The 133,089-nt window shown below is 37.1% G+C and overlaps 5 protein-coding genes and 2 non-coding genes across 8 annotated transcripts; 1 reads left to right on the top strand and 6 right to left on the bottom strand.

Annotated features, from left to right (window-relative positions):
- Window positions 1-12,720: 12,720 nt before the first annotated feature.
- Window positions 12,721-21,639, bottom strand: LOC115922353 (caseinolytic peptidase B protein homolog). Its single transcript, XM_030981253.1, has 9 exons — window positions 21,292-21,639; window positions 20,240-20,345; window positions 19,656-19,733; window positions 17,018-17,277; window positions 16,682-16,847; window positions 16,161-16,336; window positions 15,493-15,597; window positions 13,348-13,557; window positions 12,721-12,744 (listed from the first exon to the last, which is right to left on the bottom strand). Exons 1-9 carry the CDS (start codon window positions 21,637-21,639, stop codon window positions 12,721-12,723), a joined length of 1,473 nt encoding a protein of 490 aa, XP_030837113.1.
- Window positions 21,640-27,823: 6,184 nt separating this feature from the next.
- On the bottom strand, window positions 27,824-39,186 carry LOC115922352 (caseinolytic peptidase B protein homolog). The gene is made up of 8 exons (XM_030981252.1): window positions 38,866-39,186; window positions 37,426-37,531; window positions 36,751-36,828; window positions 34,443-34,702; window positions 34,153-34,273; window positions 32,421-32,596; window positions 28,491-28,595; window positions 27,824-27,991 (listed from the first exon to the last, which is right to left on the bottom strand). Exons 1-8 carry the CDS (start codon window positions 39,184-39,186, stop codon window positions 27,824-27,826), a joined length of 1,335 nt encoding a protein of 444 aa, XP_030837112.1.
- Window positions 39,187-42,695: 3,509 nt separating this feature from the next.
- TRNAQ-CUG lies at window positions 42,696-42,771 on the bottom strand. Its single transcript has one exon. It is a non-coding gene; the product is annotated as a tRNA-Gln (tRNA).
- Window positions 42,772-44,248: 1,477 nt separating this feature from the next.
- On the bottom strand, window positions 44,249-44,320 carry TRNAQ-CUG. The gene has a single exon. It is a non-coding gene; the product is annotated as a tRNA-Gln (tRNA).
- Window positions 44,321-47,937: 3,617 nt separating this feature from the next.
- Window positions 47,938-56,636, bottom strand: LOC115922351 (caseinolytic peptidase B protein homolog; the record flags this gene model as incomplete). Its single annotated transcript, XM_030981251.1, has 12 exons — window positions 47,938-48,314; window positions 48,893-48,997; window positions 49,704-49,897; window positions 51,371-51,533; window positions 52,295-52,557; window positions 53,366-53,443; window positions 54,068-54,182; window positions 54,556-54,653; window positions 54,910-55,038; window positions 55,339-55,442; window positions 55,899-55,985; window positions 56,575-56,636. Coding segments are annotated over 12 exons (1,638 nt in total), but the record flags the coding sequence as incomplete, so codon positions are not given.
- A 1,473-nt stretch (window positions 56,637-58,109) lies between these two features.
- On the top strand, window positions 58,110-72,967 carry LOC115922167 (integrin-linked protein kinase-like). Its single transcript, XM_030980461.1, has 11 exons — window positions 58,110-58,986; window positions 63,552-63,717; window positions 64,378-64,473; window positions 65,082-65,178; window positions 66,255-66,332; window positions 68,535-68,620; window positions 69,094-69,325; window positions 70,855-70,976; window positions 71,562-71,661; window positions 72,119-72,249; window positions 72,712-72,967. Exons 1-11 carry the CDS (start codon window positions 58,898-58,900, stop codon window positions 72,859-72,861), a joined length of 1,347 nt encoding a protein of 448 aa, XP_030836321.1. The 5' UTR covers window positions 58,110-58,897; the 3' UTR covers window positions 72,862-72,967.
- Window positions 72,968-85,826: 12,859 nt separating this feature from the next.
- Window positions 85,827-98,765, bottom strand: LOC115918490 (vesicle-associated membrane protein 7-like). 2 transcript variants are annotated; one of them, XM_030980460.1, is made up of 8 exons: window positions 98,683-98,765; window positions 92,894-93,153; window positions 91,726-91,775; window positions 90,991-91,078; window positions 89,289-89,382; window positions 88,522-88,589; window positions 87,697-87,789; window positions 85,827-86,743 (listed from the first exon to the last, which is right to left on the bottom strand). In XM_030980460.1, exons 2-8 carry the CDS (start codon window positions 93,095-93,097, stop codon window positions 86,678-86,680), a joined length of 663 nt encoding a protein of 220 aa, XP_030836320.1. In that variant the 5' UTR covers window positions 93,098-93,153; window positions 98,683-98,765; the 3' UTR covers window positions 85,827-86,677. The 2 variants fall into 2 exon arrangements, with proteins under 2 accessions (XP_030836320.1, XP_030836319.1); XM_030980459.1 differs by lacking the exon at window positions 98,683-98,765 and having other exon boundaries at window positions 92,894-93,503.
- Window positions 98,766-133,089: the final 34,324 nt, after the last annotated feature.

Below are 133,089 nucleotides of genomic sequence, written 5' to 3'. Positions count from 1 at the left end.
TCGTGCATTAAAAGTGCTACGGTGTGTCTGCGTGCTGCCAAATCCGTACGGAGGCGGTACTCACCACGTACGGATACCCAAATTTTGCCCACGTTTTTGAACGTAGACAGCACGCACTTGCAGGTACGGCGGGTTGTGACCACCGTATAACTCTTGTTTGCTCTAACGTTAAATCTAGACTTTCGTTTGTTTTGATTTTCATGTGTCGCTATTTTTTTAAAACAAATAAGGCACTTGACCCTTTTGTGCGTAATGTAATTGCAGAGTACGCTCGATATATTCAGATGGTGCGCACTGTGAACTCGCTGCAAGCGGCTCGTGCACAGAAGTGGGACCAATCTGAAGAAACCTCGCGTGCGCTGCATTTACCACTAACGCATGCTGGGCCGTGCATTATTTGTATAATGTTGAATTTTCGCCCAATATTGTATTTCTCCCTCTCTGTTTCTCTCTATCTCTCTCTCTCACACACACACACACACACTCACACACACACACGCACACACGCGCGCACGTTATCAATATATATATATTTTTAGTAATTTTGTTTATTCCTCCAGACCGAATGTGTAATACAAACAAGAACATACACAAATTAATTGCTAATACAGTGCGTCACAGAAAGACGAGGATCTTAGCTTTACAAATATGTGTGATTTATTAATTATAATTGTGATTAATAAATTTATGATAAAACATCGATCATTCTCGGTTTCGTTTTTTCTGGGACGCACTGTACATTAACATAATTACACAAAACTCATTTGCAGTATATATAACTGAGCAACAAAGTAGACTTAAAGTACAAAAGCATAATTTATAAGTCAATTGTACATGTTATTCACTTATTCACTCAGTGGATGTCTGCTAGCATTCTCAACTCAAGAGAAATATACCAAATAAGTAAGTTATTTAACCAGGCCGCAAAATACAGTTACACTTCAAAATAGAGTTACACACACATGCCCACATCTGATCATTCTGTTCACTTCATCTTCAATTTCCTCATCCTCGCATATGAAGAGTTATTTTGTGTGTTGGCTCAGTCAGTAGAGCGTCCGCCTCACAACCGAAAGGTCGTGGGTTCGAACCCCGGCCGCGTCCTACCAAAAATATGTTTAAAGTTATATATACTGCAAAAGAGTTTTTGTATGTATTATATGTATTATAATATTGTTTTAATCTTATGCTTGAGAAAAATTAATGAACTGAACTGAACTGAAAAGACGGGAGTTGCTGCTACCATGTTTGGCGTTCAACAATAAGGGATAGAGCAACGTCGCTCTGGCGCTCCTCTGTGGCTGCGGGGCTCACGATCAATTGGGCAAAAAGAATTTCCATTTTCGGTTTAACTTAATAAAATTTGGAGTGGACTTTAAAAGATTAATATTATTATTACCTCATGTATGATCGAACGAGCCCCATAATCTACATTGTAGCTAGCGGCCAATGCTTTCAAGACAGAATTGTCCCACGACACTTTTATGCCATGTCTGCTGTTTGCCTGCAAATGGAGAAAACGAACACAAAATCTGCTGATAATGAACTTTAAAAATGCTGCTGCTGCTACTCCTCCTCCTCCTGCTGCTACTACGTCTACAACTACTGCTATTTCTATTAATACTTATAATACTATACTACTACTACTACTACTACTACTACTACCTCTACTACTACCATTGATGCTGCTACTACTACTGCTACTACCAGTACTACTACTACTACTACCAGTACTACTACTACTACTACAACAACAACAACTACTACTACTACTACTACTACTATTGCTACAATAACTATTACTACAACTACTACCCCTACTACTACTACTAATACAAATAATAATGCTACTATATTAAAGCTACTACTACTACTACTAATAATAATAAAAAATAATAATAATACTTATAAACTAATAATACTTATACTAGGTGCGTGTCGTGGTCGAGTAGATACGTCAGCGGACTGTCGATCACAAGGTCCGTGGTTCTAAGCACTAATGTCCTTTGTCAAGACATTGATCTACATTTGCCACACTCAACCCAGGTGATGCAAATGGGTACCTGGCAGGAATTATTTTCTTGAAACGCTAGAGCGCCGTATGGCAGCCGTGCTAAAGCCAGGTTAATAATCGGGAGCACCTTGAGTGTCAAATCTGACAGACATGAGTGCTATACAAGCACCCATTAATGTTATTACTACTATATACTACTACTACTACCATTGCTATAACTGTTACTTCGACAATGACGAGTACAACGATTGCATATACTATAATATATGTCATTTTCATTTATTTCATACTTGTACATCATCTTCGGTACTCTTTTTTCACACCCCCCCCCTTCCATAAAAAGGAGATTTTGTTGACATTAACAAACATGAATTGCATGAATTAAGGGAAAACTATGGAAGAAATTCCTTATAAAATTATATGGCTTAGAGTAAAAAACAAAACACAAACATGTTATGAACTAAGTGTGATCTAGTGATTTAGTTGTTAACTCACTAATTTTGACCATTTATCCATCTCTCTGGTAACGAGTTGAAGAAGATCAACGTCGGTGAATGGTAGGAAGAAGACAGTCTCGTTGATTCTGCCCAGGAACTCATCTCTCTTGAAGTGCCTCTTTAGGATAGGCTGGATGACTTCTTGCTTGAAGTCGTCGGGAATTTGAACTTGTCCTATGATCAGAATTTATTTGAAAAAAATCATAAGTCATCGAAAGATAATGTTTCTTTCAGATTCAAGATTCAGATTTAAAACACGATTCCTCCTTTTTCAAATTGAGCAAATATGTATTTGTGTATTGAATAAACTATCAATACACAAATACATATTTGCTCAATTTGAAAAAGGAGGAATCGTGTTTTAAATCTGAATCTTGAATCTGAAAGAAACATTATCTTTCGATGCATGTGAAGAAGATCTTCGCTATATTAATGAAGGAATGAAGGAAGGGGCGATATTCCCTTATATCGTAATGTTTTTGATGGGATCGCTATAATGATACAAACATACAGATAAAGGTCTCTAAAAGGTCAACTGTCTATAGTGAACATGTAATTTGTCTCTCTTGAGAAAGGCTACTTGTCTACAGTGGCCACTTTCCCTGTCTGCCATGGGTGGCCCCAGTAGACAGGAGTGACCGAATACGGAAATGAAATTAAAATTCGTTTCTTTTACTAACATGACTGAAAGCATATGGTCCAACATCGATACAAACCTGATTGCTTCTTTTCTCTCTTCCAGAAGTCAGTGATAGCATCACTTCCCAGGTTTGATGTCATGAAGAATAACGCCTCGTTGCACATGACTGTCTCCCCCTTTCCGTCTGTCAGTCTTCCCTTATGAAGAAAAAGGCGGAAAAACTCTCATTCAATATCCACATTAATAGATCACAAAAACTCTCTTTCTAAATATGAGATGTTGCCCGAATACGATGTGACGATTGCCCAAATAGAATGATAGTGAAAACTTGAATAAAATGTACAACAATGTAAGGAACAGATTTGCAAGGGAAGGCCACATGATTATATCTCAACTGGTTGGAAAGAAAAGCAAAAAGATACCTCATCAAAAAGCTGCAACATAATGGTTAGCACATCAGGGTGGGCTTTTTCAACTTCATCAAAGAGAACAACAGCCTTCGGAGTCTTCTTTAGTTTCTCTGTGAGTTGACCACCGGCATCATGATTACAGTAACCAGGAGGAGCCCCGATAAACTTGCTAACTTCATGCCTATTTTGATATTCGGACATGTCGATTCTGATGAAAGCTGTCTCTTTTAGTTTCAAGTGAGTCGAAACCGCTTTGGCCATCTCAGTTTTCCCTGGGAACACGTGAAAGTTATAAGAAATTGAAACAGTGATATAGAGAGTGGAACTAAAATTTGAACTTAAAAATGGAATTATAATATGAGAAATTCAATTAATAATTTCTTACTACCGAAATTAAAAACATGTTTTAAGAAGAGAGTTTCCGCTATTTCGGTGCGAAGCGCTGGAAATCTATTTCACAAGAACTTAAACGTGAGTTATATATTATGAATTTTAAACGCAATCTCAATAAGTATATGGAATCAAGAGCCACTGATGAGAAGTCCCCATCCCCCTTTAAATATTTCATATGTATTTTTATTGTATGCTGTATTTGTTTTGTAAATATTTATTTTATCATTATTATGTTGTATTATAAATTGTATATATGTTATTTTGATATTGTATGTTTCATGTATATACACGGCCCTATGGAAGGAAGACCAGTCCGCGGGCTGAGGTAGGTAGATAAATAGATAAATAAATGAAGTGAATGAAATAAAACAGCCTTACCAATTTAGTAGTTGATATATAAATATATCAAAGACAACTGTTGATTACGATCAAATCCTGAAATATATTGCTACTATTGTAATATTTAATCAAGTCATTTTTCCCTTCCACTCATTTTTTTGTAATGATGTTAGTTTTAAACAGTATGGTTAGGTTTTTAGTCCATTTCTTTGTTGTTGTTGTTGTTGTTTGTTATATTGTTTTTCCTTTGGTTTTGAATTTCGTTTTACTTTTCTTTCTTCGAAGAAAGGCTTTGAATTCACCTTCATTATTGATAGATTATTCGTAGTTAGTCCGCCTTAAAATTATCGGTACATGTATAGAGATCTTTAAAAATAATAGAATTTCAATATTTATATTTAGTTAATTTAGACATTGTGGAAAGCGGTTTTTAATCTAAAAATTAAGCAAGATTAAAGCTCATTCCACACACACACACACATATATATATATATATATATATACACACACACGCACACGTACACACACGTACACGCATACAACATCTATTCTTAAACACTGGAGGATATTAAAATTAATTTTTGATCACCCTTTTTTTAACATCAACCAACCATCGTTTGTTCTTAAACTGAAAGTCGAGTGGTGTTTGCACTTTGCCCTATAGTCTGCTCATCAACTCTATTTGAGAAATATAATCACTTAAGTGCAATATTAGAAATGGGTTGAATAAAGTTTGCAATCTAATGTTGATCCGTTATTGATGGTTATAGTATATATATATATATATATATATATATAAGGTCACAGCGTGATAGATCAATTGACATACCAATGCCCGATGAACCCAAAAATAGGAATACCAACGGTTTTTCTGAGCTTTGCCAACCTAATTCCTTTCGTCTGATGGCTGGGATTGAGAAAATAGAAAGAAAATGGAAAGAGTAGACAGAGAGAGAGAGAGAGACAGAGAGAGAGAGAGAGAGAGAGGGGGAGACAGATTTAAAAAAAGACATATACATGATAAAAGAATTGGGGGAAATACCGAAGTTAGACCGAAATTTACATATAGAATTTAATTTAATTCCCACTCCTGGCTGAACTAGCAAAACTATTCTATGACCATTTTATCGATGCAATATTCAACGATCCATAGAAGAGTACTAGGTAATACACACACAAAAAAAATCATCTTTTATGAAATCTGCTTGATATTATCCCGTTACTTTTATTAATATTGAAATTGGTCTTCGCATAAATACCGAGGAAATGGTGAAATATAACAGGATTTATTATCATGATTATTATTAAAAGTCAAATTCAGATTAAAGCTTTGGATTAAGCTTACGACGATCCAGGCATGTATATTTCGTTTATTCAGATCTTATATAAATAAACAAAATCTAATCAGAACGGAATCAAACTCACTTTGAGCTACCAATGAGACTGCATGTTCTTGACCAACAATGTTCTCCTGTAGATGTTTTTCAAGATAATTTGGTTCCCTGTGTATGGCGAGTTCCATTGTTTCAAACTGTACAAAAAACAAAAAAACAAAAAAACAAAACATGGACGAGTATTTCGTCTGTTGAGAGCAGAATGGCCCCAAATAGACGATGACATTTTCACGGTTGGCTTTTTTTCTGCGATCTCAGCGTCCAAAATATGTCACTCAGGGATACTCACATAATATATAAAACGCAATCCTTAAAATCCCTTTCCAGTATGTTCTATACGTCATTTGTTACAGTTGAACATGTTACATGTACTTTAATCTCGTTTCCCAATGATAATCATGAAAATCATTTATGTTTTCATATTTAAAAAAAATGTTTTTCGGAGTGTCAAAAAAGGAGAAAAAAAAGTCATAGCGATACCTCATTCAAGCCAACGAGACCGACACCAGACCGACACCAGACCGGACAAAGAATTGCAATAATTTTTGGAGCCGGTGTGGGTTCGGTTTCGCGGTTTGACTGAGGTAGGTATTCATACAGGTATGATCTATACAAATACATGACAAACCAATGTTTAAAATAACTAATCATTGGTCTGAGCATATTTAATGATTTCCCGCATGTATACTGTGAATGCTATGTTTCTCAACCCTCGTTCGTTCGTTCGTGTCTCCTTAGATCAAGATTAGTATCTTGATCTTCTGAGTAGTTGATACAACCGGCCGTGTCAGACACAACCCTGCGTCAAGGACATGTGTCAATAGGGACTTTTAGATTTGCGTGGACTGATACGTGTGACGTCCATTCAAAGCAGTGCATTAAAAGGACGTCGATCGTAGCAATCCCCATTGTTTTCGTGCGAATCTCAAAGTCCCTAGTGTCCGAGAGACTGCGCCTGTCATCTGTATAATTATCTATGCATTTACATGAATATCATTGAATGGAGCAGAGGAAATAACGCCTCGTGTGCAACAAGCATTACGTCATCAACAAAGTCGATACTTACACTTGCAAGAAGTTGCGTATGTGGGTCATCAAGATCACCACCAGTTGACATCAACTGTTGTTCGTGTCCATACGCCCCACAGGCCACATCATCCACGTGATCGCTAAATGCACGAGAAGGAGGAGACCGTACATCAACATATCGATGCTCATCACAATGAAGACAGTTCAACGACGTCCCAGGATTCGAGTTGAAACAAGAGCGACAAACCCAGTCATCAGCGACTGCGTCCGATTCAGTAGCGCCGATCGGCTCATCTTCATCAGCATCTTCATCAGCATCTTCATCAGCATCTTCACCATCATCTTCATCATCATCTTCATCGGAATCTATACTTGGTGCTTGTGGGTTATTTGACGTGAGGCAGACTGGACAGCGTGACATATAGATGCTGCTGTTGTAAGTACATCTTGAGCACGACCACTGACATTAATGCAAATGACAGAAAAATATACCATACTTATGAATGCGGGTGTAGAACTGTAGATTAAACTCGTTGGGTCGTTGCTGAAGATGTCAACAACAAAACTGAAATGGTGGTTCGTAAATCATGGCATATAAGTAAGATATCGAAAACGGATTTTTACTTGTTCTTGTTATGAAGCATGGGCGTTTCTCTTTTGTTGTTGTCATGATTACAATGTTAAGAAACTCCAAGTTTGGAAGCGCTTAGTGATTGAGCGCTATATTTAAACTGAGTATTGTTATAATCATTATTAATTGTCGATGTTTAGGGGATGATCCTTGCGGAAATTACCAAGAGATGTGTCTCCCACCCCGGCCCCTCTCGGAATGTTGCCCTGAAATACCCACCTCATCTTCTTGTAGAGTTGATACAAGTCTAAACTCTATCCGATCCGAATTGCAGGCTATGCATTTGGACCATTCGGTTAAATTGACGTAAGTGCAATGTTGGCAGGTCCACTCTGCTTCGGCCATTCCCAGTCTATGCGGACCTTTCACTTTTCATGGAAAAGATGGTCAAATAGATTTATACAAATAATATGCCTATACAAGGTGATAGAATATAGATAAATTATACCAATGGTACATGTCGATATTCATGATTAGATGTACCAAGACCAACACACAAGATGGTGGGATGTACTGGGGGTAAGGAAGAGCAAATAGAACTCCCCCAACCCGCCTCCAAAAGAAAACCCTTGGTTATATCAACGACATTCAGTCTTCCCTTAGACAAGCATTACAGCAGAAATTATTAACATCATTGTTTCAAGGTTCATTTATTTTCTCTTATACATTCAAACATTAACAATGTATTTAATATATTTTACAGAGTTAGAGTAGACAAGGGGGCCCATTAAGCACAGCTAATAAATTGGGTCACCTTTAAACTATGATTTGTTTTATTGCGTACAACACCTATACCAGTTCCGTAGCGTGGGCTCACTCTTGTTAGGGGGCAACAGTCTTTAGTTTACTAGATCAGTCTCTGTCAACTATTTTTCAGTCACGGCACCCTTTTGTTTAAGGAATTATAAACTTCGCGTCACCAAATCCCGAATTCATCACACAAGATACACTTTGCATCACTCTGGTGCTCGTCTTTGCCCAGGTACACACGTACGGGTATATTTGTTCTAAATTTTGCGAGTGAGTGAAGCGAGTGAGCCAACAAAACTGACATTATTATGGTAAACAATTTGTTGTTATCAACGCATTAACATAAGGCATACAATAATGTATCCGGGCACCTCGCAGAGGAATATCCATGAATATATAACCTCATATTCGGTTACCTCTATACACGAATATGAGGCTATTCGGCCATCTGATAGCCCAAAAATCGCAAGTGAGTAAACTCAGTAAAGCGAATGAGCGTCGTAAAAATGTTATTCCAACAAAAAAGATGCGAGATATTCGGGTACCTCCCTGACAGTAAAAGGATTTTCGGGCACCTCGTTGCCCACTTACGGAGATATGCACGTACTTGGCTACCAGTAAAATCATCCTGTTTCTAAATGTTGCGAACGAACGAGGAAGAAATACTCTTTGTTATCTTCAAAATGCTCTTTCCCCGTGAAAATACTTACTCTCGCAGTTTCTAACCTTCAGTTTCATGAAATCGACGATATTCTATCAATATTATTGGATATAACCTAATATCTCTTGTGGCAATCTTAGAGATGTCTTGCGACACCCCGGTTGAAAAACTCTGTACTAAATGTATCCAAATTTGAGTGGGCAGATTGACCAGGCCGAGAGGGAATAACGTCATTGCCTCTATAGATTGGGAGATGTTGCATTTTAATGTAAAACGGACATACATACATACTCTCTGTGTGCCTCTTTTCCAGTATAACTTTTATATTTCATCTCCCTTTCTTTTTCTTCTCTGATATATGATACATCGATGACGCAAATCTGATCACCCCAAACCATTTTCGATAATTTAACGAAAAAATAGGGTATTAACAGGATGATGTGAGCTTTTACAGCTACATGTAACATCTACCTGTTGTTATTACCGTACTGATCAATACATTGGATTTATATATATTTATGCAAGTAGATCGCGTAGGCTCTAATGTGCTTTGATTAAACTTTAACAACTATTACATAAAACACATTCTCATTGAAAATACTGTATTTGAACTTTATGTCGACCCTAGATACTCACGTTATTGTTTGAAACTATCACCAGAAATACTTATCCAGGAGTTTGCAGTATATTCCTATATTTATGCACTGGACGAACATAGTATGGCATCCCGCCAAGTAGAACTAGAGCGTATACAGAGCTTTACACATATTCGTACATATTGATTTAGAATATTTCATACGCTGTGAGAAAAATGTATTATTATATTCAGTGTCTGTGATGTCAACCTTGTTTTCTTTTCTGTAACACAATACCCAACGCTATTTTCACACCTCTTCCCTTTTTTTCTCTTTCTCATTTTCACCTCTTCCATTTGTTGGAATTGCTCTTGTGTGATTATATGCGTTTTGGGGTGTGTGTGTATATACGTGGTTGATACCTGTTGTAGTTGATGGTCGTTTTTTTTTTATTCCTAAATTTACATATTATATACCTTGTATGTTTTATTTCTTTTGTGATTTAATTTAATATTATGTTAACCTTGATAGGCGCCTCATTAACAAGCACAAGTTGCTTCTGAGAGGTCCTGGGCATATTATGTATTCTGTATTTAAGATTTTCGAATTTTTGTATAATGCCAAATAAATGGAAATTATTTATTTATGAGAATATTAATCAATAACATTATAAATAGAGAATTAAGGAAACCTATACGCAAGTAAGCAGTTTTGGCAGGTATTTTTGGGCCATGAGATTGGGGGAGTTCACCTATCCCCGAACCCCGTAGCTACGTCATTTATACTTACACATACACAAATACACATACACAAATACACCCTCTCTCCACACACACACACAAACAAACACATGGTAGCTACCCGATATAAGATGAATTAGATAGAAGAATAAAATTGGAAAAAAAGAATTCGGTTAACATTGAAAATTTCTAACAATGAAATATACTATTCAATGCAGGTGCCAAGAGACCACTTTGCAGATTTGTTCAGATTTTGCAAATATACGTGATCCAATTGCTTTCCTTTCCGAGAAAAAAAAAAGGCTTCATTTAAAAAAATTGTTTTACATGTTCTTGAGAATACGACATAAATGTACATGTACGACACCAATAACAAGACCATCGATGCTCCGTACACAGGCGGTGATTTTAAGAAAGAAATGGCGTATATTTTCTTGTTCGGGTCTTGTACACACTTGTGGCAGGGTTTCTTGGAAATAAACCTTTCATCCTATTTTATCTTATATTTTCTTTACAGAAAATATATCGATGTTACTTTGTTATTGACAGAAACGCTAAAGATGATATGTATCACACAGAGTTCATGATTATGGGGAAAAGTATAGTAGGCATAGCACACCAAAAATAAGTACAACAAACACATGTTATTTGATGATTGCAAATGATCAAGCTTTATGAAAGCTTCAAAAATAAAAAAAACAGAATTGAAATTGGTCAATGCGTTGGATTTTATACCATTTTTTTTTTTAAATCGCAAAATTACCGAAAAACCTGCCAGAAATGGCCAAATTGGCAAAAATGGCAAAATTCGACAAAGTTGACAACTTAATTCATCACTTTCTCGGACACAAATAATAAATTAAATTATCAGACCCTAAAATATTATCTTTGTGGTAAAAAATACAAAAAAGGAAATTCATATATCTATTACCGTTTTAAAAACAGAAGCCAACAAAGTAAGTAATTTTTGTCATTTTTGCGAATCTGCAGATATGAAAAAGTTGTGAAAATAACTAAGTCCGCCTAATTAATATGCGCATATGTAATCAAATCAAAACCGAACATGATACATCAGTGAAACCTATGTATATCAGACAAGTATGGAAATATATTTCATTTAAAATTTTCAAAAAATCATGAATATTCATCAAATATGCAAATTAGGTCATTTCAGCTAATTATATATTCGCGCACTCATTATGCAAATTAGGAATGTCAAACTGTTCATTTTTTTGCATTTTTTAAAATTATATATCCATAGATTATAGTTACACCAAATATTAACCTTGAATTCCAAATATTTTTGCAATGCCAATAGAATATGGCGATGGAAATTACTTGGATCACCGTCACAGCTATTTTCTCATGTGTTTCACAAATTATTCAGAAAAACCGATCATATGATAAGAATCTGTAGACTTTCAGCTACATCACAGTATATTTGGCTATTTAAAAGATGTCGGATTTGAGGATTTATGACGATTTTCCGAGAAACCATTTAACAGGCCATAACATTCCACAGGGACTGAATTTCAGAGTACAAAAATATGTGGTGACCCCAGTACAGTTGTGGCTACCTTGAGTGTAATTGATTTAATGAGTGAAACACATGAGGATATTGCATTTTTGTAGGGGAGTTTTATACATTGAGGTGCATTTTCACCATGCAGAATAGCAGTGTGAGTCAATGGGCGATCAGCGGGCCATGTCACACATGGCTGAAAAGACAATATTCTAATTGAATAATTTAACATATATCCCACATGCCTATAACAACGAAACAACACAAAATCGTAGTTAAAGGTATGCTTGAAATATATGTGAAATATAAATTTAAAAATATTGTTTAGTTTTTAAAAAATAAATTTACAAAAATGGCTATTTCTACCAACTGACTGCTGCTGTGTGTGTGTGTGTGTGTGTTCGTGGGGCAGATTGTGTACACAGGCAGTATGATCACCCTACTAATACTAGTATAACGATTTAATGATAGTAATAATATTTATAATTTAGGAGCGCTAACAGCAAAAAGTGCCATATTGCTTAGTTGCCATAGTGCCAATTTGAAGAGAAAACAAAAAGACTAATAAATGAAATATGCCTATACACTTTATAATTTTATAAAGAATGAGAAAGGAAATAATGAACTGACTGGAAAAAAGTAAATGTATACATGATTATGAATGGAAAGCACATAGTAAAACTAAATACAGCCTTCGAGCCTACAATGCTCTGTAAACAGTGACAAGGAATAGATAATAAAACAATTAAAAATGAATCATTAGGTCTTATTCATTCAGGGTAGCCACATCAGTATTAATACTGCACTCCCTGCCTCCCCTGTAATTATCATTACCCCAGCAATTGCCGGGTACCATTTACACCAGGGGGTGTTTCACAAAGATCCTAAGTTGGACTTAACAATTATGAAAAGCCATTAGCATCCTTGAAAATGTTTTGTAAAAGTTATTTTAAAAGGCATTAAATGTTGATTCATATCATTTATATTTTCTATTATCATGGGAGATTTCATGTTCTTGATGTGGAATAGTCTAAAATACTTGAAATTTTCTTTTGAATATATCTCATTGTAAGGCTACAAATGGCTCTCCACACTATTTAAGTCCAACTTAGAGTTAAGTTTGACTTAGAATCTATGTGAAACACCCACCTGGATGAAGAATCACAAATGTGGATTGATGTCTTGCAAATGGACGTTAGTGGCGGGCTGGGATTCGAAACCCTATACCTTTGAATTTAGAGTCAATGAAATAAAACGATGTCAATTCATAATTATTGCATAGATAAACGTACATTTTCCTCTCCCTTTGATTGAAGAAAACCTAATCATAACATGAGTTTTTTTTATTCATCATTTTCTCTCAGGGCTTCCTCTCTTTATAAGCTATATGGAAAGTTTCCAATGGCATTTTTTTATTCATCGAAAGTGACAGTACATGGCTCAATTATTAATTTGAATCAATACTGATAATTAAATGATGAAGAATGAAGAAAGAACGTTTGTATAATATGCTAAATCTGACACGTACATATCGATACAATTGATAAATTTATATATATATGTATCTGCAACTATTATGGAGATATATACTTTTAGAATTGACCCTCGATTTAGGCCTACGGATGAAATCTTCTACAAAAATAGTGTCTAATAGTACAATAAACTCTCCGATATTTTCCTTTCGAATGTTTCTTTTACAAATTTTTTTCATATGTACATTTCCGTCCTAACACAATCACGGCGATCTAGTACCTCCATCTTCATATCCGTTCGCGAGGTGGCGCTCTCCCCCTCATGATCTGGGCTCGCGCTCGTCGCCGTCCTCGTGCTCAATCTCGATGACGTTCTCTGCGATGGACGGCCGGCATTCCTGGCCTGAACCACAGATATATGAATGCCTTTCACGATATCTACATATTCTTCATGCAATTCTGCCAAGTTGGTGGCGATTCTCCGATCAACCTGTAAAAACAACATAGTACAGAATGTTGAATTCTCATCCAATACTTTAACTTCTCTCTCTCTGTCTCTCTCTTTCTCTCTCTCTCTCTCTCACACACTTTTTTTTTTACTAAGCAATTTTGTTTTATTTCTCCAAATGTATAATACAAATTATATACCTCACTTAAGAAATCCAGCTATCTGATTGGTCGAAATTGCATTCATAAACTTTAACTATTTCTGTAAAATTCCCAGTAACCATGGTTAAAACAGTTCTAAAATCCCAGTAACCATGGTTACCGGGAAAATAGTTCAGTCTCCATGGTTACCCCATAGGTTTACATGTTAAAAAATGGTTTGAGCGATTGAGGATACCGTACGTGTGCGAAGAATTGGTCGGTATTTTCATACAAGACAAGACAATTCCAAACAAGACAAAAATGGCTCAAGAAACTCTCCAAAGATTTCAACTTATCAAATGCAAGACTCGCTGACAGCAAGAACAACAAAAAGGGTACGTGAAATTATCCATAAACATGTTTGTTTAGTTGCTGAAAAAGCATAGACTTAGACTCTAGACGAAAATAGATCTAGTTGTCAGGGTGTCTGATCGTGCACCCGATGTTGTGTGTTAAAATTCTTCTCATAGAGTTTGCACGCAATGCAGTCGCTATGCAGTGTACGTGCATTGCGCGATCATGCAAAAAAAGTCTTTTTTTTTTTCAATTCGAGATTAAATCCTTTATCTGTTGTGATCGATCCTGAAGGTGATACTCAATAAGTGAGGTGTCATATGAAAGCGCAGGTTCTTCTCCATATTACCCACAGGGCCGGCCCACCCCCGAAATTGTAAAAATATCTTGCTTAGACTAGAATCTAGCTCTAGTCTACTCTCAAAGATACACTCATAAAAAACAACTGTGCAGATAAACTAGAGAAAGGCCAAGGTGGTGTCATTAGTTGACTCTTTTGTTTTCGGCATATAAAAGTATTAATGACTGCTTTAATATTCGAGAAATAGTTGTTTTTATACGCTCTCGGTTACAATTGGGCTATTGCCCTCGGCACGCCTCGGGCAATAGCACCATTCTAACCTTCCCTTGAGCGTATAAAAACAACTATTTCTCTCAAAGCAGTCATTAATACTATACTGTAACATACAATTAAATGAAATAAACGTGTTCAATATTGATTGCTTTTACATAAAAATAATTAAACAAAAACTTATTTGCAGTATATATATAACTTAGCAACAAAGAAAACGTATAAAAACCTAAACATAATATATATATGTCAATTGTAAATGTTATTCACTTATATAAAACAAAAAATTAAACAAATATGGAGGTAATTTTTACTGGAACAATGCCTGCTCCTACCTGCCCCTTCCCTGCCCCCTCCCTCACACAAACAACCCCACCCAACCACCCACACACATGTGTGTAGGTGGGTGGGTGGGGTGTTTATGTGAGGGAGAGGGCAGGGAGGAGCAGGCATTGTTCCAGTAAAAATTACCTCCAGATCTTTTTATTTTTTTAATATAAGTGAATAACATTTACAATTGACATATATGTTTAGGTACTTATACGTTTACCTTTTTGCTAAGTTATATATACTGCAAATAAGTTTTTGTTTAATTATGTTCATGTAAAAGCAATCAATATTGAACACGTTTATTTTATTCAATTGTATGTTATGGTTTGTATTATAGATTTGGAGAAATAAATCAAAATTGCTACCTTTACTACTCTGTTCAGTTCATCATCACACACACACACACACGCACGCACCCCCACACACACACACACACACACGCACACACACGCACACACGCACACTCACGCACGCGCGCACACACACACACACACGCGCGCGCACACACACACATGCCCACATCTGATCATTCTGTTCACTTCATCTTTAATTTCCTCATCCTCGCATATGAAGGGTTATTACCTCATGTATGATCGAACGAGCCCCATAATCTACGTTGTAGCCAGCGGCCAGTACTTTCAAGACAGAATCGTCCCATGACAATTTTATTTTATGTCTGCTTCTTGCCTGCAAATGGAGAAAACAAACATAAGATCTGCTGATAATGAACTTTATAACTGCTGGTGCTACTCCTACTCTTCCTACTCCTACTACTACTACTACTACTATTTATATTACTACTTCTGATGATAGTACAACTGCTACTACTACTATTATTATTACTACTTGTACTACTGCCACTATACTTCTATTACTACTACTACTACTACTACTACTACTACTACTACCTATACTACTACTGCTGCTTGTAATGATGCCACTATACTTCTATTATTATTATTACTAGTACTACTGTTGCTGCTGCTACTGCTGCTACTTCTGCTACTACCACCACATTTACTATTACTACTACTACTACTACTACTACCACTACTACTACTACTAATATTACTACTGCTACTACTAATATTACCTCCGCTGATGGTACTACTACTACTACTAACTGACAATGTTATTGTATTTATTCAGGGACAACTATGGAATTAAAATTCCTTATGCAATTATATGGCTTAGAGTGAAAAATTAATGTAGTAGCTAAGTGTGATCTAGTGATTTAGTTGTTAACTCACGATTTTTGACCATTTATCCATCTCTCTAGTAACGAGTTGAACAAGGTCATCCTCGGTGAATGGTAGGAAGAAGACAGTCTCGTTGATTCTGCCTAGGAACTCATCTCTCTTAAAGTGCCTTTTGAGGATAGGCTGGATGACGTTTTGCTTGAAGTTGTCGGGAATTTTCACTTGTCCTATTTATTAAAATAATCATAAGTCATCGGGAGATATTGTTTCGTTCAGATTCAAGATTCAGATAATTATTCATATTCAAAACACGATTCCTCCTTTTGGTATTGAATAAATATTATGACGACTATCAATGTAAGAAGAATTAAAAAATGGTGATGCTTTTGATCGGATCGCTATAATGATACATACATACAAACATACGGATGGCCACCTCTCTTTAAAGGCCAACTGTCTATAGTGACCGTGTAATTTGTCTCCCACGAGAAAGGCTACTTGTCTACAGTGGCCACTTTCTCTGTTTGCAATGGTTGGCCCCAGTAGACAGGAGTGACCGAATACGAAAATACTTTTACTAACATAACTGAAAGTATGTGTCCGACATCGATACAAACCTGATCGCTTCTTTTCTTTCTTCCAGAAGTCTGTGATAGCATCACTTCCCAGGTTTGATGTCATGAAGAATAACGCCTCGTTGCACATAACAGTCTCCCCCTTTCCGTCTGTCAGTCTTCCCTTTGGAGAAAAATGGGGAAAACATCACGTCTCTATTTCTAAGTATGAGGTGTTGCCCAACAGAATATAAATGAAAATTGAATATAATGTACAATAAAATATGGAAAAGACTGACAAGGTAATGCCACGTAATATATCTCAACCGATCGGAAAGAAAAGCAACTAGATACCTCATCAAAAAGCTGCAACATGATGGTCAGAACATCACTGTGGGCTTTTTCAACTTCATCAAACAGAACAACAGCCTTCGGAGTCTTCTTTAGTTTCTCTGTGAGTTGACCACCGGCATCATGATTACAGTAACCAGGAGGAGCCCCGATAAACTTGCTAACTTCATGCCTATTTTGATATTCGGACATGTCGATTCTGATGAAAGCTGTCTCTTTTAGTTTCAAGTGAGTCGAAACCGCTTTGGCCATCTCAGTTTTCCCTGGGAACAAGGGAAAATTATTAGAAATTGAAACAGTAATATAGAGAGTGGAACTAAAATTTGAACTAAAAAATGGAATTATAATATGAGAAATTCAATTAATAATTTCTTACTACCGAAATTAAAAACATGTTTTAAGAAGAGAGTTTCCGCTATTTCGGTGCGAAGCGCTGGAACTCTATTTCACAAGAACTTAAACGTGAGTTATATATTATGAATTTTAAACGCAATCTCAATATTGAATTCTGAAATAGTTAAAATACACAAGTGGTTCCTTGTCAATAAATTGTTGATTAATTTTGAAAAAACAAACTATGTAATTTTTAAAACAAGAAATAAATATGTAAACGAAGCTGCTATCAAGATTTGTATAAATAGTAAAGAAATTAAGCAAGTACACCAAGTTACTTTATTAGGCGTCATTATTGATGAAAACTTAACGTGGAAGGACCACATTTATTATATTTCTAACAAGCTGTCAAAGGTTATTGGTGTTTTAAATAGACTCAAAGATATTTTACCATTACGAATACTTGTACAATTGTATAACTCTATGATTTTGCCTTATTTTAATTATTGTATTATTGTATGGGGCAGCTGCGCTTCGTATCTGCTTCAAAAGCTATTTTTATTACAAAAAAGAGCCGTCAGGGTTATAACAAACTCATATTATAGAGCACATACAGGTACATTGTTTTTTAAGTTGAAGTTTTTAAAACTTTATGATCTATATTATATAAGTATTGGAGCTTTTATGTTCTCTTACATGTACAATATAACTACTTTACCTGATTGTTTTAATAATTATTTTATTTTTAATAGAGATATAAATCAATATAGTACTAGAAATATACACAAACTTTATGTTCCTTCATTTCGCTATAATTTGTCAAGAACAGTAATAAAATATAAAGGATCCATTATTTGGAATAACTTACCAGATTCTCTCAAAGCATGCCCAGCATTGTCTAGTTTTAAGCGTAATTTTAAACAAAAACAAATATCAAGTTACAATATACTTTTTTAGCTTTTATTAATTCTGCCTGTCCTTGTATGTGTGTTTATATGTCTTAGTTAATGTAATGTCTATATTGTCAATATTTTGCTTTTAATTACTGAAGATTTTACTTTTGGGGTTGTAGAAAAAGGGGACCAGCCTAGATAGGTCAATGGCCTTTTCTGGTCCCTCACATCCCTACTCCACCCATTAATCATTTTTAGTGTTACTGTTGTTGTTTTATTTGTTCTTATTATATTTTATATATATTGCATTTTGTATAATTGTATTTTGAATGTTATAATGATGTTTTTATTGGATGTGAAATAAATTGAACTTGAACTTGAGGTATATGGAATCAAGAGCCACTGATGAGAAGTCCCCATCCCCCTTTAAATATTTCATATGTATTTTTATTGTATGCTGTATTTGTTTTGTAAATATTTACTTTATCATTATTATGTTGTATTATAAATTGTATATATGTTATTTTGATATTGTATGTTTCATGTATATACACGGCCCTATGGAAGGAAGACCAGTCCGCGGGCTGAGGTAGGTAGATAAATAGATAAATAAATGAAGTGAATGAAATAAAACAGCCTTACTAATTTAGTAGTTGATATATATATATATATCAAAGACAACTGTTGATTACGATCAAATCCTGAAATATATTGCTACTATTGTAATATTTAATCAAGTCATTTTTCCCTTCCACATCACTCATTTTTTTGTAATGATGTTAGTTCTAAACAGTATGGTTAGGTTTTTAGTCCATTTCTTTGTTGTTGTTGTTTTTTATATTGTTTTTCCTTTGGTTTTGGATTTCGTTTTACTTTTCTTTCTTCGAAGAAAAACTTTGAATTCACCTTCATTATTGATATATTATTCGTAGTTAGTCCGCCTTAAAATTATTGGTACATGTATAGAGATCTTTAAAAATAATAGAATTTCAATATTTATATTTAGTTAATTTAGACATTGTGGAAAGCAGTTTTTAATCTAAAAATACAAATACAAATAGAATAAATAAATAAGCAAGATTAAAGCTCATTCCACACACACACACACACACACGCATACACACGTACACACATACAACATCTATTCTTAAACACTGGAGGATATTGAAATTAATTTTTGATCACCCTTGTTTTAACATCAACCAACCATCGTTTGTTCTTAAACTGAAAGTCGAGTGGTGTTTGCACTTTGCCCTAAAGTCTGCTCATCAACTCTATTTGAGAAATATAATCACCTAAGTGCAATATTAGAAATGGGTTGAATAAAGTTTGCAATCTAATGTTGATCCGTTATTGATGGTTATAGTATATATATATATATATAAGGTCACAGCGTGATAGATCAATTGACATACCAATGCCCGATGAACCCAAAAATAGGAATACCAACGGTTTTTCTGAGCTTTGCCAACCTAATTCCTTTCGTCTGATGGCTGGGATTGAGAAAATAGAAAGAAAATGGAAAGAGAAGAGAGAGAGAGAGACAGAGAGAGAGAGAGAGAGGGGGGGAGACAGAATAAAAAAGACATATACATGATAAAAGAATTGGGGGAAATACCGAAGTTAGACCGAAATTTACATATAGAATTTAATTTAATTCCCACTCCTGGCTGAACTAGTAAAACTATTCTATGACCTTTTTATCGATGCAATATTCAACGATCCATAGAAGAGTACTAGGTAATACACACACAAAAAATCATCTTTTATGAAATCTGCTTGATATTATCCCGTTACTTTTATTAATATTGAAATTGGTCTTCGCATAACTACCGAGGAAATGGTGAAATATTATAGGATTTATTATCATGATTATTATTAAAAGTCAAATTCAGATTAAAGTTTTGGATTAAGCTTACTACGATCCAGGCATGTATATTTCGTTTATTCAGACCTTATATAAATAAACAAAATCTAATCAGAACGGAATCAAACTCACTTTGAGCTACCAATGAGACTGCATGTTCTTGACCAACAATGTTCTCCTGTAGATGTTTTTCAAGATAATTTGGTTCCCTGTGTATGGCGAGTTCCATTGTTTCAAACTGTACAAAAGACAAAAAAACAAAAAAAAACAAAACATGGACGAGCATTTCGTCTGTTGAGAGCAGAATGGCCCCAAATAGACGATGACATTTTCACGGTTGGATTTTTTCTGCGATCTTAGCGTCCAAAATATGTCACTCAGGGATACTCACATAATATATAAAACGCAATCCTTAAAATCCCTTTCCAGTATGTTCTATACGTTATTATCCAGTTTACCGTACGTCATAATTTTGTTACAATGGAACATGCTACATGTACTTTAATCTCGTTTCCCCAATGATAATCATGAAAATCATTTATGTTTTCATATTTTAAAAAAATGTTTCTCGGAGTGTCAAAAAAGGAGAAAAAATGTCATAGCGATACCTCAGTCAAGCCAACGAGACCGACACGAGACCGACACCAGACCGGACAAAGAATTGCAATAATTTTTGGAGCCGGTGTGCGTTCGGTTTCGCGGTTTGACTGAGGTAGGTATTCATACAGGTATGATCTATACAAATACAATGTTTAAAATAACTAATCATTGGTCTGAGCATATTTAATGATTTCCCGCATGTATACTGTGAATGCTATGTTTCTCAACCCCCGTTCGTTCGTTCGTGTCTCCTTAGATCAAGATTAGTATCTTGATCTTCTGAGTAGTTGATACAACCGGCCGTGTCAGACACAACCCTGCGTCAAGGACATGTGTCAATAGGGACTTTTAGATTTGCGTGGACTGATACGTGTGACGTCCATTCAAGGCAGTGCATTAAAAGGACGTCGATCGTAGCAATCCCCATTGTTTTCGTGCGAATCTAAAAGTCCCAAGTGTCCGAGAGACTGCGCCTGTCATCTGTATAATCATCTATGCATTTACATGAATATCATTGAATGGTGCAGAGAAAATAACGCCTCGTGTGCAACAGGCATTACGTCATCAACAAAGTCGATACTTACACTTGCAAGAAGTTGCGTATGTGGGTCATCAAGATCACCACCAGTTGACATCAACTGTTGTTCGTGTCCATACGCCCCACAGGCCACATCATCCACGTGATCGCTAAATGCACGAGAAGGAGGAGACCGTACATCAACATATCGATGCTCATCACAATGAAGACAGTTCAACGACGTCCCAGGATTCGAGTTGAAACAAGAGCGACAAACCCAGTCATCAACGACTGCGTCCGATTCAGTAGCGCCGATCGGCTCATCTTCATCAGCATCTTCATCATCATCTTCAGTGTAATCAATACTTGGTGCTTGTGGGTTATTTGGCGTGAGGCAGACTGGACAGTGTGACATATAGATGCTGCTGTTGTAAGTACATCTTGAGCACGACCACTGACATTAATGAAAATGACAGAAAAATATACCATACTTATGAATGCGGGTGTAGAACTGTAGATTAAACTCGTTGGGTCGTTGCTGAAGATGTCAACAACAAAACTGAAATGGTGGTTCGCAAATCATGGCATATAAGTGAGATATCGAAAACGGATTTTTACTTGTTCTTGTTATGAAGCATGGGCGTTTCTCTTTTGTTGTTGTCATGATTACAATGTTAAGAAACTCCAAGTTTGGAAGCGCTTAGTGATTGAGCGCTATATTTAAAATGAGTATTGTTATTATCATTATTAATTGTCGATGTTTAGGGGATGATCCTTGCGGAAATTACCAAGAGATGTGTCTCCCACCCCGGCCCCTCTCGGAATGTTGCCCTGAAATACCCACCTCATCTTCTTGTAGAGCTGATACAAGTCTAAACTCTATCCGATCCGAATTGCAGGCTATGCATTTGGACCATTCGGTTAAATTGACGTAAGTGCAATGTTGGCAGGTCCACTCTGCTTCGGCCATTCCCAGTCTATGCGGACCTTTCACTTTTCATGGAAAAGATGGTCAAATAGATTTATACAAATAATATGCCTATACAAGGTGATAGAATATAGATAAATTATACCAATGGTACATGTCGATATTCATGATTAGATGTACCAAGACCAACACACAAGATGGTGGGATGTACTGGGGGTAAGGAAGAGCAAATAGAACTCCCCCAACCCGCCTCCAAAAGAAAACCCTTGGTTATATCAACGACATTCAGTCTTCCCTTAGACAAGCATTACAGCAGAAATTATTAACATCATTGTTTCAAGGTTCATTTATTTTCTCTTATACATTCAAACATTAACAATGTATTTAATATATTTTACAGAGTTAGAGTAGACAAGGGGGCCCATTAAGCACAGCTAATAAATTGGTTCACCTTTAAACTATGATTTGTTTTATTGCGTACAACACCTATACCAGTTCCGTAGCGTGGGCTCACTCATGTTAGGGGGCAACAGTCTTTAGTTTACTAGATCAGTCTCTGTCAACTATTTTTCAGTCACGGCACCCTTTTGTTTAAGGAATTATAAACTTCGCGTCACCAAATCCCGAATTCATCACACAAGATTCACTTTGCATCACTCTGGTGCTCGTCTTTGCCCAGGTACACACGTACGGGTATATTTGTTCTAAATTTTGCGAGTGAGTGAAGCGAGTGAGCCAACAAAACTGACATTATTATGGTAAACAATTTGTTGTTATCAACGCATTAACATAAGGCATACAATAATGTATCCGGGCACCTCGCAGAGGAATATCCATGAATATATAACCTCATATATATTCGGTTACCTCTATACACGAATATGAGGCTATTCGGCCATCTGATAGCCCCAAAATCGCAAGTGAGTAAACTCAGTAAAGCGAATGAGCGTCGTAAAAAGATGCGAGATATTCGGGTACCTCCCTGACAGTAAAAGGATTTTCGGGCACCTCGTTGCCCACTTACGGAGATATGCATGTACTTGGCTACCAGTAAAATCATCCTGTTTCTAAATGTTGCGAACGAACGAGGAAGAAATACTCTTTGTTATCTTCAAAATGCTCTTTCCCCGTGAAAATACTTACTCTCGCAGTTTCTAACCTTCAGTTTCATGAAATCGACGATATTCTATCTATATTATTGGATATAACCTAATATCTTTTGTGGCAATCTTAGAGATGTCTTGCGACACCCCGGTTGAAAAACTCTGTACTAAATGTATCCAAATTTGAGTGAGCAGATTGACCAGGCCGAGAGTGAATAGCGTCATTGCCTCTATAGATTGGGAGATGTTGCATTTTAATGTAAAACGGACATACATACATACTCTCTGTGTGCCTCTTTTCCAGTATAACTTTTATATTTTATCTTCCTTTCTTTTTCTTCTCTGATATATGATACATCGATGACGCAAATCTGATCACCCCAAACCATTTTCGATAATTTAACGAAAAAATAGGGTATTAGCAGGATGATGTGAGCTTTTCAGGCTACATGTAACATCTACCTGTTGTTATTACCGTACTGATCAATACATTGGATTTATATATATTTATGCAAGTAGATCGCGTAGGCTCTAATGTGCTTTGATTAAACTTTAACAACTATTACATAAAACACATCCTCATTGAAAATACTGTATTTGAACTTTATGTCGACCCTAGATACTCACGTTATTGTTTGAAACTATCACCAGAAATACTTATCCAGGAGTTTGCAGTATATTCCTATATTTATGCACTGGACGAACATAGTATGGCATCCCGCCAAGTAGAACTAGAGCGTAAACAGAGCTTTACACATATTCGTACATATTGATTTAGAATATTTCATACGCTGTGAGAAAAATGTATTATTATATTCAGTGTCTGTGATGTCAACCTTGTTTTCTTTTCTGTAACACAATACCCAACGCTATTTTCACACCTCTTCCCATTTTTTCTCTTTCTCATTTTCACCTCTTCCATTTGTTGGTATTGCTCTTGTGTGATTATATGTGTTTTGGGGTGTGTGTGTGTGTGTATATACGTGATTGATACCTGTTGTAGTTAATGGTCGTTTTTTCTTCCTAAATTTACATATTATATACCTTGTATGTTTTATTTCTTTTGTGATTTAATTTAATATTATGTTAACCTTGATAGGCGCCTCATTAACAAGCACAAGTTGCTTCTGAGAGGTCCTGGGCATATTATGTATTCTGTATTTAAGATTTTTGAATTCTTGTATAATGCCAAATAAATGGAAATTATTTATTTATGAGAATATTAATCAATAATATTATAAATAGAGAATTAAGGAAACCTATACGCAAGTAAGCAGTTTTGGCAGGTATTTTGGGGCCATGAGATTGGGGAAGTTCACCTATCCCCGAACCCCGTAGCTACGTCATTTATACTTACACATACACAAATACACCCTCTCCACCCACACACACACAAACAAACACATGGTAGCTACCCGATATAAGATGAATTAGATAGAAGAATAAAATTGGAAAAAAAGAATTCGTTTAACATTGAAAATTTCTAACAATGAAATATACTATTCAATGCAGGTGCCAAGAGACCACTTTGCAGATTTGTTCAGATTTTGCAAATATACGTGATCCAATTGCTTTCCTTTCCGAGAGAAAAAAGGCTTCATTTAAAAAAATTGTTTTACATGTTCTTGAGAATACGACATAAAATGTGCATGTACGACACCAATAACAAGACCATCGATGCTCCGTACACAGGCCGTGATTTTAAGAAAGAAATGGCGTATATTTTCTTGTTCGGGTCTTGTACGCACTTGTGGCAGGGTTTCTTGGAAATAAACCTTTCATCCTATGTTATCTTATATTTTCTTTACAGAAATTATATCGATGTTACTTTGTTATTGACAGAAACGCTAAAGATGATATGTATCACACAGAGTTCATGATTATGGGGAAAAGTATAGTAGGTATAGCACACCAAAAATAATTACAACAAACACATGTTATTTGATGATTGCAAATGATCAAGCTTTATGAAAGCTTCAAAAAACAAAAAACAGAATTGAAATCGATCAATGCGTTGGATTTTATACCATTTTTTTTTAAATCGCAAAATTGCCGAAAAACCTGCCAGAAATGGCCAAATTGGCAAAAATGGCAAAATTCGACAAAGTTGACAACTTAATTCATCACTTTCTTCGACACAAATAATGAATTAAATTATCAGACCCTAAAATATTATCTTTGTGGTAAAAAATACAAAAAAGGAAATTCATATATCTATTACCGTTTTGAAAACAGAAGCCAACAAAGTAAGTAATTTTTGCCATTTTTGCGAATCTGCAGATATGAAAAAGTTGTGAAAATAACTAAGTCCGCCTAATTAATATGCGCATATGTAATCAAATAAAAACCGAATATGATACATCAGTGAAACCCATGTATATCAGACAAGTATGGAAATATATTTCTTTAAAATTTAAAAAAAATCATGAATATTCATCAAATATGCAAATTAGGTCATTTCAGCTAATTATATATTCGCGCACTCATTATACAAATTAGGAAAGTCAAACTGTTCATTTTTTTTGTTGCATTTTTTAAATTATATATCCATAGATCATATTTACACCAAATATTAACCTTGAATTCCAAATATTTTTGCAATGCCAATAAAATATGGCGATAGAAATTACTTGGATCACCGTCACAGCTATTTTCTCATGTGTTTCACAAATTATTCAGAAAAACCGATCATATGATAAGAATCTGTAGACTTTCAGCTACATCACAGTATATTTGGCTATTTAAAAGATGTCAGATTTGAGGATTTATGATGATTTTCCAAGAAACCATTTAACAGGCCATAACATTCCACAGGGACTGAATTTCAGAGTACAAACAAATTTGGTGACCCCAATACAGTTGTGGCTACCTTGAGTGTAAATAACAAATTGATTTAATACGTGAAACACATGAGGATATTGCATTTTTGTAGGGGAGTTTTATACATTGAGGTGCATTTTCACCACGCAGAATAGCAGTGCGAGTCAATGGGCGATCAGCGGGCCATGTCACACATGGCTGAAAAGACAATGTTCTAATTAAATAATTTAACATATATCCTACATGCCTATAACAACGAAACAACACAAAATCGTAGTTAAAGGTATGCTTGAAATATATGTGAAATATAAATTTAAAAATATTGTTTAGTTTTTTTAAAAATAAATTTACAAAAATGGCTATTGCTACCAACTGACTGCTGCTGTGTGTGTGTGTGTGTGTGTGTGTGTTCGTGAGGCAGACTGTGTGCACAGGCAGTATGATCACCCTACTAATACTAGTATAAAGATTTAATGATAGTATTGATATTTATAATTTAGGAGCGCTAACAGCAAAAAGTGCCATATTGCTTAATTGCCATAGTGCCAATTTGAAGAGAAAACAAAAAGACTAATAAATGAAATATGCCTATACACTTTATAATTTTATAAAGAATGAGAAAGGAAACAATGAACTGACTGGAAAAAAGTGAATGCATTCATGATTATGAATGGAAAGCACATAGTAAAACTAAATACAGCCTTCGAGCCTACAATGCTCTGTAAACAATGACAAGGAATAGATAATAAAACAATTAAAAATGAATCATTAGGTCTTATTCATTCAGGGTAGCCACATCAGTATTAACACTGCACTCCCTGCCTCCCCTGTAATTATCATTACCCCAGCAATTGCCGGGTATCATTTACATCAGGGGGTGTTTCACAAAGATCCTAAGTTGGACTTAACAATTATGGAAAGCCATTAGCATCCTTGAAAATGTTTTGTAAAAGTTATTTTAAAAGGCATTAAATGTTGATTCATATCATTTCATTTTTTATTATCATGGGAGATTTCATGTTCTTGATATGGAATTTATGAAAAGTCTAAAATACTTGAAATTTTCTTTTGAATATATCTCATTGTAAGGCTACAAATGGCTCTCTATACTATTTAAGTCCAACTTAGAGTTAAGTTTGACTTATAATCTTTGTGAAACACCCCCCTGGATGAAGAATGACAAATGTGGACTGATGTCTTGCAAACGGACGTTAGTGGCGGCCTGGGATTCGAAACCCTATACCTTTGAATTGAGAGTCAATGAAATAAAATTATGTTTTACATATTCAATTCATAATTATTGCACAGATATACGTACATTTTCCTCTCCCTTTGATAGAAGAAAACCTAATTATAACATGAGTTTTGTATTTATTATTTGTCTTGTGGCATCTTCTTCTTCTTCTAATAAGCTCTAAGAGAAGTTTGGAGTGGCAAGTTTTTATTCGTTCAAAGTAACAGTACATGGAATACTAATGAAATGTAATGAATAATGATAGCTCAATGATAAAGAAAAAGATTTAAAAAAAGAGTGAGAACAAGACCCCAATAAAAATTATGCTTAACCCGACACATACATGGATACCATTAAAAAGTAACATATCTGCAGATATTATGTATAAAAATATATACTTTTAAAATTGACAATCGATGCAGGCCTACGGATGAGATTTCCTAGAAAATAGTGTATAATTGTAAAATATTCTTATCACTATTTTCCTTTCAAATATTTCTTTTACAAAATATTTTCAAATTGAAATTTCTTTCCTAACACGATCATGGTGATCGAGTACCTCCATCTTCATTACCGCTCGCAAGGTAGCGCTTTCCCTTTCCACAGATATACGAATGCCTTTCACGATATCTTCATATTCACCTTGCAGTTCTGCCAGGTTGTTAACGATTCTCCGTTCAACCTGTTAACACAAAATAATACAGAATGTTGATTTCTCGTCCAATATTGTAACTCTCTCTCTCTCTCTTTCTCTCTGTCTCCCTCTCTCTCTCTCTCTCTCTCACACACACACGCGCACACACACACGACCACAAACACACTCTTTTATTTTTATTTTTTATTTTTATAGTAATTTTGTTTTATTCCTCCAAATGTGTAATACAAACAACAATAGTCAATTGAATAAAATGAATAACAGTTTTCAATATTAATTACTTATACATAAAGATAATTAAGCAAAAACTCATTTGCAGTATATAACTGAGCAAAAAAAATTAACTTAAAGTACAGAAACATAATTTATGAGTCAATGGTACATGTTATTCACTAATGTACATTAAAAAAAAAAAAAATCTGGAGGTTATTTAAGTACAAAGGTACACACGCACACACATCCGCATCTGATCATCCTGTTCACATCATCATCAATTTCCTCATCCTCTTGTATGAAAGGTTATTACCTCATGTATGATCGAACGAGCCCCGTAATCTACTTTGTAGCCAGTGGCCAGTACTTTCAAGACAGAATCGTCCCATGACACTTTTATTCTATGTCTGCTGTTTGCCTGCAAAATATGGAGAAAACAAACATATAATCTGCTGACGAACTTTAAAACTGCTGCCACTTCTCCTCCTCCTACTACCACTAATAATAGTTCTACTGCTTCTTCTACTACTACTACTACTACTACTACTACTACTACTATTATTATTACTACAAGTACTTCTGCCACTATACTACTACAGTAGTATTCAGAATTTGTGCTATCTATCGACCACCCCCGTCTGCAAAAAACAAATATACCTTTGAAGGGTTTGTCCCTGACTTTCGTTCGTTGCTTGAATCAGTGACAGTCGACTGCCATCATCTTTTATTGATCGGAGATTTTAACATCCAAGTTGACAATGCTGAGAATAAAGATGCAAAGGTCTTTTCTGATGTATTATACTCGGTAGGACTTGCTCAGCATGTCACTGCACCCACTCATCAGACAGGGCATACGCTAGACCTTGTCATTACACGTAAGGATAAACATCCACTTCTTGACACATCCTGCATTACCGGACTACCGTCAGATCACAATGCAATAGTCTGCACCCTGAACTTTACTCGCCCCCCTTCAACCAAGAAATTGATAAAGTGTCGCAAGCTGAAGGACATAGATGTAGAACACCTCATCGCTGATGTAAGAAGTTCCCTTAGTGATCTTCCTGGTGTTACCTGCCCATCTGATCTTGCTGAGCAGTACAATCACGTTATGGAAGATCTTTTGGACAACCACGCCCCGGAAAAGACTGTACTCATTTCTGTTCGACCAAACGCCCCATGGTACAACGAAGATGTCCGGGAGGCGAAACGCGAAAAACGTCGAGCTGAGCGTCACTTAACAAGAAACGAGAACTCAATCAACAGGGAAATCTATCGTGAAAAGTGTCGGTTATATAATGATATTCTTTCCGACTCCAAGTCCAGTTACCTGCGGGAGGAGATTGAGAAACTTGACAACAAGGGACTCTTTCAGTGGATGCAAAAGTTAACATCTCCTCCATCATATGAACGAAGTCTGCCGAGCCACGAATCAGATAAACAGTTGGCCAACGACTTCGGATCTTTCTTCCAGAACAAGATCCTAACAATAGCTGATGAGTTAGACGGCCGTCAAACTGTATATGAGGCTATGCAACAAGAGACTATTCATCCTACTTTCTCTGAATTTCACCCGATATCCGAGGCTGATGTTCTCAATGTTATCATGGAAAGCCCATCTAAATCATGTCGACTAGATCCTGCCCCCACTTGGCTCATCAAGAAATGTATCGATGTTCTTATCTCTTTCTTCACTAAACTTGTGAACCTTTCACTTTCTTCTGGGATTGTTCCTTCCTCATTCAAGACTTCACATGTCATCCCAGTCTTGAAAAATCCTAAGTTAGATGTAGAAAATATGGCAAACTATCGGCCAATTGCCAACCTGATGTTCCTCTCAAAAGTCTTGGAACGAATTGTTGCCAATCAACTAAGGGCTTACCTCCAGGAGTTTCAGCTCTTTCCTCCTATGCAGTCGGCATATCGCGAGGGTCATTCCACAGAAACTGCTCTCCTTAGGGTTTACAATGACATCTTACTAGCGTTAGATAAAGGACAGGAGGCCATTCTGGTGCTGCTTGATTATTCAGCAGCCTTTGATACCATCAACCATGACTTGCTGATTCAACGCTTCAGTCACACATACGGCATAGAAGGTTCTGCTCTAAAGTGGCTCAAGTCATACCTCGAGAACCGGAAACAAATCGTAATCGTAAACGGAACCAAATCAGATGAATTCCCTCTAACTTGGGGGGTACCGCAGGGCTCAGTAATGGGACCTTTGGAATTTGTTCTATATACTGGTCCTGTGAGTGACGTCATCACAGCCCACAAAGGTATAAGCCACATGTTATATGCTGATGATACCCAGTTGTACATCGTTATGCAACGCAACGACCTGGCTGATGGCATCTCGTCTTTGGAAGACTGCGTGACAGATGTGAAGTCTTGGGCTAGTAACAATAACATGATGCTCAATGCAAACAAGACTGAGCTCATCCACATTACATCACAATTTAGGAAACGGAACGAGTCGGTTAGCCTTCACATAGACGGAGCTGTTATTACTGCGACCAATTCTGCTAGAGATCTGGGTGTTATCGTTGATAACTCGTTAGACTTAAGAGAGCACATCCGAAAGGTGTGTCGGGCAGCTAGCTTCGGAGTTTATAGGATTGGGAAAATCCGGAAATACCTTGATCGCAGCTCTACTGAACGACTAGTTAATGCATTGGTAACGTCCCATTTAGACTACTGTAATTCATTATTAATCAACTTACCTGCTTCTCATCTGGCCCCACTCCAGCACATCCAGAACACCGCTGCACGTCTAATCACCCGCACCAGAAAGCACGATCACATCACTCCAGTCATCCGCACCCTACATTGGCTCTTAATTCCCCAACGTATCCAATTCAAGATTCTTCTCCTCACGTTCCACATCATCCATCAACACGCACCATCATACCTGATTGAACTGATCTCACCCAAACAGACTACCGGCATGAACCTTAGATCATCATCCAGACCCCAGCTCGCACTCGGTCCTCGCACCCACAACCGGTATGGTGACAGGGCCTTCTCAGTCTGTGCCCCCACTCTTTGGAACATTCTCCCCGCCCATATCCAGGACTCACCCACCATTGACATTTTCAAAAAGAATCTAAAAACTCATCTATTCCAAAAGCAACCCAAATAACTCTATAATGTCTTTTCAAATTATTACTATTACTGATATAATGTGTTAATTTCCAAGGAATTTACATGTTTTGTTAATTTCTTTAGTAATGTTAGTAATGTTTGATCTTCTTGGTAATTTGAGTAATGTCAATTTGTTAAGTTATGATAGAAATATTTGATTTTCTTGTTAATATAAGTAATAATAATTAGTTAAGTTATGTAGGTAATATTTTGTTTTCTTGGTAATTTGAGTAATGTTAATTCCATTAGTAATATCGATTTTGTTTGAAATAATTTTGATTTGTGTACATGTACAGCGCTTTGAAACTTTTGTCACAAGCGCTATATAAATTTGTCATATTATTATTATTATAATTACTATACTACTACTCCGCTGCTCATTAACGTGAGCGTGATCAATACATTTCTGAGATGATATCAATTTTATCCATACAAAATAAACTGTATTATCATAACAACCTCATGAAAAGAGATAAGAATTGTTTTCTCAACCTAAATTTTATTACGACGATGACGATGACAATGACGACGACGATGACTGCTACTACTACTACTACTACTACTACTACCTTTACTACTACTACTACTACCTTTACTACTACTACTACTACCTTTACTACTACTACTACTAATAATAATATGACTACTACTATACTATTAGCACTACTACCTTTCCTGCAAGTACTACTACTAACGTTACTAATACTATTATTATCATTATTCTCACTAATATTTTTACTACTATAATTACTATTACTATTACTAATAATATTACTATGACTACGAATACTACTATTACTATTAATACTCCTGCTATTTCTATTACTACGATGACGAATAGAAGACTGCAAGAACTTAAAACGTAATTTTCCAGTATCCAACAGCTATAGACATTTATTTAATATTTGAATGTCATCTTCAGTAGTTTATTTCAACTCCCCAATAAAAACATACTTTTTACATCAACATACAAAAGAAAATTACAATGTTATTGCACGAACATTAGTGAGAACCTGGGGGATCCTAATATTAGAGGGCTTAGAGTAAAAAGGTAATGTAATCAACTATGTAGTGTGATCGAATGATTAACTTGTTAACTCACAAGTTTCGACCATTTATCCATCTCTCTGGTAACGAGTTGAACAAGATCCTCCTCGGTAAATGGTAGGAAGAAGACAGTTTCGTTGATTCTGCCCAGGAACTCATCTCTCTTGAAGTGCCTCTTGAGAATAGGCTGGATGACTTCTTGCTGGAAGTTGTCGGGAATTTTCACTTGTCCTATGTTAAGATAAGATTTTTGAATATTCATAAGTCATCGAAAGATAATGTTTGTTTCAGATTCAAGATACAGATTCAAAAATGATTCCTCCTTTTTGTATTGAACAAACATGATAACTATAAGAAGAATGTTAAGAAGATCATTGTTATATTAATTAATTAATTTATTTATTTATTTATTTCTGATATTTATACAGGGTGGCACATATCACCAATTTGGTGGTCTTCCATGAGGCCCTGTTTGGTAATAATAGAAACAAATAACAGCATCAAAATAGATAAATACACAAGTATATAAACAGGTAAAATACAAAATAATTGGTATCCCCTTGAAATAACTGATCATTCAAGAATCATCCTTGATCATTTACAAGAAATAGGTAAATGGAATTTTCATATTAAATATAATTTTTAAAAACGTTCATTTAATAGTCTGATAAAGCTTAACGCACGGGATACCAAAATTGTTATATACATATTTACATTCAATTGCTCTTTAACTAATACACTTAGGTTGTTTACAAGATAGCTAAAAATGGATACATTACATGTATGAATACATGATATAACGATAACCATGTCAACCAAATTTCATAATTTTGCAAATAGGAAAAAAAATAGTTACCTTTGCACGAAACCACCAAAAGTTCACTTACACGTTATCTACAGATAACAGGGCTTTTAGAGCGTGTTTAAAACTGTTCAAAGTAGGTGACATTTTGACAGGACTTTTAAGTTGGTTCCATACTTTAATTCCAGAAGTTAGAGGACTATTTTTATAAGTGTCCGTCCTAAATTTGGGTACACACAATGCATCCCTTACAGCATGTCTTGTGTTGTGATCATGTAGTGAACTAACATGATGTAAATCTTGTTTTAAGTATGTTGGTGCAATGTTATGCATTGATTTATATATCATCACTGCACGTCCAAACTGGAAACGTGTCTGAATAGGCATCCATCCTAAGCGACTAAACATATCATTTGAAGATACTTCAAATCCTTCTCCCAGCACTACACGTGCAGCTCGTTTTTGAACCTTTTGTAATTTAATCGTTTGTCTTTGAAATCTCTCAGACCACACCGAGGAACAATAATCAAAATGAGGAAGTACGATGGCATTATACAGAAGTTTTAGAGATCTTGTTGGAACATAACTTTTGGCTCGCTTAATTAGACTGATATTTCTTTGAGCAGTTTTAATAACTTTTTCCACATGCTCCGTCCAACGTAACTCCTCGTCAATCATGACACCCAGGCATTTAATGAAGGAATGAAGGACGGGGCGATATTTCCTTACATCGTAATGTGTTTGATGGGATCGCTATAATGATACAAACATACAAACATACAGATAAAGGTCTCTAAAAGGTCAACTGTCTAAAATGATCAAGTAAGTTGTTTCTCTTGAGAAAGGCTACTTGTCTACAGTGGCCACTTTCTCTGTTTGCCATGGGTGGCCGCAGTAGAAAGGAGTGACCGAATACGGAAATGAAATGAAAATCTGTTTCTTTTACTAACATGACTGAAAGTATGTGTACGACATCGATACAAACCTGATTGCTTATTTTCTTTCTTCCAGAAGTCAGTAATAGCATCACTTCCCAGGTTTGATGTCATGAAGAATATAGCCTTGTTACCCATGACAGTCTCCCCCTTTCCGTCTGTCAGTCTTCCCTTTGGAGAAAAATGGGGAAAACATCACGTCTCTATTTCTAAGTATGAGGTGTTGCCCAACAGAATATAAATGAAAATTGAATATAATGTACAATAAAATATGGAAAAGACTGACAAGGTAATGCCACGTAATATATCTCAACTGGTCGGAAAAAAAGCAACTAGATACCTCATCAAAAAGCTGCAACATAATGGTCAGAACATCACGGTGTGCTTTTTCAACTTCATCAAACAGAACAACAGCCTTCGGAGTCTTTTTTAGTTTCTCTGTGAGTTGACCACCGGCATCATGATTACAGTAACCAGGAGGAGCCCCGATAAACTTGCTAACTTCATGCTTATCTTGATATTCGGACATGTCGATTCTGATGAAAGCTGTCTCTTTTAGTTTCAAGTGGGTCGAAACCGCTTTGGCCATCTCAGTTTTCCCTGCGAACGAGGTGACAGTATAAGAAATTTTAGAGAGTGGAACATCCTTACAAATTTAATAGTTTATGTACATTTCAACGACAACTGTTGATTGTCAAATTCCGAAATATGTTTCTATTATAGGATTTCCCGGCCAAATTCGCGTGTTTGTCATTCAAATTCATTTACTTTGCATTTAAGTTAGCGCAGATCGGCTTTGCCATGCCAATCATCATTCAATTTTCCAGCTTTTGTATTTAATTTAGGATTTTGGTCGAAGGGTTTCATAGATCTGTCATTCAATTTAGAAACTGCTCAACTAGCATTCAAATTAATATTCACTTGTCGAAGCGTAATTTTTATCATTCAAATTAACACCTGTCATTCGTATTCGTAATATTTTTATTCAAGTTAGGAATGTTAGGGGGAAGAATTGCAACAAACTTTTACAGTATTTAAATAATGCAGTTAAAATGCATGATTTGCCATTAGGGTCTAAGCTGTTATTCCATTTATTTATTTTCAGGACAATGCAGATAGGTGTAGTCAGACATAAAGTAGAGAAGGGGCGAAATCAAGGTATATGGCATTTCTGCACGGACATGTTCATATACCCGGGAAAGGTGGGGGTACCCTCAATCGCCCTTTTTTACTACAGACTCGGAATTTTACAAAAGTAATTCACATCGTCTCTTATACCCAGCACACCCCTCTGTTTTTCTTAAAGAGTTTCATAGTTTACCTGCCCGCCAGCAGATCGATGGCTAAGACATGGCTAAATAATTAATCATGTTCAAATTGTTGACTCTAGTCCCTCCCTACTCCAGTCACAATATTATGCCCTTCTTCCATAATGAAATTATGATGAAATTATGATCAATTTATGATAAAACATAAGACAAACAACTTCCTTACATGAACATTTACAAATATACTGAGACCATCAGGTCCGTAGATGCAAGTCGTTTTTTTCTTCTTAACAATCAAACTTAAATGCTGATGAATATCAGATATATCAGAATAATAATAAGTGTATAAATGCAAGAAAATGAAATATGATGAAATACACATGAAAAAACAATCTTGAAAGAAAAAGAATGAGCTATAAAAAGTGTGCAATAAACGAGAAATGTATAATGACCATCAATTTAAGTGCACAAAGTGCTAATTTGAATGCTACAAATGAATTAGAATGCTAAAAGTACACCGTCGCGTTGTCAGAAAATCGTGTTGCGCCAAATCGAATGACCAAATAGCGAAAGAAGCATAATGTTCGTTAATTTGAATGAAACATACGTAGATTCAAACGAAAAGTCCATAGATTTGAAAACTAGAAAAGGGAATATAAACCCGAGATATACCTGACTGCACTAAAACCGTCGAATTTGAACGCAAGACAAATTAATTTGAATGACAAACTCGCGAATTTGGCCGGGAAATCCTATATTGTAATGTTTTAATCAAGTCATTTTTCCCTTCCACATAACTCATTGTCTTGTAATGATGTTTCTTTCAGATTTGGGTTTTGTTTCTTTTATTTTTCTTCTTTAAGAAGGTCTTTAAATTCGCCTTCATTATTGATAGAATATTCTTACTTTGCTTTAAAATCAGTATTTGGTGCATGTATGTAGAACTTAGCCATTTTTTTTCAAATTTCAATCTTAATCACATTGTATATATACTTTATCTAGGCCAACAGTGTCATTGTGGAAAGCAGTTTTGAAACTAAACTGACAATGCTACTTTGTAAAAAAAATTATAAAAACAGAATAAATAAATGAGCAATACTAAAAGTAAAACTTCACATACACATACACACACACACGCGCGCGCGCGCACACAAGCAAGCACACACACAATGTGCATTCTTGAAAACTGATCCGTGAACAAAAATAATGATTAGTGGAGGATATTGAAACCAATGTCTGATCATAAATTTCATCATTCTCTTATCAACTCTATTTGAAATGTTAGAAATGGGTTAAATAAATTTTGCAAATGTTGATCCGTTATTGATGTTTATAGTACATGTATATATAGGTCACAGCCTGGTAGATCAAATGACATACCAGTACCCGATGATCCCAAAAATAGGAATACCAACGGCTTCTCCGTGCTTTGCCAACCTGCTTCCTTTCGTCTGATAGCTGGGATTGAGAAAAGAAAGAAAAACAAAGGACAGAGAGAGAGAGACAGACAGACAGACAGATCAAGAGACATATGCATAATGAAACGAAAAAAATAGATTTAGAATAGGTTCATGATACAAAAAAAACAAAACAAGAAACAAGAACAAAAACAAAAAACAACACAAATAAACGTTTTTTTAAAACGTTTTTTATTGGAAATGAAAAAGATGGAAGGGATAACAGCAATTTCATGTTAATTTGTTTAATAAAAATGCACAGAGGGTTGGGCCTTTAGTTCCCACTCCTGGGACAACAAGTAGGAGTATCCTTCGACCTTTTTATTGATGCAATATACAACGATCAATAGAAGAGTACTAGGTAATTAAAAAAAAATATCTTCTATGAAATCTGCTTGATTTTATCCGACTACTTTTTATTGAAGTTTGAATTGGTCTCCGCATAATTACCAAGGTATTAAACATGATTTCTTATTATGATTATGATTAAAAATCAAATTCAGATCAAAGCTTTGGGTGAGGGTTGCGACGATCTATACATGTATTTTTCGGGAAATTTAGATTTTATACAAGTAGGCCTAGAGCAAATCAAACTCACTTCGAGCTACCAAACATACTGCATGTTTTTGACCAACAATGTTCTTCTGCAGATGTTTTTCAAGATTAGTTGGTTCCCTATTTGTGGAGACTTCCTTTGTCTCGAGCTGTAAAAAAAAAGGAGGAGGAAAAAATGTAGGAGTAATTCGTCTGTTGAGAGCAAGAAGGTCGTTAGCTCTATATCAAAATATATGGGTTAATGTTAAGGTTAATGCCCATGTGGCCCCTTACAAACGATTCCATTTTCTGGCTTTTTGTTCTGCGATCCTAGTGTCCAAAATAAGTCAGTCAATAATATACTAGCATAATATATGAAACGTAATCTTTAAAAACCCTTTCCACTAGGTTCTATACGTTGTTATCCATTGTTTCGTTCGTCATTTGTTTCAATAGAAAGTTCTACCTTTAAACTCATTTTCCAATGATAATCATGAAAATAGTAATGTTTTCATATTCAAAATGCTTATCTTATGTTTATATTAGGGTACATGAGCATGTGTCTACATCAATAACCCAATTCTTGTAACGGCCAAAATTAAACTGGTTGAATCTTTGCGCAGCACAAAACGTTCGACCATTCGGTACAAGGGTCTGAAAAATAGACTATTTACTAAAAGGATTGCAATCTCTAAATTCGATTCGACAACTTAGCGGTCGTTATTTTGCCACAAAGGGACTGTTAGATTCACACGACGGGAGCGTGGACTGCCGCGTGTGACATTGTGGTAAGGCACTGGGCCGTGTCTGGCAGTGCCTTAAAAGGACGTCACATTACCTTAAAAGGATGTCACACGTGGTGGTCCACGTTCTCGTCGTGTAAATCTAAAAGTCCCTAATAAGACATTTCAAGCCCTTTCGTTTTGAGGAAAGTTCTAACTTAGTATTATATTTCAAATTCCGATGGAATTCAACATTTTCATTTGTTTAGCCTGCAAATAGGACATGATACTTTAAATAATAATTGGTCTGAGCAGATGTGTTGATTTCCCACATGTCACTATGAATATGACGGACAAAGAAAGAGGACAAAATATACAGTTCCTCATTCTACCCTCAACAATTGCTTGGTAGACTATGCTATTATGTAAAAATGTGTAGAACAGGAGAATATGCATGTGACACCTGTTCTACACATTTTTACATAATAGCAGTGAAGGGATGTTACTTCGTCTACCACAGCAATTGTTGAGGGTAGAATGAGGAACTGTATATTTTGTCCTCTTTCTTTGTCCGTCATGTTCATAGTGTGTATACTGTCGATGCTATGCATCGCCACCCCGTGGCGAGGACATACGTCAGTGCCTGTAGAGACTTCGCCTGTCACCTGTTTTTCAATACAAAGCCATGTTCATAAATAATTGTCCTTGAATAGCGCAGTGGAAACAATAACGCCTCGTGTGTATAGGGCATTACGTCATCCACAAAGCCGATCGATACTTACCCTTGCTGCATGATGTTGCGTCTGTTGGACACCAACATTACCACCAGTTGTCAGCAACTGTGGTCGGTGTCCACTCCCGAAAGGGCCCACCCTCCATGGGCTGTCAAAGGTTCCAGAAGGACGAGATCGTACATCAACACCTCGACCCTCATCGCAATGGAGACAGTTCAACGACGTCACAGGATTCGAGGTGAAACAAGAGTGACAAACCCAGTCATCACCCATCTCTTCCCATGTAGTAGCGCCGATCGGCTCATCTTCAGCAACATCATGGACTTGATCTTCTGTGACATCTATAACTGCTGGTTGTGGGTTTGGCATGAAGCAGGCCGGACATTGTAACGCGTAGATGCTGTTGTTCTGAGTACATGTTGGGCACGACCACTGACATAATGACAATGACAGAAAAATTATCATACTTATGAATACGGATGTAAATTAATTACATTTTGCTGTCTAGCACGAACGAGAAACACCATTTTAGTCTGTGGAGATCTCAGTCGACGTTGCTGAAGATATCAACGACAAAACTGACATGGCGGTTCATAAATCAAAGCATATAAACTGGTAAGTTAGGTATCAAAAACAGCTATTACCTGCTTTTGTTATGAAGCATGGATAGTTTTTTTTGTTCTTGTGATTAGAATGTTAAATGTCGATTTTTAGGGGACAATCCTTGTGGAAATTTCCAACAGATGTGTCTCCCCACCCTCTTTCGGAACGTCGCCTCTGATATACCCACCTCATCTTTTCTCGCTTGAGGATAAGAGAGAATAAAAATACCCACCTCATCTTCTTGTAAAGTTGATACATCTCCAAATTCTATCCGAATCGAATCGCAGGCTATGCATTTGGACCATTCGGTTAAATTGACGTAAGTGCAATTTTGGCAGATCCACTCTGCTTCGGCCATTCCCTGTCTATATGCGGACCTTTCACTTTTCATGGAAAAGATGGAAAATAGATTTATAAAAATAATATTCCTATACAAGGTGGATAGAATATAGATAAAAGATACCAATAATCAAGTTGATACAATAATTTATACCAATGGTGACATGCCGATATTCATGATAAGATGTACCAATACCAATACACAAGATGGTGAAATGTACTGGGAGTTAAGAAGAACAAATAAAACTCCCCCGCCTCCCAAAAAAGCCTTGTTTATCAACGACATTCAGTCCTCCCTTAAAAAAGCATTAAAGCAGATATTATTAACATCATTGTCACAAGGTTTCAAGGTTTGTTCATTTTTCTCTTATAGATTTAGACGTTAACAATGTATTTAAATATTTTACAGAGTTAGAGTAGACAAAGTGACCCATTAAGAACAGCTAGTAAATTGGGTCACCTTTAAACTACGATTTGTTTTTAAATTGCGTACAATACCTGCGTGGGCTCAGTCATGTAATGAGGGCCCCAGGCTTTTTAAAACTATTTTCCAGTCTTGGCAACTTTTAAAAAACTTCTCGTCATCCAAATGCCGAATTCATCACAAAAGATTCACTTTGCATCACTCTGGTGCTCGTCTTTGCCCAGGTACACACGTACGGGTATATTTGTTCTAAATTTTGCGAGTGAGCGAAGCGAGCGAGCCTACAAAACTGACATTGTTTAATGTGGTAAACAATTATTCTGCTATCAACACACTAACATAAGGAATACAATATACGGGCACCTCGCAGAGGAATATTCATAAATATAAAACCTCATATAATTTATTAGGTCACCTCAGCTATACACGAATATGAGGCTATTTGGCCATCTGATTGCCCAAATATCGCAAGCGAGTTAACTCAGTAAAGCGAATGAGCGTCGTAAAAATGTAATTCCAACAAAAAAGATGTGAGATATTTTTGGATACCTCGCTGACAATAGAATATAGAAGGACAATAGAAGGATTTTCGGGCACCTCGTTGCCCACTTACAGAGATATGCACGTATTTGGCTACCAGTAAAATCATCCTGTTTCTAAATGTTGCGAACGAACGAGGAAGAAATACTCTTTGTTATCTTCAAAATGCTCTTTCTCCTTGAAATTACTTACTCTCGCAGTTTCTAACCTTCAGTTTCATGAAATCGACGATATTCTATCAATTATTATTGGATATAACCTAATATCTCTTGTGGTAATCTTTAGAGATGTCTTGCGACACCCTGGTTGAAAAACTCTGTACTAAATGTATCCAAATTTGAGTGGGCAGATAGACCAGGCCGAGAGGGAATAACGTCATTGCCTCTATAGATTGGGAGATGTTGCATTTTAATGTAAAACGGACATACATACATGCTCTCTACGTGCCTCTTTTCCAGTATAACTTTTATATTTTATCTCCCTTTCTTTTTCTTCTCTGATGTATAATACATCAATGACGCAGATCTGATCACCCCAAAGCATTTTATTATTTAATTTAACGAAAAAATAGGGTATTAACAGGACGATGTGAGCTTTTACAGCTACATGTAACATCTGTTGTTATTACCGTACTGATCAATACATTGTACTTATATAAGTATTTATGCTTATGCAAGTAGATCGTGTAGGCTCTAATGTTATTTGATTAAACTTTAACAACTATTACATAAAACAAATCCTCATTGAAAAAACAGTATTTGAACTTTATGTCGACCCTACATACTCACGTTTATTGTTTGAAACTATCACCAGAAGTACTTATCCAGGAGTTTGCAGTATATTACTATATTTATGCACTGGTCGAACATAGTATGGCATCCCGCCAATAGAACTAGAGCATATACAGAGCTTGACACATTTCCGTACATATTGATTTAGAATATGCCATACGCTGTGATAGAAAAATGTATATTTTCAGTGTCTGTGATTTCAACCTTGTTTTTTTTTTCTGTAACACAATACCCAACGCTATTTTCCCACCTTTTCCCTTTCTTCTCATTCTCATTCTCACCTCTTCCATAATTGCTCTTGTGTGATTATGTGTGTTTTGGGATGTGTGTATATACGTGGTTGATACCTGCTGTAGTTAATGGCCGTTTTTTCTTCCTAAATTTACATATCATATACCCTGTAAGTTTATTTATTTAGCTATTAAATCTAATATTGTGTTTACCTTGATAGGCGCCTCATTTACAAGCACGAGTTGCTTCTCAGAGGCCCAGGGCATATTATGTATTCTGTATTTAAGATTTTCTCATGTTTGTATAATGCCAAATAAATGAAAGTGAATTGATTAAACAAAAAATTGAATTTACTCAACCAATTATCCAAAATTTGTGATGGAGTGGTCTTTTATGACTTAAATGAAAATATGAATCAATACAATTATAGATTAAGGAAACCTTAACGCAAGTAAGCAGGTCTTGTAAGTATTTTGTTTTTGGCCATACGATAGGGGGAGGGCATGTACCCCCGTACCCCCGTAGCTACGCTATTGATACTTACACATACACACATCCACTCACACACACACAAACAAACACACATACACCCTCCTCACCCACACACAAACACTTATTCAAAGCTCTGTTTACACACGTTTGTCAGAAATGGCGATCGACACGCATGGGTAGTGAAAGATAGAAGTCCTATAGAAAGTAGTTTATATTTGGTTTAATATCCCATATACTATTTGCCGAACAATCATCCACATAACATTATTATACCGTTATCGCGCTTTTTTTTTTTAGATAGTAAAGATGTATCCACAGCGGTTTAATGTTCCTCTTATTATCTTTTATTTGTCTTGCAGTTTGAAAATCATGTTTGCACACCGATAATTGAAAAAATGTAAACGTAATGTGCCCTATTAACTTTTGATGTATATACATAGAGAACGGGAAGAAAAAGGAGGTCCCACCGAGATTTGAACTCGGATCGCGAGATTCAGAGTCTCGAGTACGTGCTAACCATTACACCATGGAACCGATTTGTAAACGAACAATGCTTTAAATATTATAATGCCTTCTATTCTTTAAATGTTTGTAATTATCATCAACTCATCATCATCATCATCATCATCATCATCATCATCATTATCATCATCATTATCGTCATCATTATCGACACCACCACCACCGTCATCATCATCATCATCCTAATCATCTTCGTAATACACTGCACATCATATTGAAGTTTACTAAAAAGAAAAAGGAAGATAAGAAGAAGGAAAAAAGAAAGAAAGAAGATGTGGAAGAAGAAAGAAAGCAAGCAAGAAAGAACAAAAGAAGAAAATGAGAAGACACTGAGAAATGTATTTAAATACCCGGAGCAATTGTATTTTAAGTGACATATAGGTTAGGCAAAGTGATTGTCGGACAAAGTGAGAAAGGTAGCAAGTGTAAAGATAGTTCTTTGTTTGATAGATCATTTTTTAACAGACAAAACTATTTGCCAATCACCTTTAATATATATATATATAAAACAAAAACATAAAGATACAAAGTACGTTGTAGAAATGTCAAAAAAAGGCGCGATGTAACGAAAATATTGCTACATGTTAGCATTGATATTGATCATCATTGAATGATATTCTAAGGTCTTTTATTAAGTTTCCTTGAAAACAATTACAAAAAGGCAGCACTACTCACAGCATGATAAAGATTTAGAGGTACTTAGTTAATTCTCACATTACAAAATGGTCATAATTATTCACGTCCTACTCATCCTCTTTATTATCAAAATATGAAAGTTTAGACTATTTCTGAAGAAATTTACCAGTATGAAAGCAGTGGATATTTAGTTTGATTAAACACTGATTTTTTTAAGCAAGATTCATATATATATATATATAAAATGTGTGATAGTTAATCACGGACTGTGAAAATGTACGTTGTTATGATGAAAGTGAGCAAAAAAAAATGCATTTTTATTTCTGTGTGAATGTGCAACATTCCACTATAATATGTTTTACTATATGTCAAAGATTTCTCATTGCAAGCAATACATTTTTAAAAATATTTGTCATTCTTGAAAAGCAACATCTTCAACAGAATTATTCAATTATGTACAAATGTTGTAATAAATCTGTTTCCATAAAAATAGTCTACAGCTACAACTACAAATACAACATAAAAACAAACGAAAAAACACTAACTTGAACTGCCAGTTACCGACCTATCATTACGGGTATTTTTTCCCCTCATTTATAATAATAATGATAATAGCTCACATTTATAATGCGCCTAATACTTTGTTTCTAGGCGCGGAACATATTATTACCCCGGTCATCGGATTCAGGCTTACCCACACCACAATGTATGCACATTTATGGCTTTATAAAGAAATAGACATCTTCCAAACAGTATCTTATTAGAATTAAAATGTGTACACGGGAGAAAAGGTGTTCATCGATAATTATTTGCATAAACGAAAAAAACAACTTTACAAAAAATAAAAGTATTTAGGTCCCACCGAGATTTGAACTCGGATCGCGAGATTCAGAGTCTCGAGTGCTAACCATTACACCATGGCACCTTGGATGAGGCACACGGATCAAATATAGACTTGAAATATTAGGGCCCTCTATCGGTGAAGCAAGAAGAGAGATATCAGATGGAGATGATAATGCTGGTTATGAGGAACAGGATGAGCAGCCACCATTATGATACATGTACTTATTTCCATTTCAAATTCTCCTGATAGCTTTAATCCGTTAAAGATAAAGACCAGTTATATGGTCGTGCGATTGCATTGTGAAAGAAACGTTGAGAAATCGATCAGAAAAGGTTAGCATAGATGTATACTGCAAGGTTCTGGAATCATCAAAATGATAAGAAATTTGGCCCAGTCTATAAAGTTACAAGCACTGTACACAGAAAGAAGTATATGGGACTACGCACACGTGTGCAACACGTGCGTTTTTATCTCTCACACACCAATAGATAAACTAATTTACCAAATATATCAATTAGTAGGCGGTTTCCCGGCAAAATTTTTATCATCAAATTATTCAAAACATATTCTTTCACACAGATTGGTAATAAAAGCTTCCATTTCATTCTTTGAAATTGGGGCGTTTCCAATACTGGTCTTTACCAATTTTGTTAGTATTAAAGGAAAGTTGTATATCATGGAATATAACAAATATTGAGAAACATATTCCCAAATGGAAGAGGAAATCAGTATGCGCTAGTGTGTGTAGGGCCCGGGGGAGGGGGGGGGGGGGGGGGGGACTCAGATTTGGTTTGCATGGGGGTGTACAGCTCAGGTCTCGAAACCCCAACCCATTAAGTGTCATTTTGGTAATTTTTTTTTCTCGAAGTAAGGCCATTTTTTACAAATCACAAATTTTGAAAATTTGAAAAAACGGATCGACCCATGTTTAGTGATTTTTTTTTAATGGGACCCATGCAAGTTTAGGGATTTGTTTATACCCCAAATATTCTTAATATGTGAGTACCCCCCCCCCCGGATATAGGGACACTGGTACAGGCCAAAGGTCCCTTTTTAACATACAACTAACACATCCTAAAATGATACGTGATTAACACCAATAAAAAACAAATATCTTAAATTAGATACATCGTTTGCACTTCAGTGTTTATATTTTGGGATCTTTAATTTATGTTTGAGTAGGCCTACTGTTATTTGTTTTACAGTCAGTTCAACATTAACGATTTGATGAAAGGAATTGACTTGGATTATGTTCATTTAGCTTGAATTTAGTTTCAATTTCATATGATTAAGCATTTTCATTTTCCTACAATTTCCGGAATTATATCAATGTATTTTATTTCCTATTGCTTCCTATCAAGCTCACTCCCCTGCCCCATCTCTTTGTCTTTGTTCCTTTCTACTCTCCCTCCCTTCCTCTACTTCTCTCTCTTTCCAAGCCCTTATCTCCCCCCCCCCCCCCCCCCTCCCAACAAAAAAATATATACATCTCCCTCTGTATCCTCCATCTCTAATTGCTCTCTCTCTCTCTCTCAGCCCCCCCCCCTTCCTAAATTCTCTTCCCCCCTTTCCAATTCTCTTTCTCTCTCCTCTCCCTGCATCTTCATGTCCTCTTTCAGCCCGTATCAAGACAAGAACCCCCCCCCCAGACAAGAACCCCCCTAGGACAATTACCCCACCCCCCCCCCCCCCCCCCCGCAAACATTCGAGGACAATAAGCTCTCCCCCTACTACTATTAGTCTACCCTGATAATAACTTGGTTTTAATAAAAACTGATTTTTAAAAATTTATTTGTAATTGTCTTAAAGTGACTTGGTAACATTGTTGAAGGTTGATGAAAAAAATTGCTTAATTTTTGTATAAAATTTTACTTACTATATTCCTTGTACTGTACTAACCCTCCGACATGTATCAAATCCTGAAAAAATTCTCAAACCACAAAGAAATCTATGGTTTTCTTTGAAAGGGTCGATGTACGACACTAAACAGCGATTAACAATAAATTCTCCCAACCATTTTTGACTTTTCCCAACCGTTTTTCCATGAAAAAAAGACATAAAACAGGCTATAAAAATCTGTCAACACATGTCTGGAATGGAATGTAGAGCCATTTTATTACTTTGTGAGATTTCCCTTCGCCTAAAATGTAATTAAATTGTAATAATATAGTTGGGAGAATTAAGGAATCGATCAGATCAGTTTTTTCCAAATTTTTCAGAAATTTTCAGATTATCTTTAATTGTACATCTAGCATTGAAGTCACTACCTTAGAACCACTATCTCTCATCTTAACAATGTTACCAAGTCCCTTTAAGGGGTAAACTTCAGGGGGGGGGGCAATTGTCCAGGGGGTAACTGTCCTAGAACCCTATATGGCTAACCCCTTCTAACAACATTTTAAAAACAAACAGCATAACAAGAAATAAAATGAATGTGTTTTTTAATGCCTGCATGGGTAGAGGGTGAGATAAACAAATTTGTCTCATATCAGTATCAAATAACCACAATAAATCACATTTACTAAATGTTATATTTTATTACAATTATATACATGTAACTCATATTTTATTTAAAGGTAATACAAAGTTTTGGTATTGGGTAATGAATTTGGTTCAAATGAACATATTGGAAGCATATGCAATCCTACAATATTCAGTGATCGTTGTCGCGGTTGAAATCGAGTTTAAAGTGATGAAACTGTAAAAAATAAACTCTTTATGTTTTATAGCGCCCTCTCAAGGTCAAGATATTAATTTAGCGATACTGCAATGTTATTTGACTAAAATCGACCGATTTGCTATTACCGTTTGGAATATATATATATATATATATCAGATCTTCATATTCTGAGATTTTTATGGTCGCAGCTACCATCGTCTGGCCGTAGGCGCTAATTCAAATTTATCAAAATTTACCGGGAGCACCGGTAAATTTTTATATTCAATTTTTCTCGAAGGCAGAAGAGTCTTAGGGGCTAAAATTTTTAGTGCTTATAATACATCCATAGGGGCATCCAAATATATCAAAATTGTAAAGAATCACCATCCAGCCAAATTTAAAAATTTACCAAAACTTTGTAATACCTTTAAGTTTTTAGATCATAGCAATGCCAGAAATTAAATTGTTTAACCCATTGCCTGTCAGTAACCATTAGGAGCCAGAGAATTAAGGAGTCTATCGGTTAATATATGTCCAGTTCATGACAAACCCTGAAAATACTTAAAAGCCTCTCCTATATACATCCCTGTTCCTTGCCCTATAAATAATCTAAATATTTGTCTGCTCTGTTCAACCTGTCTTTTCTATTTCTCTTTGTCTTACAGACTAAATTAAAACACATGCTGCTAGTTTCAATGATTTTAATATAGTGTTCTCCCAGGTCTTTGTAATTATCCATTAACTTCATTACCATGCAAGAATTATAGAGAACATTTCATACAAAAACATACAATGACATGATAATCTATTTGCAAAAGTAATTTGTTTAAGTAAGTTTCAGTTAATGTTCCCTATAAATATATTTCTGGGTGAAACTCAGAGATAGCAGTGATGTTTCATTTACATACAAGATAAAAACTATCTATTGTACATTTATGGCTCAGAACATGCATTGAATGTATCACACCAAATTTAGGGCAAAACAGCCACTGTGAAAGTTATATTTGGTAGAGCACAGAGCTGCATGACTCTTTTTTTTAAATTGCACATGAATATTTTTCTGGAAGAAAGTACGATTTGTCCTGGCTTTATCCACACAAGTTGAAATGTCAAGAAAAATCTCAAGTATTTCTTTTCAAGTTCATTTGCTCCACATCAACAGGAGTAATATATTGCCTAAAAATTGGAATGATGATTGATGTCAGCGGGACCTGGTACCGATGCCAGTATATTCACTGTTTCTTTCTTTCCTTTCTTGATGACTTGGAGCTTGAGTTTAGTCTGCTGCAGATCTTGACTTCCACTCATCTTGTTATCATGGGAACCTGCATCCACAGCGATGTGGAGCTTGCATCCTTGAGAGATGAGTAGTTTCTCTTGGGCAGCAGCAAGCTGGTTGACGATCCTTCTCTCAACCTGAAACATACGTGACAAAGTTATGATGTGTTCAGAGCTAGATGGTTACTAACCCTATCTTTAAGGATGTTAACATCTTTCTGGCTTTGAGCACAAAATATGGCATTGAAAAGTTATAAACCTAAAATATTACAATAAATTAATAAATATTTTTTCATTTTTTATCTATTTGTTTTCTATTGTATTTGTACAATTTATTTATCATTATTATTATTATTATTATTTTTTTTTTTTTTTATTATTTTTTTTATTTTTTTATTATTATTATTTTTTTTTTGGGGGGGGGGGGGCACCAGTCAATGATTTCCTTTTCAAATTTGTCAAATTCCTCAGGATCTGTGTCTAGGTTTGTAATAGCTTGTAATTCAGTGGTGAAATAAAGATGCCAATATTTAACAATAAGAATATGGCAGCACGTTCATGTCAAATTTACAGAAAGGGCTTTAGGAACGTAACTATTTAGTTAAATGAGCAATTCTTTGTGTGATAACGTTTACAGATGAATTTGCACATATTTTTTGCTAGTGTGTTTTTAGCAATCTTCTTGAATATTTTTTACTCTCTTCTGTAAAACTGACCTCATGTTTGATAGACCTTGCTCCATAGTGGACATCATATCCATCAGCAAGAACTTCAAGAACCTCAACATCCCATGTCAACTCCATCTCATGTCTGTCTTTGGCCTAGGCAAGATAACAATTCTCATTAATCTTACAAACCATTAATTAACCTCATTCAACATCATAAAATCTTAATACTGGGTAACTTCAAATTTTTTTTACAAGAAACAAATTTCTCCTCATTCATTTTCATAATTGAGAGGAATATTTTCTTAATCACACATTTCAATGAGTGATCAACAACTATGAATACACAAGAATATTAGAAGCCAGCTGAATCATAGACAGCATTTAAAAAATCAAAGTGTAGTCAAGTGGTTTACGCACCTGCCTGGGGATGCCAAGGTCTTGGGTTCAAACCCTTACAAGGCACCAATGGCTACTAGCAAGACATTAATCTACACTTACCAGTCTCGAGCTAGATGAAATAAGTGGGTACCTGGTAGGATTATTTCTTGAAATGCACTGTGCAGTAATACAGGTTTACAGAGCCAAAGCAAGGGAACAAAGAGAATTCATATCATAATATGATATGTTGATGACGATGATGATGATTCACAGCATTTACATGCTGCCATGTTTCTGTTTAAAAAAAACATTCACATGCACAGGCACCTCCAATGAAGTCAGTATTTTCACTTATGCCAAAATCAAGTAAGTTTTAAGGCATGATTTGAAGTGATATGTACTCTACAAGAACAAAATATCTATATTTTATTATGAATTCATAACTTCAACAAATAAAAGAAATATCTCAGAGCAAACCTACCCTCGTTGCCCAGAAGTTGAGCTCTTTGGAAACCAGTCTGATAAGCTCGGCTCGGGAGAATGGTAGGAAATAGACCATCTCGTTGATCCTGCCTAGGAACTCGTCTCTTCTGAAGTGCCTCTTGAGGATTGGCTGGACGACATCCTCCTTGAACCTCTTGGAGATCGTCACCTGCTCTGTCATTTCAGCTGCTTCTGTTGAATGAAACCACTGTATATTAGCAAATGTATCGGTGTGGTGTTTCATTGTATGAGTTTCTTATGAGATGACAAGCAAGTAACATATCATCAGATAATCACTAAAGACGTACTTTGTGCATTGTCTGATACTCTGATTCCAATTCTAAAAAGCAGGCCACTTGAAATCTAAATGTACCTGAAGTTAATATCTAGCTCTTTCATTCAGAGAAATATTTTCTTACATTCTGTCAGAGGGTTGGAAATAATAAAAAAAACAGTCAAGCATGTAGTTTTTCCATTCATAGTCATGTGTTTATGTCTTAAAGAGATAGTTGAGTTATGTTTACAGACCTCAAATGCCTTCAAAGTGCATGGTTATTGCTCTTATTCTTATCTATGACATTTCTAGTACCCTTTTAGAACCTAAAATTGCTATGAAGGTAATTTTAGACCCCAAAATGTGTGAAATTTAGCCATTACGAGCTCCAATTCAGCTCCACTTTAAAAAAAACACGGTGACCGTTAATTAATTATTTAATTAAAAATAACAATACATGGGCCGGCTGGTTGTGCGTAATATAAGCAACACGAAAATGTCAACAAAAAAGCCAACATCGGCATTGGCTGAAATACGACGTAAAAAGCATTATTTCATTTTTTTCAACGTTTTTTTCAAATTTTTCAAAATATCTAATATTTCTGGTGGTACACAAGTATTAGAAATCATTATATTTCAGTCGTCTCTGAACCGATTTTGATCAAACAAAGATGATTTTGTCATTTAAATATTATGTTCTTTCAAATTTGACACTCAGTTTTTCATTATCTCGCAAAAAATTATTTTGTGTGGCGCCCTCTGCAACAGAACTCAACAATCCCTTTAAAGATGAACCACACAAACAGTAGGATATTGGAAGAAAGGCAGGAAAAGAAACAGAGAGAAAGAGCCACACAAAAAAGCAAATAGAGAGAGAGAGAATAAGAGATAATTCAAAAAATGTTTATGAGTCCAAACACACAGCGATTATATGTTAGCATTTCACAAGGCAATTAATGTTTCTGTATCAATAATATAAATACAATGTAATTGCTCGTGCCTTTCTAATAATCAGAGGTGATAGTGAGCACTAAATTTTTTTCCCCCTCAACCAACCCCTCCTTGAGTTAAAAAAAAAGAAGAGGATTTGGGGAAAAAAATGGCATCTAACAACATTCCCCACCTTTTGAGTAAGAAAATTGGGGGAAAAAAGGGAAAATTAAGGAAAAATCAGGAAAATAAGGGGAAAATCAGGGAAATCGTGGTAAAATCGGAAAGAAAAAAAAATCTGGAAGAAAAAAAAATCAAACAAAAAATCAGAAAACCTGATTTAAATCGGGTAAGTATCAGGCCTGAATAATGTGAGCATAACAAATTTCCATAAATTTTTAATGTACATTGGACCAATAAATGAATAAATGCATGAACAAATGAATAACATGATGGTTTACCACTCTCTACTTGTGCAGTCTGTCTCTGTTTCATCATAGCCTTGGCTTCCCTTCTTAGCTGCAATGCATGACTGGCAATCTCATCACTAGCAATGTTGGATGTCATCACAAAGATGGCATCTTTGCATTCTATTGTCTTGCCTTTCCCGTCTGTCAATCTCCCCTGTTCAGAAGAATGAACGATATAACCAAATTCTATCGTAATTAATAAGAACTAGATTTACACTAGAGATATCCTCCTACAGGTCCTATAAAGGTCATACACTTTGAGGTCAATTGGCGATTACAAATGCAAATCACAAAAGATATCAGGTTGGAAATGGCTTGATAATTTGAAATGTAAGAATGTACGCTTAGAGGTTTACTGAGTGATAAAATCAGCATCTAGTCCACAACTTCCTACAAATCTTACTGTGCTATTAAGTGAACTTTCAAATGTCACATTTAGGGTGAACTTTTTTTCTTCACATGTTTTAATAGGGCATAAAATATCTTTACTTGGAACATCCTACACAGTGCATGTTTTATGTCTGTATCCCATTCATAACATAAACAAGTAGTTTGCAAAGAGAATTCCTGGGCATGATTTACCATCCAACTGGCAGGGAAGAAAAATCACTTGACCTTTAACACCCGATTGAGCCCTAATGTCCTTTGGCAGGGCATTAATCTTCATTTGCCACTCCATACCCAGGAGAGAAATGGGGACTTGGTAGGATGACAAAATCCTTTTTGTCAGTAATTGCCATATGCCCTCATGGTGACCATATGGAATAAATATCCCCTAGGGAGTGGAGATGGTGCACATTGTGTGAATGAATCTAATGACCGGGGTAAAAATATCTGTAAAGGGCTTTTCATATTCATATATAGTCATTTCATATTAAGTGCTACATAAATCCTGATTATTATCATTATGATTACCTCATCAAAGAGCTGAAGCATGATGGTGAGTACATCAGGGTGTGCTTTGTCCACTTCATCAAACAGCACCACAGCATTGGGATTCTGCTTGAGCTTCTTAGTGAGCTGACCCCCCTGGTCATGACCCATGTACCCCGGTGGTGCCCCAATAAACTTGGCCACTTCGTGTTTCTCCTGGTACTCGGACATGTCCATCCTGATGAAGCCATTCTTCACATCCTTGTGCATGTACCGTGCTATCTGCTTGGCAAGTTCTGTCTTGCCTGTCATGCAAAGGTGAGCAGCAAGCAACAATTGGTTAAGGGTTCATACAATTTAAATCATCTCTATATATAATACTTTTCATTGTCATTTTTATTTACCTTGATTTACCTTGATGTTGGGCTTCAAGTATAATTACTTATATGCCCCTCTGCAGCAGGATTAATGTCTGTATGTACTGGGGGTTGCGCCTACGTTGGAGCTTCGGACAAAGCAATAGCAAGGAAACATTTCTTTAGGGTTGTACATGTCATATTTAGCTCTCCATGCTTTATGTTGTTTTTAAATAGAGCCCTGTTCTGGACCAGCCTATTTTAATGTTTTTAACAATGTTTCGTAATGATTATGTAGCTGAACATGATACTCTGTATAAAGATGCGAAATAAATAAAATAAATAAATAAGTATAACATTGTCATCTTTCAATGCATTTACAGTAATATACTTTCCTTTTCAGGAACAGTTTCTTTTTGTGATAATACATGTAAGTGCCAGTCTTTTCCCGACTTAGAATGACTCTTTACAGTTTGAGAGAAAGTAGAGTCCATAAGACGCTATCTCTCCTAATTGCATGACTATTTCTAAAATGTTGTCTTGTATAAATATTGTAACTGAAAACAGTGTAAATTATGTACTTTATTACCTTTTCATTTGGAACAATTTGTGGGAAGAAACAGATAGAGCATCAAATATTGATGTTTAAATCATTAAAATATGCATCACAAGAATATTTTTTTTAAGAAATGTGGTTCAAATCAAACTAACTGCCACACCCCCTTCCTGCTCTCTATCCATTCTCATTCATTCTCACCTATTCCTGATGAGCCTAAGAAGAGAAAGACTAGAGGGTGATCTTCATCCATCCAACCATTTTCTTTCCTCCTAACAGCTATGAAAGAGAAAATTGGGCCATCAATCTTACATACATGCACCTGTAGTTGCATGACATTCTTGTAGTACCTCAACTATTTACTTAATTGTAATGCCAAACATTCTAATAATCATTATTTTAAAGAACATTGTTTGAACCATCATCAAAATTTACAGAAATTATTTCCCCCTAAAAGTCTCTTTTTTCATCAAAATACAAATTCTTCAATTTTTTTTATAATACCGCTCCTTTTTTGATGGACTATACTAAAGATGCATGATATTAAAAAATTCTTATTTTGCCACCTGATACCTCTATGAAATAGATCTTTCCTCAAAATCTACTTTTATTCAATAGTAAATGCTCTAAATAAATTATATGGCATTGTAAACAATAAAAGATATTTAATTAGTTTAATTTCAGCTTTGATCGATATTTCATGAGCAGCTTCTCAATTTGTTTGGAGAAACATTATAGTTTTATTTATCTTTTGATTACAGTTGTATTATCCTTTCTTTTTTCTGAGAAAAGATTCTTTAGAAGACAAATTTGAATCATTCATGAATGGTCCTGGCAATACGAAATTTGAAATGTCATACAATGCTCTTCAGACGATATTTGCATGTCAGAGAAGCTTGTTACCTGCAGCAACGGTTGCTATGGCACCATCCTGTCCAATGATAAACTCTGTAAGTCTCTGCTCTAATGGAAAGCGACGTCTCTCCTCTGCTGCTCTCTCTGCTTGCATTGCTGAAAACTGACAATATGAATTATAAAATATAAGATACATTCAAGTCAGAAGACGGCAGAGGATAAAAACAGACATATTGCAGAGATACCAGCATTCATTTGAAATAATGAGTTAATATCTCACATAATCAGATTAGATAGAGAGGGTGTGGATTATCAACGCATGAGGTATAATTAAAAAAAAAAAAAAACTATTCTTTTCATTGCAGATCTAAAATTGATACAGGGATGTGCATTCATCTACATAAAAAGGCACCACTCTACTCAAAGAAAAAAATATTGTTCTATGTTAGGAAATATCTCATCTCATGTGGGCTAAAGGTCTTCATACCTCAGTGATCACTTCTTCAATCATCTGACCTTTGACCTACTGTACTGACCTTTATGCTGTTTTCTTCAAGTAGCTGCTTTACGGCTTGACCTTTGGCATACTGCATAGGAGTATGACCATTCTCATTGGCTATCGTTGGATCAGCACCTAAAATATCCATAATAAGAAATGGTGTAAAAAGTGGGATCCAACATTATGAAAGGTACATGCATTCTATAATGGAAACTCTGTGAAGGACTGTATTTGTCTTAAATGTAGACAGCTACGGGTACATGTATCTGTGAAATAATGACATCTTTATCTTTTTATCTCTTCCTCCTCCATCTCTTTTCTATCCCCTCTCTTCCTCTCATGCTCTCTATTCTCACCTTCTAATATCAACATAAAATAAACAATACCATACCTGCTTCAAGTAGAATCCTGACAATATTGACGTCATTCGAGAGGACGGCATAATGGAGAGCTGTACAGCCACGGAATGAGGCTCTGTTGTTCAGTCTGTCACTGAAGTCATCCTCCCTATCATATAAAACTAGAACAAGAGAAATAAAATAAGGCTTTGTTATCAGGTCAGAGTAGAGTTTTGAATATTCCAATGATAAGACATGAAGTGGACAAAAGCAGGCATATTCAAAACCTTATCTGCTGAATAAGTGAAATGATCTTTAATTATATAGAAAATGCAGGAAGGGATTGCATAAAGTATCATCTCATATACTATACACTGCAGATGAAATTTCATTACTTCGTAATCACATTTCATATGCATCGACTACATTTATTAGTCAAATCATAGCTAATCCTAAATAAGCTCCTTGAATTGCATTTTAACCTTGTAATGAGTTGAGGCTTTTCTCCTGCGCTGTCTGCCACACACTGCTAAACTCATCTCCAATGTTTGGGTCTGCTCCTGCCTTGAGTAATGCTCTCAGAGCCCTGCAATTAGACAGGATGGAAAGAAAATGTTGAAGAGAATATCTGGAATGGATTCTGAGAAATCCATCTAAGCATACAAATGTGAATTAGACTGTCCAAAGTACAATCTTGTATCATTCAGAGTTGACTCAGTTAAACTGAAACAAAATTAATTCCCCTGATCTAATATCAAAGTGGTAATTTTAGGGGCTCAAGATTTCTTTAAAATAAACAAATTGAAGATAAACTGATTGTAAAAGATTAACTTCTTCATCTCACAGCTTACATCAAATTGTTATGTGGTTTATGTAGGCCTGTTAATTTTGCTTCACTCCTCAGATAAAGGATGACAAGAAGGCCCTGCTAAAATAAAAATAAAACATCACTGCCCTCATTTTCAATCTCTATTATGATTTCTATGTATACACCTTAGGGCTGGGGTGGTGTGAAAAACTTCTCTGACTTTGTTAATCTTACTTTTCATGTCTGTTGATAGTTGCTACATGCAAGGCTGTCCATCCCAGCTGATGTCTGGCATTCACATTGAACCCTGACCTCAGTAACCTACTCATGAAAGAAAGGAGGGGGAGAGAGAGAGGGGGAGGGGGAGGGAGATTGAGAGAGAAAGAGAGAGAGGGGAAGTGTGATTGAGAGAAAAAGAAAAAGAGAGGGAGAGAGGGAAACAGAAAGAGAGACAGAAAGAGAGAGAGGGGGGGGGGGAGAGAGAGAGAGAGAGAGAGAGAGAGAGAGAGAGAGTGAGAGGGTGGGAAAGAGAAGGCAGGAACAGGGAGATATTGGGCATGTAAAAGTTTCAACTTTAACAAACAATATGAAAATATCAGCATTACTCAAAGTCACAACTGGAGCACAGTTCCAACATAGAACTAGAACAACATACTTAAGACATTGTTGACATATACAATTTTGGAAATATTAACATTAATCATATTGAGTACAAGGAATCATCTCTCTTACAATCACATTATCCTTTCATTACGTTTTAGATTAACAAAACATAGGGTCATACATGTTGAGAGAACAATGAAGCACTGTAATTTTACTGAACAAACTACCTTGATAACCTCAAGGCTCAAACACACATTCATTGTAACATTGTAGAGAGTCAGATATGCATACTGTTATTTCTGCTTACCTGGATATTTCATCTACATCATCCTTTCTAGATGCAAGGAACCATTTTGCCTTCAGTGTATTAAGAAGAAATTACATTTCTTGAAATGAGATGTGCACTCCTTATGTACTAGTCTATGTGCTTTCAGATATCTATTGTACCGGTACATTTCAACCCTGCAGAGTGGTACTTATACTACTTGAATAAAAGTGTGATTTAATGTTCTTTCCTAACTTAACATGTGTTTGCAGACATCTGGTATTCAGTTTTTCCTTGTCAATATTGTGATTAACATTGTTCTTGATCTTGTTAAATAAATAAGTATTAATTTGCTATAATTTAAGCTACAACTTAGCCGAGATAATCACAAAAATTTGAATTATTTATGACCTTCCCTCCATTATTTCTATTAGTGATTTTATTAATTGATTATTGAGTTCAGTCTTTTATTTAAAAAAAAAAAAATGAAGATTAAGAAATCTAGTACACTGAAAGCTATGGATATATATTCTATTTTCTAGTCTAACTAAGAGTTGAAACTTTGAAATACTGTGCAACTTTCTCATTTTCTACCATCACATTGAATACTTCTTTAATTTACCCTACCACCAGCCTGGGGCTGGGAGTCAAGTCTGGGATGGTGGGACCATGGCCTGGGCCTGCACTTGGGGACTAGGTTACATATGTAATAATATGTAGACTATAACTTAACTGTTCATAATTTCCTGCATGTTTCATTGAAACACAATGACCTGATATTAGATGTGAGAAAGGACTTCCCCTTAAATTTAAATGTATGTTAAGGCCGATTCCAAGGCCAAGCATGAAGCATTACAGAATTACATTATTTTCCATTTCCTGGATTTCCAGAAAGACCTACAACTAAGTACAACAATATCAAATTCATGACCTTTCTTTCACAAGGTAATGTATTGGTGTTGGATTTCCTGTGATCAACCATTCATTGAATGTATAGTTTGTTACGGAGTGACATAGAAAGTAATTTTGGGTCATCAATGAAAAAGCTTAAACTAAAAAGAAAAGTGTAGAATCTAGTCTATACAAAATGAGCACCCGTAAGCTCACCAGCTTCGACAGACTCAGCACACGCCGCTACCGCCCCGAGGGCAATTGCTGCAGTGGCCCCTATTCCCGCAGTTCTGATACGCCATGTGGAATACAAACGATATAACTTCCTACTTTCATTGTAATACCTCACATTAATACAATTCTTAAGTGAAGATATTCTCCTAGAATTAATTATTTGTGAAAATTCACTCTTTTCGCAACTGATTCTCCGTAAACATGAAAGAAACAGACGCAATTTCATCACATTCGTGGAGACCATGGAGGCTGCCATCTTGAAATGTCGAGTTGTTACACCACTGATTAGATTATAAGAAATATTTATTCCAGATAAAACAAACAGCTTTACAATTAAAAAAATAACAAATTAATAAACAAACTTTAATTATAGATACTTAAAGAATAACTTAATAATTTATCATAAAATTTGAACTCGAAAAATAATTCCCTTTATCGTATGTAAACATTCCGCAACCTAATTTGGAATGCGAAGAATCCTGACCCGTAGGCGTGAGGTCATCCATTATCGGGAATCTCGTCTGAAAAGAGTGGAGGAGTGGCCCGTGTATCTCGCGCTCGTAATCGTATCCTAGCTCTACCGCGAGTAACCTTACTGCAACTGAGTGAACTTGATAATGTTTCAACTTTAGCTGGGATCTTTTGGAACTTATTGAACCAGTACGTGCCAGTGGCAATGACATGACCCGCACTTCATGAAGCTTCATGTTATAAAGTTGTTTAGATCTTAGAGCATCTAATTCTAAACAAGACGAGGCCGTGCTCGAGAGGAGCATTGATTTGATTTGAACAGATGCGGAAGGATCAACCGCTCAACTTCATTTCATGATTGAAATCTTTTCTGTAGTGTAGACTGTTAATGTTATCACTCAGTGACAGTGGTTTATAATAACACTTGGCAGTCAGTGAACTTCATTATTGTTTTGAAGACAGCCATCATTATGATCATCAACATGACTTTGTTGAAAAGATAACACAATATTCTTCTCTTCTTGTTTCATATGGACATCCAGTATTTTGGTCTGGAGAACTTTGGATTTGCTCCACAGTTAGTCGTGTTTGATTGACACCAGCACAGTGCAGTGAAGGAGAAGTTTATCAACAGGATTATGAATCACTTGAATGAATAAATACATAGATATTTAAGTGACTAATTGTCCAGGCATTTGACTTACTACAGTTGATAGACTTGCTTCCTAAAGAGGAGTTTTAGCTGAATTTGAAACAATTTTATACAACAATGGATGACATTTTTTCACAAATCCGTGATGGGAATGCAGTGTACGTCAGAGTTTGGTTGGACAAAGTTGAGAATGATCCAAACCAAGGGTAAGAATGGAATGCATGAAAGAACCGAAAGTTATTTCACAGACATGTGTCTATGAGAGGCTGATCAAATATAGAATTGTCAATATTTATGCTATGCCTTCAAATTAGTCATTAAAAATGACTCACCTGACTATTATTATTAAACAATTCAAAAAAATATCTTACTTGGGATGGTTTTGACTTTGAGACTTTAAAGTATTCATCTCAAATAAGATAGTATTTTTATGTTGAGAATTGATTTGTAGTCAATTAGATGCTTATGTTTTTTTAATAATAATTATTATACATCATATTTGTCTTCTTTTTATTGTATATGATGATAGGAAATTGGGAATGATTTGAGAAATGTTTGAATTCACTTAAAAACAAATGATTGCATGTATTGTAAAAATATGATAAAGTTTACAGCAAAGATATATTAAAATATCAAAGTCATGATACAATTTATAGGAATGCATGCATGCGTAATATTTACAAGCTCTTCATTTATTTCCTTAATAAAAAGTAAATTTATTTTCTCATAATTCAGTAGAAGAAAGGATCAAGGGATGGAACATTTTATTATGTACATGTACAGCATATGCATGTTTATATACCCGCTATATATTCTATCCCTGCCTTCTGAAAATAAAATGGGATATTGCTTTCTTTTCTTGTCCAGTACTACTGACAGGTTTGAAGCAAGTTAGGTACAGTGCATACATGTACATGTAACAGGGCCTTGAATACCTTCATATCTCCTTGGTTGCATTTAACAGAGTTAGATTGTTGTTTTAAAAAAAAAGGACAATCCCACCTGTGTACAATTAGTATGAAAGCAGAATAAGAGAAACAGATCATTTGCATTTTTAAACAAAATTGTCAATAATACATAGAGAGTTATGAACTTTTTTCAAAATGAGATCACTAAATCTACCGTATGCAAAATTCAAATTGGTGAGTGGATTGTGATGTAATCGCGGACAACTCTCCTGTTCTCATATAAATTTACCATTAACTTATGTTTTTCTCTTAAATACCTTCTCCCTCAAAATGTAGTATGGATACTGGATAGCATAGTATACAAAAGTACTCGTGTTCATTCTGAAATATTGACATTTTTGTCAATTTTGCATTTCAACGAGGAGGAAATTAAGTTGTCCGGCACTTTGTCACAGTGACATTGTCGATTCAGCCCATTTGAAGTGCCGATACATAAAAACATGTATAGTGATTACAACTTTAAAATAATTAATAACCTTCTGCTATTTTCTGGTTTCTTTTAGAGCAGTTGTTTATTATTAAGGCTCTGATAATTGAATGTACATACAGGGTCCTGTTAAGAGCTAAATTTTTTAGAAATCTATTTTCCCTCAAGTTTTAGAGACTTTTGTGTTTTGTATCTACTTACGTGCATATCGTTTCATGGCAAAGGTGTGGCTTAAAACACAGGATGTTTACCGGTATGCAAAACATGGCTCTATAGGAGACTTCATATTTCCTTTCACAAACCCATATCACATCTACATTTAGGCACAATATTTCCTGAACATTACCATACACATTACAGGAAACTGAATGTACATGAAATCAGTGCAGGTACTTGTAATGGCATACTGTACAATATACTTGTAGGCCCTTGAATGCTATGTATATTGTACATTGAATAGTACATACAGTAGTACAGTTTTGTACATACAGTACATATGAATAATCACCAACAATATAATGTTTTGAATGTGCATGTATGTAGCTTGTTAAAGATTTGAATTGGTATAGCATAATGATACATGTTCAGATATTACATGTATATGTGTGCATGTAATCATGATACCAAAGGAGATTGTAAAACAAAATTACAAAGACCAGCCATGAAAGCACTAAACATGGAATTCTATGAAATATCTCGTCTATTACAGTATTCAGTATTGTTTGGTTTACTACAGTAATATCATATCAATTTCCCTGTGATAGCTTACTGTATATGCCTACAGTGTATGTTCAATGATCACAGTAGGCATGAGCATACAGGCCTCCTGTGTCAGTGTGATGAAATTTCATCTCCCCTCCCTGGTAGTTTGCTGCTGGGAGGATGATAGAAGCCCGGCTTGTTAACTATCTTGACATGTGGGAGATACATCAATTCATTTTAAGGCTGATGATGTAGCAGCGATGGTATGCCAAGTATACAGCAGCCCTATCAGAAGCCCGCTTAAAGGGGGAACTGCCACGTAACCTACATGTATGTGTACATTGACATAGAGCGTTCAGGTCATGCAGCTATATTGTAAGGGAAAGAATAATGTTTTATGTACCGGTACATGTACTGTACACCCAGACCCATGTACTTTGTTTAGATTTCTTTGACAATGCTAAATGCATGTGAAACTTAGTTCTAAGTAAATAATGAAATGTGCTGATTTTGAAGATTTCTTTTTAATACATACATGTTCCAGAACTTCCAGCGTACAGTAATGAATTTAATCGTGTTAAGAATGCAGGTCATAATATGATCTCTTGATTGCCAGTGTGAGATAACATTCAGAACTTTTTTAGAACTTTTCAGTTTGTTTCAATTTTGACAAAAATGTGTTAAAATTTATGTTACAACTTACAATGTAATATTGTCATTACATACACATTTGTACATGTAGTTCATTGCACAGATTCAGACCTTAGTCACCTTACCCCACTCTTATTTCTGTTTCTCAAAATTATGATATTTGTTGTTTCCACTCGCTGTACATGTATATCTAATTATACTAATGTTTTATGATTCAGGCAGAGAAAAAGACAGAAAAACAGTCAGACTCTAAAAACGATACATTAATATGCAATCAATCAAAACAAATTTGACTATTAAAGTAGTTTCACCTCAAAATTAAGTCTACCGGTACATGTACTGTAAGTCAAGTAGGGAGAAGAAAATTAGAAAAAGTGCACAAGAAATTTTCATCATCAAACAAACTACACTGTACAGTACATGTGTATGAAAATGATTTAAGTAATTCATTGCATTTTAAAGGCTTGACTATTTCATATACCTTTATGTAAAAACAGTCTCTTTTTTCTGTGGAACTACATGTACATGAACATGTATGGACCATGCTATGTTCCTTTCGTGGACTGCAGAAGATGATATGTAATTACTAGGGTGTTCCGTTAAAGCTAAAGACCAGTTATGGTCATGCGATTGCATTGTGAAAGAAACGTTGTGAAATCGATCAGAAAAGGTTGATCATCTAGCATTGATGTACTGCAAGGTTCTGGAATCATCAAAATGATAAGAAATTTGGCCAAGTCTTCATAAAGTTAGAAGCACTGTACACAGAAAGATGTATATGGGACTACACACACATGCGTGACCAGTGCATTTCATATCTCTCACAGGCAAGAGATACACTAATTTACCAAATATATCAATTAGTAGGCGGTTTCCCGTCAAAATTTGTATCATCATGTACATGTAATATTCAAAACATACCTGTATTCTTTCACATGATTGGTAATAAGAGCTTCCATTTCATTTTTTGAAATTGGGGCGTTTCCAATACTGGTCTTTACCTTTAAGGGGGAGCTTGTCATACAGAGGGAATGTTAAGGTGACCAATAGCTCATCTTGCATTAAAATATGACAGGCTTCTTGTAGAGCAGTTCTTATAAAATTGAGTACATGTATGGAGGCGCATTTTGGGCTTCTGAAGAAAAATTACCTAGATTATGTTCTCACTCAGTTGATTGTAAATAATGCTTAGATGTAGAGTATGAATGATGGCTGTAATGAAATTTCAATCTGCTATCAAAAGACTAGAGAGACTGAGCTTACAGCACCAGTCGCGCTCCAGCACCTTGTGTGGTACAAGCAGGATATTTTTTTTTAAGGAAAGAGTTATAATATGAGTAAAATTCCTATTCTTACATGTACAGTATGTCGAGTATGATAGCCTTTTTGTACGTCATTTGGAATATTGAAACTGTGAATAGAAATTTTAATTCTAAATCATGAAAATAAAAACAAAACACAAAAATGAAAAGGAAAAAATGATGCGCAAGCCTCATGGCTGGATGTTTGATGATGTCTAATTTTACAGTGAAGTGTGAAATTGTGATTAAGTGGTAAACCTTTTTGTTATAAATATGTACATGAAATTGTATATTTAGGACATGTAGTCAAATTAAAGAAAAGGAGTACAGTGTATGTCTGTAACAAATATTATATTTTCAATTGAAAAAGAGAAGATGTAACTAGTGTTTTGTCGCATGTGACTATTACTATTTGTATTTATATCTGTTTGGTTTTGTAGCATTCTACACTCTACAGTGAAATGTTTTCAACAGAAATATGCCACCATTTTGAATCATCAAGTTGCTTTGAAGTCTTACAGACAGTATATTATCATAAATTGCCTATACATGTACATGTATGTATACATTGTTTAAAATGATTTTTTTTATAAAACCATTTTATTTTTTGTTTCTAATTATGATTTTTTAAAGTTTTTGAATACATGTATGATGTAGACCTATCGAAATAAGTATATATATAAATTTATTTTCCACTTCTTCTTTTTCTCTCTGTTATCCAGAGATGACCATGGCTTCAGTGCCATGCACTGGGCATGCAAGGAGGGTCGTACCAACATCGTTGATATGTTAATCAGTCGAGGAGCAAAGATTAATGCTACTAACATGGGTGATGATACAGCTCTTCACTTAGCCGCTGCACATGGTCATAGAGATATTGTCCTCAAGGTAAAATTAGCAGCCCTTTTAATGATACTGCTCTCATAGAATCATAATGAATTGTTTTATTCCGATCCACTCAATTTATGTTATTTTATGATGTAATGGCAGACATACAGTATTTGATGAATAGTTTCATTAAAACAAATATTTAAAAAAAATACTAAAATACATACAACTTTGGGAAATGTTAGTGAAATCATTGAAAATGACCCCAAAGTCTTGAAAGTTTAAGGCAATCTGTTACTTCATAATGGTGAAAAAGAGAAAAGTACCTCCCAATCCCATATAGAATCCAGATAAAGGATTTTAAGATTGTTTTATGAAAGTCTGCCATGCTCCTTTTGAAATTAGAAAAACTAAACAGCAAATTTGGATTTTGAAATTTAATGAGTACCGTTACTGATCTTTTTATTTGCTCGTGATTTTTAAGATGCTTTCAGGTGTTTTTATCTCCTGCAGATTATGAAGAGCCAGGAGTGTCAAGTATGACAGACATGTGTGCTCACTGTGCTTTATAAGATCACACTTTTATTATTATCATCATTAGATTAAATAAGTTTTACAAATCTTCACATTAACAGTATATATAGGGACTGTTGAAGCTGATAATGCACTGATATAATTTAACATATTATAATGAATGAACTTCTTTATTTGGCATTCTAGCTTATTCAGCACAGAGCAGACATCAATGCAATGAATGAACATGGAAACACACCTCTTCACTATGCATGCTTTTGGAATTATGAACAAATATGTCAGGTAAGCAAATGCATAACTCACATTCTCTGGATTTTGTGAAAAAGTTCGACTTCATGGGCATTTCATCCCAATCGTGATTGTACATGGAATTTTGATTACCATACAGAAAATAGCATTTCAAAATACTTGTACAGTGACTACAGTATATGGCCTACATGCAATTGTTTTGATTTTACGTTAATTTATTACAGAATTGAATTTAAATTTTCTAATAAATTAAGTCACAAGTACAGATTGATTCATTATTTTTATGTTTTATACATGTAGCTGAAGTTGAAGTTAGCTCATGGTCTTGAACGATATTCCTAGGGGATTATATTGTTTGTTTGCTCCTCTAATAAAAAATATAATAAACAAACAGAAATATATCATGTGCAGGGCTAAACACTAACTGTTTTGGAAGGGGCTTAGGATTGAACTTTTTACAATCTTTATATGCATGTAAATGTAAAAGTATTTTGTCTTCTTCAATTCTTGGGTGTCCGGACTTAGATTTGGGCGCTCATGTGTCCCGGCCTCATGTTAGTGTCTAGCCCTGTATCATGCACATGTGTATGCATATAGATCCTCATCAAATTTCACTATATCTGCGTTATCTTGTTTGGTAGGATCTGATCAATAATGGTGCCCTCGTCGCCCTGTCAAATAAAGATGATGACACACCACTGGATAAGACTAAGGAAGACATGGGAAATATGTTAAAAGGTAAGATACGATAAAGAGATGAACTTTCAACAGTGTATAATGAACATTGTTTTTGTCTTTTGTGGATATTTATATTGCAGAAAGCCATCATGCATAGTAAAATGAAGCAGCTAGTGTACTACCAGTATGTAAGATACAGAGTAAACTAATTCATCTCATACATGACCAAGAATTCTTTTTGTTCTCTCTATTTTAAGCAGCGATGTTAAAGATAAATTTGCCTTTCTTTACTTATTTTTTTCATGAATATTTACATAAATTTCTCAATATAATAATTTTTTCAAATCTAAACAGATCATCATTGATAATAATCAGAGTATATTGTTATTGATTTGAAATTGCTCATTGAAATTTATCATTCTTACTACGGCTTTGTTTCATTATTCACTCTTATTCTTTACTCTTTTTCTATTATATGTTACTACATGTATGTATTGATGTTTCCGTGATGTTTATATTGTTCAAGTAGTTTGTTTCTTCATACATGTATATGTTGCATTTGTGTACAGGGCCCCCTGGAAAACAGTACTGCGATTACTGACGGGGCCACCCTGTTTAAATAAAACGAAATAAATAAATAAATAAATAAATAAATGTGGATGTAGCATGTGTATATTTCTACATCATGGATGTATGCCTGTGTAGAAAAATTCTTAAACAGCTCAAAGCTCCCAAAACATAATATTTTATTTTGAATCAATTTAGTAATAACAATATTAATAATAATATTAATAATGCTGATGTGTATTGTTTACTAATGGTTGTCTCATCAGTAGCATTTCCTCCTGAGGGCCCTGCAATCATACTATAAACCCAGCTTTCGCCGATTTACCATGAAAATAAAAAATGTGTCAAAAGCTGGATTAATTGTATTTAAATATGTATATCTTAAAATAGAGGTACATGATTAATGTGAAGTTTGAATGTTCAATTCTGATGAATTTCATGAATCTCATTACACATTATCAACTGTTTGATCTAAATACTGTATATACAGTTGTATATGATTAATTTCTTAAATATGTGACATTGCAGTATTAATGATATTGATGTTAATTTCAATTTTGTATAAACAGAGAAAGCAGCAGGCATGGGCCAAGACATGACAAAAATACAATACAGGAATAACTGGAGTGGTACAAAGACGAGAAGTCGTAAGTATCCCATCTCTTTTTTCATCTCATGTAGACAAAAATGTATGAATGACTGAATGGTGGAAATGTAAACAAAATATAAACATTATTCATACAAATGCTAAATATCTATGACAAATTTGCTCTCAGCCAATCAAACACCACGATTTCAGTAGCTTATAACAGTCATTGTAACTTGTTATGTCAGTAGCTTGTAACAGTTATTGTAACTTGTTATGTCAGTAGCTTATAACAGTTATTGTAACTTGTTATGTCAGTAGCTTGTAACAGTTATTGTAACTTGTTATGTCAGTAGCTTATAACAGTTATTGTAACTTGTTATGTCAGTAGCTTATAACAGTCATTGTAACTTGTTATGTCAGTAGCTTGTAACAGTCATTGTAACTTGTTATGTCAGTAGCTTATAACAGTTATTGTAACTTGTTATGTCAGTAGCTTATAACAGTCATTGTAACTTGTTATGTCAGTAGCTTATAACAGTTATTGTAACTTGTTATGTCAGTAGCTTATAACAGTCATTGTAACTTGTTATGTCAGTAGCTTATAACAGTCATTGTAACTTGTTATGTCAGTAGCTTATAACAGTTATTGTAACTTGTTATGTCAGTAGCTTATAACAGTCATTGTAACTTGTTATGTCAGTAGCTTATAACAGTTATTGTAACTTGTTATGTCAGTAGCTTATAACAGTCATTGTAACTTGTTATGTCAGTAGCTTGTAACAGTTATTGTAACTTGTTATGTCAGTAGCTTGTAACAGTTATTGTAACTTGTTATGTCAGTAGCTTGTAACAGTCATTGTAACTTGTTATGTCAGTAGCTTATAACAGTTATTGTAACTTGTTATGTCAGTAGCTTGTAACAGTTATTGTAACTTGTTATGTCAGTAGCTTATAACAGTCATTGTAACTTGTTATGTCAGTAGCTTATAACAGTCATTGTAACTTGTTATGTCAGTAGCTTATAACAGTCATTGTAACTTGTTATGTCAGTAGCTTATAACAGTCATTGTAACTTGTTATGTCAGTAGCTTATAACAGTCATTGTAACTTGTTATGTCAGTAGCTTATAACAGTCATTGTAACTTGTTATGTCAGTAGCTTGTAACAGTTATTGTAACTTGTTATTGATAACAAGTTTGGTGAAACCGGGCCCTGGTTGATAGAGAAACAACTCCTGTGGCATATACATGTATCCTACTTATACAATGTCGATCCAATCCCCCTGAAAAACAAGCCTCTCACTCATGATGGAATCTAATTATGTAAGGAATTATGAGTCATTATCAGGGCACATGTGTTCTGTAGGAAAAGCCTGCACGTGAGGTAACACCTTTTTCTATTAAACACAGATGTGTTTCCTAATATGTAGTGCTCATGAACATGTACTGTCCAAAGTTGCAATCAGCTTCGATGCATGTTTTCAGATATTACCAAATTTACTTCAGGTTAATGATATCCACATTGTTCAAGATGCTGTTATTTTTCCTTTTGTTTCTCTTCTAAATATCTTTCTCTTTGTTCTTCCCTTCTTTACTCTGTCCAATTAATATTCATTTTATTCTTATCTTATCCCTTCTGTCTCTTCACACAAACATACTCCTCTTTTCTTTTCCATTCTCTTTAAAAAAAAAATCTCATTGTCTGTCCTCCCATCTGTTCCTTTAACTTTCCTCCCCTCCTCCCATGTTGTCATATTTGTTTACAGTAAACTAATGACTACTGGTATATACCTTTAAAAACCTGCTCTCAACAGAGCTGTGTCATACAATGCACCTGCCCACACAAGCTTCATACATAAAGGTCAACTAAAGAATTCCAGTTGTATATGTAGTGTGCAGAGGACTGTATACTGAGTCAAGGAGGGTATTGGAAAAGAACAAATTGAAAAGGAAGATAATGTAGATGGCACTGACAGAATATGAAGTGAGAGATTAGTGGAAGAAATAAAACATGAATAAATTTGATAAAGAACAAAGCAAGGAGAATCTTATTTATAGGAAGATTGTGAAAGATGCCATTGTGTCATTTGGAAATGAGATACATTGATGAATCTAACTGCTGTTATTGCTACAATGTTTCACTCTCACAACATGTCGTCAATGTTAAAAAGTATGTAATATAGATCATAATAAGTTGGAGGAATGATGCTTTAGTTTGTCTTGAAGTATATTCTAGTTCTCTTACATTTCTTTGTTTTCAGGTGATGGAACCCTATCAAGGTTTGCTGGTATCGATCTGAAACATGTCAAGCTACAAAGCAAGATCAACAGTAGCCCTACAGGGGATGTAAGTATATTATCCACAATCCTCAGACAAGTTATTCTCTGATGAAATGAACAAACGTAGTTCAAAATCTCTTTGAGATCAATACACCTCTTAATATTGAAGAATACATGTGACCTTATTTAGAAAGTATGGTCCATATTCTTTAAAAGAAAAAGAAAATGATAATGATAGCGTGTTCTATATTACGTCTCCTCATTTCTGTTTCTCTCATTTTTCATCTTTTCCAAGCTCTCAGTCTAAAAGCCCATAAGTAGTTTGCACTTTCAGTGTATTTATAAATAATAATGGTTTCATAAAATGTATTAAAAAAATGCAGATAACCAATTGGATATGGTTTCATATGCAAAGTTAAAGATAACCTATTACAGCATAAGATTGCTATTTGGAGGGTACTCGTGGAACCTTGAATCCCCATGATTATAAAAACAAATACAGATGAGTAACCCTTTATTTATGCCTATATTGATGTCTAGATGTGGAAGGGTATCTGGCAGGGGACTGCTGTCATGGCTAAGGTACTCAAGGTCACCAACGTGACCTCTCGTATCTCTCGAGAGTTTGGTGAAGAGTTCCCACGGCTACGCATCTTCTCTCATCCCAACATCCATCCTGTGCTTGGATGTGTGAACCAACCACCCAATCTTGTCGTGCTGAGTGAGACGCTCCAGCATGGGTCTCTCTTTCATGTTCTGCATGAAGCCTCCGGTGAGTGCTCCTTTTTGTTTTTATTTTATTTTAATCAAGAAAAGCCATTGTACATTTACAGTATTTTGTTGCAGTCAAAACTCCTTCCTCCCAGATGAGAAAAAAAAAAAAAACTGAAGATGGATGAGACTGTCCATTGTTATAAGTATCAGGTCATTCAAATCTGCATACTCTGAGCACTATCAATTAACAGGAGAAAACACATTTGGTACATGTATAATCTAACCCTGTTTGCTGATGTTATGTTAGAAGAGTGCATGATTTTTCGGGAGATGGTGTAATTGAAAAAAGGAAGGAATTTAGAAGCAAGTTTCATTGATATAATGTGTTACATTTTTATTCCCTCGTTGAAGATGAATGGAAATAGCTATGTCCACTTTAACAACATGTAGCTGTATATATGAATAGTTCATTTGTTTGGCTTTTCCTTCACCTGTAATTGGTTTTGGTGGTAGAGTCTCGTTACAAGGATTCTTTTTCTTTTGGCACATATTCTCCACCGCCATTTGAACCCACAGTAGGGAACTACAAATTGAATAACATGTAAGTCAATCTAAAGAAGTCACAAAATCTCCTCCTTCTGTCCATGCAGCTATTTTACTCATTCTTCTTCTCTTGTGCTTTTTTTTTATGTGTGTACTCCTGCATCCTAATAAAGGAGCGAAAGAAAAGATAAAATAGAATTGTTAGGATACAATCAAATAACTGTAAATTGAAATGCCCTTGGGTCTTTTACTCACTGAATGTTTTTTGTCTATTTTATGGTATGATTTAGTCTGAGATCCAGACCTTTGTCCATTTCCCCCTCAATATTGAATGTATTAAAGTGTTGTATTTGTTTAATATGGAATTATAAATGTCCTTAAGTAGACTAGACTTGTAGCAGCTACATGTATTTGCATTTTGCAGTGTATATGTTATCACTGGCTGATTCCACAAATGTGTTAGGAAGTATTGAGATATTGATGCCTAAGTTGTCTACCCGATATGTAGTCAGTTTTCATATCCAGAGATGCTCTAAATTGCCTCAGCATTATTTTAATTCATCAAAACTGTTGTTTTAACTGAAATGATTGTACCAGGTATTTGGTATATTAGCTTGAGTTCAAATTGATGAATGACGTACATTTAGAGCTTGGGATATTCAGATTCTCAATTTTTAGTCTGAATCAAAGGCTAGACAGGCCCATGTGGATGTTACAAGGTCATTTGTGTCATTAGGATCATCTATAGAGTCTTGTTATGTAGATTGATTGGGATGGACAGTAATAGAAGAACTGTCCTTGAAAACGCACATAATGGAATCCCCAAGGTGACCATATGAAAGAATGTTCTATCAAGGTTTTAAAAAGCTCCTCAAATTTAATTCAATCTATGTTACATTACCTTTAATACTGTATGTACTTTTGCCTTATACACCTACAATAAAAACCTTAGAAACTGGTGACTCAGTTAAACCCAGTTGAAGTACATGTTGAATAAAATCGAAATAAAGATTAACACTAGATTATATATGTGTGTATTTGCAGGTATTGTTGTTGATCATGGTCAGATGGTGAGCTTTGCATTGGACATTGCGAGAGGTATGTCCTTCCTACATGCAATGGATCCTCTCATCCCAAGATACTATCTCAACAGTAAGAATATCATGGTAAGACATCATTGTCATTTCATTGAATCGATCAAACATTTACATAGTCAGCATCAATTGTCTGATTAGAAGCAGAGAGGCATTTTCTCTGCTAAAATAAGTCAATTTGGGCTGCAGTAGACGACTTTGTGAGATATTTAGAGAGATACTGTTCTGCTGAATTCCTGTTTTGTGTGTTGTAAAAATAAGATCAGGTTTAATGTAAGAAATCATAATGAATTGATTAAAAAAAGCCTTATAATAAGAGTGCCATGTAGAAGGTAGCACAAATGCTAGAAATGTATGTACTGTAGAGCAATTATAACCTTTTAACCAAATGACTCCATTCCTTTTCATTTCCATTAAGCACCAAATGCATGTAAAAGTTTAATCTCTTTAAAACAACTGTACATAACATATGCCACCCTTCCCCTCCCCCAGCAAAAAGCAATCCACTTGGAGTAATGATGCCCCCCATTTTGTTAACAAGTGCTATAGACGTGCATGCTGCTGCCTCATTAAACTTGAGCCTTGTTGTTCTATATCAGAGCTAAGCTCTTTATACTAAATATCATTAGAAAGTAATCTTAAATCTTCTTTTTGTAGATTGATGAGGAGCTGACAGCTAAGATCAACATGGGTGATACCAGATTCTCCTTTCAGAACAGAGCTAAATTCTTCAATCCTGCTTGGATGGCACCAGAAGGTAAGGTTCAAAGTAGACCCTCACTTCTACTACGTGTTGAAAGAAACATTCTACAAGATAATTTGTAACATCTTGAAAAAGATTTTCCTCATATCAAATGAAAATTGCTGTAAAAGTTACAAGTTTCAAATTCAATTTAAGTACGGTAGGTCTAAGGCATTCTTTCAAACAATCTGTGTGAAATGTGTTGTACCTATATTACTGGTATTGTTGATTACTTACTCATCTCTTGTTCCACTCACGGTTTCGCTATCAAGTGTCCCAGTGTCATCATTTGGGCTAAACATAAAAGCTTTATCAATAGCTTATCAATTCCACACCGTTTCTTTTACAATGCAATTGCAAGACCAGAACTCAACTTTATCTTTAAAGTAGAGTTAACAATCTTTGGAGTTTCAGCATATGAGCCATTCTTATTGGGCCTCCAACTGACCTATGCTTCATATTGTTTCCTCAGCTTTGCAGAAAAGCCCTGAAGAGATGAACGCTCGCTCAGCAGACATGTGGAGCTTTGCTATCTTGATCTGGGAGCTGGTGACCAGAGAAGTACCATTCGCTGGCATGTCCTCTATGGAGGTTGGAATGAAGGTATGGCATTGAGAAGGGATCACCAGTCTTATTCTCATGGGATATTATGTTATTTCTGATACCTCTGTTTTCATTTGAATGATTGAGTAGGGATAAACAGGATGACATGTTGCTAAAGCTAAGGAATAACATTGTATAGAGTGGCAATTCTTGTTTTATGTGTACATACCTGTGAAACATTGATGGCAAATAGCATTGATATTTGGTCATATTTAAAATATCTTCATGTGATTGAGTTGGAATCAGATGGCATCATTGGAACTCTCTGATTCACATCCTGGCTAGAATGCTCCCCAGGGAGTGGAGATTGTGCACTCATTATGTGCGGGCAAGCACTGAATCCAATGGCTGGGGTAATAGTATATCTGTAAAGCGCAAAGAGACGTCCGAGATGTATTAAGCGCTGTATAAAAAGCTGAATATTATTATTATTATTTATGTTTTGTACTTTTCACTGTCTAGATTGTTGGAGAGGGTCTAAGGATTGACGTGCCCCCAGGCTCCTCCCCTCACATGAGCAAGCTGATCAAGATCTGTATGAATGAAGACTCAACCAAGCGACCCAGGTTTGACATGATCATGCCCATCCTGGAGAGGATGCGTTCCAACTAGGATCCTACGTGAAAGCGATTGAGAATAGGTGTCCAGGGGGGTGTTTCACAAAGATCCTAAGTTGAACTTATCTCTAAGATAGACTTAACATTTATGGAAAGCCGTTAGCATCTATAAAAATGTTTTGTAAAAGTTATTTTAAAAGGCACAAAATGTTGCTTGAAATCAATCATATTTTCTATTATCAAGGAGATTTCATGTTCTTGATGTGGAATTTATAAAAAGTCTAAAATACTTCAATTTTTGCTTTTGAAAATATTTTATTTTAAGGCTGCAAGTGGCTCTCCATAATATTTAAGTCCAACTTAGGATCTTTGTGAAACACCCCTCTAGGCAGGCGCCAAAGACCCACCCCTGCCCCACTCCTTGGTGAGTATCGGTGGTTGATTGATGTTGTATAGCAGTCCTATCCTCCTTGCAAGGTGCTCAAGATACTCCAATAGGGTGATGTTACATGGTTCCACTCCCTCTCTGTAAGCTAGATCTGTAGATGAGGATGGGTTGAAGAAGTGATTGGTATGGATTCACCCAGTGTAGCCCTTCATGATGAAAGGATCCTTTCTAGTTTTTAGGTAACCAGATAAAAAAAAAGGCAAGTTTGGGCATTTTGTGAGTGAAATGAACTGATAAGTAAAAGTACAGTTTACTTACGTATACCATAGCAGGATCCAGGATTTCAGATAATTTGTTGATGGAAGATGATGTTTTTTAAATGTTCTAAACAACATACCACCGGTATCTTAGTGGAAAGTTTGACTATCAAGGATTGCAGATATAATCTTTTCAACTTTAAAGTGAAAAAGCAACAATCAAATTAGACAAGGAAACTTGTGAAGAAAAGTTCTGTTCTGGAAAGTAGTTTGGACATCAATGAGCGCAGAATCAAGCTGGTCTGTGACCACATACTTTTCTATCAAAATTAAAATTTATATTGAAGGCTGATTCAAGCCTACAGAGAAGCATATTTTCAGGGCTGGAATATATATTCTGCATATAGTTGAAAACTATAGGTCGTTCATGGGCATGGACATAATAAGGAAGCACAATCGACACAATTGGTATGTCATATCTTCCACTACGGTCACAAATACTGTGATAGATCTTCCAATAATTATAAATTATAAATTATTATACAATTTTTATTGTTTTCCATGAACCATAAAACCTCACACTTTGGGTTTATGCAATTATGGTAGATATTTTTTTGCTCTTTTACAATTATTTTTGTTTATACAATGTATATGTAATGATGCATGATGAGTTATTGCCTCGAGCATATATTTTTATTTTCAATAAAAAAAGAATGTTGAAATTATTATTATTTTAATTTTTTTGTGAGAAAAAAATTTGGAGATCACACACACTTGGAAGTTAAGCTATTTATGGTCACATGTGTTTTTATAAATGTGCAAATTTACAAACATTGTTTTGTCAATGTGAGACAAGTGTCTATCAAGACTGGGAATTCAGACATTATTCATTCATATAGATGGCACGCCAATTGCATGCATGTCTTTAAATGCTGGATAACATGTAGGAATTTGAATAGAGATGTAGGAGACTTTTACAAGGAATAAAATGGAGGACTGAATGACTTTGATACTAAGGATTGAATGTAATGAATATGGATGCATGTAACATTTTCTAAATATAGTGTCACAATGAATCTTGTATAGAACATCATTTTTTATTCATTTTGATAAGTCTTTGTAATATCAGATAGGACCCGTTCTTTGTCACAATTTTAGATGCGAAGGCTGAAATGTTAGCCTAGACTTACTGGATGGAATATGACAATTTTTCAAGGTCAAGGGAAATAGATATACGTTACTGGTATGCAAAGTGGTGATATTATAATCTCTTTAGTCTTCTACAGCTGGTGAACGTGAAAGCAATCATATCCATTGGTGCCATATTTCCAGCAGAATTTATACTGGCAAGGGATTAGTTTTCTAAAATGTTATAATGAAATATATGAATGAAGCCACAGGTTGCATTAGTAGATGAAGAAAAAGATAACAATGTTATAACGGAAGGTGCTACTATTGTAGATTGTCAGTCCAGTATGTTGAAATGATGTAAATGTCATGAAGACATGGGGTGGTATTCTCGAAAGCGGCCTAAGTTAAATCAGTGGCCTAAACCTGGTTTAAACCATGGACTATCTTTTTTGCTATTCTCGAAGGTGGCCTAAAGATAAGCCAGGCTTAAATACGTCATAGTTCGGCCTAACTTTAGGCCGCTCAGAGGGCAGGTTTAAATACGTCATAGTTCGGCCTAACTTCACGTGACGTCACTTTTTAGTTAAATCGACTGTCCGCGGAGAGTGAACGGTAAGTTTTGCATTTGAATTTCTATATTTGATAACAATTTACACTCTTTTGTAAGGATAAGCGCTCATGAAAGTTACACCAGCTAATAAAGTATTTGTGTTACTTTCATGTTGCTGTACTGGTGATAATCTAAAATGCTTTTAACTGAATACATTTTGGGGAAACTTGGTAAAGTTTCATGGTGTTCGCAGACCAGTCCCATACGTGCAAATAATTGTCGGTTAACATTTTCGTTTCCTGAGATTGATCAATTTCTTACCGGGTAATTTTTTTCTTGGCACTATTGTACTTTCGTACGCATATACCACCTTAACACCACCTTAAAACTATCATTGCTAGACGTAGAAACTACTTTTATAGTGGATTTTTGAGACGCTGTTGCCTAAAAGTGGACTAGCATGCAGTCTCTTTCGTTCGTTAGCCTCTGATTTGGGTAGTGTCGGCTGTTGTGTTGTGGGTTGGAAGTAATAACTATTAAGCTAAATAAATGCAAGTATAGAGACAAACAAAATGGAGCCTTCAGAAACACGTGTGGTTGCTTTGGTAGTTTAATCCAGACTCGATATCCATGTGCTTTTACATGTATAATGTAGTGAACAGAGGACCTTGCATACATTCATTGTGTGTATGCATCTAGTAATATGAATAACAATGAACTGTGCCTTAACAGCTGCAGTGCATTTCTAAGTGGCATGTTAATTTCAATTGCATGTTAGTTTCAATGAACCTGTTTTTAAACATAACATCGGCTCCTCTCTTTCAGGAGCCGACCCTACCCAAATCAGAGGCTAACGAACGAAGAGACAGAAATTTCGGTCTGGTATCACCTCTGCCTGAGCTGCAGTGCTAGTAGTTGTGGCTGTTGGTGCAATAATTTTCTACAGGACGATGATGATTTTCAGAACCACCCCCCCCCCCCCAAGAAAAACATTTTTTTAAAATAATATTACTAGACCTAGATCTAAATTTCATCAATAAGAGTCTAGTCTAGACAGGTCTAATAGAAATTGAAAGGAAATGGACAGAAGCTTCCTTTTTTTGACATACATTTGTTGATAATGTTACAGTAGTTTAGTCTAATAATACTATTAGTTAGTAAACTACAGAGAAAGAGAAATTATAATATCTTATCAAATATCAACATATTTTTCATCTTGATTTTCTGCTATTTCAGGTTCTTTTCAATTGATGCATGGGGATGAAAAAAGAAGGCCTCTCCCAAGCTACGGTGTCCCGCCTTGTGAAGTCCATCTCAATAGCCATTGCCAGGAGATGGGAGCAATACATCTCAATTCCTTCAACAAGAGAGGCAGTCCTGCAGAGTGCAGACCCAACATGAATTTTATAATTACTGCCATTTCCCTGGCGTTAATATGGTCGGTGCTATTGATTGCACCCACATAGGCGTCTCCAAGCCAGTTGGCCAAACACCAGTTATTTCCTGAACAGGAAAAATAGCCCATTTTTCTTGGAAAGTCTGCTGGTGAGTAAAGCTGTAATTACGCCTAAATTTTGTAAACTAAGTCATGTTTATACAATTTTTATTAAACAGATCTGCTGATTTTATGAATCTGCAGATGTGTCTACAGGTACATTATGAAGTGATTTAAAATTGTTTTGTCTGATGAATGTAGGTGCAATCTACACTCAAACTTTTATTCATTTGAAATCGGCATGAGCTAATATTTTCAGCTCGATTGCCATGGCTACCAGTCACTCCTGACAGTGACATCTTGGCCTAGACTTCTGGGCAGAACTATCTGAAAATAAGACACAAATAATCAACAGTTGATTAATTACTTTCAAATTTGGGTCAGAAGAAAATTCAAACCTACCACTAACAATTATGGACCATATAAGACTTAGAGACCTACAAACTTAGGTACAGTATAGTGCAGTAAATTTTCATTTTACTTTTTCCCTTTCACGAAGCTCATTTTGGGAGATAACATAAACAAAGACAATATTTGGTCTAATGCTAGATTGAACTAAAATGGAAAAGTTGGGCTCTAACGATTAGGGCCTTGTAAAATCTCTATTCCAGGCTGCGTTTACATCTAGGTTAGGCCAACTGTCGGCTGGTTATCTAAGTAAGATGTAGACCTCTAGACTTGATTTTAGGGAAGGGACTAACTTGGCTATAGACTTTAACTACTTAGGGCTTTCTTAGGCCATGACATGGCAAGTACAACTTGGAGTTAAGAATATGATTGACACTATAACTAAGACCAATTATCAATGGAGTAGGTCTTTGATATTTTAATGAGGTATAAACCTTTTTATTTTTGTTTCAGGATGATGTTTTTCTTCAGTAAAATAAATGAAGTCAAATTCCCCGATAACTGAGACAAATTCAGAGAGAGGAAGGAGAACTACTGAGCTGCTGAATATCTGACAGGTAGGCTGTACGAATAAGTTGTTGTTTGTATGCCCAGGTACTTCAAGGATGGCATTTGTTCATTCACATTTTTCAATCAATACTTTCATGTAATTGATTATGCACTCCACTTTTACCACAATGTACATGCAAGACCTTTTTAATGTTTAACAGAAATAGGTTTCAATGTGCTTCCTTTCATTCTTTTCTCTTTTCATTCAACAGACATACTTGCAAGGACTATAAAGTTCTACTTAGCCTCTTCAATGAACCAGACTCCATCTGCTGTAACTGTGACTGCATGGGGATCAAAACCTTTGTATTATAATCCTCATAACATGAAGCTATGGTAACAAACAAGCAACCATTGATAAAAAGCCTGATATGTCCTTGTTGTGTATGTGAACCACAAAGCAACCATCACTCATAAGGATGTTTTTTATGTACATCAGATGTTCATTGTTTCACTGGAAAAATTGTGATTTAGAATCATTTAAGAAATCATGTTTCATGATGTGTTTTATAATATAGTGCAAGTCATGAAACACGGCTCAAAAGTAGACTATGCTTTGTTTTAAAAAAATGGGAAAAAGTAATGTAACAAATACATAACATTTAATTCTATTAGTTTCAAGTAGCAGATTATGAGGCTATTGGAGCTTAATATTTGACCTTCAATTTTATAATCGTATTCATTGTGAATTACAATCTTTTCTGTTTTAAGAAAAATAAATAAATTGAACATAATTGTTGATATGTCATATACAATATTCCTTTCATATCTTTTGATTTTAAGTGTGCATGCTGTTGGGTTCATTGAATTATACATGGAAAAGTCTTGAAATAGAACAGTGAGAGAACAGAGAGGGAGAGAGAGAGAGAGATAGAGTAAAAGAGAAAGGGAACCAAATGAGAAAGAACAATTTAATGGTGAGAGAAATAAACAATGATGTGAGATAGTGTGTGTGTGTGAGAGAGAGAGAGAGAGAGAGAGATGGAGATAGGGAGAAAGAGTTGGGGGGGGGGGGTACAGTGCCCCTTTTTCAAATGCCCCTTTTTCCATAGGAAAAGTGCCCCTTCCCCTTTTCACCTCTGATAAGTGCCCCTTTAATTTTGACACGCGCCCCTTTTCCTTTGACAAGTTTCCATTTTCCTTTGCAATAAGTGCCCCTTTTTCACTTTTAAGAAGTGCCCCTTCACCTCTGATAATTGCCCTATTTAAATTTGAGAGGTGCCCCTATTAACAACAAATGCACATTTCCTTTTTTTTAAGTGCCTCTTTTTCATTCTCATAAGTGCCCCTTTTAAAATATGTTCAATGCCCCTTTTTAGGTGTGAAATGTGACCCTTTTCACCTCTGATAATTTCTCTTTTAACAATGATACAATTCCAGCAAGTGCCCTTTTTGTTGGTGCTGCCCCCCGCTTTGAAAGTCGCTCCGCCGCCCCTGGACGTCATATTGCTCAAGTTGTCAAAGTGATGCATCCTCTCCACACTGCGCGCATCTATTGTCTTAGCCCATTGTCTTAGTGCATTGTGACGTCATATTGCTCAAGTTATCGAGGTGATCCATCCTCTCCACACTGCGCGCATCCATTGTCTTAGTGCATTGTGACGTCGCAGCTTCGGTACTGAGCATGTGCAGAAACCCTAACCATGGTGAATAATCCATGGACTAAGTTAGGCCAGGTTTAAACCATGGATCAGTTAGGCCACCTTTCGAGAAATGAAAATGATTTAGGTCAGCGGCCTAAGTTAAGCCTGGCCTAACTAAACCACGGTTTAACTTAGGCCAGGTTTAACTTAGGCCGCTTTCGAGAATACCACCCATGGGGTTTGGGACATTTAGGAATTCAATGTATTTTTACCGAATAGTACATGAGAATGTACATCATGTACAAGTACTAAATCTGTGGTCTTTCAATTATTTAGTAATGTATCACTTCTTCTGCATGCATTCATTGTATTGCAGAAATTGAGAGTATGGAAGAACTTCTTTTAAAGTAGTTTATACTGCTGCTTTTGCAAATGCATATGAGTGAACAAAAAATGGGACCATTGTCCATTAGCATGTTTCTGAAACACAAATCATGCAACAATTTCCTGTGTGTAGTATTCCTGCCTTCATCATTTCCAAACTTCAAATAAATGCATAGGAGCTATAATCAACTGGCATTTTTCTTGGAGATGCCTTGAGTTCTGTGTAATGTAGGAAAGAGATCATTCGCTGTTCTTGAACTCTTCTAATTAAAAAAAAATAAAATGAGATCTGTTCGGGCTCGGTTTCCTTCCTCACAGCTCACCATTAACCACTTAATTATATGATATTGTATTTCTCTAGTTCATTATTACAACAATCACGTAATCCTTATGCTGGGCAGAAATCAGTTTTGAATATATTTGTAGTTCTGTGCCAAATCTGTTCATTTAATTCTCTGCCTACTCCTTCACTTTACAACTCAACAAGTATTGTCATTTTTTCTTCATACACGGTGTAGATTTCAAAATTTGACTGTTGTATTTAATCTTCACTTTGTGCCTAAGAAATCCTCATGATTCTGACATTTTTTGACTGGTTTTTGGATTTATCCTTTTCACTGTAGGGAAGTCTTGTTGAATATTGTATAGGTTCCTGTATCAATCTTTCGCTATACTTTATCCTTATCTATTCAATCTTTTATTTTAACCAGTTGATATTGTGTATGTGGCACTGCTCTTTATAAACTCAATTGTTGCCATTTGGAAGATTTAACATCAATTTTTCTTTAATATGCAGTCTTTATTTTCAATTATTTGGAACAATTCTGGAAGTATGGAAGGATGTTTTTTCCCCCTTTTTATTTTATCAATATCATACTGCAACTTTTGTTAAGTCAATTTTTTTTTCTTTTACCAATTTTGGTCTATGCTGAATAACTTTATTTGTAGATTTGGAATGTGTGAGGCACCGACACCCACCCACTCACATACATGTATACATATGATTATCAGTAGAGAGATGCATTGTTTAATTATGATATGGTCAATCATATATCATATTTTAAAAGTTATTATGTATGTGTATGATATATACAATCCTTTATTACTGACATGTTTATTTATGTTATCAAAAACTTGGATAGACTGTATACTTTGAAAAATTTGTAGAGTCGTAGTATTTATTGATAATTTACATACAGGTAAACAAGTAAGTTGATCAGTAATTTTGTTATGGTATAATCTGAAAATCATAGTCTTGCCAATTTTTCAATTCAATCTCTTTTGTCAACTGTTTGCATGTTTCATGTAAAATATATTTTTGCTAATCTGATATTAATGTAAATTCTTCCAGGATAACCACAATTTATTATTTCATGATTTTTGTTGATTATTTTATTTTATTTATTTATTTATTTATTTTTTATTTTTTTGGGGGGGGGGGGGGGGTGGGGGTACCTATGGAGGAACAAAAAAAAAGAATTTTAAAAATAGATATTTATCATGAGTAGAGTAGATTCATAATGCATTCTTGTTCTATGTTAAAAATACTTTCATTGTAGTTTGCAGTATACCTGCCAAAGAATGCTTTGATCTATATAAGCTTGGCGATTTCTATTTATTGATTTCACGTTTGTATCCTTACGTCATCTTGTATATAATTGTTTTAAGTTGCTTTTCCTGTTTTGTTTTCTCCCGTTTTATGTGCTGGTGCATATTAATTGTAGTTCATATGCATATTCATGTATTTATATTGATCATGTATCTAAGCCTGGAAGCTGATCTACCAGCTAGTGCTTGTCCTGATTGTAGGATGATTTTGTGGATCAATAACCCTCTCCTTGAAAATTGAAATAAAATTTAATTCTTTTTACCTTGAAAAAAAATCTATTTTTGAAGTACAGCTGAACTGATGCTGTTTTAACATGTGATCAGACATGCTTTCGATTATCAGAAAATCTTACATTGTCACGTGTGTATGAATTTCATTTTCTTGGGGCCTTAATGTCATCCTGTTGAATCTTTATCATATACAAGCACTTGATATTGTTTCTTTATGCATTACATTGTCTTTATATCATTTAATTGGTGGATATTCTAGAAATGTATATGACACTTCTGCTTTTTAATACAATTCTTCCTTTAAATATTCATTATTTTCTTGACAAAAGCTTCTAATGATCAGAAAAACTGGCAAAAACTCAGATTCAGGTAAAAAAAAATACTCCTTCAAGAAAATATTTGCAACAAATTTTCTAATTAAGACGTGCAGTGCCCGACTTATTGTGAAAAGGGGTTGTTGAAAGCAACATGTCATTGAATGCATGATGTCTAATGATATTGAAGTTAGAAGCAGCCTTTTTCAAATCATACACATGAGGGAAAAGTAAAACATTTATATATTTTTTGAGTGACTTTAAGTAGTTGGCAACAAATTATGTAGTGGAGTAAAAATCCTTGAGCATTCATTGAGAGCTTGAGTGCTCGACATGTCATGTAGGTAAACCTTGTATGTTGTACCCCCATCCATTAGCATGTGGGCTTGGAACTGAGAATAGATTAAATTAGTTTTTCTTTGCTTTTATACAAATGAAGCCGTCTCATAGCTTTTGTTGTCATTGGACCTCCCGATGTAAGACATAGCTTGAATCAGCAGAAGCATCATAGTAAAAGAGAATGAGAGAAATGTGGTGTGAATAAAAAAAGTGAGGAATTAGATAAGAGAGGTGTGAGAAAAGAGGGAGGTTTCAGAAAAGGGATTGTCAAAAGCATGAAAGAAAGGGGGAAGATCGCAGGTGAATTTGTGTGAATGTGTATAACATTGACTACATTTTGAAAATGGTTCATTTCCTAAGGTTAAGTCTTTGTTATCATGTTAAGTGTAATACGTATACATAATATATAACTTTTATTTTTAACATGCTATTGGTGTCTGTATAGAGACTAAAGCACATTACAAAGACATACATGTACATCAGTCTAAAAAAGAGGCTTCAAAAGGAATGTTTGAGTTATATCCATTTTAATTGTAAACAAAATATTTCAAGATCAAACATAATATTTGATAAAGTGATTTCATAAATCAGATAAATAATGTGCTTAAATTGATAATAAAAATATTTTCATTACATTTTTACACTAATTACACCATAACATGAAACAGCATCATCCTTGTATAAATCCCATACCATTGAAATTTCAGAAGAAATGTATACAAATGACATAATCACGTAATAATACGATATGAACAGCACATAGAACATTGCATATTAGATACTTCAGTTCATAGATATGAGATAATCAGAACGGGATGCTTAGCTCTGCTTGGCAAAGAGGATAAAAGAAAAAAAATACAATTAGCATGTATATAATAAAATGCATATTTAACATTCAGTCAGGTATTCAATTTTCTTTCATCGCCAAGATTACAAATGTCCCACTGCCAGGGGCGGATCCACGGAGCGATTATTCAGACCCGGCCCCCCCCCCCCCAGCCCCCCAAAACGATAAAAAAATAGGATAATAACGTAAAGTTAACCTATATAAAACAAAAAACAAAAGCCCCCCCCCCCCCCCCTTGACGCCGTCTGGATCCTCTGCAGGCGCGGATCCACAGGGGGGGGGGGGCTGACGGGTCAACAACAACAAAATTAAAAAAAAAAAAAAATTCTCACGAATTAGGTGAAAAAAAAAAAAAAAGTGGTCTCTCACCCCACCCCCCCCCCCCCCCCCCCCCCCCCCCCCCCCCCCCCCCCCCCCCTTTCCTGAAAAATTGGACCAACTGGCTGTATCCGCCACTGCCCACTGCCTCCTTCCCCAAATCTACCAGACCAAACAAATAATTTCATATTCTTAACCAAATGCACCATTTCATTTGAGCCCATTTAGTCACTGTTTATTGCAGATGAAGGAACACCCGTTCAATCAGACAATCAAAATTACAATTATTTAATACATCAAGTGTGTGAAGTGTTAATATAGTAAACCAGTATTATTCACCCATAAGAAAAGACCTACGGAAGCACTTGGGAGAAACTAATAAAAAATGCAGTATGAAGTTAAACTTCTATAAATGTACCTGTACAGAAAATGGTTTGTTCTACAAAAAATTATTAATAATTTTACAACACATTCAATATCAATAACATAATAGCATACTTATCTTGCACATGTACATATTTTTATATGCAGATATGAAGCGGTAAATTGGCGCAAAAATAATGTGCAACAGAATGGCATCTCGTCGCAACAAAGGATTTTACAAAGGATTATCAACCCTAAATGTTTAAAAAAATATATTTATGAAAGTTTTGAAGAAAGCAGAACAAATTAGAAAATTGTGATAACATCTCATTAAATTGTAGAAGTTAGAAAATGCCAACATTCTATAAAAGTAGCAATGTCTGTATTCTGAAGTTGACAATATCAGTGAAGCATTCACATGATCAAGGTTTGAAACACCTGAAATTCAAGTCAATGAACTGCATATCACGGAATGAATATTTGATCCTACATGTAAATGCACAAATATTTTGTGAGTCGTTCACTTGAGGAATGATATACTCTGCTAGATACTATAAGAGAGTTACTTGATAATTATTTTAGTGCTTCTTCTGATGATTTGTTTGACTGATTTTGGTTCCCGAGTGATCGATTTATGGGGTGGCCGTAAAGAGAGCCTTACAATAACTTCACATTTACACAAAAATTGAGTTATCAAAATGTGCCCAAATATGCTGACCCACCACTTTCATTACAGGCTCTTTATGGTATAGTTGCCAGGTACTGGTTAACATTCAAAGATCTTGATTAAAAAAGCGTATCATTCTATAACCAGCAACCCAGCAAAAATACTCAATGATTCATCCTTGATACAGTTACAGATATAGTTCTTTTTTCATCTTGTTATATGATAACCATCAATAGACTATTTTAGATCAAATTATTTGTATTTTGGTAGGAAAAGTGTGCATTCAAATTTCCAAAGCTCCTACAAGGGAAAAACCTACCAGCAAGGCTATCGACTCGGAAAGGAGGCCAGCGATATTGACACTGCCTTCTGGAAAGGGTACATGTAATATTATTAAACCCTTAAATATATGCCCATACATCCTGGTTCAAAGCATTTAATTTTCTGCAATATCATGCATCAAATTCATGATTCTTATTTCATTTCATAACCATCAAGATAATCTCATGACACAGCGAAAAAGTATTTATCTTCCGGGCACTTTCTGGTCTTTGAATTTTACATCATCTCTTTATTAAATTTATTTTAAAAAAACACTTCTAGAGGCAATGTTTAGAGGGCAAGATCCCATGTCCTTGCCACAGAAACAAGAATGATTCCAATTCAATTTAAGATTTTACACAGGATGGATCCAACAAAGAAACATACTACCGGTAAGTCTGATCAAGGCTCTCAGATGTGAGTCAGCACTTTATCAATGTTCATGATCACTCCCAAGTTTTAAGATATTTTTTATATAAAAAAATCTCTCACACTTTAATACTGAGCTGAATGTTCTTTTCACAGCCATGATCCATGAATTTTTGAATTCGAAGTTAAAATTTCTATTGAATTGCAATTGATAAAGTAGATTCCAATTGGTTGTAAGCATTTGCACAGGTCTGACATAAATGATAAATATTATGATTTTCTTCTGTTTACTGTTTCAAATCAACAATCACATAACACCCTTTAAATAAAATATTCAGTATAACAGGAGACCTTACATCTGCAAACATGATGCTCAAATCACCTAGCGATCACAGACTCACTTGATCTAGCTAATTTTGTCGAAATTATGAACAAAAATATGTTATTAAGAACCTGAAAGTTTATCAATACTTGAATGAAAGTGGTATATTTTGGCAATTTCCAACAGCAAATATTAAACAATTCGCCAAAGTTTGTGGTTTTGCAATAGATACATATAGAAACATCAATACCACTCATGTGAAGAAAAAAAAATATTCATTGGTATCATTCAGTATCAATAGTTGTGACTGCTTCATAGTTTACAGATAAAGGTGAGTTCTGGTTAAAAAAAAAGAAAATAAATTCTCACAGAATCAAACGAAACTTACATTGAATGTTCAAGATTACAAATAAATGTCATTTGCCAAACAATTTTGGTAGAAAATGTATACTGGCTGAGTAATGAGCATAGAAAGATTAGGAAATCAAGGTTGGTAGCCCTGACACCATTTGTGTAGTCCTATATACATCTTTCTGTGTACAGTGCTTGTCACTTTACCAAGACTGGGCCAAATTTATTATGATTTTAATGACTCCAGAACTTTGCAGTACACACCAATACTTACATGAACAACTTTTTCTGATCCATTCCACACCTTTTCTTTCACAATGCAATGCGATGACCAGAGCTCACCTTTATCTTGAAATGGACAATCTCCCATTACAAAAATCAGCTGGTATGATCTATATTGTCATAGACCTGCATAATTATCTATTTTAAGTGGGAGATGATCTAGTTATTGTACTCAACTATGAAGGGATAATTATGATTGTCTTTGTCATTGATAATCTGGATGAGTTCTGCTATAATAGGCACCTGAAATATTAAATCTTCATAATAAAATCACAATATATTTGATAAAGGCTTCATAACTACATTGTACAAGTACTGAGTTGAACTTTGACAGATTCTGACGACAAACTGGACAGAAAAAAATATCAATACATGCTTTAATAGAATATGACCATTTCATTATGCTTGGCTGAGAATGAAGAATGTATAAAAGTTGTATCTTTTCAAGGATATGTTTATTATACAATGAACAACAACAACAGAAGCATACCATGTTGGCTATACTATGGTAGCTTTGAAGAGCTGATGAGAAAATACCTGTTTAATCCTTCTGTCTACATGGTCCAGTATGGTCAAAAGCAGCAGTTCCATCAAAGCATCACCCCAAATTTTCAAGCACGATTACTTCTCCATGTCTTGCTTGGTTTTCACAGAGCATAGAAATAAGTCAAATTCTATGAACATTTCTGCACCTAATTGTACTATGATTCCATCGACTTGGCATTCCTCCAATAATCCACAGAATAGAAAATAAGTGTCTTTTATAAAAACAAATGTCTTTGAATTGCTGATCACTATTTGACGCACCTATTCCAGTCAAGTCCACCACATGCTGCAGACACAATGAAGTATATTACCAACTGAAAAAAAGGATTGATGTAGAAATATTAGACTTGATGAATTAAATGCCAGATAAAATCATGAATATCAAGTAGGGACATTGATTGGGGTCTTTGATAGAAGAAGAAATGATGAAAGGAGGGAGACAACAAATATGAAACAAAAGCTTATAAAATGAATGTGAATAAAAAGAGCTTTCATTAATATTACTGGTATATCAAATTCAAACGTAGCAACCAAACTATCACCTTGCAATAACATTATAATGCTGAGTTACAGTCTCTCACATAAAAGGAGTATGGTCTTTATAAAAACTTAAAATTCTAGTGCAACTATTCAAAGACTTATATCAGTTCCAAGACACAAACTCCAGCAAAAAAGGCCTTCAAAGTTGATTTCTTTCATGAACTGAACTCCTAAATTGAATCCTGGTACAAACATTACACCTCATCCTAAACCTAATCTGAAAGTATGCAACCTAAATGTACCCTAACCATAACCCTATATCTTTGAAGATGTGATCTTAGAGTAAATATCATCGGAGCAAGCGTCATATCAACGTTTTATTTGTTACTATGGGAAAATTCACAAAATATCTCTTCTACCATAAATGTAGGCCTATTTTTCTTCTGCATCTCTTGAAAAAAGTTACACTAGAAAATTTACAGATAAATACAATTGGTATATTAATCAAGATAAGATATTTTCTAAATAAGGTCTGTATTTGTATTGAATTATCAAGATCTTTAAAGGACAATGACAACATGTACTCTTGATTGTTTTGTTTTTAATAAATAGAATACAAATAAAGAAATCTGAGGGTATGGATTTTCCCTTCCTTTCCTCTTCATATTTATATTAAAATAGATGACCATTTCATGGAGCAAATTTTGTATTGATTTTGATCAGTACTTTTAAATAAGAACTTTGTCAAATCAATCACAAACTCCTGAGAAGAAATACTGGTACTTACAATTACAACTATTGACAAGATGATGATCAATTTCAAGTTCTTCATGAACATAGATCGGGCCAGGCTTTTACTGCTCTTCTTGAATGTAAGTGACTGAAAGAGATGACAAATATCATAACATACAATTAGGTACAGATTCAAAAAGGTGTTTATATCAAAAGCATTCGATCTGTTCCTCTGTTTTCTTCTTTTCATTTCTTTGAACCTTCCCCCTCTCTCTCGCCCCATCTCTAATCCTCCCTCTTATCCTCTGCCCTTCATCACACTCATGTCTCTCCTTTTCTCTCAATATGAGTCAGAAAACACATTTATTTTAGTGTATTCATCAATTAATTTCAATATGTATGATAGAGAAAGAAGATTAAGCTACACATAATAATAATATTACAGAATTTATTACGCACCATCGATCTAGTAAACTATTCTGAGAGGCAGAGAGAGATTATTACCCTGGCTTTAGCATGGCTGCCATTACAGCGCTCTAGCATTTCAAGGAATTAATTCCTGCCAGTTACCCATTTACATCACCTGGGTTGAGTGTGGCAAAAGTATATCAATGTCTTGCCAAAGGACATTAGTGCCGCGGCGGGTCACGAACCGCAGACCTTGTCATCGACAGTCTGGTGACGTATCCACTCGACTATGACAACTTTACATAGAAAGTAAACAACACCTGTACGGTTTATCTGACAAACACGGTAAAAATGCCTTGTTTTTCCAGCTGTGGGCACTTGAGCTACTCTTTTTGAAAGCCCATACAATATTGAAAATCATATGATAGTATCGTGAATGCATGTCAGCACAAAGTAAAGTATATAAACTTACTGTGGTTTCCAAGTCTTCCGTTTTATCGATCAAGAGCTCTAACCTTTCTCCTCGATTTGACACAGACTCTAAAAGAGCAAGGAGAAAAACGCATTGAAATGGAGGGGGAAAAAAAGAAAAGCAAATGGAAAATGGAAGATGATGACAGAAAAGAAATATACATGTATCACCCTGAAGGGAACCAACATTCAGAACAGATTTGGAATACTACAGAGTGCTGTAAACAATGACTAACTAAACGGCTTCCCTGATACAACCAATCAAAATTTTGTTTTCCAATAATGAAAAATAAACATATGTTTACAAAAATTGATAGATTGATAAATATAAAGTCAAATTTATGTTGTAATTAATTTACTGATTTTTACTCAGGTTTTTAAAAAAATATAATGTTGAAGGTCCTAAACAGTAATAATCAAATAATGGCAAACATACATTAACCTTGTATTTTATATTATTATTATATATTATTCAAGAGTGTTCAAGGCTGTTTCAGGAATATTATCTGCCTTGTGATACTGGCAGTAGTAGACATATTATGTTGCAACATAGTAATGTTTCTCTCTTTAGAAAAATGGTAAGTATTGGTTAAAGGAATTGTTTGGTCACAAGCATTATTATAAACTTCAGTTTACTAAGGAAGAAGTTCATATTAAAAGCATAATTCTGTTTTGGCTTTACAAAGCATGAAATGATAATTTCAGTTCAACAATCTTGAGGGAAGTTTTACACTATTATTAAAAATTAAAATCAAGCATAATTCTTACCAATATTTCTGACCATAATTTGATTGAGTTCCTCCAGGTCCTGTTGTACTTCTGACATCCTTGTGTGATCAGACAATGGTTGTGCAAAGTATCTCTGCCGAAAACATTAATTTAAACATAGAATATCAACAAAATATTTAACTACACGTACAGGATAGTATGGATTGTATCATTAACAGAATGAAATACTCTTTATCTTTTATTCTGTTAGCTTCTCACTTTTATTTCTGTCACTGATATACATTTGTTTCTTGGCTATTATTCACTTCAACAGATTACGTGAGTAATAAAATGGTAGATATACTTTCCGTCAGCATAAACAAAGTTTGAAAGAAATTCATGTAAAAAATTCACATCAAACTATGATTTTGCCCCTTCTTGTTACTTGATGGTGTACATATCAACTCTCAATCACACTAACTTATTTAAAAATATAATAAAATAACTCACACTAAAAATTATTTCAAAATAAGATTCCCCACAATTGCAAGTAAATATGTATCTCATCATTTCTCTTGAAACATTGTTGAGTGTGCAGTATGTGATACAACATGAAGTGGTTTGGGGAGCATACTTGAGTATTATGGAAGTTTGCCTGAGATTGCATCTTTGCAAAGTTCCCCAATAAGTTTCACACCAGATATTTCATAATAGCAAGTAATACTTTTCTCTTAGAAGCGATTAATATAAATGAAAGAGTCAAGGAGGAATTTTCAGTTAAAGTACAGGAAATGAAGGGAAAAGATCTGGCATTCATAGTATCACATCAAATGATAGTGATACACCACTTCCTGACAGTTCCAAGATTCAATAAACTGACTTTCCAACACTGTCATAAAAAGTACATACATGTAAACAGTTATTTAAATCTATGCTTGAAAGTTTTCTTGTCTTCAACAAGTGGCTGATGCAAGCCAATCCAAAGTCTTATGGACATTAACTTAACTCATACAATGATTAAGTGAAGAAATATCCTCCCCCCCCCCCCCCATCCCCCACAGAAAAAAAAATTATATAAATGTTCAAGAAGAAAAATCTTAATCAAAATAAATACAAGTGGCCTTGGAGTAGTCTCACTACATGTATTACTGAGGTGTTGTTTTACATAGATATCTCATACATGTGTATTCATTAAGCTTACAATACCTTCAAGTGCATCCTTATCAGGTTTGATCTAGACAATGCTCCTTCTTATCAGTTCTAAACAAGCAATAAATGCAGTCTAGTCGAAACAGCACAAACAGCAGTAGTAGATCAATGCACAAGATTTCACAGGTTGAAATTCATGTTTACGTATATGCTTGTGTGATATCATATAAGATCAAATTTAATCTTATTGAAACAAAACCCTCTCATGAAAAGGATAACCATCAAAATAGAAAACAGAGTTACCTCTTGGGTAATTCCACTGTAAAGTAAATTCAGCCACGGGAGCCGCTTATGAGCGCCTGCATCTGTATCATATCTAATTATTGCGCACGATGTGTTTCCTTTAGTCAGTGTTTATCAATGAATTTAATCAAACTTTGTGTTGTTCTTGGATTCCTCTTCTTTTTGCATTTTCATTATTGTATGTGAAGTATCTTTTTTTAACACTTATTGGCACAATTTGTCTGCAATTCTTGTTCTTTCTGCTTTAATAAACATGTTGAAAATAATGAGCAAACTCCCATTGTGGGCATTTGTTGTTTACTTGACTTACAATTTGTGCAGCTAGTACTCTTGAGAATTCACTGTTCATTGCAAAAGGAAGCGCTGTATGTACTCTGGACCCATAGGTAGCCGTGAATCTATGAGTAGGATAATACAAATACAACATGAACTCTAAAATTATCTACAGGAAAGCTTGTTTCAGTTTCTATTTAAAATACACATAAATTCAATGACACTTAAACTTGAAAGATAGCAATTTAGATACATGTTTCTTCGTTGAAATGATGGCATTTCCCCAGAAGTTCTTTTTGACTGAATTATTTTTTCAAACTATTTTAAACCTGGAATAATCCTGTAGCAAATGACGACAAGAAAATTATACATTGTTAATGCAAGGGTAATAAATGAAATAAGTATAATCTCACAGAATTTAAGCTGATATTCAGTAAACAAAATCAATAACACCTGCCATCCTAATTCAATATAAATAATGTATCTAATTATTGAGTAAAGAGCAAAACAACAACAAAACATAGACAAATTTACCAACAGGCCAATCAAGACAATGTACACTTTTCAGCAAGTCTTTGGCAAGATTGTTAACACTTTCCTGTCACATTCAATCCTTTTGATACTTTAGAGTAAAGAAGCTAGAAATAGTTAGAGCCCACTTATCTCAAACTAAAAATGCAGCTCTATTATAAGAAATCAAAGAAAAGAAAAGAACTTTCATCTCAAAAACTTCAAATTACAATTGGAAATAAAGAAATTAACAAATCCTTACTTCTTCTTGATCTCCTGTAGAAATGCAAATGCTCTTGATCTTTCAAAGTCCTGAAAAGAATAAAAACAAAGACTTAAAGAAAATCCATAGAAATATGAAATAAAAACACTTTTGATTATCTTTCTCTTTCTCCATTCATTAAACATTATTTTGTTGTCAAACATTGCATTAAATCATAACAGAAACCTGGAAATCTGCAGACAGCATTTGTTATGATTCCCTTCCAGTCATGCAGAATAATTTCAATCTTCAAGCAAACTGCTATAATGACACATTGTGTGTAACTTAAAAAAGGAAAATGCTGGTTTCAATAATTCTATTTTTACATTTGTAGCATTTCAATCTAAGGGCCCAATCAGGTCAAAGAAAACATGTAAATAACTGTACCCGGTAAACAGACAAATCTGGTAAACGAAAACGAAGAAATCATATGAAAGCATACCTGCCAACCTGAGACAAGAGAAATTAGGAGTAAATTTTCTGGATGGACTACGAGGTCGTGAACCACCGAAGGATTGGGGTAGTAGCCCGTAGATTGGGGGGGGGGGGGTACACAGGGGGTGACTGCGGAACTAACGATCACGTTCGGGCTGCGCTGTGTACATCTTCTATGAGCGCGAGCGCGGATGTCGGCGTGATCTGGTTATCAGTGCTGTGTTATGCTTTAGTCTTATACATACATACATACATATTGGTATTTATTGAGTGCCTTTACATGAACATGCTCAAGGCGCTTTACATTTCAAAATACAAACATAATAGTTATATACTCTCCAAGTGCATTACACTCTAAAAAAAAAAAAAAAACATTTAAATTTAAAAAAATCGGAGTTTTGAGGCATGCACTCGGAATTCGGAGTTGGTATGTAAAAAGCGGAGGAACTCCGCCTAAATCGGGGTGGTTGGCAGGTATGTGAAAGTCTATGGAAATTGGAAAACTGATCTAGGGATACTTCTTTCTTCCTTTTTTTTCTTTTCCTTTTCATCCAAATCCACAAGAATACATGGAAATTTGTTTTGGTCACACATTGTAAAAATATGTAATATATATATGAGAAACTATATCGTTGTGTTTATAATCATAAAAGAACCATCAAAATATTCTAGTATTACACATTGAAAATGATGAAAAGGATCTGCACATCTTGGGTCTAAGAAAAGAACTCACATCATCTGTGATGCACATATAGATAATCCTCTCATCTGAGACATAATGAAAGAGGTAGGCTCCATGTGAGTAGGTCAGCTTGGCATTCTGCGGAGGAATCTTCATCAGGACTTGTTCCGTCACCTCTGTGAAGTTTCCCTGGCAGGCCGCATAGTTTGCAAGCACCGTGGTGCCGCGGGCGATGACGGCGTAAAGGATCGGCATCTCGTCTCCGTCGAAAGGTCTCCTGTATATCTGACTAAGACCATCCACAGGGGACTCTGAAAGGTAAGAGAGATAGGAACGCTTCTGAGTTGGAGCAGGTGCCATTTGTTGTCCCTAAACGTGTAATTCTGCTAAACATCCACTACAACAGGCTTGTGTTATTCCCACACACTCAATTTATATGAAGCGATAGGTTCCAAATAATCAAAACTAGCAAAACAACTTAGCTTGTCATCTAGGGAATGGGATGCTTGTCAGTGCAATACCGGTATGCGTACTACGAGTGTCCTGTAATAACACAAAGAAGTTCTGCAGCAAACTGCTAAAACACCTGGGTAATTAATTTTTAAGGCATTAATATAGCTGGTAGCCAAGTACTTGACATAACATAGAGATATTCAATTGCACTGTACAATGTCATAAGAGGCCAATTAAAACAAAGATCTTTCCATTAAAAACTCTGTTACTGTTACTTGATACAGGATGCCAGCATTATTGTGGTGATTTTATCCTTCATAAAATGTGTACAAGAGCATGCCATAGCTCGCGTAATCAAGAAATTATTCTATAACGAATTCAATGTCATCCTTGAACCAATGCCGAATGAAAGATGATTTAATTTTGGGAGATGCAAGTTGGTCTAGTAGTAGTGGTAATGTCCTTGGCACAGTTAACACTATCTTACCCTACATGTACATACTGACTCTGATCAGCCACAAGTTTGAAACTGAGCCAAGTCTTTTGGATGGTAATGTTAAACTTTTGGTCCCAGACGTAAATAATCATATATGCTGGATATGTATCTGTTGAAACCAAATTACACACACACATGCACATCATAAACATAGCATAACATCAGATGATGCTGATATTTTCCCCAGAAACTTAGGCCTAGCCCTAGCGCAGGAAAACTCTCAGTCTCAAGAGGTTCTAACAGCTAAATAGCTGATTTTGCAACACTACAAGCACACGCTTTTTTGAACTACTAATCGCTAATGTCATGAAGTCAGCATCAAATTGGCGATGCAAAATCAGCCTTATGGAAGATCAGATCATTACAGGTACTTGTATTTCTGGCCACGTTTAACATCGCAAACTCTCAGCAGAGTTAGAGGTGAACATTTTTATAATTAGCCAACATAAGAAAAGTAAGCAAAGGTGTATCACTCCAGTAAAATGTGTTTCGCATTTTTAGTCAGTAACTCTTGATCAGATTTGAAGTCTGTTGCATCAATAAAATAAGACTCCCTCTTCAGCGACGCCGAATTTGCAAGGTTCGTTATGTGCAGGAATGTGTAATTCACAATTTTGCTTTTTGCTTATACCCTAAAACTCTCCAGACAGCACTACGAACATGACTGACAAAGAAAGCGGACAAAATATACAGTTCCTCAGGTAGACAAAGGAACATCCCTTCACTGCTATTATGTAAAAAGTGAATATGCATGTGACACCTGTTCTAAACATTTTTACATAATAGCAGTGAAGGGATATTCCTTTGTCTACCTGAGGAACTGTATATTGTTCGCTTTCTTTGTCAGTCATGTTCATAGTGCAGGCTAATGGATAGCCAGTAAGGCTTCGTGATATCAATATCATATTTCATCAACTATGATAAATCACCAAGCCGATAAGGCTAGATGATTCAGTCAGTGATTTGGATCTGTACCTTAAGTGTTTTCATAATGCGCTTTTAATTCAGCCACTGTACTTTCATGTCAGCAAGCTTTTATGCTGTATTTCAACTTGCCACAGCTGGTAATTTATATGTAAGAATTTTTGCAGCTTCTATCAGTTAGTAGATTACACATTTTTTCTACCTTGTAATCTGGACTCTGGACATATTTCGTTGCCATGGTTTGCGTGCATTAGCGTTTCTGGCAGAACAAACATCACAAACTTTTGTCAGAAGTCGGCGTTTTGGCTTTGGCTTAAGGTTAATTTGTGAACCTTTGTTTTTGCAAAGTCAAAATTAGACTGCCACCTTTTCTTGTAAAATTTTCATTGTTCTTGCTTGAATTTTGATCAAAATTTTGGGCACAATTATTGTGATTTCTATGAAACATGGGATGCCATTTGCCTGAAAACTCTTACAGTCAATCGTATACTTCAACTTAAGCAGAACAATGTACACTTGATTGCTGGAAAGCCGGCCACAACATCACTCAATTTTGTTTCAGACTTAGACAATCTACTTCTTAAGGCTTGTTTTAGATCTATATCTGACTTGTTAAAGTTTTTTTTTAATGAAAAAGACTCCAGGGCTAGTGCTTCCACTTATCAAAATAGAGTTTCCTGAAAATGAACACCAAATTTCTTAGAAATTGATGAAATTTTCTGAAGACCTTAAAAATGCCTCTTATATGGATTTTTGTATTTATTCCAGAGTGGAACCCCAGGACGCTCTCGAGTCTTAGCAGTTCAGGACCTTAAGACAAATAACCGTCTTGAGCGATAAAAACTATAATCCATCCATTGAAATTTAAATTGTACTACCCCTATTGTGTGCTCTATTTAAAGAGCACAAAAAAGCCCTCAGATTGAGCATTCCATCTTATTTATCAGTAGCAGAACATACCCTTAATACTGGACACAACACTCAATGGGATGATGCCCCCAATATTGACTTTAAAATGAACTTCTGGTCAAGAATGGTAGAAGAATCCATCTGTATAAAAAGATTAATCCTTGAATAAATAAATAAAGACTCTGGCTATTAATTTCAACCTATCTCTGTCTGCTCCAGTGATTTTAAGGCAGATAACAGCGAAAAATAGTGTGAGTAGTTCAAAGTCCGAAAGAGGGGACGAAACCTTGCCTATTAAATATTAAGGTTGGTAGAAGGTTTTAAAACAACAGGAAACACACACCCTCTCCCAAGCCAAGGAGAATTTTGTACAACAAAAGGTTGTCTTGGAAACCACTTCCTTCTTTACGGATGGGGCCAGCCTTTGCATTGAGAGGTGGAGCCCTAGAAAATTCTTTAATTTTTTAACAATATATGGCAAATTCAAAATTGGCGTCCTGAGAAATGTAAATTGTAATAGCCCTTTTCATTTCATTTTAGAAATAACCCCTCTCTCTCTCTCTCTCTCTCTCTTTTTCTTTTGTTGAGTCAACTCTACGTAAATGTGATCTGTATGTGTAAATTTAAGTTTCATATTGTTCCTTTTCTCTCTCTCCCTCCTTTTCCTCCACTTTCTATCTTCTTTTTATTTACATTATTGTCGCTTTCTTTCCTCATTTTTCTTTTGTTCTCTCTTTCCCCCCATTTTCATGTACTTAGGCCGCCAAAAAGGGAGGGCCAGGGCCGAATCCCCCCTCCTCCGATCCTATGATTCATTCATTGGTGCAGCCGTGCAGGCTATATGCATAACTTGCGTGGGATTTGGTTTCCATCTTATCAAATACGTAGCCGACCCATTACTAAGAGTAGCGATTATATTTCTTCTTTTTTCCCTTCTCCCTCTCTTTACTTTTCCTCTCTTCTTCTCTTCCTTTTCTTCCATCACTCTCTCTTTCTCCTTAATTCTCTTAAGCCGCCATGAAAGGGGCCTGCGACCGGATGCTGACCTGACTTTTAGAAGCTACATTGGAAATCTTTGTCTTTGCAATGTCAAAATTACACTGCCTAGAGGGCGCAGAGGTTAGCTCACTAAAATCCTTCTCATTGGCAGAAGGTAGACCCTAAAAATGTGGAATCCGATTTAAGTCAAAGAACTTTTGATAGAGATTAACGTATCAGATGTTCACAAATGCCACTTTTAACAGCTAGAAAATATAAATAAAAAAGATTATATCTTTTTAAATACATATTTTTACCAACTGGACATTGGAAGATAGATAGAGTATGATGTTTAAGTCAATCTTGCGTTGGTTTGGGCCCGATAGCTACAGCCATCTCAAATTGAGAAGGAAAACTGTGAACAGTGATGTCATTGTTCAAGCCAAAAATAGAGGTCTTGCGACATCATAATATGAATATGTATGAGCTCCGGTCACATCACGCGCCAAACAAATGTAGCGTAGTCTCACACGCAGTACCTTATTCTCACAGCACTAGACACGAGTGTCGAGCTTGTACAGTAAGTCATATATGAGAAATGTTACAAAAGATATTTCAGTAAAAAATGTCTATGTGAGCAGTCTATACTCCAATTGAGAAGTTTGGTTGAAAAGACATGATTGGATGATGATGCGAGTGCATGATACATAGTTGTCACGTATAGCTAGAGCTAGAGAGAGAAAGAGATATCCAGGTACATATGCGATATGCACGCATAGTATCATTCCGGGGATTAAATAATGTGTTGCGCTGATTTTGGAGGTCGTTCTTGTTGATTGTACAGTAGATCTCCGACCGAATCATAAGGAATACTTATGAGGAAATCAAGTTATTGGAATAAGGTAAATATCAATGAATTAGATCTATTTCTTTTCTGCCAATTTTGATATCTTTTCTTCATTTTTTAACCTTCGCCTTCGGTTCGTAGTAGTAGTAGTAGATGTAGTCGTACGCACATGGATGGCTGGATTTCAGCCTGGATCGGGGCTTGCCTGTGTCGGTGTGTACGTGTGCGAACGATTCAAGGCTAGCCGTAGACGAGTGAATGTACTTTTGCGCGAAGTTTTAAACGTAATTGTGGACTTTGTCCGGGCAATGACACGCTTATCCCCATGGGCCTGTCTAATTATGAACGTAATTTTGCGACATGAAATATGATTGTTTCAAGGCTCTTACGGACAGATTAGGGTAGAAGAAACCTCCAACTTCAGAGCTGGATATCTCTATTTTATGGAATTTTTTGAATCGGCAGATGGGTGAGTTGTATTAGTTAAAGAAAATACTTTCTTTCAAACTTTGTTTTATTATAAATAAATTAGCAATTAAAAAGTTATATTTAGGTATTGGCCTCCCTAGTGACATGTCAGGTGCGCATACATCATAGGGTTCCAAGAGTCCCCTTTAATAATAATCCATCTTTTGTTGGCAGATGTGCATTTAAGGGGGATAAATTAATCAATGACTGAGCACTAGCGACCTGGACATGGACAATCATGTCACATGCATGTAGAAATCGGTCAATGAGAGCATGTAAACTCACTCATACAGCGCTCGATGTGCAAAGTTCTTCGTGCCCAACCCGCTGTTTGAATCGTTTTTAGAAGCCTTTACTTAAGGCTTTAGCGTCGGGTCGGAGAGGAGCCGACTCTACCTATTTAAGAGGATAACGATCGAAAGAGACAGAAATTTTCGGTCTAAGTAAAACCTAATAGGCTAATCCAATTAGACCTAGTCTAGTCTATGTCAAAGGATTACAGATGCAGATCTACTGATCGGGGGCCGAATCCTGCAGTACCAGTGATAGATTGCTTACGCCGCCGGGAGTTCCCCGTGCAAGACACTACAGGTTACGTCTCTTCTTCAGGGATAATCCCTATTATTAGCAGATGCTACGTTAAATGGTTAATAATACTTGAATTGACCTTCACATCATGAGAAAACATGGCAGATTACGAAATGTGAATGGTTAATATCAAATTTATTTGTAGTATAATTATTTCATTCAATATGTTTTACTTACAAATATAAACAGAGTTTCTGATGTTCTTCCGGAGTTAGATCAGCTAAATTCTGCTCTCGTGATTGCTTGCTTGAACGCACCCGTACGTGTGCGTCACTATTGGGTATTACATCTATTGCATTAAATTGCGTACGTATTAACGCCCGTACGAATTTATTATTGTCTATTCGCAAGATCAAGAGAGAGAGAGAGAGAGAGAGAGAGAGAGAGTTGAACATTGTGGAAAAATGTTTTCAGAGGGCAACACATCATTTTCTATCTGGCATTATGCATAGCTTGTGATCTACATTTCCATTACAATGGTCATCAAACCTACTTTTGTCAGTATATTTAATGAAAGGATATGCCAGTCACTTTTTTCCTCTTCTCAAAGGAGAGTAGAAAATGTGAGAGTAATGCTGTACTACAGCAGTGGCGGATCCAGGGGGGGGGGGACAACGGCCGCCCCCCCCCCCCCACACTCAAAGAAGAAAAGAAGAGAAAAAAGAACGGAGAAGAGAAAAGAAAGGATTATATTTAATTTTTATCTTTGGGGCTGGATATGCTCGTGTGGAATGCGCGCTCATTGATAGGGGGTGGGGGGGGGGGGGGACTGATCGTATTATAATTTTTAGTTTGTGCACAACTGAGTCGGAATTCGGCTTATTTGAAAAAATACTAGGCATGCTTGTTCATGTTAACACTATGAACATGACTGACAAAGAAAGCGGACAAAATATACAGTTCCTCAGGTAGACAAAGGAACATCCCTTCACTGCTATTATGTAAAAAGTGAATATGCATGTGACACCTGTTCTACACATTTTTACATAATAGCAGTGAAGGGATCTTCCTTTATCTACCTGAGGAACTGTATATTTTGTCCGCTTTCTTTGTCAGTCATATTCATAGTGTAAGCGGCCGTATAATGCCTGAAAAGGTTAGTGTAAAACCACTTCTGAGAAGGCCGCTGCCGGCCGGCCCCCTCGAAAGAGTGGCAGAATGGTAATCAGGAAATTTTGGAGAAGGGGCGCGGCCATACGTAAATGGCAGTCATCAGGTGCATCAATCAGGCGCGAACGCAGGGGGGGGGGGGGGGGGTGGGGTTAAACCCCCCCCCCTTGAGATTTTTTCATGTGTATGTTTTGTGTATGATTTTTGTGAAACCCTCCCCCCTTTTGTTTTGTTTTTTTTGTAATAAAAAAAAAAAAAAAAAATATGCCAATGGCTTTTTGGAGAAGGGGCGCGGCCATACGTAAATGGCAGTCATCAAAAATATGCCAATGGCTGACCTAAAAAAGTGTCCTCTTACCCCCCCCCCCCCCCCCCTGAGCGACTTTTCAGCTGGCTTAGTCGGTGCGATTTTTTTTCTGGACTCCCCCCCCCCCCCCAAAAAAAAACAAAAAACAAAAACAAAAACGCCACTGGGTCCAGGGGGCGGAGCTCTCAGAAGCTCAGGGGTTTCATACATCAAATTATCGTCAGATGAGCATATTTTTATACCTTAACAATTTTGGACACTGGCAGGACACAAATTATTGTTGGGTCCAGGGGGCGGAGCCCCAAGAAGCTCAGGGATTTTATATATTAAATTATCGTCAGATGAGCATATTTTAAACATTATTTGTGACACTGGCAGGATACAAATTACTGTTGGGTCCGGGGGGCGGAGCCCCAAGAAGCTCAGGGGTTTTATACATCAAATTATCGTCAGATGAGCATATTTTTATACCTTATTTGTTACACTGGCAGGACACAAATTACTGTTGGGTCCAGGGGGCGGAGACCCAAGAAGCTCAGGGGTTTTATACATCAAATTATCGTCAGATGAGCATATTTTTATACCTTAACAATTTTGTGACACTGGCAGGACACAAATTACTGTTGGGTCCAGGGGGCGGAGCCCCAAGAAGCTCAGGGATTTTATACATTGAATTATCGTCAGATGAGCATATTTTATACCTTATTTGTGACACTGGCAGGACACAAATTACTTTTGGGTCCGGGGGCGGAGCCCCAAGAAGCTCAGGGGTTTTATACATCAAATTATCGTCAGATGAGCATATTTTTATACCTTATTTGTTACACTGGCAGGACACAAATTACTGTTGGGTCCAGGGGGCGGAGACCCAAGAAGCTCAGGGGTTTTATACATTAAATTATCGTCAGATGAGCATATTTTATACCTTATTTTTGACACTGGCACGTCACGAATTGGCGTGGGGTCCAGGGGGCGGAGCCTCCGGAAGCACAGGAGTTTTGGGCAATAAATTACTGTCAAATGAGCATTAACCCCGCCCCCTGGATCCGCCACTGTAGCAAATACTGACTAAAGACTGCAACACACTGTTAGGCTCTGGAGGGCCCAAGAGTGCAGCGTATAAAAATGCAAAAATCTTCTCGCTCGGGATTGTAGAAAAGTGTGAAAAAAGTATATTGCTTGTTTTTATACTATAGTTTTGCTAAGGAATGTAATAAATCATTTAATACAACAAAACTTCAAGAAAAGGTTATGGGGGTAGTCACTTCCGTCACCTTCACCCCTCTCGTTCACTATGCTCCCTCACACTGTACTAGCGTACTGATGGGGGGGGGGGATAGGAAATAAAATTCAAATGAGGTTTATTTCTAATTCGATACCAGTTATTTACAAATGTTGCTGAAATGGAATGTTTTTTCCCTGACCTTCCAGGAGCTCTACCCCCTGGACCCCACGGCCCCTGGATGCTTATCTGACCGTAATTAAATGCCTAAAACCCCTGAGCTTCATTGGGCTCTGCCCCTGGACCCCACGCCAATTAACGCTCCACTTGCTTCGCTCGCTTTGGTCTACCTGATCGTAAATACTTAAGCCCCCTCACCCACCACCCCCCCCCCCCCCCCACTTTGAGAAACATTCCTCGTGGACTGCATGTACCATGTACGAGTGGTGGTGTTGCGGATTTTTTTTCTGCCCCCCCCCCCCTCCAAAAGTTTTTGCTGATTACGCCACTGCTCTCTCGTCCCTCACATTTCGCCCTCCCCCCCCCCCCCCCCGGTCATGAAACGAATTCGCCGCCCCTAGGCATGTATACCAACATATTCAAGTTTTAAGCATGATATTACAGCTTCCTGTTTTAAGCATGCTTTTTAAACAAAGTTTGTTCTTGACAACCTGACAGATAGCGCTCTTTCATTAACTTTTTAGGGATGTAGTGTGGCGATATGAATGGGGCGTGGGGCGGACAGGGTAACAAATACATTTAACTCTAAAAAAAAACACTGTCGGCCCTTCTCCATTCTACAAACTTGATTTTTATCATTGGGAGGGGGGCTGCCATACCCTGCGATTTTCTGAGATGTGCGGATCCATAATTCTTTGATTTCTTTGGTGGTCTCATGAATTAACCTTCTGAAAAGTGTCAACACACTCCAAGAGTCCTCAACTCAAAGACATAAATAAATAAATGGATGCAAAAGCATCTGTCGATGTCGGCAGAGATCTATGGTTGTCGGTCGGGTTCTTGTGGCAGATTTTAAGGTTTCAAATAGGCAAGAAAAAGGAGAAAAGGGAAAGGGAGAAGGGAAACTGAAGGACGAGAAAGAGACAAATCAGGGCTCCCGCGCACCTCCCCCATATTCACTAGCATTGTGAGTTCGCAATTCATAGCTGTTGCTGTTTTTTAATAACGATATAGTTACTTTATAAATAGAAATAATCAAGCAAGTGCATTCTTTGTGCTATAACTGCTCTTCTCTATCCGTTGTATCTTCTTCTTCTTCTGTTAATTAGCTTCAAATTAAGAGCCATTCAGCCTCTGACGATCATCTGTACAGAAGGCTTTGTTCAGATTATTCATTAATATTGTATCAATCGTTTTGACACGACATTTTATATTCTTTTGGGCCAAGTGAGTAGGCTGGGTGCGGACGGAATGGTCATGTTTCTGTTCTCCTATACTCTTTCTCTCTCTCTCTCTCTCTCTCTCTCTCTCTCTCTCTCTCTCTCTCTCTCTCTATTGTAGGTTCATCTCAAATTTCTAAGTGGTAAACAAATAACAGTGGTGAATTAAGTCATACTGCATTACACCCTCGTCTTCGGATAAAATACACTTGCCTAAATACACGCAATCTGTCTGTGAATTATGCAGGTTAAATAAGGGCCTACACAAATGAAGAATGCTTCATGTGTTGTGTAGGCCCTTATTTAAGTGGAAAGTAGAGGGGTAGTGTTAACAGTTAAAAGGCTTTCTGTTCTTAAGTGATCGACAGAGTTTGTGTATTTGATTAGGAGTTATATCATTCCCAGGAATATAGTCATAGGTGTGTTCTTCTGAAAAAAAAGTCCTACGGGGCAACACTACGGGGCGACACCCCACCCCCCCCCCCGCATACCACACAGAAATGCATGAATCAAAGACAAATTCTAAACATTTAATTTTTCATTACAAAACAAGTAATTTGGGGCACCCCTCCCCAAAAAAACCTTCTTAGCTTCTTCTGACATAGTATCAATGAATGAATTGAAAAGGAAATGATTCTCCTTTCCTCGGAGAAGCACGCATATATCTTCGTCTTATTTAAATGCACTTTCAATACACAAATAGGCCAAGCTGCAAAGTGAATAAGAGAAGAAAATTATTATGCGAGTTTCTATGCTTAATCTAAAAAAGACAGCGGTGAAAAAGGCTTACTCATTAGACCCGTATTCTGAAGTCTGGCTTACATAGTTAAACGCGGGTTTAACCAAACCAGACTTCAGGTCTAAGTTTCATTTCATTTTCATTTAAACCTAGGTTTAAAGTTAAACCAGACTTCAGAATACTGGCCATTGTGTTTTGAACGGTTCTCCCATATCTCAATGATTTCCCTGCTGTTTTGTGTGGGGTGGGAGGGTCGTTTATTTGTTTAAGTTTTCGGAGGGGGGGGGGGGCTGGCAAGGTATTTATACCCGATGAAAAATTTTCCCCCAGGAATACAATTTCTCCCAATGCTCATTACGTACGGAGGGTGGTAGCTAGGATGTTAAAAATGCCAACATAATTTGCCAATTTTCATTATCCAGGTCAATACGGAAAGGGCCGTCATCCCCAAGGAGCCCCGTTACGCTCCGACTTGGTTATAGGTAAATTGTCCAGAAAAATAAGAATCCATGAATGGCTGAGATGGCAAGGTTAGGAATAAAAAGATGCGGCCTGGCCCCGGGCCTGGCTATTTTAGTCTGCAGCTAGGCACACACTTAGTTGTGTCGAATAGACCAGCTAAAATACAGAGCCTAGTCTCACAGGGCAGACGCAGTCACGCAAGGCGACTGAAAAGGGTTTGTTCCTGCAAACTATAGGGCTATCAAAGCCTACTAATTTTCCCATCAAGGTTCGGGATGGAAAATGAGTGAACAGCCCCCCCCCCCCCCCCCCCCGAACTAAGGGAATATTTCCCAAAATGTAAATTGAGATACTGAAACATGCCAAAGAAAGGGATATGATATGAATTCTCGTATGATTTTGACAAATCAAATTTTTGTAGAATAAGAGAATGCCCACGTAATGATCTAAAATTTATGATATGCCATATTTAACATACGTTTGTTGGGACCAGCCACTTAATTAGCAGCACAAGACACTATGAACATGACAGACAATGAAAGCGGACAAAATATACAGTTCCTCAGGTAGTCAAAGGAACATCCCTCCACTGCTATTATGTAAAAATGTGTAGAACAGGTGAATATGCATGTGACACCTGTTCTACACATTTTTACATAATAGCAGTGAAGGGATGTCTCTTTGTCTACCTGAGGAACTGTATATTTTGTCCGCGTTCATTGTCTGTCATGTTCATAGTGAGATCATCCACCTCGCTGTATTATATACCTTTTAAACCATTCCTCTTTCAAGCATTATCTTTGTGCCTTTCTATCTCACTCTCCATTTTCTCTGCCATGTCAGTCTTTCCTCATCAGCATTTCCACTCATTTCAATTTCTTGTTTTCACGCCCATTGTTTTACATAGGAATCGGTGTCGCCCTCTTTCATTCTCTCAATCTCTTACTCGTTTCCCTCACCAGCACGTCAACATCAACATGGTAAATAAAGACACAAGACACGGTAACTGTTAATGCCATTGCTCCTCGTGGTTTTCTCTTTTTTAGATAGTGACTGTTTTAATTATCTGGTTTTGCTTCTCGTGGTTTTCTCTTTTTAATCAGTTACATTTCTGAACAACAATAACATAAATAACATATTTACAATACATATAACATCATATAATACACATGAGCGAACAGGTTGAGATGAAGGATCGGTTTTGTGACTGCTACCATTCCCATCTGATTGCATGTGTTAGACAAGCCATAGTGTGATTGTATCCCCAAACAAAAGATGACGCAGGAACGCCCGATCCGAGTCACGATCAGCCTTTACCATCCGTCGGTTAAAATGCACAAATTCGGCTTGTTGAGGAGAAAAAGGAGTGTGTGTGAGTGTGTGTTGGTGCTATGTCAGGAACAAAGCACCTCCACATACTCACTCACATTGCCATCTCTCTCCAACAAACCGAACAAGTGCAAGATAACTGACGAATGAAAGAAGATGAAAGTTTCCCAAACCGAGCGCCTCCCATGTATCCTACGTCATCAATTGCTAGGAGATATATCACACCGTGACTGCTCTACACGCACGCAATCAGACGGGAGTGGTGCCGATGTCACGGAATAATAATTATAATAACATTAATGAAAATAATAATAATGACAATAACAATAACAATAAAGCAAATAAAGCTATGAGAGACAATAGACACTATCATGACAAGGGCTTATACCCTAAAGCAGGCGCGTACGCAGGGAGGGGGGGGGTTGACCCCCCCTTTGGTATTTTTATGTATGTAAACCCCCCTTAAAAACCGAACCCCCCCCCCCTTTGGTTTTTTTTTTTTTTAATTATAAAAAAAAAAAAAAAATTATGCCCATGACTGACCTAAAAAAGGTGACCTTACCCCCCCCCCTCAACGAAGAAAAATGTCAAATTTTCAAATTTCGAGACCCCCCCCCCCCAAAAAAAAAGTGTCCTCTTACCCCCCGCCCCTCCCCCACACCCCCCCCCCCCCCCGCTTATTCAGCAGCTAACTGAGTCGTGCGATTTTAAGGGGACCACAAAAAAAGTGTCCTCTTACTTGAAAATTTGACATTTTGCTCCGTTGGGGGGGGGGTAAGGTTAACTTTTTTAGGTCAGCCATTGGTATCATTTTTTAAATATTTTTTTAATAAAAAAAAAAAAAAAAAATTACCAAACTGGGGGTTCAACCCCCCCCCCCCCCCCCCCCCCCCCCTGCGTACGCGCCTGTGCATTACCTTTAATCCCTATTAAAGTACGGTAAAACCGAAAATCTACGGAGAGATGGTTGCCCCTTGTTTAGTTCTGGGGAAGAAACTGCCACTATATGTCACCCTATGATAGTTATGTTGCTGCCAAGAGGAAAACATTTTATATTTTTTAAAGATACATATTTGAGCCTTTGCAAGCATATGGAGACGATCGAAGAAATCATAATGTTTGGAGTCCGTAATCGGGTATCCTCCACCGATGACTCTCCCTCATCCTCTGTACCTCTTGCATTCACACTACCCCAGCCCACAATATATGATCCAACAACGGCCTGATTTTGGAAGAATATGCAAAGGGTCCCGGTGTGCAATATCTAACAATGTCCAATCTTCCTCATCAAGGTTCCAACTGCTCTCGAAAAGAGGGGAACCTTGATGAGGAAGATTAGCATGAACAAGACCAAACCCTTTGACTTTTCTCCAGAGACCAGGTCGTGGTGAGATCATGACTGTAGTATGCGCTGCGCCTCAACACTCACACATCTTTCAGGTTAATAGTGCGCCACATCATCCCTCTTTTTCTGCTCCGCTCCTCTGGGGTTGCCTCAATGCCATTCATGAGCCGATGACACAGAAGGTAATCTGCATTTGAACTCAACAACAGCTCTCCTGTATCCTGCTTGTCACCTAAAACTGATCAGACTCAACCAAAAGGTTAGGCACTGCATGGATGATGCAGATTTCAAGGAACCAACATAGAAAAAGAGTCATGTAAAAACGCATTTGCCCCCCTTTTGCCCAACATTTGGTTCCCTAAAGTATGTGGCTCTAAGCTTTAAAATGTATTTTAAAAAAAGATCTATACACAGTACCAACCCCCACCCAAAAATGAAGAGAGAGAAAAAAAACTCTCCTCTCCCTCTCCGTCCCCCGTCCCCCTCCCTCCCCCTCTTCTCTCCGTCTCAGTCCCCCACCCCCGATTCCCTCTCCTCTCCCTCTCTGTCCCCCAGATTCCCTCCCCCATTTCCTCTCCCTCCCCCTCTTCTCTCCATCTCCGTCCCCCATCCCCCTCCCCCTCTTCTCTTCGTCTCAGTCCCCACCCCGATCCTCCTCTCCTCTCCCTCTCTGTCCACCAGATTCCCTCCCTCCCCAATCTCCTCTCTTTCTCCCCCTCCCGGCTCACCATTCCCTCCCAACTCTCCTCTCACCTCTCTCCTTTACCTCACCTTCTCCCTCCACCTGAAACCATCAGTTGTCCAATGCTCTTCTTATGGTGCAGTATAGAGAGAGGTTGAAATGCGATGGAGATGGTACTAAACACCATTGCCTCCTATGTTATTGTCCAAGGCAAAACCTGTCACGGCCTCCTTTGTCAGTGTGCACCCATGTTTGTTGCAATAAAATGGCATGGGATTCCCCATCGTCTTTCTTCATGCAGTCATGTCTCATCCAGTCTGCATAGGGGTTGAGATGAGATGGGGGCTGTACAGTTTCGCTTGACTCTCAGGTTAAACCAGCCACTGCCTCATCTGCCAATTCGAAGATATGATTGCTTCCATCATAGACATCATTCATGAGCTGGATCAAATGGCAGTGTATTTCCAATTGTCTCACTAATCTCATTTTCATGGTGTGCCAGATGCTTGCAAAGTCGCCACGGGCTTCACAGCCTCTCGGAATCAAGCTTCCTCTGTAGGAAGCTCAGGTTCAAGCTGTAATCCTAGTCCCTAATTGATGATGATATGTAGCAAATACTTGCTTGTATGGGGGGGGGGGACACAAGTCCGACAGTTCGTGCATTCACTCACATCTCACATTCTTTGACAGAAAACGTGCTGAATTTCTTCAATTAATCCGGCCAGGAAGTTGACTGTTAAAGCGTTTGTCATATTATGTTCACATGTATTATCTTTATTCCGTATTCAGTAGGCCTAGTCTTGCCTGGAACTCATTCCGGTATGGCGTCAATACCGGGGTCTTCAAAGTTTTAATCTCCTGCCTGCACTATAAACTTGAAATGTGTATACTCTGTGTCTCTATAGGTGCCATAATATCGGACTTTGGTGATCATAATGTACCTCATCCCTCAGACTCTAGCCTCATCTGTCGGCAGCACTTCCTGTAAATTAGCCCCTTCAAGACTGTCACGTTTCAGAGATGTGACGTTGCTGCACTTTACAACGGTCCATTTCCATCCATTATAAGTAATTCGATGAGGCTAGTTATAGTAGTGTCATCACATTTCATATGCCAGCTCTGATGTTTCCCTAAGGATTTGTTCCGTCGTCGGCTCTAATATGTAGGGTATCATCACAAAGAAAGAGCCTGAACTTGTTTGGTTGCTGGTCCCTGGCCCTTACTCAGTCGGCTCTATATGTCGGATGTCATTACAAAGAACGAGCCTGAACTTGTTTGGTTGCTGGTCCCTGGCCATTACTCAGCTGGCTCTATGTATAGGGTATCATCACAAGGAACGAGCCTGAACTTGTTTGGTTGCTGGTCCCTGGCCCTTACTCAGTCGGCTCTATGTGGGATGTCATCACAAGGAACGAGTCAAAACTTGTTCGGTTGCTGGTCCCTGGCCCTTACTCAGTCGGCTTCATCACAAGGAACGAACCTGAACTTGTTTGGTTGCTGGTCCCTGGCCCTTACTCAGTCGGCTCTATGTGGGATGTCATCACAAGGAACGAGTCAAAACTTGTTCGGTTGCTGGTCCCTGGCCCTTACTCAGCTGGCTCTATGTAGGGTATCATCACGAGGAACGAGCCTGAACTTGTTTTGTTGCTGGTCCCTGGCCCTTACTTAGTCGGCTCTATGTGGGATGTAATCACAAGGAACGAGTCAAAACTTGTTCGGTTGCTGGTCCCTGGCCCTTACTCAGTCGGCTTTATGTAGGGTATCATCACAAGGAACGAGCCTGAACTTGTTTGGTTGCTGGTCCCTGGCCCTACTCAGTCGGCTCTATGTGGGATGTCATCACAAGGAAAGAGCCTGAACTTGATCGGTTGCTGGTCCCTGGCCCTTACTCAGTCGGCTCTATGTGGGAAGTGTCATCCTAAGGAACGAGCCTGAACTTGTTTGGTTGCTGGTCCCTGGCCCTTACTCAGTCAGCTCTATGTGGGATGTCATCACAAGGAACGAGCCTAAACTTGATCGGTTGCTGGTCCCTGCATGGCCCTTACTCAGTCGGCTCTATGTGGGATGTAATCACAAGGAACGAGTCAAAACTTGTTTGGTTGCTGGTCCCTGGCCCTTACTCAGTCAGCTCTATGTGGGATGTCATCACAAGGAATGAGTCAAAACTTGTTCGGTTGCTGGTCCCTGGCCCTTACTCAGTCGACTCTATATGTGGGATGTCATCACAAGGAACGAGCCTGAACTTGTTTGGTTGCTGGTCCCTGGCCCTTACTCAGTCGGCTCTATGTGGGATGTCATCACAAGGAACGAGTCAAAACTTGTTCGGTTGCTGGTCCCTGGCCCTTACTCAGTCGGCTCTATGTGTGGGATGTCATCACAAGGAACGAGCCTGAACTTGTTTGGTTGCTGGTCCCTGGCCCTTACTCAGTCGGCTCTATGTGGGATGTCATCACAAGGAACGAGCCTGAACTTGATTTGTTACTTTTTAATTTTGAAAAAAAGATGAAGAAAGAGGGTATGTAACAATTAAATTCAAGGTTTATTAAAAACATGTGTCGCAGCCCAATGGCTCAATGCATATTTCAGATATAAAATACAGTTACAATTAATTTATCAATATTGAAATATATATAGTCAAATGATAAGATTGCTTGGGCAGCAAAAATAAGAAAACAGAATATAACATGAAGTCAAGAAAAGGAGAAACATGAAGAAAAGAAGTAAAGAGGAAGTTGTAAAAAATGCATGTGCATCAAAAAATATAAGTTGCATTCATGTATTTTTTAAAAAGTCATTAAGACAATATTCGAATATTTAAAAAAAACAAAAACATATTCTTTTCATTACATTGTTGAAGTTTGTTATTGCAAGTATGGCGTAAGGAGATGGGTATGTTTTTCCGAAAAGGTAAACCAGGTACTACATGTTGGGTGTTTAGCTAAGGATGTAGCGAAATCCAGACAAAACTTTACCCTTCTGGATTCAAGCGTTGAAAGAATACATATTTGGCAAGCATTGGTATAATATGTGTATCGTGGACCCAGCATGATTCTACAAACTCTTTTTTTAACTTGCTCCAAGCTTCTTATTTGATTCTGTGTAAGCCCACCATTAAAAACGGGGGCATAATATTCCATGACAGGACGAATATAGCCCGTATATACCAGTTTCGAATCAGCTAAAGACAGTCCATATCGTTTCAGAAGCCTAAACATAATACTTTCTGTTACATTTTTTGAGGATTTCAGTGGCATGGAGATCCCATTTCAGATTGGATTGTACAATGACACCAAGAATTTTGACAGATTGGAAGTTTTGCAGGGGTGAGTCATCAATATATAAAGTTGGCATGGCAGGGGGATTTTTGGAGAATGTCACACTTAGTGAAAAACACTATGAAGGATTTAACTTCATGTGATTTTGACAGGACCTCTGACCCAAACTGTAGAGGACAGCTGGTAAGTCAGAGGGATCGGTTACTTTACGACATTCCAATAAAGAAAGATCATCTACGTATTTATAGCAATCAATTGGTATGTCATGTAACGCATGTAACGCATGTAAAGGATACAAATCCAAATAATTTTTTTTTTTGACCATACAGAATGTTGATAATTCATGTCCAAACTTTTTCTTTATGCTCCTGAAATAAAATAATATTCAATTTGACTAGTTCAACAATATAATCATAATGGAAATCAATACCTTATGAAATGACCGATTGACAATTATAAAACACATACCTTATAATTATATTCTCATTTTCACAAAATAAAAAGTTGGAAATCCACTGAAATTAACAGATTGAATCTTTGTCTGAATGAAATGCAAGTATTCATGAAGCCACAGCCTGTCCCCTAAATTTGAACGTATTATGCAGCTGATGGGGGGGGGGGGGGGGGTGAAATCTTTTTTTTTTTTTTTGATTGCTTCCATCATAGACATCATTCATGAGCTGGATCAAATGGCAGTGTATTTCCAATTGTCTCACTAATCTCATTTTCATGGTGTGCCAGATGCTTGCAAAGTCGCCACGGGCTTCACATTTGTTTAATGGTTTAGTTTGGTTTTTTGAGGAGATGCGCTATTTTTTCAATTTTTGATTACTCTCATTGATCAAAGAAAAGGCTTGGGCCCCTCCTACAATAACCAACAACCCTAATCATTCCCCTATGATCAGGTCACCCATCCTCCACCTAGGGTATTGAAGACCATCACAATGACTACATACTGAAACAAGGACCTGTGAAGCGTATGCCTGTCGAATATAAGCACTATAAACAGTGCAGATATGTCGTAACAACCACTTGCTTCACAAATCTTTATTTCAATTATCATACGCTCACAAACATGACCATCAGCAGCGGGGACTTGACATCGTTCTCTGGTTGTTCTCCGGCTCTAGGGTTGTCTCTGCCATTCCATGATCCAGTGGAAGAGAGGGAAACCTGCTTTTGAAGTCACCAGCGGCACTTCAAAATCATGCTTGTTTCCTTAACTGATCAGACTCAAAACAAAAGGTTAGGCACGGCATGGATGGTGCAAATTTCAATGAACCAACGAGATAAGCAAGTCATGTGTAAAAACATTTGCACCCTTTTCCCGTTTTAGTCCCAAATAAACTGCTTTGAAAATATTACCCTAAAACCTAAAATTAAAACGGGCTCACCTTTCTCATCCGTACAATAGCCTCCCGGAAATACCACCGCCCCCCTCCTTCCACTTCCCCTCTCCCAGCCAGTTATTAACTACACTAAATTCAAGTAAGACTTGGAGGGGAAAAAATTGTGTTTCTGACAGAACAAAGCTCTAAAAAAAAAATTAAAAAAAAGAAGAAGAAGAAGAAACTGACTGGGCGTGCCGTTCTCCTACAGTTTAAGGGGCGGGGCCCGGTAGGCTCATCATTCACAGGACACCGTCTCCCAGCCAGTTATTAACTACACTAAATTCTGGTAAGACTTAGAGGAAAAAAATTGTGTTTCTGACAGATCAAAGCTCTAAAAAAAAATATTTACAAAAAGAAAAAAAAAACTGACTGGGCGTGCCGTTCTCCTACGGTATAAGGGGCGGGGCCCGGTAGGCTCATCATACACAGGACACCGTCTCCCAGCCAGTAATTAACTACTCTAAATTCTAGTTAGACTTTGAGAAGAAACAAAAACAGTTTCTGACAGAACAAAGCTCTACATTAAAAAAAGAAAGAAGAAGAAACTGACTGGGCGTGCCGTTCTCTTACAGTTTAAGGGGCGGGCCCAGTAGGCTCATCATTCACAGGACACCGTCTTCCAGCCAGATATTAACTACACTTAATTCTAGTAAGACTTAAAAGGGAAAGAAATTCTTTTTCTGACAGAACAAAGCTCTAAAAAAAAACAATAAGAAGAAGAAGAGGAAGAAACTAACTGGGTGTGCCGTTCTCCTACAGTTTAAGGGCGGTGCTCGGTAGGGTTATCATTCACAGGACACCGTCTCCCAGCCAGTTATTAACTAACACTAAATTCTATGAGGCTTAGAGGGGAAAGAAATTCGTTTTCTGATAGAAATAAAGCTCTAAATACAAAAAAGAAAAAAGATAAAGAAAAAACTGACTGGGCGTGCCGTTCTCCTACAGTTTAAGGGGCGGTGCCCGGTAGGCTCATCAGTCACAGGACACCGTCTTCCAGCCAGTTATTTACTACACTAAATTCTAGTTAGACTTAGAGGGGAAAAAAATGGTGTTTCTGTTAGAACAAAGCTCTAAAAACAGGAAGAAGAAACAGACTTGGCGTACCGTTCTCCTACAGTTTAAGGGGCGGGCCCGGTAGGCTCATCAGTCACAGGACACCGTCTCCCTGCCAGTAATTAACTACATTAAATTCTATGAGGCTTAGAAGGAAAAGAATATCTCTTTCTGATAGAAACAAAGCTCTAGATACAAAAAAGAAAAGAAGAAGAAGAAGAAACTGACTGGGCGTGCCGTTCTCCTACAGTTTAAGGGGCGGGCCCAGTAGGCTCATCATTCACAGGACACCGTCTCCCAGCCAGTTACTAACTACACTAAATTCTAGTTACACTTAGAGGGGGAAAAAATTGTGTTTCTGATAGAACAAAGCCCTTAAAAAAGAAGAAGAAACTGACTGGGCGTGCTGTTCTCCTACAGTTTAAGGGGCGGACCCGGTAGGCTCATCATTCACAGGACATCGTCTCCCAGCCACTTATTAACTAACATTAAATTCTATGAGGCTTAGATGGAAAAGAATATCTTTTTCTGATAGAAACAAAGCTCTAGATACAAAAAGGAAAAGAAGAAGAAGAAGAAACTGACTGGGCGTGCCGTTCTCCTATAGGGGCGGACCCGGTAGGCTCATCATTCACAGGACACCGTCTCCCAGCCAGTTATTAACTACACTAAATTCTAGTTAGACTTAGAGGGGGAAAAATTCTGTTTTTGACAGAACAAAGCTCTAAAAAAAAAATTACAAAAAGAAGAATAAACTGACTGGGCGTGCCGTTCTCCTACAGTATAAGGGGTGGTGCCCGGTAGGCTCATTATTCACAGGACACCGTCTCCCAGCCAGTTATTAACTAACATTAAATTCTATGAGGCTTAGAGGGGAAAGAAATTCTTTTTTGATAAAAACAAAGCTCTAGATACAAAAAAGAAAAGAAAAAGAAGAAGAAACTGACCGGGCGTGCCGTTCTCCTACAGTTTAAGGGGCGGGCCCGGTAGGCTCATCAGTCACAGGACACCGTCTCCCTGCCAGTAATTAACTACATTAAATTCTATGAGGCTTAAAGAAGAGACAAAAACAGTTTCTGACAAAACAAGGCTCTAGATACAAAAAAGAAAAAAGAAGAAACTGACCGGGCGTGCCGTTCTCCTACAGTTTAAGGGGCGGTGCCCGGTAGGCTCATCATTCACAAGACACCGTCTCCCAGCCAGTTATTAACTACACTTAATTCTAGTAAGACTTAAAAGGGAAAGAAATTCTTTTTCTGACAGAACAAAGCCTTAAAAAAAAAAAGGAGAAGAAGAAGAAGAAGAAGAAGAAGAAACTGACTGGGCGTGCCGTTCTCCTACAGTTTAAGGGCGGTGCCCGGTAGGCTCATCATTCACAGGACACTGTCTCCCAGCCAGTTATTAACTAACACTAAATTCTATCAGGCTTAGAGGGGAAAGAAATTCGTTTTCTGATAGAAATAAAGCTCTAAATACAAAAAAAGAAAAAAGATAAAGAAGAAACTGACTGGGCGTGCCGTTCTCCTACAGTTTAAGGGGCGGGCCCAGTAGGCTCATCAGTCACAGGACACCGTCTCCGAGCCAGTAATTAACTACATTAAATTCTATGAGGCTTAAAGAAGAAACATAAACAGTTTCTGACAAAACAAGGCTCTAGATACAAAAAAGAAAAAAGAAGAAACTGACCGGGCGTGCCGTTCTCCTACAGTTTAAGGGGCGGTGCCCGGTAGGCTCATCATTCACAGGACACCGTCTCCCAGCCAGTTATTAACTACACTTAATTTGGTAAGACTTAAAAGGGAAAGAAATTCTTTTTCTGACAGAACAAAGCTCTAAAAAAAAAAGAAGAAGATGAAGAAGAAGAAGAAGAAGAAGAAGAAACTGACTGGGCGTGCCGTTCTCCTACAGTTTAAGGGCGGTGCCCGGTTGGCTCATCATTCACAGGACACTGTCTCCCAGCCAGTTATTAACTAACACTAAATTCTATGAGGCTTAGAGGGGAAAGAAATTCGTTTTCTGATAGAAATAAAGCTCTAAATACAAAAAAAGAAAAAAGATAAAGAAGAAACTGACTGGGCGTGCCGTTCTCCTACAGTTTAAGGGGCGGGCCCAGTAGGCTCATCAGTCACAGGTCACCGTCTCCCAGCCAGTAATTAACTACATTAAATTTTATGAGGCTTAAAGAAGAAACAAAAACAGTTTCTGACAAAACAAGGCTCTAGATACAAAAAAGAAAAAAGAAGAAACTGACCGGGCTCGCCGTTCTCCTACAGTTTAAGAGGCGGTGCCCGGTAGGCTCATCATTCACAGGACACCGTCTCCCAGCCAGTTATTAACTACACTTAATTCTAGTAAGACTTAAAAGGGAAAGAAATTCTTTTTCTGACAGAACAAAGCTCTAAAAAAAAAAAAAAGAAGAAGAAGAAGAAGAAACTGACTGGGTGTGCCGTTCTCCTACAGTTTAAGGGCGGTGTCCGGTAGGCTCATCATTCACAGGACACCGTCTCCCAGCCAGTTATTAACTACACTAAATTCTAGTTAGACTTAGAGGGGGAAAAATTCTGTTTTTGACAGAACAAAGCTCTAAAAAAAAATTTTACAAAAAGAAGAATAAACTGACTGGGCGTGCCGTTCTCCTACAGTATAAGGGGCGGTGCCCGGTAGGCTCATTATTCACAGGACACCGTCTCCCAGCCAGTTATTAACTAACATTAAATTCTATGAGCCTTAGAGGGGAAAGAAATTCTTTTTTGATAAAAACAAAGCACTAGATACAAAAAAGAAAAGAAAAAGAAGAAGAAACTGACCGGGCGTGCCGTTCTCCTACAGTTTAAGGGGCGGGCCCGGTAGGCTCATCAGTCACAGGACACCGTCTCCCTGCCAGTAATTAACTACATTAAATTCTATGAGGCTTAAAGAAGAAACAAAAACAGTTTCTGACAAAACAAGGCTCTAGATACAAAAAAGAAAAAAGAAGAAACTGACCGGGCGTGCCGTTCTCCTACAGTTTAAGGGGCGGTGCCCGGTAGGCTCATCATTCACAGGACACCGTCTCCCAGCCAGTTATTAACTACACTTAATTCTAGTAAGACTTAAAAGGGAAAGAAATTCTTTTTCTGACAGAACAAAGCTCTAAAAAAAAGAAGAAGAAGAAGAAGAAGAAGAAGAAGAAGAAGAAGAAAAACTGACTGGGCGTGCCGTTCTCCAACAGTTTAAGGGCGGTGCCCGGTAGGCTCATCATTCACAGGACACTGTCTCCCAGCCAGTTATTAACTAACACTAAATTCTATGAGGCTTGGAGGGGAAAGAAATTCGTTTTCTGATAGAAATAAAGCTCTAAATACAAAAAAAGAAAAAAGATAAAGAAGAAACTGACTGGGCGTGACGTTCTCCTACAGTTTAAGGGGCGGGCCCAGTAGGCTCATCAGTCACAGGACACCGTCTCCCAGCCAGTAATTAACTACATTAAATTGTATGAGGCTTAAAGAAGAAACAAAAACAGATTCTGACAAAACAAGGCTCTAGATACAAAAAAGAAAAAAGAAGAAACTGACCGGGCGTGCCGTTCTCCTACAGTTTAAGGGGCGGTGCCCGGTAGGCTCATCATTCACAGGACACCGTCTCCCAGCCAGTTATTAACTACACTTAATTTTGGTAAGACTTAAAAGGGAAAGAAATTCTTTTTCTGACAGAACAAAGCTCTAAAAAAAAAAGAAGAAGATGAAGAAGAAGAAGAAGAAGAAGAAGAAACTGACTGGGCGTGCCGTTCTCCTACAGTTTAAGGGCGGTGCCCGGTTGGCTCATCATTCACAGGACACTGTCTCCCAGCCAGTTATTAACTAACACTAAATTCTATGAGGCTTAGAGGGGAAAGAAATTCGTTTTCTGATAGAAATAAAGCTCTAAATACAAAAAAAGAAAAAAGATAAAGAAGAAACTGACTGGGCGTGCCGTTCTCCTACAGTTTAAGGGGCGGGCCCAGTAGGCTCATCAGTCACAGGTCACCGTCTCCCAGCCAGTAATTAACTACATTAAATTTTATGAGGCTTAAAGAAGAAACAAAAACAGTTTCTGACAAAACAAGGCTCTAGATACAAAAAAGAAAAAAGAAGAAACTGACCGGGCTCGCCGTTCTCCTACAGTTTAAGAGGCGGTGCCCGGTAGGCTCATCATTCACAGGACACCGTCTCCCAGCCACTTATTAACTACACTAAATTCTAGTTAGACTTAGAGGGGGAAAAATTCTGTTTTTGACAGAACAAAGCTCTAAAAAAAAAATTTACAAAAAGAAGAATAAACTGACTGGGCGTGCCGTTCTCCTACAGTATAAGGGGTGGTGCCCGGTAGGCTCATTATTCACAGGACACCGTCTCCCAGCCAGTTATTAACTAACATTAAATTCTATGAGGCTTAGAGGGGAAAGAAATTCTTTTTTGATAAAAACAAAGCTCTAGATACAAAAAAGAAAAGAAAAAGAAGAAGAAACTGACCGGGCGTGCCGTTCTCCTACAGTTTAAGGGGCGGGCCCGGTAGGCTCATCAGTCACAGGACACCGTCTCCCTGCCAGTAATTAACTACATTAAATTCTACGAGGCTTAAAGAAGAAACAAAAACAGTTTCTGACAAACAAGGCTCTAGATACAAAAAAGAAAAAAGAAGAAACTGACCGGGCGTGCCGTTCTCCTACAGTTTAAGGGGCGGTGCCCGGTAGGCTCATCATTCACAAGACACCGTCTCCCAGCCAGTTATTAACTACACTTAATTCTAGTAAGACTTAAAAGGGAAAGAAATTCTTTTTCTGACAGAACAAAGCCTTAAAAAAAAAAGGAGAAGAAGAAGAAGAAGAAGAAGAAACTGACTGGGCGTGCCGTTCTCCTACAGTTTAAGGGCGGTGCCCGGTAGGCTCATCATTCACAGGACACTGTCTCCCAGCCAGTTATTAACTAACACTAAATTCTATGAGGCTTAGAGGGGAAAGAAATTCGTTTTCTGATAGAAATAAAGCTCTAAATACAAAAAAAGAAAAAAGATAAAGAAGAAACTGACTGGGCGTGCCGTTCTCCTACAGTTTAAGGGGCGGGCCCAGTAGGCTCATCAGTCACAGGACACCGTCTCCGAGCCAGTAATTAACTACATTAAATTTTATGAGGCTTAAAGAAGAAACAAAAACAGTTTCTGACAAAACAAGGCTCTAGATACAAAAAAGAAAAAAGAAGAAACTGACCGGGCGTGCCGTTCTCCTACAGTTTAAGGGGCGGTGCCCGGTAGGCTCATCATTCACAGGACACCGTCTCCCAGCCAGTTATTAACTACACTTAATTCTAGTAAGACTTAAAAGGGAAAGAAATTCTTTTTCTGACAGAACAAAGCTCTAAAAAAAAAAAAAAGAAGAAGAAGAAGAAGAAACTGACTGGGTGTGCCGTTCTCCTACAGTTTAAGGGCGGTGTCCGGTAGGCTCATCATTCACAGGACACCGTCTCCCAGCCAGTTATTAACTACACTAAATTCTAGTTAGACTTAGAGGGGGAAAAATTCTGTTTTTGACAGAACAAAGCTCTAAAAAAAAATTTTACAAAAAGAAGAATAAACTGACTGGGCGTGCCGTTCTCCTACAGTATAAGGGGCGGTGCCCGGTAGGCTCATTATTCACAGGACACCGTCTCCCAGCCAGTTATTAACTAACATTAAATTCTATGAGCCTTAGAGGGGAAAGAAATTCTTTTTTGATAAAAACAAAGCACTAGATACAAAAAAGAAAAGAAAAAGAAGAAGAAACTGACCGGGCGTGCCGTTCTCCTACAGTTTAAGGGGCGGGCCCGGTAGGCTCATCAGTCACAGGACACCGTCTCCCTGCCAGTAATTAACTACATTAAATTCTATGAGGCTTAAAGAAGAAACAAAAACAGTTTCTGACAAAACAAGGCTCTAGATACAAAAAAGAAAAAAGAAGAAACTGACCGGGCGTGCCGTTCTCCTACAGTTTAAGGGGCGGTGCCCGGTAGGCTCATCATTCACAGGACACCGTCTCCCAGCCAGTTATTAACTACACTTAATTCTAGTAAGACTTAAAAGGGAAAGAAATTCTTTTTCTGACAGAACAAAGCTCTAAAAAAAAGAAGAAGAAGAAGAAGAAGAAGAAGAAGAAGAAGAAGAAACTGACTGGGCGTGCCGTTCTCCAACAGTTTAAGGGCGGTGCCCGGTAGGCTCATCATTCACAGGACACTGTCTCCCAGCCAGTTATTAACTAACACTAAATTCTATGAGGCTTGGAGGGGAAAGAAATTCGTTTTCTGATAGAAATAAAGCTCTAAATACAAAAAAAGAAAAAAGATAAAGAAGAAACTGACTGGGCGTGACGTTCTCCTACAGTTTAAGGGGCGGGCCCAGTAGGCTCATCAGTCACAGGACACCGTCTCCCAGCCAGTAATTAACTACATTAAATTGTATGAGGCTTAAAGAAGAAACAAAAACAGATTCTGACAAAACAAGGCTCTAGATACAAAAAAGAAAAAAGAAGAAACTGACCGGGCGTGCCGTTCTCCTACAGTTTAAGGGGCGGTGCCCGGTAGGCTCATCATTCACAGGACACCGTCTTCCAGCCAGTTATTAACTACACTTAATTCTAGTAAGACTTAAAAGGGAAAGAAATTCTTTTTCTGACAGAACAAAGCTCTAAAAAAAAAAAAAAGAAGAAGAAGAAGAAGAAACTGACTGGGTGTGCCGTTCTCCTACAGTTTAAGGGCGGTGCCCGGTAGGCTCATCATTCACAGGACACCGTCTCCCAGCCAGTTATTAACTACACTAAATTCTAGTTAGACTTAGAGGGGGAAAAATTCTGTTTTTGACAGAACAAAGCTCTAAAAAAAATTTTTACAAAAAGAAGAATAAACTGACTGGGCGTGCCGTTCTCCTACAGTATAAGGGGCGGTGCCCGGTAGGCTCATTATTCACAGGACACCGTCTCCCAGCCAGTTATTAACTAACATTAAATTATATGAGCCTTAGAGGGGAAAGAAATTCTTTTTTGATAAAAACAAAGCACTAGATACAAAAAAGAAAAGAAAAAGAAGAAGAAACTGACCGGGCGTGCCGTTCTCCTACAGTTTAAGGGGCGGGCCCGGTAGGCTCATCAGTCACAGGACACCGTCTCCCTGCCAGTAATTAACTACATTAAATTCTATGAGGCTTAAAGAAGAAACAAAAACAGTTTCTGACAAAACAAGGCTCTAGATACAAAAAAGAAAAAAGAAGAAACTGACCGGGCGTGCCGTTCTCCTACAGTTTAAGGGGCGGTGCCCGGTAGGCTCATCATTCACAGGACACCGTCTCCCAGCCAGTTATTAACTACACTAAAGTCTAGTAAGACTAAGAAGGGAAAAGAAATTGTGTTTCTGACAGAACAAAGCTCTAAAAAGAAGAAGAAGAAGAAGAAACTGACTGGGCGTGCCGTTCCTCTACAGTTTAAGGGGCGGTGCCCGGTAAGCTCGTCATTCACAGGACACCGTCTCCCAGTCAGTTATTAACTACACTTAATTCTAGTAAGACTTAAAAGGGAAAGAAATTCTTTTTCTGACAGAACAAAGCTCTAAAAAAAAGAAGAAGAAGAAGAAGAAGAAGAAACTGACTGGGCGTGGCGTTCTCCTACAGTTTAAGGGCGGTGCCCGGTAGGCTCATCATGCACAGGATACTGTCTCCCAGCCAGTTATTAACTAACACTAAATTCTATGGGGCTTAGAGGGGAAAGAATTTCGTTTTCTAATAGAAATAAAGCTCTAAATACAAAAAAGAAAAAAGATAAAAAATAAAAAAGATAAAGAAGAAACAGACTGGGCGTGCCGTTCTCCTACAGTTTAAGGGGCGGTGCCCGGTAGGCTAATCAGTCACAGGACACCGTCTTCCAGCCAGTTATTTACTACACTAAATTCTAGTTAGACTATAGAGGGGAAAAAATTGTGTTTCTGATAGAACAAAGCTCTAAAAAAAGGAAGAAGTAACAGACTTGGCGTACCGTTCTCCTACAGTTTAAGGGGCGGGCCCGGTAGGCTCATCAGTCACAGGACACCGTCTCCCTGCCAGTAATTAACTACATTAAATTCTATGAGGCTTAAAGAAGAAACAAAAACAGTTTCTGGCAAAACAAGGCTCTAGATAAAAAAAAAGAAAAAAGAAGAAACTGACCGGGCGTGCCGTTCTCCTACAGTTTAAGGGGCGGTGCCCGGTAGGCTCATCAGTCACAGGACACCGTCTTCCAGCCAGTTATTTACTACACTAAATTCTAGTTAGACTTAGAGGGGGAAAAATTGTGTTTCTGATAGAACAAAGCTCTAAAAAAAAGGAAGAAGTAACAGACTTGGCGTACCGTTCTCCTACAGTTTAAGGGGCGGGCCCGGTAGGCTCATCAGTCACAGGACACCGTCTCCCTGCCAGTAATTAACTAAATTAAATTCTATGAGGCTTAAAGAAGAAAAAAAAAACAGTTTCTGACAAAACAAGGCTCTAGATACAAAAAAAGAAAAAAGAAGAAACTGACCGGGCGTGCCGTTCTCCTACAGTTTAAGGGGCGGTGCCCGGTAGGCTCATCATTCACAGGACACCGTCTCCCAGCCAGTTATTAACTACACTAAAGTCTAGTAAGACTTAGAAGGGAAAAGAAATTGTGTTTCTGACAGAACAAAGCTCTAAAAAAAGAAGAAGAAGAAGAAGATGAAGAAACTGACTGGGCGTGCCGTTCTCCTACAGTTTAAGGGGCGGTACCTGGTAGGCTCATCATTCACAGGACACCGTCTCCCAGCCAGTTATTAACTAACATTAAATTCTATGAGGCTTAGAGGGAAAAGAATATCTTTTTCTGATAGAGACAAAGCTCTAGATACAAAAAAGAAAAGAAGAAGAAGAAGAAGAAACTGACTGGGCGTGCCGTTCTCCTACAGTTTAAGGGGCGGGCCCAGTAGGCTCATCATTCACAGGACACCGTCTCCCAGCCAGTTATTAACTACACTAAATTCTAGTTAAACTTAGAGGGGGAAAAAATTGTGTTTCTGATAGAACAAAGCCCTTAAAAAAGAAGAAGAAACTAACTGGGCGTGCCGTTCTTCTACAGTTTAAGGGGCGGTACCCGGTAGGCTCATCATTCACAGGACACCGTCTCCCAGCCAGTTATTAACTAACATTAAATTCTATGAGGCTTAGAGGGAAAAGAATATCTTTTTCTGATAGAAACAAAGCTCTAGATACAAAAAAGAAAAGAAGATGAAGAAGAAACTGACTGGGCGTGCCGTTCTCCTACAGTTTAAGGGGCGGGCCCAGTAGGCTCATCAGTCACAGGACACCGTCTCCTAGCCAGTAATTAACTACATTAAAGTTTATGAGGCTTAAAGAATAAACGAAAACAGTTTCTGACAAAACAAGGCTCTTAGATACAAAAAAGAAAAAAGAAGAAACTGACCGGGCGAGCCGTTCTCCTACAGTTTAAGGGGCGGTGCCCGGTAGGCTCATCATTCACAGGACACCGTCTCCCAGCCAGTTTTTAACTACACTTAAGTCTAGTAAGACTTAGAAGGGAAAAGAAATTGTGTTTCTGACAGAACAAAGCTCTAAAAAAAGAAGAAGAAGAAGAAGAAACTGACTGGGCGTGCCGTTCCTCTACAGTTTAAGGGGCGGTGCCCGGTAAGCTCGTCATTCACAGGACACCGTCTCCCAGCCAGTTATTAACTACACTTAATTCTAGTAAGACTTAAAAGGGAAAGAAATTCTTTTTCTGATAGAACAAAGCTCTTAAAAAAAGAAGAAGAAGAAGAAGAAGAAGAAGAAGAAACTGACTGGGCGTGCCGTTCTCCTACAGTTTAAGGGGCGGTACCCGGTAGGCTCATCATTCACAGGACACCGTCTCCCAGCCAGTTTTTAACTACACTAAAGTCTAGTAAGACTTAAAAGGGAAAGAAATTCTTTTTCTGACAGAACAAAGCTCTAAAAAAAAAGAAGAAGAAGAAGAAGAAGAAGAAACTGACTGGGCGTGCCGTTCTCCTACAGTTTAAGGGCGGTGCCCGGTAGGCTCATCATTCACAGGACACTGTCTCCCAGCCAGTTATTAACTAACACTAAATTCTATGAGGCTTAGAGGGGAAAGAATTTCGTTTTCTGATAGAAATAAAGCTCTAAATACAAAAAAGAAAAAAGAAAAAAAGAAACTGACTGGGCGTGCCGTTCTCCTACAGTTTAAGGGGCGGTGCCCGGTAGGCTCATCAGTCACAGGACACCGTCTTCCAGCCAGTTATTTACTACACTAAATTCTAGTTAGACTTAGAGGGGAAAAAATTGTGTTTCTGATTGAACAAAGCTCTAAAAAAAGGAAGAAGAAACAGACTTGGCGTACCGTTCTCCTACAGTTTAAGGGGCGGGCCCAGTAGGCTCATCAGTCACAGGACACCGTCTCCCTGCCAGTAATTGTCTACATTAAATTCTATGAGGCTTAAAGAAGAAACAAAAACAGTTTCTGACAAAACAAGGCTCTAGATACAAAAAAGAAAAAAGAAGAAACTGACCGGGCGTGCCGTTCTCCTACAGTTTAAGGGGCGGTGCCCGGTAGGCTCATCATTCACAGGACACCGTCTCCCAGCCAGTTATTAACTACAATAAATTCTAGTAAGACTTAGAAGGGAAAAGAAATTGTGTTTCTGACAGAACAAAGCCCTAAAAAAAGAAAAAGAAGAAGAAGATGAAGAAACTGACTGGGCATGCCGTTCTCCTACAGTTTAAGGGGCGGTACCTGGTAGGCTCATCATTCACAGGACACCGTCTCCCAGCCAGTTATTAACTAACATTAAATTCTATGAGGCTTAGAGGGAAAAGAATATCTTTTTCTGATAGAGACAAAGCTCTAGATACAAAAAAGAAAAGAAGAAGAAGAAGAAACTGACTGGGCGTGCCGTTCTCCTACAGTTTAAGGGGCGGGCCCAGTAGGCTCATCATTCACAGGACACCGTCTCCCAGCCAGTTATTAACTACACTAAATTCTAGTTAAACTTAGAGGGGGAAAAAATTGTGTTTCTGATAGAAATAAAGCTCTAATACAAAAAAGAAAAAAGATAAAAAAGAAACTAACTGGGCGTGCCGTTCTCCTACAGTTTAAGGGGCGGTACCCGGTAGGCTCATCATTCACAGGACACCGTCTCCCAGCCAGTTATTAACTAACATTAAATTCTATGAGGCTTAGAGGGAAAAGAATATCTTTTTCTGATAGAGACAAAGCTCTAGATACAAAAAGAAAAGAAGAAGAAGAAGAAACTGACTGGGCGTGCCATTCTCCTACAGTTTAAGGGCGGTGCCCGGTAGGCTCATCAGTCACAGGACACCGTCTCCTAGCCAGTAATTAACTACATTAAAGTTTATGAGGCTTAAAGAAGAAACAAAAACAGTTTCTGACAAAACAAGGCTCTTAGATACAAAAAAGAAAAAAGAAGAAACTGACCGGGCGTGCCGTTCTCCTACAGTTTAAGGGGCGGTGCCCGGTAGGTTCATCATTCACAGGACACCGTCTCCCAGCCAGTTTTTAACTACACTAAAGTCTAGTAAGACTTAAAAGGGAAAGAAATTCTTTTTCTGACAGAACAAAGCTCTAAAAAAAAAGAAGAAGAAGAAGAAGAAGAAACTGACTGGGCGTGCCGTTCTCCTACAGTTTAAGGGGCGGGCCCAGTAGGCTCATCAGTCACAGGACACCGTCTCCTAGCCAGTAATTAACTACATTAAAGTTTATGAGGCTTAAAGAAGAAACAAAAACAGTTTCTGACAAAACAAGGCTCTTAGATACAAAAAAGAAAAAAGAAGAAACTGACCGGGCGTGCCGTTCTCCTACAGTTTAAGGGGCGGTGCCCGGTAGGTTCATCATTCACAGGACACCGTCTCCCAGCCAGTTTTTAACTACACTAAAGTCTAGTAAGACTTAAAAGGGAAAGAAATTCTTTTTCTGACAGAACAAAGCTCTAAAAAAAAAGAAGAAGAAGAAGAAGAAACTGACTGGGCGTGCCGTTCTCCTACAGTTTAAGGGCGGTGCCCGGTAGGCTCATCATTCACAAGACACTGTCTCCCAGCCAGTTATTAACTAACACTAAATTCTATGAGGCTTAGAGGGGAAAGAATTTCGTTTTCTGATAGAAATAAAGCTCTAAATACAAAAAAGAAAAAAGATAAAAAAGAAACTGACTGGGCGTGCCGTTCTCCTACAGTTTAAGGGGCGGTGCCCGGTAGGCTCATCATTCACAGGACACCGTCTCCCAGCCAGTTTTTAACTACACTAAAGTCTAGTAAGACTTAAAAGGGAAAGAAATTCTTTTTCTGACAGAACAAAGCTCTAAAAAAAAGAAGAAGAAGAAGAAGAAGAAGAAACTGACTGGGCGTGCCGTTCTCCTACAGTTTAAGGGCGGTGCCCGGTAGGCTCATCATTCACAGGACACTGTCTCCCAGCCAGTTATTAACTAACACTAAATTCTATGAGGCTTAGAGGGGAAAGAATTTCGTTTTCTGATAGAAATAAAGCTCTAAATACAAAAAAGAAAAAATAAAAAAGAAACTAACTGGGCGTGCCGTTCTCCTACAGTTTAAGGGGCGGTACCCGGTAGGCTCATCATTCACAGGACACCGTCTCCCAGCCAGTTATTAACTAACATTAAATTCTATGAGGCTTAGAGGGAAAAGAATATCTTTTTCTGATAGAAACAAAGCTCTAGATACAAAAAAGAAGATGAAGAAGAAACTGACTGGGCGTGCCGTTCTCCTACAGTTTAAGGGGCGGGCCCAGTAGGCTCATCAGTCACAGGACACCGTCTCCTAGCCAGTAATTAACTACATTAAAGTTTATGAGGCTTAAAGAAGAAACAAAAACAGTTTCTGACAAAACAAGGCTCTTAGATACAAAAAAGAAAAAAGAAGAAACTGACCGGGCGTGCCGTTCTCCTACAGTTTAAGGGGCGGTGCCCGGTAGGTTCATCATTCACAGGACACCGTCTCCCAGCCAGTTTTTAACTACACTAAAGTCTAGTAAGACTTAAAAGGGAAAGAAATTCTTTTTCTGACAGAACAAAGCTCTAAAAAAAAAGAAGAAGAAGAAGAAGAAGAAACTGACTGGGCGTGCCGTTCTCCTACAGTTTAAGGGCGGTGCCCGGTAGGCTCATCATTCACAAGACACTGTCTCCCAGCCAGTTATTAACTAACACTAAATTCTATGAGGCTTAGAGGGGAAAGAATTTCGTTTTCTGATAGAAATAAAGCTCTAAATACAAAAAAGAAAAAAGATAAAAAAGAAACTGACTGGGCGTGCCGTTCTCCTACAGTTTAAGGGGCGGTGCCCGGTAGGCTCATCATTCACAGGACACCGTCTCCCAGCCAGTTTTTAACTACACTAAAGTCTAGTAAGACTTAAAAGGGAAAGAAATTCTTTTTCTGACAGAACAAAGCTCTAAAAAAAAAAGAAGAAGAAGAAGAAGAAGAAACTGACTGGGCGTGCCGTTCTCCTACAGTTTAAGGGCGGTGCCCGGTAGGCTCATCATTCACAGGACACTGTCTCCCAGCCAGTTATTAACTAACACTAAATTCTATGAGGCTTAGAGGGGAAAGAATTTCGTTTTCTGATAGAAATAAAGCTCTAAATACAAAAAAGAAAAAAGATAAAAAAGAAACTAACTGGGCGTGCCGTTCTCCTACAGTTTAAGGGGCGGTACCCGGTAGGCTCATCATTCACAGGACACCGTCTCCCAGCCAGTTATTAACTAACATTAAATTCTATGAGGCTTAGAGGGAAAAGAATATCTTTTTCTGATAGAAACAAAGCTCTAGATACAAAAAAGAAGATGAAGAAGAAACTGACTGGGCGTGCCGTTCTCCTACAGTTTAAGGGGCGGGCCCAGTAGGCTCATCAGTCACAGGACACCGTCTCCTAGCCAGTAATTAACTACATTAAAGTTTATGAGGCTTAAAGAAGAAACAAAAACAGTTTCTGACAAAACAAGGCTCTTAGATACAAAAAAGAAAAAAGAAGAAACTGACCGGGCGTGCCGTTCTCCTACAGTTTAAGGGGCGGTGCCCGGTAGGTTCATCATTCACAGGACACCGTCTCCCAGCCAGTTTTTAACTACACTAAAGTCTAGTAAGACTTAAAAGGGAAAGAAATTCTTTTTCTGACAGAACAAAGCTCTAAAAAAAAAAGAAGAAGAAGAAGAAGAAACTGACTGGGCGTGCCGTTCTCCTACAGTTTAAGGGCGGTGCCCGGTAGGCTCATCATTCACAAGACACTGTCTCCCAGCCAGTTATTAACTAACACTAAATTCTATGAGGCTTAGAGGGGAAAGAATTTCGTTTTCTGATAGAAATAAAGCTCTAAATACAAAAAAGAAAAAAGATAAAAAAGAAACTGACTGGGCGTGCCGTTCTCCTACAGTTTAAGGGGCGGTGCCCGGTAGGCTCATCATTCACAGGACACCGTCTCCCAGCCAGTTTTTAACTACACTAAAGTCTAGTAAGACTTAAAAGGGAAAGAAATTCTTTTTCTGACAGAACAAAGCTCTAAAAAAAAAAGAAGAAGAAGAAGAAGAAGAAACTGACTGGGCGTGCCGTTCTCCTACAGTTTAAGGGCGGTGCCCGGTAGGCTCATCATTCACAGGACACTGTCTCCCAGCCAGTTATTAACTAACACTAAATTCTATGAGGCTTAGAGGGGAAAGAATTTCGTTTTCTGATAGAAATAAAGCTCTAAATACAAAAAAGAAAAAAGATAAAAAAGAAACTAACTGGGCGTGCCGTTCTCCTACAGTTTAAGGGGCGGTACCCGGTAGGCTCATCATTCACAGGACACCGTCTCCCAGCCAGTTATTAACTAACATTAAATTCTATGAGGCTTAGAGGGAAAAGAATATCTTTTTCTGATAGAAACAAAGCTCTAGATACAAAAAAGAAGATGAAGAAGAAACTGACTGGGCGTGCCGTTCTCCTACAGTTTAAGGGGCGGGCCCAGTAGGCTCATCAGTCACAGGACACCGTCTCCTAGCCAGTAATTAACTACATTAAAGTTTATGAGGCTTAAAGAAGAAACAAAAACAGTTTCTGACAAAACAAGGCTCTTAGATACAAAAAAGAAAAAAGAAGAAACTGACCGGGCGTGCCGTTCTCCTACAGTTTAAGGGGCGGTGCCCGGTAGGTTCATCATTCACAGGACACCGTCTCCCAGCCAGTTTTTAACTACACTAAAGTCTAGTAAGACTTAAAAGGGAAAGAAATTCTTTTTCTGACAGAACAAAGCTCTAAAAAAAAGAAGAAGAAGAAGAAGAAGAAGAAACTGACTGGGCGTGCCGTTCTCCTACAGTTTAAGGGCGGTGCCCGGTAGGCTCATCATTCACAGGACACTGTCTCCCAGCCAGTTATTAACTAACACTAAATTCTATGAGGCTTAGAGGGGAAAGAATTTCGTTTTCTGATAGAAATAAAGCTCTAAATACAAAAAAGAAAAAAGATAAAAAAGAAACTAACTGGGCGTGCCGTTCTCCTACAGTTTAAGGGGCGGTACCCGGTAGGCTCATCATTCACAGGACACCGTCTCCCAGCCAGTTATTAACTAACATTAAATTCTATGAGGCTTAGAGGGAAAAGAATATCTTTTTCTGATAGAAACAAAGCTCTAGATACAAAAAAGAAGATGAAGAAGAAACTGACTGGGCGTGCCGTTCTCCTACAGTTTAAGGGGCGGGCCCAGTAGGCTCATCATTCACAGGACACCGTCTCCTAGCCAGTAATTAACTACATTAAAGTTTATGAGGCTTAAAGAAGAAACAAAAACAGTTTCTGACAAAACAAGGCTCTTAGATACAAAAAAGAAAAAAGAAGAAACTGACCGGGCGTGCCGTTCTCCTACAGTTTAAGGGGCGGTGCCCGGTAGGTTCATCATTCACAGGACACCGTCTCCCAGCCAGTTTTTAACTACACTAAAGTCTAGTAAGACTTAAAAGGGAAAGAAATTCTTTTTCTGACAGAACAAAGCTCTAAAAAAAAAAGAAGAAGAAGAAGAAGAAACTGACTGGGCGTGCCGTTCTCCTACAGTTTAAGGGCGGTGCCCGGTAGGCTCATCATTCACAAGACACTGTCTCCCAGCCAGTTATTAACTAACACTAAATTCTATGAGGCTTAGAGGGGAAAGAATTTCGTTTTCTGATAGAAATAAAGCTCTAAATACAAAAAAGAAAAAAGATAAAAAAGAAACTGACTGGGCGTGCCGTTCTCCTACAGTTTAAGGGGCGGTGCCCGGTAGGCTCATCATTCACAGGACACCGTCTCCCAGCCAGTTTTTAACTACACTAAAGTCTAGTAAGACTTAAAAGGGAAAGAAATTCTTTTTCTGACAGAACAAAGCTCTAAAAAAAAAAGAAGAAGAAGAAGAAGAAGAAACTGACTGGGCGTGCCGTTCTCCTACAGTTTAAGGGCGGTGCCCGGTAGGCTCATCATTCACAGGACACTGTCTCCCAGCCAGTTATTAACTAACACTAAATTCTATGAGGCTTAGAGGGGAAAGAATTTCGTTTTCTGATAGAAATAAAGCTCTAAATACAAAAAAGAAAAAAGATAAAAAAGAAACTAACTGGGCGTGCCGTTCTCCTACAGTTTAAGGGGCGGTACCCGGTAGGCTCATCATTCACAGGACACCGTCTCCCAGCCAGTTATTAACTAACATTAAATTCTATGAGGCTTAGAGGGAAAAGAATATCTTTTTCTGATAGAAACAAAGCTCTAGATACAAAAAAGAAGATGAAGAAGAAACTGACTGGGCGTGCCGTTCTCCTACAGTTTAAGGGGCGGGCCCAGTAGGCTCATCAGTCACAGGACACCGTCTCCTAGCCAGTAATTAACTACATTAAAGTTTATGAGGCTTAAAGAAGAAACAAAAACAGTTTCTGACAAAACAAGGCTCTTAGATACAAAAAAGAAAAAAGAAGAAACTGACCGGGCGTGCCGTTCTCCTACAGTTTAAGGGGCGGTGCCCGGTAGGTTCATCATTCACAGGACACCGTCTCCCAGCCAGTTTTTAACTACACTAAAGTCTAGTAAGACTTAAAAGGGAAAGAAATTCTTTTTCTGACAGAACAAAGCTCTAAAAAAAAAGAAGAAGAAGAAGAAGAAGAAACTGACTGGGCGTGCCGTTCTCCTACAGTTTAAGGGCGGTGCCCGGTAGGCTCATCATTCACAGACACTGTCTCCCAGCCAGTTATTAACTAACACTAAATTCTATGAGGCTTAGAGGGGAAAGAATTTCGTTTTCTGATAGAAATAAAGCTCTAAATACAAAAAAGAAAAAAGATAAAAAAGAAACTGACTGGGCGTGCCGTTCTCCTACAGTTTAAGGGGCGGTGCCCGGTAGGCTCATCATTCACAGGACACCGTCTCCCAGCCAGTTTTTAACTACACTAAAGTCTAGTAAGACTTAAAAGGGAAAGAAATTCTTTTTCTGACAGAACAAAGCTCTAAAAAAAAAAAGAAGAAGAAGAAGAAGAAGAAACTGACTGGGCGTGCCGTTCTCCTACAGTTTAAGGGCGGTGCCCGGTAGGCTCATCATTCACAGGACACTGTCTCCCAGCCAGTTATTAACTAACACTAAATTCTATGAGGCTTAGAGGGGAAAGAATTTCGTTTTCTGATAGAAATAAAGCTCTAAATACAAAAAAGAAAAAAGATAAAAAGAAACTAACTGGGCGTGCCGTTCTCCTACAGTTTAAGGGGCGGTACCCGGTAGGCTCATCATTCACAGGACACCGTCTCCCAGCCAGTTATTAACTAACATTAAATTCTATGAGGCTTAGAGGGAAAAGAATATCTTTTTCTGATAGAAACAAAGCTCTAGATACAAAAAAGAAGATGAAGAAGAAACTGACTGGGCGTGCCGTTCTCCTACAGTTTAAGGGGCGGGCCCAGTAGGCTCATCAGTCACAGGACACCGTCTCCTAGCCAGTAATTAACTACATTAAAGTTTATGAGGCTTAAAGAAGAAACAAAAACAGTTTCTGACAAAACAAGGCTCTTAGATACAAAAAAGAAAAAAGAAGAAACTGACCGGGCGTGCCGTTCTCCTACAGTTTAAGGGGCGGTGCCCGGTAGGTTCATCATTCACAGGACACCGTCTCCCAGCCAGTTTTTAACTACACTAAAGTCTAGTAAGACTTAAAAGGGAAAGAAATTCTTTTTCTGACAGAACAAAGCTCTAAAAAGAAGAAGAAGAAGAAGAAGAAGAAACTGACTGGGCGTGCCGTTCTCCTACAGTTTAAGGGGCGGTGCCCGGTAGGCTCATCATTCACAAGACACTGTCTCCCAGCCAGTTATTAACTAACACTATATTCTATGAGGCTTAGAGGGGAAAGAATTTCGTTTTCTGATAGAAATAAAGCTCTAAATACAAAAAAGAAAAAAGATAAAAAGAAACTGACTGAGCGTGCCGTTCTCCTACAGTTTAAGGGGCGGTGCCCGGTAGGCTCATCATTCACAGGACACCGTCTCCCAGCCAGTTTTTAACTACACTAAAGTCTAGTAAGACTTAAAAGGGAAAGAAATTCTTTTTCTGACAGAACAAAGCTCTAAAAAAAAAAGAAGAAGAAGAAGAAGAAGAAACTGACTGGGCGTGCCGTTCTCCTACAGTTTAAGGGCGGTGCCCGGTAGGCTCATCATTCACAGGACACTGTCTCCCAGCCAGTTATTAACTAACACTAAATTCTATGAGGCTTAGAGGGGAAAGAATTTCGTTTTCTGATAGAAATAAAGCTCTAAATACAAAAAAGAAAAAAGATAAAAAAGAAACTAACTGGGCGTGCCGTTCTCCTACAGTTTAAGGGGCGGTACCCGGTAGGCTCATCATTCACAGGACACCGTCTCCCAGCCAGTTATTAACTAACATTAAATTCTATGAGGCTTAGAGGGAAAAGAATATCTTTTTCTTATAGAAACAAAGCTCTAGATACAAAAAAGAAGATGAAGAAGAAACTGACTGGGCGTGCCGTTCTCCTACAGTTTAAGGGGCGGGCCCAGTAGGCTCATCAGTCACAGGACACCGTCTCCTAGCCAGTAATTAACTACATTAAAGTTTATGAGGCTTAAAGAAGAAACAAAAACAGTTTCTGACAAAACAAGGCTCTAGATACAAAAAAGAAAAAAGAAGAAACTGACCGGGCGTGCCGTTCTCCTACAGTTTAAGGGGCGGTGCCCGGTAGGCTCATCATTCACAGGACACCGTCTCCCAGCCAGTTATTAACTACACTTAATTCTAGTAAGACTTAAAAGGGAAAGAAATTCTTTTTCTGACAGAACAAAGCTCTAAAAAAAAAAAAAAGAAGAAGAAGAAGAAGAAACTGACTGGGTGTGCCGTTCTCCTACAGTTTAAGGGCGGTGTCCGGTAGGCTCATCATTCACAGGACACCGTCTCCCAGCCAGTTATTAACTACACTAAATTCTAGTTAGACTTAGAGGGGGAAAAATTCTGTTTTGACAGAACAAAGCTCTAAAAAAAAATTTTACAAAAAGAAGAATAAACTGACTGGGCGTGCCGTTCTCCTACAGTATAAGGGGCGGTGCCCGGTAGGCTCATTATTCACAGGACACCGTCTCCCAGCCAGTTATTAACTAACATTAAATTCTATGAGCCTTAGAGGGGAAAGAAATTCTTTTTTGATAAAAACAAAGCACTAGATACAAAAAAGAAAAGAAAAAGAAGAAGAAACTGACCGGGCGTGCCGTTCTCCTACAGTTTAAGGGGCGGGCCCGGTAGGCTCATCAGTCACAGGACACCGTCTCCCTGCCAGTAATTAACTACATTAAATTCTATGAGGCTTAAAGAAGAAACAAAAACAGTTTCTGACAAAACAAGGCTCTAGATACAAAAAAGAAAAAAGAAGAAACTGACCGGGCGTGCCGTTCTCCTACAGTTTAAGGGGCGGTGCCCGGTAGGCTCATCATTCACAGGACACCGTCTCCCAGCCAGTTATTAACTACACTTAATTCTAGTAAGACTTAAAAGGGAAAGAAATTCTTTTTCTGACAGAACAAAGCTCTAAAAAAAAGAAGAAGAAGAAGAAGAAGAAGAAGAAGAAGAAAGAAACTGACTGGGCGTGCCGTTCTCCACAGTTTAAGGGCGGTGCCCGGTAGGCTCATCATTCACAGGACACTGTCTCCCAGCCAGTTATTAACTAACACTAAATTCTATGAGGCTTGGAGGGGAAAGAAATTCGTTTTCTGATAGAAATAAAGCTCTAAA

This window comes from Strongylocentrotus purpuratus, unplaced genomic scaffold (assembly GCF_000002235.5).
Source record: "Strongylocentrotus purpuratus isolate Spur 01 unplaced genomic scaffold, Spur_5.0 spur5_scaffold_11, whole genome shotgun sequence".
NCBI lineage: Eukaryota > Metazoa > Echinodermata > Echinoidea > Camarodonta > Strongylocentrotidae > Strongylocentrotus > Strongylocentrotus purpuratus.
The sequence above is the reverse complement of the archived record's forward strand: the minus strand, read 5'-3'. Positions and strand labels throughout refer to the sequence as shown.

Excerpts from the sequence above, each read along its gene's own strand:
- LOC115922353 (XM_030981253.1), bottom strand. The coding sequence starts at position 21,639 with ATGTCACACTGTCCAGTCTGCCTCACGCCAAATAACCCACAAGCACCA. Across the intron at positions 20,346-21,291 it reads ATACGCAACTTCTTGCAAGT|TTTGAAACAATGGAACTCGC; the intron begins GTAAGTATCGAC and ends TCTTTTGTACAG. Across the intron at positions 12,745-13,347 it reads GAACGGATATGAAGATGGAG|GTGGGTGTTTCACATAGATT; the intron begins GTACTAGATCGC and ends TTCTTCATCCAG.
- LOC115922352 (XM_030981252.1), bottom strand. The coding sequence starts at position 39,186 with ATGCCAAACCCACAACCAGCAGTTATAGATGTCACAGAAGATCAAGTC. Across the intron at positions 34,274-34,442 it reads TGTTGCAGCTTTTTGATGAG|GGAAGACTGACAGACGGAAA; the intron begins GTATCTAGTTGC and ends TTTTCTCCAAAG. Across the intron at positions 32,597-34,152 it reads GAAAGAAAATAAGCAATCAG|GACAAGTGAAAATTCCCGAC; the intron begins GTTTGTATCGAT and ends ATCTTAACATAG.
- LOC115922167 (XM_030980461.1), top strand. The coding sequence starts at position 58,898 with ATGGATGACATTTTTTCACAAATCCGTGATGGGAATGCAGTGTACGTC. Across the intron at positions 68,621-69,093 it reads ACAGTAGCCCTACAGGGGAT|ATGTGGAAGGGTATCTGGCA; the intron begins GTAAGTATATTA and ends ATTGATGTCTAG. Across the intron at positions 69,326-70,854 it reads TGTTCTGCATGAAGCCTCCG|GTATTGTTGTTGATCATGGT; the intron begins GTGAGTGCTCCT and ends GTGTATTTGCAG.
- LOC115918490 (XM_030980459.1), bottom strand. The coding sequence starts at position 93,202 with ATGGCACCTGCTCCAACTCAGAAGCGTTCCTATCTCTCTTACCTTTCA. Across the intron at positions 89,383-90,990 it reads GAGTACTAGCTGCACAAATT|AGATACTTTGCACAACCATT; the intron begins GTAAGTCAAGTA and ends TGTTTTCGGCAG. Across the intron at positions 86,744-87,696 it reads TCTTGTCAATAGTTGTAATT|TTGGTAATATACTTCATTGT; the intron begins GTAAGTACCAGT and ends CCTTTTTTTCAG.